The sequence below is a fragment of the Thermobia domestica genome, chromosome 9, assembly GCF_964235325.1.
Source record: "Thermobia domestica chromosome 9, izTheDome1.hap1.1, whole genome shotgun sequence".
Lineage (NCBI taxonomy): Eukaryota > Metazoa > Arthropoda > Insecta > Zygentoma > Lepismatidae > Thermobia > Thermobia domestica.
This window is the reverse complement of record NC_137462.1, coordinates 281,395,570-281,506,478: the sequence shown is the minus strand read 5'-3', so window position 1 is coordinate 281,506,478 and position 110,909 is coordinate 281,395,570. Positions and strand designations below refer to the sequence as shown.

At 36.4% G+C, this 110,909-nt stretch overlaps 2 protein-coding genes across 4 annotated transcripts; one reads left to right on the top strand and one right to left on the bottom strand.

Moving 5' to 3' along the window:
- Window positions 1-15,902: 15,902 nt before the first annotated feature.
- Window positions 15,903-75,571, top strand: LOC145660714 (uncharacterized). Of its 3 annotated transcripts, none has more exons than XM_081726079.1 (5): window positions 15,903-16,061; window positions 29,601-29,747; window positions 41,570-41,734; window positions 56,536-56,708; window positions 75,375-75,571. In XM_081726079.1, the coding sequence occupies exons 1-5, from the start codon at window positions 16,050-16,052 to the stop codon at window positions 75,448-75,450; spliced, it is 573 nt and encodes a 190-aa protein (XP_081582205.1). In that variant the 5' UTR covers window positions 15,903-16,049; the 3' UTR covers window positions 75,451-75,571. The 3 variants fall into 3 exon arrangements, with proteins under 3 accessions (XP_081582205.1, XP_081582204.1, XP_081582206.1); XM_081726078.1 differs by having other exon boundaries at window positions 15,906-16,061; window positions 29,598-29,747; window positions 75,375-75,554; XM_081726080.1 differs by lacking the exon at window positions 75,375-75,571 and adding an exon at window positions 69,409-73,539 and having other exon boundaries at window positions 15,906-16,061; window positions 29,598-29,747.
- Window positions 75,572-81,656: 6,085 nt separating this feature from the next.
- LOC145694266 (protein stunted-like) lies at window positions 81,657-94,172 on the bottom strand. The gene is made up of 3 exons (XM_081770361.1): window positions 94,000-94,172; window positions 88,063-88,193; window positions 81,657-81,983 (listed from the first exon to the last, which is right to left on the bottom strand). Exons 1-3 carry the CDS (start codon window positions 94,023-94,025, stop codon window positions 81,925-81,927), a joined length of 216 nt encoding a protein of 71 aa, XP_081626487.1. The 5' UTR covers window positions 94,026-94,172; the 3' UTR covers window positions 81,657-81,924.
- Window positions 94,173-110,909: the final 16,737 nt, after the last annotated feature.

Below are 110,909 nucleotides of genomic sequence, written 5' to 3'. Positions count from 1 at the left end.
TAAACCGGTCTAGCACAGGCCGGTAGACACAACGTTGCCAGATCGCCCGCAGTGTTGCGTCTCATTACTTTTCTCACACACCTCGTATGAACCATGCATGTAAAATGTGAACGCTCACCAATCTGTAGTCTCTGTCCTTGCCGGCCTAACTTCAGCCACAATTTTTTCCAAGGCTTCTTTGTGTTTGTATTTATTGTAATATATTTTTTAAGTTTATAGTTATACAAAACAGGATCTTGCTTGTAGGCACCAATAAGAATTTCAATTTCTTTCTGTTGCCACGTTTAGCGCCACCGCACAGTGATTTTCGTTTATTTTCTATAGGAATAAAGCGTGTTTTATTTTAGAACAGTTGTATCAGATGTTATAACCAACCGGAAAGTTGCATACAACTTGGTATCATACACGTTCAAATTCCACTTTGATGAAACATTTGATACAATGTTTGATGGAATATTTATGTATAACCGGCTTTACTCTAGCACAAGAAGTGGCAGTTAAACCCATAAAGGTGTGTGTGTAGTGTTTAATTTTGATATTGCATTTTTTCTGCCAAACTCTTGGATAGTCTGCGTAAGTCTCTCAAGAGATTTAGATTTTGTTTATCATTCTGAATTTAACTTAAATGCATTTTTACTTGCTAAATGCTAAATTTGTATTTCTTTTGCGGTAGTGTTCCTGACAGGTGATGATACAACAAAGGAAAATGTGTGTGTTCAATCATAAATGGGAGGGTATGTCGTAATTGGCGCAATATTTAGGACCTATTAAACACAAATCGGAATTCGGAATAAAGGACGCTGGCAGTTTTTTTTACATTACCTTTTCACATTCTTTATACATCCCTTGTAGGGATTCATTTGTATTAACTATGCATAGAATTAACTGGAAAATTGTGAGTAATAACCGGCAAAAACAGGTAAGTAATTGTCTCTGATCAAATGAGTAGGAAACCTGACCTTATATATAGTCTGATATTGGTGTCTTGGTTGTTAGTTTACAAAATCTGGCAACCCTAGGCTAGCGTGTCATGAATGTAGGCTATACTGTAAACGAAAAGTATAATATGAGGTTATGGCTCTTGCCAAATAGAAATTTCTATGATGCGGCCCCTTAGTTTAAATAAGTTGGCCATCACTGATCTACTGCATTCGTACACAGATTACACAAATTTTACAATCAATAATTAAAATTAAATGAAAACTTCCAGTTTAACACCATGATTATACCCTTTAGGCTAAGGAACACTGATATTAAGGTAAGTGAATGATGGAACAATTACTGCAATGAGAATGTAGAGGGAATGGGAGTACCCCGAGGAAATTCACGGACACAACAAATTCTACAATATTAGAATTTAATGGGGGGGGGGGGAGTGTCTAAAGGTGAGCCACTTCAGTATAATGCCGTCCTTCAGAAGGTGTTCAATATGTCCTACTTGTTCTTCGAGACAGACAGTTACACGATGGCGTAAGGATTCTCCGACTGGTGGCAATAACGCTGGCGTTTGCCGTAGTGTGGCAAATGCAGCTTATACACGCTGGCGAAGATTCCAATGTCATGCACGGGCCGTGTATAGACGAGACTCTTCACGTAACCCCACAGGAAAAAATCTAGGGTATTTAGGTCGGGTGAACGTGAGGCCATGTTCTTCTACTACCACGATCTATCCACCTGCGCGGAAATGTTTCGTTCAGATATGCACGAATAGTGTGACGAATGGAAAGGTACACTATCATGCATAAACCCCATACATTGCCGTGTCCTCAGTGGCACGTCTTGGTTCAGAAACTGGACATACGATATTGGTTGCGTTCAATTGCTGTGGTAAGAAGTGTTACTCCACAGCGTTGTCATCAATAAAACCAGCCCACACATGCAATTGGAAACGCTGATGATGCTTCGTCTCTACAATTGCATACGGATTGTTCGGTACCCATCGATGGTCATTGTGGACACTTCAGATGCCATCCCGTATGAATGCCTCATCCGAGAACATCTGTGCTAGAACTTTTGTCCGCGTTCCATTCACTTTCTTTGTTCCCCTTGCGCTGCCAGTGCTTCGCCATCACTTATACATAATTGGATTCTTTGGATGGGGTTTCCTTTGATATCTTTTGACCCGACATTCCTATTTCTCTCCGTTACAAAGATATTGTATTCCTACTATCCGCCTCCCACAGTGTCCCTACAGCGTAACCATTGTTGCCTTTGTTCATTAACATTTGTTGCTGCACGTTCCATGCAACATCCCCTTCTACAATTTTTCACTGTAAATTGTTCGCTTTTCTCCACGTTTCATTCACTTTCTTTGTGCCTCCCTCTGGCGCCGCCAGTTTCGCCATCACTTATGCATAGTTGGATTCTTCGGATGGGGTTTCCATTGATATCTTTTGACCCGAATTCGTATTTCTCTCTGTTCTTGCGATATTGTAAATTGCTGCCTCGGAAGGCGATATTTCAGGTCCTCTAGCGTCCAAACGAAGCCGCATTTAGCCAATGTTCATATGACATTTTTGCTTGTTTTTACCTGTAGATTCACTTCCCAAATTTTCCGTCATTGATGCATGACCACCATATATATATATATAATATAATATGTGTGTGTGTGTAGCGCCTCGTGTGGCTTTGAATTTTAGGTGGTGCACAATATATGACCTCGTTTTTCATTATTATTAATATTATTATAAGTAATTTCTTCATGGTACTTCTAACATGCAATGGAGCTCATTTTGTATGATTTTTGACGTACCCTTAAAAATCGTTGCGTTTTCTAATGACTCTTGAGAGCACTGTTAAGTTCAGCGCTGAAATTAATTAATCCACTAAATACGCATGGATTTAAAGAAGAGTTTGTTTCATCATGTCCTCTTATAAGCCAGTTCGAAGACGCCACAAAACCGAATTGATAATTATATTGAGCACGTACCTGTTTTGCGTCACTTTTTGATTGTGATTCTTAGTGGACCGCCTATAACCAGCATCTAGTTGAGCAGCAATATTCACATTTCCCAGTACAGTGAGATTAACGTGTTTTATATGAGCTGACGAAATTTTTTTTTTTTTCAGTTGCTGGATATCAGCAACATCTTTTTTACTCTATGCATCTTCCCCCGCCCCGAACAACAAACACGGAAAACAAAACAAAGCATTTTAAATTTCGCATCCACATAACCACTTATGCTGTTCGTACAAATTGAGTTTAAACTTCCTTGTAAATGTTTGTTACTTGCGTTATATTGAGAGTCGTAATCGGCCCTCCGATGTTTTTCACAAGTAGCTTTGCTTCTCAAGTTCTTTTTGGTAAACGGCTCATTTAACAGAGAAGTTATAGAATTCGTTTCACTTCACGTATAACAGGGACAGACGTATTATGCATTTACAGCAACAATTCCAATGAACAACAAAGACCGGCGCACGCACCCACACAACACTACAAAGTACGAACAGATTCGACAATTTGATCGTGAACATACTCCCGTCCGACTCCAAATACATGTTTTTTCCCGGTGTGATTTATTTTGCGCCAAAAGAAATCATCCAAATACCCCTCCCCTGAAAGATCTTTTAGTGAGAGGGGTGCTAGCCCCTATTTAAGCAGTCAAAGGCGTGGGTGATAGTAGGCGGAAGAGGAAAGTGAAGAAAGACAAGAGTTTCCTACATTAGACATTGGTCAGTCGAGTTGAGGACAGGGATAGCAGTTACGTTTAAACTCTTACCCTTTCCCTCATTAACCCTCTTTTTCTAAATCCTGCTCTCCAATTCTCTCATTCACCCACACACATATGAAAAGGAAAACCTTCTCTCTATGCTACCAAATTTCTACTCATTCAAACACGAGGGTATTAACTACTGACACCCTCAATCTGTCTTCACTCTTCACGGGGTCGCCTCCTTTTTTTTTTTTTTCTCTCCTCTTTGTACGACTTGGAGAAGCGGACCATGTCCCTTCAGGCGAGAACCGTGTCAACCAATGTTGCAGGGGGAAAGACGGTGGAGAATTTCCAGTTCCAAAGCGTTTTGTTTTGGAAAAGTTGTTTTTGTTGGTAGACTTGCTTGCAAAAGATCTGCAAACATATAGATTCCTATGAGGCACTCTAAGGATCATCGCACCTCGCAACCCCGCAGTAGCCCAGCTGGAGATTTTGTCAAACTCCCAAGCAGAAAGCTATTAGCCAGCCACATTTGAAACGCACTTCTTTAAGGAAAGATGATGTTGACAATAAAATGAAAAGGGATTTAGCATAAATAAAAAAATGAAAATATTGGAAGGAGGTTTGTACAAACATGCGAACATTAAGAGAAACTGCCACTGATATATATATATATATAATATATAATATTATAAAAGAGGTTGTTTTCGATCTATGGTGACGAAATTACACACTTTGAAGGAAACTACCAGTCGTATGCGCACCTTGGACTATTGATTGTGTGTGTGACAGGTGTGGTAACTGCTCTCAACGGGTCGGGTCGGGTTGAAGACCGACCCGAATAACCTGACCCGACCCGTTTGAGAGCACTATGGTCACGACACTGGGTGAACGCCAAAATGCACTCCCATTGGGAATTAAACCCGGACCACGTGTACCGAAGTCTTACACGTTAACCACTAGCTAGATCAAGCGGGGGATTTGTATATGCATCTTAGGGAATGTTTGGTACTTTTGAGGTTTGGTTATTTCTTTTTATAACTGATACCAATGTCCGACGTGGGAGAAATTTATTTATTTATTTATTGCTTTAGTTCTATGTGACGAAATTTTTCTTCAAGGTCATTGTTCTCACCTGCTCGGAAGATGTCTTCCTGTTTCGCCTATTCCTTTTCTGCTTACTAGCCTCAAAGCAATATTTATCAATATTTCTTCGTTATCAAGATTGTAGGCGAAACAGGAATTCCTGTTTTGCCTATTCCTGTTTCGCCTACTGTTAAGATGAAGGAATACTTTTGAGTCTGGGATGTTGTTTGAGAATTTCATTTCTAATGTATGTGAATTCAGTTATTCCGTAACATAATTTAATATTAACGAAACTTTATCAATAGTCGCGATTTTAGAAACAACTATAATATGAACAACAAATGGAGGAAGTAGATGTACTTTCACTTTTACCGAAAATTATCTTAGCTATTCGAAAAAATATTGGGCTCTGATTGGCGTTTCATTGGGGAGAGAACAAATCAGAATCTCAGAATACGTCTAGCTTTGAATCGAAACTTTTAATGAGGCACCGGGAATATAACTGTTTGCTAGTCTTGTGTTGAACTTTGTATGTCATATGATAGAGTAGAATAGTATAGAATATTTTTTTTTATTTTCACTAAACAATGAATATTGCAATAGACAGCGTCAATAATATACAAAATTCGGATTACTATAATTTACATTTTTCTTCAAATTCATTAATACTACAAATAACATTACAAGAAATGCTTGACACTGGTTTGCGAAATCGACATTACACATCCTTCGAATATACAGTATAGTGGTAATACACTGTATAGTTTCATGCTTGTACCTATATTTATAGCTTCTTTGGATTGTATTTAGTCTAACGTGTGAGATGTTTAAATCATATTTACGTTTTGTATTATATGAGTGAACATTATTGCGATAATCAATACTGTCCAGATTTTCTCTATCTTGCATAAATATACAACGAAGAAATTGTCATGATCTGCATTTCCTTAAACAATAGTCTACATGATACAGTATCTGGCAAATCTTATATTCTGCCTTCTTCTGCCGTTTGAAGACAATTTGAGCACCCTATGAATTACCCTACAATAATATACCGTAGTGTAAATGACAATGAAAGAAAGCATATTATGCTGTAAGAAGCACAGTTTCAGTAACTGTTGTCCTGCCAAGCGTGGATCAATTTATTTGTTTCTAGATAGTTTAATAATTGATTTTTAATACATTACTCAAAAACTTTGGGTGTAATTGGCACTATAGATATAGGATGATTGCCATTAGGTGTACTTTTATCGTTTATCTTATGTATGGCTACAGTGTGTGTCAATTTAAGGCAGTCAGGGAAGATTCTCTCGAGAAGCACTCAGTTAAATAGGTAAACTAAAGATTCAATTATAACTTCAATTACATTTTTTTTAAACAAATTGTTAGAAAATCCATAGGAATCCTCAGTTTGAAGGTTTCAATTTACTAACGACTGATAAAACTGTTCTGGTATTAATTGCAGTCCATGAAAAATTGACTCAATGTTACTTACATTTTGCTGTGCTAATAAACTTCTAAAGTCAAAATTTTGATTTCAGGAGAAACGGTTTTCATCTTTTGATTTATCATTTAATTGTGTTATACTATTCCCAAAATATTCATTGGATTCGTTTATGGATCAGTAGGTAATCCTGTAGTGTTTATAATATTATGAAACATGATTATTCTATCCCGTTGTGATTTAAGATGTGCCGTATACCTATTAAAAACTGTTTCAGTATATTTACTTCCTTATGGTAGTTCTCTTAACCTTTTTCGGACAGCATACATTTAGATATGTAACCAAGGAATGCATAAAAGCTCAGAAATTTCCTGAGCTTTTTCCTGTGCCCGTGCCGCACAGCTTTTAAAATTATAGATAAAATTGTCTTCTGAGTGTTTTGTGACAATATTTTTATAACAAGTGTCTTTAACCTCACAGATACGTCGAACTTTGTTAACACTAAGTGTGGGAGCAAACTATTTGAATATAAAGATTATTTATATCGGATTAACAAGCGTAATAGTGAGAAAACTTACATGATATGTACGCTTGGATGCAAAACCACTGTTGTTCTTCTTGGAGATGAGCCCATAAAATTGTCAGCTAGGCCTATAGATCCGCACGAGCCGCAAGGTAAAATGACGAACAGGGTAATCGAGGATCCAATCCAACCACTTCCAAAGATTTACAGGTTCGTTCATTTCTTTGTTCTAAGGCTCAGCACAGTGGCATTTAGTTATTATTATTATTATTTCGGGGGGGGGGGGGGTATTGCTATCATAGTGCAAGTCACAGACTTTCGTAGTATAATGAGCACAGAGTTGGTTTGTCAGATTTCACCAATGAACAATAGAATAGCCAAGTGGAAGAGTGAAGAAAATTTAATAGTCACCCTAGTCCTCATTTATTTTTTATTGGATTGTATGGTATATTAAAAAATGTAACAAAAAAGGACAAGAAGAACTAACAGTGTTGAGGAATGGCAGTCAAAACTGAAGAGAAAATTGTCTCATGAGCATCCCAATATATTTATATACATTGTTGGAGTTATTGAAGCAAGAAGAGGAGGAGAATGAAAATCTAATGTTGTTGCTGGAGGTAGAGAACCGGTCAAAAGTGCAGAAATTGAAGCACAAACGCTTAGATCAGCGAATTAATACTTTGAAGGAGAGATTAAAATCTAAAGGTGTAGATTTAATGGATTACATTGATACTGTATCCTATTGCATTTGTTTGGAAAACTAATATGAGTGTACGACAGAAAAAAAGAAATACAAATAAATGATCATGTACAATAACATAGCTCTTCTCTATTTTTCTTTTCTTTTCAACTTTATCACTTACTTTTATTTCGTGCTAAAAGGTTTTTCCTTCCTTTTGATGACTAGCATTAAATCAATATCCCGGATTCATATAAAGCTGAAATCCCCAACTCAAAAATTTTCCTTTGTCTTTACAGTAGGCGGAACAGGGATAGGCAAAACAAGAATTCCTGTTTCGCCTACAATCTTTATAACTTAGAAATGTTGATAAATATTGCTGGGAGGATAGTATGCGAAATAGGAATAGGCAAAACAGGAAGGAATCGCTCGGAAGGCAGTAGCAAGAGTTTCTTGGCGGAGACAAAAGGAAATCGTTTAACTACAATGATAAGGGTTGAGGAAACGGGATAACACCTGTGATTTTTTCCAACCCTTCAACTTTCATTCCAAAATAGGTTTTTATGATTCCGGGACCCGCGCCACTTTGATTTTTCTTTCTCGGTAATTAAAACCTATTTTACAGTATATATAGTTGCAAGTAAGAAAATACATAATATGAATTTTGTAATTTAAATTTCAAAATACAGTATGATAATTAATTATTAAGTACTAATTTTATTTCATCACTTTCAGCCCAACAAATGAAATTCAAACAATTTGCACCCTGGGTCTTGGTCATCAATACTTCGTCTTATTCTTTGTCTTGCACAGTCAAGTCTTGGTCCTGCATTTCATAGTCTTGGTGGTCTTTCATGCTATACAAGAACCAAGAATGCTAGTTTCATCAGTACAAATGAAGACCAAGTGCGATTTTGATTATGGTATTTCATACTATACGGAAAGCAAGAAAATATGCTCATCGCTACTTGGTGATCACCAAAACAAGGCCAAGAGCAAGATTACTATGCACTTCGTCTTGCATATCCAATTTTTATCTTGTTCTTGTATCGATGTTGTTGAGCTTGGTGAAATAAAATGAAATATTCAGTTTAAGGTTCCTCGATTCTGCACCGGGGCTAAGGAAGATGGTGACCATGAGAAATGAATGAAATGGTGGAACGAAGAAAGTGGGAGGAAACAGGAGAACCCCGGGAAAACCCACTACACGCCGTTTCTCCACCACAAAGCCCACTTAGCACAAGCTGGGATCGAACCATGGACACCACGCACCAGAGGTGAATTCTCTACCACTGAGCCACCGCGGTCCCGCTTGGGCTTGGTCTTTCAGGTCCAATCGTTCTTTTGGCCTTGCTTAAACAACTTCTAGTTTTGTTCTAAATCCAGACTCCATATTGGCGTAGGTATTAATAAAATCAATCGAAAATTGCTATTTTTAATTAGGCAGCTAGTGAAACAGCAGCTTTCGACTCCAGCTCAACCTAAACTCAGTTGACCAAAGTGAACTGACCCGACCCGAGTAGCCTGACCCGACAACCCGACCCGAGCTGACCCGACTGACCCGACCCGACCCGTTTGAGAGCACTACAAGCTTTGATCTTAAGTGATGGACTGGATTCAATCCCAAGTCATAGTTCTGAGTTCATGGTAATAGTGGATCCTGTCCTTCATAATCCCGGTGTTGCATAACGATGCTTACACAGAAACTCGAATGGAGTTGAATAATCATTCCAGTTTTGCATTCCACGTTTATGCTGTTTAGGCTAAAGGAGTTGTGTGAATAAGGGGAGTGAATGGGTGAAGGTATAATTGATGAAATGGTAATGTAGAGGGAAACGGGAGAACCCAGAGTACTCGTGTCACCAAGGATCGAACCAGGGACCCCTTGCATTAGAGGTGAACCCTCTACCACTGTGCCAACATGCCTCCATCCCTCCATAAGTAAGAATTTAAAAGAAAAATACTCATTTTTTCTCAGTTCCTAAATACGTGGAGTCCCTAATTCTAATTTCTAAGCTATTCCTTGACTACTAACTTCTACTTTCTTACAGAATGAAATTACTGAGAAAGAAACAGGCTATATTTAGCCATTCTAAAAAAAAAAATGAAATCTTTGGGTTTTACGTCCCACAGTTATGCCATATGTGCTAGAGAAGACGGTGATGATGAGAGATGAATGAAATGATGGAATGATAAAAGTGGGAGGAAACGGAAGAACCCGAGAAAACCCAAGTACGTGGTGTTTGTCCACCACAAAGCCCACTTAGCGCGAGGTGGAATCGAACCTGCGACCCCACGCACCACAGGTGAACGTTCTACCACTAAGCCACCGTGGCCCTAACCATTCTATAATGGCTAGCCAGACCTCGCTCGGCAAATGTTATAAAACTTTCCCTTGAGCAGAACACTTATATACAAACATATACATTCACAATGTTCTATTGATCTGTCTTCAATATGTAAATATTGTTAGTTTATTCTTTATGTTATGTCTAATATAGAATATTGTAAATCATTGTTGATAGAGTTAGAGTTTCTATTCTTGTGCTCATTGTTAGCGTTACTAAGAGCCTGAAAATTCAGTGCAGCGCTCAATGATCTTTGAATAACACGTATACAGACACAGCTCTAAAAAGAAAATATGACAGACTGGAAGAAAACTTCTTTCCTTGCAAAATTTGAGCAATCATTTCCTTATATTGACGACGCACCCTTGACAATAAGCTGCGAGCGAAGATGTAGAGAATACCAAAGCTATGACAGCAACGGCAACTTAATATATACATATCGTTTCGATGAGGAAGTTGTAAGACCATCCTTCATATATACAGTAACTGGTTTTGCTGTTTTCTGGTTCTCGCTTGAAGACATGAAGTTTAAGGGAATCCTTCCATACGTTAGTGTGAGAACCGATCTTCGTACTTTTCGTGAGCTACATAAGGACCCTTCAATGCAGAGGATAGAATCTGATATGTCTTCCACCTCCTTGAGCGACACACTGAGTGGCTCCTGTTGGAATTTGAAGATAGAAAATAATGAAGGAGAAGAACAGAGATTTGACATTTTTGAATTTTGTAAGCTTGTGTTTGCAGGGATTCATACTCATAATTCCCTTACTACTATTGGCTCAGATGATCATATTAACGAACTATCAGAAGACGAATTGTTGAGCGACATCCCAGAATCTGAATTTGATGGAATAATCTTCAACTCCAGTACAGAGAGTTTAAGTTCACGCCAGAAAAGAAGACCATGGTGGAAAAGACTGTTGTGTTGCTGTCGTGGTGGTTGTCGTTAAGGAAACGCTTGCTATAAGATGAGAGCCGTCCAGAAGAACTAGAGACGCCTCCAATAGGGGAGACTTTTGGCAAATTTTAACTACGCTGACAACAATAATAATAGAAACCCCTACATCAAAGATCAGATTGCACTGTTAATAATTTTGGAAGATGAAAAAAGAAGAAAATTATGAATATAGCTGCCGTGCCTTGGCTCATACAAAGGACTTTAGGTGAAATGGAAAATATTTGCAAAACTTTTCGGCTCCTTGTACAATACTAATAACAGCTCAGTATGCACAAGAACTTGACTAGGAAGTTAACTTGATGAGACAGGATTCAGCAGTTCTCTTTGAAATTATTGAATCAACAGAATATCCGATGCTGAATGAAATACAACTTTCTTTACGAATGAGGCTACCACATGTGGAACATATGTATTTTGTTAAGTTTTAATTGTATAGCAGCTTTTCTGTGTAATATTGTTGTGTAAAGAAGTATTATGACTTCTATCATTGTTCAATGTATTTAAGGGAGACTTTGTAAATCCATAAACAGATGGTTCAGATGAGATGTAAACACATGTGGATGCCCTTGCAATGAAGAAAGTTATTAATTTTGGAAAAGAAAGCGGAATTTCGAAGAAGTATCTGAAAGAGAGCGAATACGACGAGAACTGGTTGAAAATACGAGAATCATTACAGGGTTGACAAGAATGAAGATGGAAAAGCATACTCATACTAAGAAATAATTTAAAAGATTTATTGAAGTACCATACATTATCTTCTTTCGTATGTTCAGATAAATATTCAAACGAAAAACGAAAGCAATAAATTAATAATTGTTTTCCGTAACTGCAATCATGTTAGATGGAATAATCTGCGATAAATTTGTCATTTTTATTTTGGATTTTAAAAAGTAATAAAAAAACCATACGTTGCGTTAACCTGACTTATTATTCATAATGCTTTTGAAATTATAAAAACAAGGGGCAAATAATTTATCAATCCATTGTATAACAGTTGTTCCCAACCTAGGGTTTAGGGATGCGCACGAGACAAGATTTGTGGCTGTCTCGTCTCGAAAATGTGCTGTAAAAGTGATGTCTCGACTCGAAAAATGTATATTTCTCTATTGGAAGAGCCGTGTCTCGACTCGAATTTTGTCAGGAAAATCCTGTCTCGACTCGTCTCGTGCGCATCCCTACTAGGGTTCTCAACTTTTTTTAGGGGCCGCGGTGGCTCAGTGGTACAGAGTTCACTTCTGGTGCATGTTGTCGTTGGTTCGATCTCAGCTCACGCTAAGTGGACTTTGTGGTGGATAAAAATGGTGTGGGTGGGTTTCTCGAGGTTCTTCCGTTTCCTCCAATTTTCTTCATTCTGCCATTTCATTCATTTCTGGTCATCACTGTCTCCTTTAGCCTAGCGGGCATATACGTGGGACGTAACACTTAAAGAATACATTTCAATCTTTGTTTACAATGTTAACAAGATGTCAGTAGAATTTGATTAAAAGTTTTAGTGGTGAATAACGGACAAATGTTTTGATATACAGCCAGCCCTCACTTAATATAAATAGATCGTTCAAGGGCTTTGCGTACTTCGAAATTTACGTAATTTTTTTTTTTTACCGTAACCATTTTCGTAAACAAGTATTTAAAAAGCAACAAATTACGCCAAATTAGCAGTAGTTCCTGTCTCACTCACTAGATGACTAACAAAATAGAATTTAGTAATTTAATATTATTTCTTATTTCAGATGTAAGCGTCATAAGGTTTACTTACATTGAAAACTTCTTACTAGTGATGGGCACAAAAACCGGTTTTTCGGTTTTCGGTTTCTAGAAAAACCGAAACAGGTTTTTGAAAATTTCAAAACCGGTTCCGTTTTTTTTTCAAAATTTGTTCTATTTCTGACCAGAATAGTGTTTTGTTGTTGTCCGGAAGCCGAATCCGTTTCGACAGAAGTAGTTTTGTGTTTTCCAAAAGTTTTCACCGAAACCAGTTTCGGTGAAAACCGTACCGTCTTTGAAGAAAACGGAAACCGGTTTCAGTGAAACACCGAACCGGTTTTTGGAGAAAACCGAAATTTCGGTTTTTCTAGAAACCGGTTTCCGGTTTTTATAAAACCGGTTTTGCCCATCCCTACTTCTTACGTAACTATGAATTTGCATATGTTGAGTTGACGTAAGTTATGCTCCTGAAGGAAATGCTTCTGCTGCTTGCACAAGGGAGCGTTTCAGGGACGAAATATGTGGTACCTCGAGCACATCTTGGCCTCCAATTTGGATCACAGATCATAGTCCAAGAGGTTGAGACGAGGGCTCCCATCCGGCCCTTCGACCACCGTGATAAAGTTGCTAACATGGGTCGACTTATGAATTCTGTTGGTAAACTCAGTGAATATCTATTGGCAAAGGAGATGTCTATGACTATCTAGATTATCTATGACTATATTTATATGTGGGGGGGGGGGGATTTAACGCATATCGCATGTCTTGTGCACATGGATACTTCTTACTATTGCACTACGCAGAAAATTTATGGTATTTCATGTAGAAGTGGTAATAGAACACAGAAGAAATGCAGATCAGGGGGTTCTCATGTATACTATTAAAAAAAACGCTTCAAATGATTCCCCACGACATTCTGCGCCCGTATTTCTTTGGCACTTCCTAAAATAATTGTGTAGAACTTAATAATATGCATGTGAACTGGTGTGACCCCTTATAATACGAATATAAATACACGTATAGCAAATACCATAAAAAACTATTGTGCATAAGTGTGTTTGCACACGATACCGAAAAAATCGGAGGAAGCCCCGACAATATCGTTGCCAGTGATGAGCGAAGTAAGCGAGACACAAAAAATCTTCTTCGTATATAAAAACAAATAAAAATAATAATAATTGGGAAAATTATTTTTTAAAACAAGGACTACAAAAACTGTTCTGAAGAGGTGTGGAGGATGGTACAAAACTTAGAAAAAATAGTCCTATGCCTAAACATGTTTAGATTTAACAGTGCCGTTTTAAATAGATGCTGTAAACATATTATTTTCGTTTCGATGAGAATTGATGCTGCTGTACATTGCAAACTATATTAGTTTTAATTTTTGTTGAAACACTGTTACATATTGTATGTATATTATTTTGTTTTCCATGCAATTAACATTAATGTCATAGTAGATTAAATGATAAGATTCGAATTAGTAATTCTGTTTTACATTGCTCCATACATACACTGGCGCAAATTCAGGGGGGTGAAGAGAACATGTCCTCTCCAATCTTGGAACTGGGGAGATTGTCCCCCCCAATAATCCGATTTGAAATGTGTTTTTTGGGAGAGAAATTTGATTGTGTCCGATCGCCACAAAGAAAAGTGAGATGAAATTAATGTCCACTCAGAATAAGCCTCAAATCTGCCCGCCTCCCAATGTTGAAGACAACTCTGCTCCCCTGATCCTCCACAGCATTGTTTCTCGACTACAGAAATATTTTGAACATCGCTATATATATAATATGGGAACGATTCCTCCCGCCCCCCAATGTTGAAGACAGATTTGCGCTGTTGCATACATACCTGTCGTTTCTAGTTTCGTTTTGTCCATTAACTCAAAATCCTGGGCAAGGCTTACTTTGAGCATGGGCGGATTTAGGGGTTGTTTGTTTGGGGGTGGACCTTCCGGGGGTTTAGAAAACGCCACAGTCGGGGAGGGACCTGGAGTTTTCTTACAGGAAATTAATATCCTCATTCGGTTTTTGAGCATTTTCCTGTATAATTCTCTATAATACACACAAGATTTTTTCCCAGAAAGTCGTTGGCGAGGGATCAAAGTCTCTCCATGTACTCCCCGTAACTAAAGAGAAGCTCTCCAATGGCTTCCAGTCATTATGTGAATAGAAATGCAATATTTTAGGCCTCATATTGTCACTACATTTCAACATTTAGATAGCCGATATGTCCAATCAAAATCGTAATAAAACATACAGCCTCTGCTTTTTTCCACTTCGAAAAGTAGTTAATAATATAATAAATATCCTAATAAGATTTGGAATAGAATGACTCCGAAAATTACCACACAGTTTCTTCACATTCACTGAACTCTTCAAGCGAATAAAATTGATTTGCTATTAACCAATCATGTAACTTTCTTTTATAAACCTTTAATGGCAGCTGCTGTATGGTGGTTGTTAGTTTGTTAAACAGCTTTGGTCCTAAAACTAAGTAGCTATTTCTGATCTTCGAATTTACATTGTTCATCATGCGTTCCAACAATAATCCTGATATCTTTCTTTTGCAACACTAAGACATCATGTGCTTGACTACTGTTACCCCAAAGCAAAATACCATATGCAATTATACATTATCCAATTATGCATTGTACTATGAAAACAATGCAAAATATGAATTTCTTATATACTCATGGGAAATTTATCTTTTAGTTTTCTTAACAGAAAGAGCCTCGAGAAAACTTCATCCGCGTATAGAATTGATGTGGCCTTAATATTTCAAGGTACCGTAAGTCATTTATCATTATTAAAAATAGTACCCGACCCAGAACAGAACCTTGCGGTACCCCGTATTTTACTTCTAAGATGTTTGATTGCATATTGTTAACACTAACTATCTGTTTACGTTCATTTAAATAGTATTTTACAAAATTTAAATTGCTACTGTGGAATCCGTAATACGCTAATTTATCACATACGATTTTATGACCTACACAATCACATGCTTTACTTAAATCGCAGAATGTCGCTAAATCAAAACCCCTAGTTTCAAACACTTCAAATATATATATATATATATATATATATATATATATATATATATATATATATATATATATATATTTCGATAGCAATCCCACTGCATCTATTGTAGATTTCTCCGGCCTGAATTCAAACTGAGCTTCCAGGTTTATATTTTGCTCAGTCATGTATTTATATAGTTTATCTTTAACAAGTAGTAGTAGGAGTAGGAACGGGTTAAAAGCCCTCCAAGTGTTTGTTGGGTTCTGTTCTCGACATAAAATGGGCAAATTAAATACTTCCTTAAATTTTTCCATATATTTTACAATCTGTGAATCCGTATAGTAAAACTGCACCAAAATTGCATTAATATACCTATAGATTGTTTGTTTGATGCTTTATTAATTTTCAGAATACCTGCATTCTCCAGAAAATTTCGAACGCTTTCTCATGATATCTTGAAATCCTGGGCTGGCAACGCTGGCCGAAAGTTTCTGCTTATAAAATTAGCCATAAACCAAAACCAAAACAAAACAGATGTCATCTGAGTTGGCGTAATTGTGTTCGAGAAAAAGTTAAAGAAGATAAATTTTTAAGAAACAGAGATTGGTCAGAGATAATCTGCTTCTTGATGGAGGAACAGGTATAGAAAACAATAGAAACAGTAATAGTAGCAACTGATATGTGTTTTGTTGAATAATTGTTAGAAATAAGTGAAGCTTCACTCGCCACACCCCCTTAAGGTTACTAAAATTTATCAAACATTTAAAATATTTAGGATTTAATCTTGATACTACCTTATCCTGGAAGTCGCATCTTCAATATTTAACCAAAGAAGCAACTAAATATCAATATATTGAAAAGTTTGAGTGCCAAAAAATGGGGTATACAACCTCATGTGTTGAATATGATTAATCAACAAACATTAACAGCTAGAATTTTATATGGTTCCATGTTTTATAACACTAATTATACAATGTTTTACACAAAAATTCAACAAATTCATTATGATGTGATTAAGACAATATTATCTCAACCAGCTTTTTGTCCAAGGAATGCTATCTTAGAAGCTACAATGAATATACCGATAGAAATAAAAATAGTCCAACAGACGGCAAATTTTTTACTTTCTCGGATGGCAAAAACTTCTTCAATTATAATTAAAAAACTAGAAAACATGGAAATTATAAATCAAAGTAAAAAACTTCCTTATCAAAAATCATTGCCATGGATCTATACTGTTTTTAAGAACATAAAAGAATTGCAAAATAGTATAGCAAAAGCTCCAAGTATACCAGCATACTTATTCAGCAACAATATAAACTTAATAAAAATTCCAGCTGTAATTCCACAATATATACAATATCATAAATTTGAAAATTTACATAATATATATAAAAATATTTGGCAATTTTATATAAATTCTCTTCCTAAAGAATATATACTTATATTTACTGATGCATCAAAACAAAAAAATAAACAAGTCGGCGCAGCCTTATTGATTCCGCAATTATGTATACAGAAACTATACAAACTACCTTGTAACATGTCTGTATTTGAAGGCGAAGCCTTCGCCATAAGACAAGCATTTTTACTTATCAAAAAACTCAATCTTAAACATGCATGTATATGTACGGATGCTTTGAGTGTTATTACTGCACTGAATAATACAAGATGGAATATTCAAACTTCTTGGAATATTTTATTAATTAAAAAATTATTTCAATCATTACAATCCAATGAATTCAATACTATCTTAATGTACACCAAAGCTCATGTAAACATAGAATTTAATGAATCAGTAGACCAATTAAGTAAAGCTGCAGCTAATTCAGGCATCAAAACTAACATACAAATTCCTTACTATAATTTCAAAAATATTATCAAAAACAAAATAGAAACATTAACTACCCAATGGAAAAAGAAAAATAGAGAAGGTCCTGGCAAGTACTACTGGAGATTAGCGGATAATTTGGAATTTAACAATTGGAAAGTATTAAGTATGTGGTCCAGATCGAAAATTGTGCTATTTTACCGAATAATATTCAACACAGCTTTAACTCCAAAAAAACTGTTCTGTATAAGGAAAAAAGATACAAATATTTGTTGGTGCGGAAAAGAAATTGGTAATCTAAATCATTTAATATTCTACTGTGAACTATTACAGAACAAAAGAAAAGAGTTTATAATACATGTATTGAATAGCTTCTACACGTTCCCAATCACAGTTGAAATGATAATCACCTCAAGAAATTGGATACTTATTAAAAGACTCTTACAGTTTATACAGGACAATAACTTAAATCTATAAATATAAATAAATAAATAAAATGAAATGACGTATAAGGTGTTACATAGATATATCTAAATCACTTCAAATACTTGGAAAGTCTGGGAAATAACTATTGCCACTATAATCAATTTGTAACAGCATGATCATGAGAAATTGAAGAACTAACTTGAACGTTTCAACAAAAAAAAAAAAAAAAAAAAAGTTTAAACTCCCAGTTTTTTCCTCTAGCATTCAAATGTGATACAATACCATTAATACAATCTTATTTTGGACATTTATAGGGAACAGGCCATTTGAATCTATGTTTGGGCCAAACTACACGGCATTTTACAGATGCCGAATGGAATGGAATGGAATGGAAGGTTACGGAACTATTGAATACAACGTATTGCATTAGTCATCAAACAAGTGAACCGGCGAGTACCACTCCTTAAAAAGTCATTCCTGTCTAATGACAAGAAAAAAGGATGTGGAGATTAACTACACCCTTAATTTTTTTTTAAAAAAAAGATATACATGAAGCTGCATCAGTTCCCGAAGGAGCAGGACGCTCATACTTTTAGGGATTATTCATTGAGTATGTGCGAACTTAAAAGAGGGTAACAAAGCGTCTTTTATTTACTTATCGACTGATACGAAAATAAAAAAGAACGTACCTGTACTTTATATCTGCATGTGTAGTGCCCTTGTACTTTATCTATGACTATATTTATATGTGGGGGGGGGGGGATTTAATGCATATCGCATGTCTTGTGCACATGGATACTTCTTACTATTGCACTACGCAGAAAATTTATGGTATTTCATGTAGAAGTGGTAATAGAACACAGAAGAAATGCAGATCAGGGGGTTCTCATGTATACTATTAAAAAAAAAAACGCTTCAAATGATTCCCCACGACATTCTGCGCCCGTATTTCCTTGGCACTTCCTAAAATAATTGTGTAGAAATTAATAATATGCATGTGAACTGGTGTGACCCCTTACGAATATAAATACACGTATAGCAAATACCATAAAAAACTATTGTGCATAAGTGTGTTTGCACACGATACCGAAAAAATCGGAGGAAGCCCCGACAATATCGTTGCCAGTGATGAGCGAAGTAAGTGACACACAAAAAATCTTCTTCGTATATAAAAACAAATAAAAATAATAATAATTGGGAAAATTATTTTTTAAAACAAGGACTACAAAAACTGTTCTGAAGAGGTGTGGAGGATGGTACAAAACTTAGAAAAAATAGTGGTCAATGTTCCGTTAAGGGGGTCCAGTGTCTTTGACACCACTTCTTTCTATTGATTTTCGTTTGATTGCATGATATAACGTTATATTAGGTTCTATTAGGTTAGGTTAGATTACGTTAAGTTAGGTTAGGTTAGGTTAGGTTAGCTTAGCTTAACTTAACTTAAGAGGTCCAGTGTAGTTTTGGACCCCCTTAACGGAACATGGACCAAAATAGTCCTATGCCTAAACATGTTTAGATTTAACAGTGCCGTTTTAAATAGATGCTGTAAACATATTATTTTCGTTTCGATGAGAATTGATGCTGCTGTACATTGCAAACTATATTAGTTTTAATTTTTGTTGAAACACTGTTACATATTGTATGTATATTATTTTGTTTTCCATGCAATTAACATTAATGTCATAGTAGATTAAATGATAAGATTCGAATTAGTAATTCTGTTTTACATTGCTCCATACATACACTGGCGCAAATTCAGGGGGGTGAAGAGAACATGTCCTCTCCAATCTTGGAACTGGGGAGATTGTCCCCCCCAATAATCCGATTTGAAATGTGTTTTTTGGGAGAGAAATTTGATTGTGTCCGATCGCCACAAAGAAAAGTGAGATGAAATTAATGTCCATTCAGAATAAGCCTCAAATCTGCCCGCCTCCCAATGTTGAAGACAACTCTGCTCCCCTGATCCTCCACAACATTGTTTCTCGACTACAGAAATATTTTGAACATCGCTATATATATAATATGGGAACGATCTTACCCGCCCCCCAATGTTGAAGACAGATTTGCGCTGTTGCATACATACCTGTCGTTTCTAGTTTCTTTTTGTCCATTAACTCAAAATCCTGGGCAAGGCTTGCATAAACTTTTCGCCTTGCTTTTTGCTTTTCAATTCTGTCCTTGAAAGAGTCTGTTATCTTATCCCATATGCAAGGTCTACATTCCACAATTCAGTAAGGGTTAAAATGTCGAATGGAAATATTCCTGCCATCTCTAAAAATCTAAGCAAAACTAGAAAGATACGAATGCAATAATACACAACCTTTTCATTCAGTCACTGTAGCTAAACTGGAGAACTCTATCAGGGGGTCGATCCCGGTACAAAGGGGAGATGAAAAACTTGGATACATAGCTTTGGTCTTTCTTTTCAATTGCCATTTCACAAATTATTTTTAAAAAGGGGGGATTTGGGATAGTTTTGGAAATGAGAGAAAAAATCTGCAACAAGTGAAGCATGAAGTCACATCCCTATTGTTAAGATCACAATCAAGAAAATGCCAAATGAGTAACTTGTCCTTGGAGCTTTGGAAAGAGTGTTTGATTGTGCTGGTTTCGTTTCAAAATAATAATAATTCTACTTTGACTTGTCAACAAATATTCTATTCAATCATTGCTTATTGAGTGGAACCAGGAAAAGTGATCTGCACACAATTCTGATGAAAATAAAAGAAAGTAATAATAATCAAATTTTTTTCCATATGCTTATCTTCACAATGTATCAAACTTTGAAAATTACGCTTAAATTAATTTCCAGAATGTATTAAAATTTAAAAGTATTAATAGATTAAAAAATATACCATCAAAGATGTGTGTGTGTGTGAGAGAGAAAGAGAGAGAGAGAAAGAACAAAAATAAAAAAAGGAGTGGAAAATAATAAAGAAATTGGTTATCTAAATTTCCTATATTCTATTTGGTAATAGCTATTTAGAGGGAAACCAGTACTCTTCAGACCTCCCACATTTTATATTTATTTAATAAAGGAAATTAGTTACTCCAAAACAGAGACTGTAAAAAAATAATAAGCTGTTCCAAAGTTGTTTATAGGACAAGATAATAATAATAATATTATACAATTGTAATAGAAAAAATGGAAACAACAAAATTCCAAGGACAAGAAACGAAACAAAAATACACAGCGCCTTGTCACTCACTCTCTTCATCTAACCACTGGCCGGCCGACATTATCGGTGACGTGTGCATCCAATCAGAAGAAAACATTGCCCCCGATAAAATCGGTGTCGGCGATACCACCGACAGTATCGGGGGCTTGGCCCACAGCATCTGCGTGTCGGAGGATCGGCCGATAATATCGGTGGCGTGAGCAAGCTACGATTTGAATACATTGAAGTCGATTTCACCGCCGACATATCGGTGGTTCCACCGATATTATCGTTGCCGTGTGCAAACGCACTAAAAGGGGCGCTAAAAAGCACGAACACTGTCAAACCGAGCCAGGGCAGGAAAGCGAAGGGAGCTTTCTAAGAAAGCATCCCCACGCAGGGATGCTTCTCGAGAAAGCAGTCCCGTGAGCGATGGAAGGTATACTTACAAGAACTTTACGTCGCATAAAGTCCGTACACTTGTCATCGTTTCACACTAGTAATTGTATACAAAAATGCACGTTCCCTTGATTGTGCAGGATCATTCTGCAGTGAAAATTAATATGTTGCACATCCTCCAAAAGCACTCATTATAACCGTTGTATACCACTTGTAAACATAAAGTACTGGGATTGTTGTGCAGAAATGCTGCGCCAGTGGAAGTTAATTTCGTAGTCCCTCTTGGGGAAAGCTCTAGAACACATCCCCCCCCATGCAGTTTAGTAGCTAGGTTGGTTCGTTTCTGCACCAAAGTTTAATATTTAACTCCGATAGTATTGCCGAGCGAGCGTGAGCGAGTGAAGGCGGGTTAGAGCCCTGCACGGCACGTTGTTTTCTGTCTTGGGAAGAGGGACCTATGTTCTAGAACCTTGCCCCAAAGGGTAGAACTTTACAATGCCCACTCCAGTTGGTACCCTTAACACAGACAAGAAATTAAGCTTGATTAATTTTAACAAAACTAATTGACCCAAGCTTCTGTAATCCTAACCTAACCCTGCTCTACTTTACTGTTGGTCACCCTACTCTACTCTGCTAGTCACTTTTATGTTGTCCTACTTATCGATAGACAACTAGAGCATGTAGTGTAAAGTTGACCCACAAATTCTTTTCGTGAGTTCTGAAAACAATTATTCATCTACTATAGTCTACGTCACCCGAATTAGCGTATGGCATCGGCCAATAAGCTCGTAGTGACCTGTTGCTAAACTTCAGGGAGGAATCTAATCATTCGTAATTGATTTTGTTCGTATTTGTAGACAATTATAAATGATTAAAGTCTACAGGGTTTTCATAAAGTCTGGACGGATTTAATTTGCTTATAATTTTCATAAAAATGCTCATAATGAAATCAAATAAAGTGCAAACGGTAGCGGAAGGATTACATTTTTAGTTGGCAACAATGTTAGATAAGCGGCAACTCTGAGAGAGATAGCCCTAAAGTGAACGTTTGGTGCGCTGTGTCCTATGATTATCTGATTGGACCGTTCTTTTTTGAAGAGGAGACCGTGAATGGAGATTCGTACCTGGATATGTTGCAGAAATGCCTCATTCCGGAACTGGAGGCACGCGCAATCCAGAACGACATCGTGTTCCAACAGGACGGGGCACACCCTCACTATGCAATCAAGGTGAGACAGTTCCTTGACGAGAAATTCCCTAACCGATGGATTGGTAATGGCGCCCAGTTGGAGGTGTGGCGGTGAATGATCTGAGCTGGTGCAGATTACAGGTAAGAATTTAATCCTTCCGCTACCGTTTGCACTTTATTTGATTTCAATATGAGCATTTTTATGTAAATTATAAGCGAATTAAATCCGTCCAGACTTTATGAAAACCCTGTATTTGATACAACTTGTCCTTTCTGATAGTTGCTTTCCTGTTTTTTTTTTTTTTTTTTTCACTTTCTGCACGTGGTCATAACAATCAGGCAAAAAAAAAAAAATGTATGGAAAAAGCACGTTCAGCCAATTATTGTGGCTCATTTCTCTTGCTCTGCAATGATAGACTTTCCACACGTTGCCAATTTGAATATAATCAAATGCACATTGTTTTAGTCGATTGTTAATTTGAGTAGTGGATCTGCTTGCTATAAGAGAATTCTTTTTGGTTCCCTTTTGCGTCATTTAATTTTATAAAACTGAGGTCTACTTTCAATGTATATTTTCGTGTTTCAATACCCGATGCAAAAGGTGGCAACACAGCAATGAGCACCACGTGCGTGCAGCGAGCTGTCAGAAAGGACAAGTAGTATCAATGCAGTATAGATTCCTCCCTGAAGCTTTAGTAACAGCGCACTGCGAGTTTATTGGCTGATGCCACACGCCAATTCTGGTGACGCGGACTATAGAAGGTTGTATTTCGTCGTCCGAAGATACCTTCAAATCGTTAATAATTACGAGCTATTTTTATATTTTCCTTTTTCGAATAAACCACATAATATTGTTTAAAGTTGCGCGCGGACTTCCATTACCTCAACTTTCACGCGCAGTTCCATGTAAAATGAGGAGTTATCAAAGGTAAATGAAAGCATATAGCATATATGTACTCACAAGGAAAGGACAAGAACCTGTCAACGGGACTTTCTAGTTAAACCTAGTCTTAGTTAAACGGGACTTAGTTTGATAAACATAACAAAGATATGTTCATGAAAAAGTGCCATGGACAAGGGAGTAAGTCCCTGGGGCCCATTGACCCTGTTAGTATAAAAAAAATCGTAGACTCGCAATAAAATAGCTATTGCATCAGCACTGTTCATTGGAAAGTCATGGTCTATAGTTCATTCTCTTCAGCATGAAACAACCTTTCCAGAGGTACTATGTATTCGGGCCCCTAACGTACTTGAACACGAAAAACTGGAAGAATATCGGGAAAGTTTCCTCCAGAAATCCCTCCCATCAACTTTGGGCCTCTCTGGAGTAGCCCCGGGTAAAAGCACACAATCCAAGTGTATCTCAAACAAATAGTATAGGGGATAAGAAATGTGTGTACCAAGTTTTGTGTCGATAGACAGAATAGGTACGAGGAAATCCTGTATTGGGTATACAAGCTTTTCCCTTATATCTGTTCCATCTATCAAGAGAACGAACTATAAAACATGACTTTCATTGAACATTCTTGATGCAATAGCTATTTCAGTGCGAGTCTACGCTTTTCTTTATTCGAATAGGGCCAATGGGCTCCAGAGACTTATTCCGTTGTCCATGGAACCCAATTTTTGTGCATGAGCATATTTTTGTTATGTTTATGACCAATAATGATTTCAGAGGATTTCCGTCAAGGGACGAGAATTCCAATATACAGGGAGTAATAGTAGTAGTGACACACTCCTCATAGCCTGATCAGTGTTTCTTCCAGACATATCTTTAGGGCGGCACTGCCCCACGGAGCTCTGATAGTGCCCCCTCCGGAGATCAAGATAATATGTCTATAATATAATAATAAATAGAACAGCACCGTGTGAAAATGTGCCCCCCTCCCAAAAAAAAAATAAGAGAAAATATTTTCTGTGAAAGAAAGACTGGCCCAGATGGAGCACGATCGGAGATATCTCTAGGTGGAATTCCCCCTGGACCACACCGTAAAATAGTCACTGGTTAGGGCTAAAAAAAAAATATTATTCGGCTAATCTTCCGCAGATGCCAGCTCTGTATTAGACCCACATTAGCCTGTTTCAACGTTGTATTGGTGTTTATCTGTTATTTTAATACACTTTACCTACAATTACTGCTCTTTCATTTCCGTCCTTTTTTCTGAGCTATTAATCACAAATATTTCTTATTTTCATGCTTTTCTTGCTCTTCGCTGGATATGTATTCGTCTGTATTGTATTACTTCACAAAATACGACCTTCCAACTGTTAAGTCTTCCAAACGACGCACTATTCAAAAATAACAATACAATGAATCCTTACGTTTTGATATTTCTAACCAGTACTATACACAACAGGGGGGGGGGGGGGTTTAAGGACGGAGCCCTCTACCAAACATATGCCCCTGGAATATCAAAAAATTACAAAACGCATATGAAAATGCACCTTTCCTGTACTGGAAGATTCATTTATTCATGAAATATGAACTTCTCTAGCAAGAAATATGCTCCTATTACCTTAGAAAGTAGTTCGTAAGAGAAGAGTTCGTAATGGGTGCAGATTGACTTTAAGATGGCTAAGTATGATTACAACGTGTGCGCACATGGGATAAAAACTGCAATGCATAAACCACGAATTAATTAAAAAACATAAACCGAGTTGAGCTAGGTGGTCATAAAAAGAACGAGTGCTGTCTAACCGAGTCAGAGCAAGATCGCAGAAGGGGGGTCCAAGCAGTAACAAAAGAGTCATCCGTAGGGAGCAGGCGCGTCAGTCACTCTGGGTATATTCATTAACGAGGATAATGCAAAAATATTTTATATGGAATAAAACACATGCCTTTTGAATGCCACAGCTGTGCGACACTTCTATGAACATTGTACATTGCCTTCACGTAGCACTTCACTTCATTATGTCTTTCTTACATGGGAAAGAACATACTTTCCATTTCGTATTTCTTCATTGTTATACATGTAAGAGATAAGATCCCGTTGATTACTTGTAGAATCCTGTAATGAAATAAGCAGGGTTGGTTGGTTTAAACCAGCTGGTTTTTTAATAAACGTTCGTAAATGTGGAAGGGTTCGTAGAATCTTGATGGACACACATTTGTGGGTTATCATGTGTCACTCCCGTATATTATTCGTATTATATTCAGACCTAAATTCTCCATTCAGTACTCAAAGAGGTTATGCTACAAAAGCAACTTTTGTCCCTTTTATAACTTTATGAATGTTTCTTTTGTGATTTTTTTATAGTTTGTTATTATTGTTATGCAATTGCAATCAAAGAAAAATTCTAAATATTGTTTCGTTTTGATAATGTTTACTGTTGGTAAAATACATCGAAGTGCCGTACTTTTTTTTTGGGGGGGGGGGGAGAAGGCACCACGACAGGCAGCTAATCAGAAATATCTTTGGCATCTATTTATGTATAAATGGGTCACAACCAAAGTGGACTCAAATAATACGTATCTTTATTCACTTTTGTTACTGATATGCAAATTAAGTCATTGCATTTCTTTAACTTGGACTAATAAGAGTCGTAGTGAACTAACTTGAACAAAATTAGTTCTTCTGTACTCCGTAGTACTTTAAAATTGTCCATATGTAATTCTGTATAATGGTTTCACTTGTGCAAGTGTTTATCTTTTTGTACTTCTGAAATGACTCTTGACGATTATATTAACAAGTATGTAAAGATCAGTACGAAGTATTTTTATCAGGTTTCGAGTTCAGATTAAGAACAATTTCTCTCGGATGTAAGCCGAGAAGCGGTTTGGATTTCGCTTTAAGCTTATATAACCCCTTCCAGCATAATCCGGTTGTTGTATAATAACACCAAGGCGAAACAAACGTATTTCTGTCCATATGTGATATAAACACGTAGAGCAAATTATTTAAACCAAAAGAAACCGGGTTTAAACCAAATGAACCTGTTGTTTTCAATAAAAACTATGGTTTTTGCCAACCCTGGAAATAAGTAACATTTCTTCCATGGGATTTTACAAATTTATGCCCCCATAAAATGGGATAGGGCCCAAAATTTTGCCCCATTTCACCACATTTAGTTCTTCTCTTATTAGTTTCCGCTCTCCGTTTTTGTATTTTTCTCCCGTTCTTCAACATACACGTCCTAGATTAGTTAATAAGACACTGGTTTGAAACACTGCCATATTATGCTCCATTGTATATTTGCTTCAATATGCGAATTCATATAGTCGAGAATTTTTAACTTCGTTTTTCCCTTAATTAATCACCCTACACTGATGACCATTACCTTTTTCGTTACTCTTATGCCGACATTTCGTCTGATCCTGTTCATTTCTCCGTAAATTTGTCAGTTAATTCTATCATTCTTTCACAATGCCGTAAATCAATTTATTGTTTTAGAGGACTGTAATGCTATTAGGCTTGCTTGTTTTGTGGGCGAAGCCAAATGCAGTGCAGATACAGTTTATGGATCTATGTATATATAAATTAATGATGTATCCACTTTCTTCAAGAAATGTACTCTGTACTCGTAGTACCTTTAAACATTGTTTTTATTGGGAGGAGTTGTTTTCCTGGGTGCAGATTCACTTGAGTAGGGCTTAACCGTTATGAGCATACAGTGTTTTCTTGTATGCCATAGAAACGACAGTTAAAAAAGCACAACAAATTCTGTTCTGAGTGGCTGCTAGAAGGAAGAAGCGAATCTAAAATCCGTGTAGGGCAGGTCGAAACTCATAAGCATGCGGAGCGCGAGGATGTGTCCGTAGGCACCATAGCGACGGTGGGTATGCATGTAAACAAAGATAGGTTACTCACTTGAAAAAGTTAAGTAATTTTTACTTCTTAGAACCCACTTCTCTTTTTCCTTACCCGTCATTTAGTACGGGATATTTTTTAAGATACATTAGTTTGTTCTGCGAAAGTCTTGTATCTACACGTGGACTACATACGTATATATGTATAGTAGATGAGAAACCCCCTGGTCGAGAAAAGTACAGTTGCTTTTTACATTGTACTTAGATCTGGAAACTTTGTAAATCGTGGCTTGTAGTCAGAGAATTCGTATTTGCCAAATAAATGGCAACTGCGATAGGGCAAGCTGCATGTTTCTTTTGTAAATTTTACAAATCTATGGTCACACATAACAAAAGCTGCTGCCCTTGTACTTATTTTTTTATTTGAACAGTCATCAGTCCTTCCTCAATATGTTTAAGAACTTAAAAAAATTTTCCTCGTTGTTATCTATATATTAAAATGTTAGGTTTATATGTTTGTCTCCAAAGAAAAGTTTGTTTGTTTCCATTCATTTCGACAATGAGATCTCGAAAACCGCGAGTGCCAGAAACATGCCTTTTTCACTGGTCGATTCCAAATTTTGTGTAGATTGTCCAGTTTTAATCGAATATTTAAAAAAAAAAAAAACATGATCGTTATTTCTTTATTACATTTTTTAGGGGTACACTGGAAGTGTTGAAATTTTAAAACAGTAAAGCATCATATCCTACGAGTTATACATACCATCGCCACATAGTTGTATACAGGGATTCTATATCTCTCAGGCGTTCGTTTCATGGCCAAATGATAATGAAAAACGAAGGATAACCATTTCTTCAGTCTAACATGAATCTGTATTCTTTGGAGTATTTTGCCCAATGAACACCATATATCACTGACATCATAACTAATTGTGTGTATAATGTATTTGCTTATAATATACTGCATGCAAGAAGAAAGAAAACACTGATCATACATGAATTAGAAACTCCTACCGGAAGAAGGCTCAAATCTTGCAAACGGTGCGAGATATTGAAAAAAATTCCCCTTTATGGTATCGCTTGCCAACTTTTATCAAGACGTCTTTTAGTTGTGTTTGTAAAGGGCCATATACAGATGTTATGAGAAATGACAAGGAGAGTTATGCTCATTTGTGAATGATGTGCTGTGTAGAGAGCGAAGGTTCAGCTAGTCATCAGTTAAGACATTGCCTTGACTTTATTTCACTTCGTAGTGGCTTCCTTATACATGAGTGCGTGCATAAAACATAACACTTTTGTTGATGTACAGTATTTCTATCTCATTAGACATGTTAGAGGTAGAATTGCCGTATATTTTGATCAGTTACACAATGTTCTTTTAAAATAACGTTACATATTTTTTTCTAAATTTTAAAAATCTATGGGTTCAGAAGCTGTATTGGCACCTCGGTTAAGTTGTCGACTTCGTAAAACAAAAGCACGCGAAGAGAGGAAAGCAGGAGTTAAGATAATGTTTGCAATTTAAGTTTATAAATGAACAATATTGAATATAATGATTTTATTTTTGGCACAGATGACGAAGCCGATTGCCAAGATTTCGAAAATTTACGACTATGGTCATTTCATTTATTTGATACGTCTTTTAAGCATATGTGATCTTTTTTAGTATGCGGGAAATAATCCTGGAACGTTCAATTAAATGCTTTAAATAATTTCTTATTTAATTTTCTCAATTAAAAAGACACGTGGAATTGGTAAAAAAAGAAAAAAAAGTTCAATAAATACGGTATTTCAAAACCAGTATGCTAACACGCTCAGGAATCATCTCTCTTACTGTAAATGCACTTTTAGCATTGAAGTAATGAGATGATCATTTATATGTTATAGCAATCAAGAAATTGATTGTAATGACATTAGGAAAATGATTGAAAGTCGCTACCCAATGGAATGAGATTTCTGAACGTTGTTCTCATTGTACCAACTCATCGAAATTTGTGTTCAAGGGCGCCGATTTCTCTGTAAATTGGGGGGGGGGGGGTATTCAGATGCAGAAGGTCTATATATATATATGAAGATTTTAAGACAAATTGCACTGAAATTATGCCAAATATTGTATACTCATAAATACAATAGATGGGTCCACATGAGCTTTTGGGGGGGGGGGATTGGCCCCCCAGGATCGGCGCCCTTGACCTCAATGATAATCATGACAGTATACTGCTCAATATCCGTTATAAAAGGACAATATACTTTATAGTATACTGTCCAGTATCGGTTATAAGAAAAACTAACATAAAATAAGTGGAAATTGTATCTTTATGTTTGTATGAGTAATTGAGAAGTATTAGAGAAGCACGGTAGCGCTTTGTATTGGCTTTGATTGAAACTCATTTTGTACTTTATCTTTTTTTATTTATTTTCTTTAGCAGCAAACTGAACTAAGATCAGATCATCTGGAAATTCCAGTGAGAAAGCAACGAAAGGTTCTCCATTTCAGTGATGGAACTCTGGAGGATTTGAGTTCGGAGGAAGAAGAAGAAGTGAAGGAAGTGAAAGAAGAGATGCAAGTTGATACAGTATGTATTGATGTTTAAAATTAACTGCTTTCGAGTAATTTTAAATTAATAACATAATAAATATAGCAGTCAAGTAAATACTTTAGGACTTCACTTTCACTATATAAGTAGGCCTAACCTTTGAGAGAGTAGTGTCAGAAACCTTGCGGTATAGGTGTTTCTATTTAGCAACATTAATACGACAATAACTTAATATCAGATAGTGTGTCAGTCGTATCTGAAACATTTTAAAAATGTATTTAATTTTGGGGTCGTCGATTTTAACAGTTTTGATTGTAAAAGAGAAAATGAAATGTTTTACAGAGCCTTTGTTTTATTTGATAACAGCTATATAAGCTGCCAGTTAGTAATATGACAAAATGAACAGTAGGATTGCATTTCTGATCAAAAAACAATCTTAAAACATGAGTCGCATGTCTACCTTCCAATTAAAAAAAAATTAAAAAATAAAAATAAACTAATATTCAAAATGGCGGATTTCAAGATGGCGGTCATGCTGGTCACGTGTGTTTTTTTTAGGTTCCCCACCCCGTACTCATCATCTATGGGCAATGTGGACCTGTAGCCCAACAAACTTCTCTGTTACAGGACTGTCATCTAACTTTTGGCCCATTTTGTATGTTTCTTTCTTTTAAAAAGAGGCTTGTAGGAAAACCTGGAATACGACCACTTTCCTGCAAACGCGGGAACTATAGACTAACAATCTAGTGCAGTCGAAGTTCCGAAATGTATATTATAACAAATAATAAATGAAAAAAACAAGCATCAGTATGCTTTAAAAATTACAAGGCCGTATTGAAGATATTTTTATTCCAACGTAACAGGAAACTTTCTCATTTCAAAATAGCAAAACCTGTGAAAAATAAGAAAACACGTTGCTTAGGTGAATAGAAGCAGGCTCAGCATTCTCAATGAAATGGATGAATGAGTGTGTATTACACGTACTGGTGTATATTAAATACTGAACGTACGCAACTTATAAACAAAAGCACGTAGTCAAAGATCAGCAATTTGAGCAAATGTTTATGTTACTTAGCGTGTAATGCTACTATTTTTAGTGTATTTTCTTTTAATGTAAAGAGAATAATCAGGAGTCACGAAGCCTACATTTTATATTTATAATATTAGTTAATAGTTAAAATATTATAAAGACTACACGCGCTCAGGGTGTCTATCGGTCACGAAATTTAGCTTTTGGGTCACGATTTCTTTTTTTTTTTTTTTTTTTTTTAATTGTTCAAATGTAAGTACAGATTATAAAAATTTGTTCTATGAAACGTCAAAGTTCACCATCAAAAATGACTATGATCAGCTTTAGACGCTACCAAATCGCAAGCAAAGTACGTTTCTATCGCATGGATGAAAATTCGGCCTAATTCCCACCAAAATTGGCTCTTGAAAATATTATAAATTTTATGATTTTGTAAAGAAAAGGTCACGAAATTTCATTTTGGGATTTTAGTAGACACCCATAGCCAAAAGCGGACGTTTCAAGCTAAAGAGAATCAACACAGAGTCAGAAGACTACAAAAATACTATGTTACGTAGCAGTCAAGGGAAAAGGGACAATTCACAACATCCAACGGTTTCATCGGGGTTCTCCCGCTTTCTTCATTCCATCATTATCATAATTCATCACATCATCACCGTCTCCCTTAGCTTTGGCGCATAACCCTGGGACGTTACACTAAAAAACAAATATTTGTTACGCACTAACAACATATTTATACTAATCTGGGTTAGGAGTATAATTCAATCTCCCGTATATTTTGCAAGATATATACCCGTCCGTACCCGTTAGGGTGAAATGTCGATATGTATTGTGATGTTTTCGTACGTGACTATTGCACCTTATAAGGCCCTGCGCAAACCATTTAGAGGCCATAGATGATCAGTTCATAGGTGAAAGGTAAGAACAAGTGAAACGCGAGTTAGTTGGAAGTTGGAGGGCGAGGGTAAGAGCGGAAGCCGAATGGGATTGGTGGTTCCTAGGGCTGTGCGATATTGAAATTTCGATATCGACATTCGATATTTTTCTGATATCGATATCGAATAGATATATCGATATCGGATATCAACAATATCGAATATCGATGTCGACAATATCGAAAATATCGATATCGATATCGAAAATATCGATATCAAATATCGACAATATCGATATCGACATCAAATATCGATATCGACAACATCAAATATGGATATTCAAAATATTGATTGGTCTTGAATATTCATGTTGATGGGGGTCACGGTGGCTCGGTGGTAGAGCGTTTACCTCTGGTGCTTGCGGTTCCGGGTTCGATCCCAGCCCCCGCCAAGTGAACTTTGTGGTAGACAAACACCGTGTGCGTGGGTTTTCTCGGGGTTGTCCCGTTTCTTCCCACTTTCTTCATTACACCATTCATTCATTTTTCATAATCACCGTATCCTTTAGCCTAACCGGCATAGCCGTGGGACGTAAAACTCAAAGATTTCATTTCATTTCATTCATGTTGATATAAACAATCTGGTCTCAAAACGTTTCAATGGGGGATATCTCAGAATGCTTGTTAGTCACAGAAAACAGACTTGTGTTCCTTCTAATCCACCACTCTTTTCTCCGAAAAAGTTAATAAAAATATTCATTGAATTGTCTTTCTCAGTTATCATATTGGTCATCATTGCGGAAATAATGAGAGTGAAACACGGTGACATAGAATATGCGTGTTTTATTTGTGTGTAGGTGTTTATTTCATGTATATGCATTTGTGAATGTGCACGTGTGGCAGTATGCGTTTGAGAGAGAGAGAGAGAGAAAAGTTCTTTCTATGGCATAACACGTGCGTGTGTTGTATTTTAAGCTCACGCACAAACAATACTTGATCCAGATGTGGACGATAGAGGCCGTGGTGGCTCAGTGGTAGAGCGTTCACCTCTGGTGCATGAGGTCCCGGGTTCAAACCCTGCTCTTGCCAAGTGAACTTTGTGGTGAACAAACACCGTTGCGTGGGTTTCCTCGGGGTTCTCCCGTTTCCTCCCACTTTCTTCATTTCACCATTTTCATTCATTTCTCATTATCACTGTCTCCTTTAGCCTAACCGGCATAATCGTTTGACGTAAAACTCAAAAATTTCATTTCATTTCAGATATGGACGAATAACGTACCCGATCAACAAAAGCAAAATCGGGGAATCCCCATTTCTCTTTTGTGCTAATCATTTGATGCCTCACTGCAACAGGAAATCGATGCATATCTTTCAGTGCCATCTACAGACAGTGGTGCTATTCAGCCGGTTCGCACCGATTCGCTAGAACCGGTTGTTAATATATTTCGAGTTTGCTAAACCGTTTGTTATACCCAGGCATAACAGTAAATTTTATTCAGTTATACCCAAGAACGAACAAATTTTAGTTTGTTTAGTTTTGTTCTTAGAAATTCTTACAGCTACAGGGTCAGATATATGATCTCTCAGAATAAGGTATAAGCTATTTTTTCTTAATTTCAAATGGGCTGGTTAGATATCAAGAATGAAAACTGGGATCACATGAGTGCAGTGGTGAGGGTTATTTACATTTGAAACGCATACATACCATTATCAATAATTGTTGATCCATTGCTGGGTTAAGGTGTTACCAATACTTCTTGACAAACATCTGTTTTGGATAATTCGTTTTCAAGATATTCGCAGTGCTACCTAATTTCGTCACAACACCTTATATTGGGTTGCTGTGTAGGTCTCTACTTGTCACTTGTTGCATCCAGTGAAAAATTTGCCTTTGTCTATCTTGTATGATTTACTTCCTAAGAGAGAGGGAGAGAGACAGGGGCGTAAATAAGGTCCCCGCAGATCCCGCATTGCGGGAAGCTCAGGCCATCACCGGGCCCCCAAATTGTGATGTAGGACGTAGAAAAGGGGCCCCATTCCACAAGCCCTTAGTTACGCCAGTGGAGAGAGGTATCTTTCTATGTATCCATCTACTATCTCTCTTTCATATATATATATATATATATATATATATATATATAACCAGTCACCAAAAATTAGAATAGCACCACTGCCTACAGATGTGGAAGAAAACCTCTTTCACTGGAGGAAATCTCATGACAGTGAATTTCCAAAATTAGCTCTTCTGGCTCGTAAGTATTTGTGTAGGTACCAGCGTTCTATCGGAAAGAGTATTTAGTTGTGGATGCAATATCGTAACTGATGCTCATACTTCACTTACAGTTAGTGCAGAACATGCGAAACAACTGATTTTCTTTCCATGAACAAAAGAGCTCGTTCCTAAATAGCAGTGTCATGAACTTCAATGCATTATACATTTCTAGTTGAATACTCAGTGCTAATAGGCATATTTCTATACAAGACAGTTATTGTTCATTTTTCTCTGTATGTGTGATGTGTGTGTTTATGTTCTTCTAAGTTAATCCGTTGGCTTTACAAATTTAACACTTGGACTCTATTTTAATATCCAATTAAAAAAAGCACGCGATCAATCGAGATCTCTTTCATGTTATTATTAAATTGATAATCTTTTTGTATTAAAGAGCTTTACGCAAAGACGTAACATCTCCCACATGAACTTAAGAGGTGTCTTGTTATTGGTTTTGTGCAAACTTATATCTAAAAGTGTTGATGTTTTCATTAAATTTAGGCTAAAGCTTACGTCTTATACCATTATTCAGTTTTGCTTATGAAATCAATTTAGAAAGGTTCTAAGTCATTCCTAAATACTTAAGCAAATCCAAAGAAATAGGGAAGTGTTAATACTACCTAAACAGAATATGTAGGTCTGTGTAGTGAAATGACAGAATGGAGGCTTTTGTTTGTTTTAGTGGGCTGAGTTATGTGGTTCAACTTACATCTAGTAACCACATACAAATAAACGAAAAATTACTACTTTGCACAAAAAACTAGTAAATTCTTGTTTCCCTGTCTGTTTAGATTTAAGCAAATTGTAGCACAGGCATTTGATTTTTCACTCGCAATGGCAATACAGCACAAACATTAATTGTATGTGAGGATATCAAGTTGACTCGGTTAAGGAATGCAGCCATGTTAATGATGAGAAATATTTTGGAGGGCATAGCTCCCCGGCTCTGCACTGGTTTTGGCTTTATCTTCGAAAGGAACATAATTTCTGCTCAATACAATTTTTGCACAAAGTTTGGTTTGATTCGGTGAAGAAGTGTAGCCGATAATATAAGTTAAATACATAATATTTAGGTGGATTAAGTAGACGTAGAAACATCCCTACCCCACCGCCGCCGATTTGGACTATCTTAAAAAGGAACCAAATTTTTAACCCATACTAATCCTCTGTAAATTTGGCTTCATTCTGTTAAGAAATGAAGTCACAAGAGAAAATTAAATATTAACATGGAATGTTGGGAAGCATAGTCCCCAAGCCCTACATTAATTTGACTCATGAAACGGGGCGTTTTTCTGCCTCATACGAGTATCGTGCAGTTTGGTTTAATTCGGTTAAGAAATGCAAATGCAGCTACTATCGCGAGCCAAAAAGCGTTATATAAAAGCGTTATATATAAAGCAAAACCCGCCGCAATTTTTTCGAGGAAGTGTGAAACACCAATATCGAATATCGATATTGACGATATCGAATATCGACAATATCGGATATCGATATCGAATATCAACAATATCGGATATCGATATCGAATATCGACGATATCGGATATCGATATATCGACGTCGATATTTTTGCGATATCGATTATCGATATAAGATGATATCGATATATCGACATATCGCACAGCCCTAGTTAAAGGGGAGAGTGAGAAAGAATCCCTGTAGTAGAAACGGCTGGATAGGTTGAAATTTCTGAGAATACAGTCACCAGCAAGGACTGTAAACTGTTGTTGCAACTATCCGTTCTAGGGAAAGTTAAAAAGAGTAGGCGAGGTGCAATGTACAGATCTTGGGATCACGAGATATTCCATTAATATAGAGTGTTCAACATTTTGTTTTCTTCTTTCATTTTTCATCCCAGATTGTGCCAAGTGGGCTTTATGGTGGACAAATACCGTTTGCGTGGGTTTTCTCGTGGTTCTCCTGTTTTCTCCCACTTTCTTCTTTCCACCAATTCTTTCATTTTATCATTAATATTTCCTTTAGCCGATCCAGCATAAGCGTGGGACGTAAAACTGAAATATATCATATTTTCATTTTTGAAGTCAAAATTATTTCGTGACCTTTCACTTACGAATCTTGTAAAAGCTTGATTTCAAAAAGATAGGAGCAGGGGTACCAGATACTGTCTCTTAGAGTGTCAAGGCTTGTTATGGAGCTCACAGAGGGATGCGAACTACAGATTTTTCAAAGCTTATGTCCCCACGGCAAGCCATTCACAACATGAAGTGGAATTCTACGAAGAAATTAAGAGTTCAAACAATAGAGAAAGTAGTTACGTAAAGATTATCATGAAAAACTGCAACTAGATTCAGACAACAAGAGCTAAACGAAAAATTAATAGGAAATATCGGATATGGCGAGCAGGACGAACGAGGACATATATTTAATTCATTGAAGTTTAGATGATGTAGAGCTCAGAATTCAGAAAGAAAGAAAAAAAGAAAGAAAGGATATGGGCACATCCAAGTTGAAGAACAAGCAAAGCTGGCTACATAATGTCATAGAAGATATATGATTCAAGAATTCAATATTCTGAATAAGTTAAACTCAGAAAATAACATCGAATGGTAATGGTGGACCGCATTTGAACATCGAACTAGAAAGAAGAAAACTCGTTGGTTGACAGAAATGTGCAGAAAGGATGATTTTCTAACATTATTATAAGTATTTCAACTGAAATGCAGGATGGACGTAGTAAGAGTTCAGGAAGTTAGGTGGAAAGAAGTGGAGCTGTGATGTCTGCAAATTCTACGTTCTTTTCCAGGGAACGAAATAAAAATTACCTGTTAGAAACAGGATTTTTCGTTCACAAACGAATAATATCAGCAATTAAGCGGGTTGAATTTATTGGCCTTCCTTTTTAATGAACATTGTTAGGGACATCAAGTCCAGGAGACTTAGGTGGACAGGTCATGTAGCCAGGATGGAAGAAAGTATGAACGCTTTCAAAGTCTTAACTGGAAGGCCAATGGGAAAACGACCATTAGGAAGACTTAGGTGCACATGGGAGGACAATATTAAGATGGATTTCGCAAAAATAGTAATACAAAGTAGAAACTGGATCCAGCAGAAGTCAATGGAGAACTTTTGTTAACGCGGCGTTGAACCTCCGGGTTCCATACGTCATAGAGTTAGTTAGTGAGTTTATTTGAACTGGAATGGAAGAATCATTTTGTTGCACTTAAGAACATGGAAATTTCAGAAGCTAATAGGATCACAGAAATTCTGATAGTTCAGTTGCGGAGATAGGAAGTGATACGACAAAGAGGAATGAGAAGAGTACCTCTAAAGAAACCGTCTTACAAAAAAGAGAAGAGAAGTGAAGGTTAATAGTGACAATGCCACATCCAAAATACAATATGTAGCATAGTACGGAAATGCGTAACGGAAAATGTAAGAACATTCTGTAGCAGCCTGTTAAGAAAGCAGTTGATGACAACATGAGTCTGAAGCGTGCAAAGCACAGCGTAACCAATGGGCAGAAGGAAATGTAGCGCTGAAAAGAGAACATGCCATAACCACTAAAATCCGCGAGAAAAATACTGAAGCAGATTCAGTTGTTCCACGCCAAATTATATTTAAGCCATGAACCTGCTTGTTTTTGCAAGAAGTTGCATCATTGTAAGAATGATGGAGGAAAGCACCAGTAGATAAGAAGATGGAGCTACATTAGACTATTAAAAGAAGCTGGTGAAGAAACGCAAAAAATTATAGCGGAGCTTTATACCGAGCGGTCAGGTTCTAGAAAAGTGGAGAAGTTCCATGATCATACTGTTGCATAAAAAGAAACACAAGGATCACAATTACAGATCTATAAATTCAGTCTCTGCAATTTACAAAGTGTGTACTGAGATTAGAATAACAATCAGCCTTCGCACTACCAAGGAAACAGAAATGGTTGTAACAGAACAAGTAATATTCAGGTAATGAGGGAACTGGTAGAAGCGTCAAACGAGGAGAACTTTCTGTATTGCACTGCATTTGTTGACTAGGACATCGGCTAAGATTTTGGCGGTTGTTAACGCTCTTAAATCAAATGGTTTGGAACAAACTTACATGAAAGTTATGGATAACATCTATGGACAAGCCAGTGCGAATATACAACTGTTTGGCTGTAAAGAAACTGTAAGAATAGAGAAAGGAATGTAACAGGGTAATACTATATCTTTTAAGTGTTTAAAATGTACTTTTAATACAGGGTGGACATAAAGTATCTCCCTGATATCAAACATTAATAAGAAGGAAACAAAGAATGATAGAAGGATGCGGTCTGAAACCATAGCTTGTATGATACTTCAAGATTTTGTCACTACCTGTGCTGTCATCTACTGCAGCTGACCTTAACGCGACAGTGATTTGTTTAAAAATGGCGTCAGCACAGCAGAAAGCGAAGTGTGTTGTGGTATCATGAAACAAAATCTCCCGTCACTGTTCAACGAACATTCAGGATAAAGTATGGACAGCAGCCACCAGATGTTAAGAGCATAAAGAAATGGTATAGCAAGTTTATCGCAACAGGAAGTGTTTTAGATCGTGATAGAAGCGGTAGACCGAGTGTTAGTGAGGAACGTGTGGAAGCTGTTCGTGTTGCTTTAACCCGAAGCCCACGGAAATCCTTGCGTAACGCATCACGTCAACTGGATATCCCGAAGGCAACTGTGTTAAACATTTTACACAAACGCCTGAAGCTATACGCATATAAGGTGCAGATTGTTAACACAAGAAGACCGTCCACGACGCGCAAGTTTCGCATGTGACATCGCATGGATGTCTTGAGGGCACCTAATGAAGCACATGCGGAAATTCTCTAAATCAGACAATAATAATAATAGAGTTTTCCTATCATTTGCCGCAAACAGCATGCTTCTATTATTCCTAGTTTTCTTGTTATTAACCTTTGTTATTGAGGGAGAGACTTTATGTCCATCTTGTACGTGTTTCGATCTTTTAACTGAATTAAATGGGAAACATTTGACCGATATTCTTTTCATTAATGACCTCGTTCTCTTCGTAGAACTGCGAGATATGATAGAACAGCTTAATCTGAAGAGTAACGAAATCGGTTGAAAATGAATATGGAAGAGAAGAGAGTGATGTTCAAGAGCTTCGCAAGGAAGTCAAGAATTGCAGTTGAAGAAGTCAATTCCTACGCCTATCTGGGACAAACAGTCTCTATGGATGAGTATATTAAAGAAGAAATTAACATAGGTTTTAAGTTAGGTTGGAGTGTATTCGGAAGCAACATATTCATGTAGGAAAGTAAAATACCACTATATCTAAAGCGTAGAATTTTCAGTATGACATATCGACATTTCATTTTGTTGTTTGGTTTCGATATACAAAATGATAATAATAATTAAACAGGGAAGATATTGAGCTTTACTAAATCTGTTAATGTACAAAGCTGCAACTTTTCATGGTTGTCACTATTTAATCTTTTACATTCCAGTGATTTTCAATTCGTAGCTTTTGGCATTTTTCTCAAAATGAAAGAAATATCTACCTGTGTGCTCAAAATATACCAGTTAACTCACTTGTCTTGAAGATTATCGCTTGTTGCTTATCGATGGTTCGTATAATTTGAAACTTCAGTTTTTTTTCAACCTTTTCTTTTTTTTTAATATACAGCCTACATATTTTTTAAAACAAATCTGAAGTTCACGTATTTCTGAGTTATAAGTACTGCTATTAAAATAAAATGTTTTTCTCAGCTTTAATTATTTACATCGTGAGTAGCTGCGCCTCCTTTCTTTATAATGTTCTATTTTTGTAACATTGGTGTGTAATGATATATATACTAATCTATTGTTTGACACAACGTTTTCCAAAACCTCTTATTTTTGTGTTTCTGTATTGAAGGCTGCAATATGTATGCATCTTGATATGTTTGTCACCGAAATTCTTACATTTATAATATTCAAACTTGGTAAGAGGTGCATGGGGTTCCTGGTTCGATCCCAGCTCGCGCTAAGTGAACTTTATGGTGGACAGACACCGTGTGCATGGGTTTCCTCGTGGTTCTCCCGTTTCCTCCCACTTTCTTCATTCTACCATTTCATTTATTTCTCATCGTCACCGTCTCCTTTAGCCTAGCCGGCATAACCATGGGACGTAAGACTCAAAGATTTCATTTTTTTTAAATAACAAACAGACATTTCTTAAATGAATTTTGCATTTTAAAATTTTCAGACGGCATTCAAAGCATATTTCGTTTCACAGATTATTTTACAAAATTATGATTTTGATGGCTTATGCTACATTATGTGTGTTTTACATTTCAAATTTTATCCAGGCATATACTAGTTGCAGCTAACTATCTCAATTCAAAATGAATAAAGTACCTGTTTTATTGACATTCAAACTTTATGTGTGTTACATGTAATCCTGATTTGTCCATAGAAATCTGTGCAGATGTCGAGGATTTTTACGGTAGAAAAGACTGTTAGTTATTTGGAAACACTTTTAGATGACAAGCACTCATATGTTCATCATCTCTGAAGAAGGGAATCTTATTTCTGAAGATGGTTTTCTATTACAAGAAATTCCAGCAAATGTCTTTGTGCCTTTGTAATTGGGAATGTTGATGAAAATATTGTTGACGAAACTCAAAAGGTGTGCAAGAAACAGTGAACCGCCCAGAAATAAGTAGAAAGGCCGTTTTCATTCAGAACATGAGGCAAAATAAATACAAAAAATACATAGTATTCCAAAGAAGTACACCGAATGCATGGATGGTGCTTTCTTCTTTAGATCGTTGACTCCTGGCTGCATACACATCTAGATTGAGAGTAAAAAGATGATGAGGAACCTGTTTGCAAATGTCCAAAACATCGCAGTAGTTACAAGTGGATACTTCATTGAAAATGACATGACAACAACAACAATAACTATAAGATAACATATCTTGAGTTCCACCGAGTTGCTATCCAATGTCTGATTTATCAGAAGCTCAGAAGTTTGTCAATACCAGGATCAGGGGTACATTTTGGAAAAGCGCTAAGTATGTTTAATAGCAGTTTCCGAATGTCAAGAAAGTAAGGAAGATGGACTTTTCGGAAACAAAATACGGCTAAATTTTGTTGTGTAGAAAGAGATCACATCGCGACTGCTTCGCTTTGTATCATGCGAGAACACTGTAAAAAATAGTGACGTGTGTAAAAAAAAAAAAGTTTTGTGCTTTGTTGTTTTCCAGTAATACATATACTAGATTTTCAGTTTACTAAGAGAAAATAATCTGTCGTAATGCTTCAATTCAGTACGACTAAGTAAAATTTTAAAACTGTATAATGTGTTAGAATTCAAACAAATATACTTATCACATATTTCTAGACATTGTCAATACGTTTGTAAAATTATTACACAGTTATAAATAATTAAACTTGGCATATTGATTTTGAGAACAGTTTTTGAAACCTCAATGCACAGGTCAATGTTCCATTAATTAAGGATATTCGAAACTTACTTTCCAGGGTAGTGTTGATATTCTACTTCACATGTGGTCAAATATACGTCTAAATGTCGGGCATATCCAAATCACAGCTCAAAATAAATGTAGGAATATAAAGATTAAGCATCTATTTTTCTGTTCTAATACTTTCAGATCGGTGTGTTGTAATTTTTAATGTACAGAATACATATAGTATAGTATAGTATAGTATGTATATATATCTTCGTTTGTCTTTTTTCTAGGCTAGTATGACATGGGGCCCTTGGATGTGGCATCATACCGTACAAGCAGGATCGAAGACCTTACAAGTGTGCGACTATCTGGGAGAATCTCTGGCAAGTTTTTTTGGTATTACGTCTCCGAAATATCAATACGAGATAGATGAGTACCATAGAATGGTTGCTGAGGTAAGAAAGGATTGGAGTAGGTTTATAAGTACAGTGACGAATAAGGTATCTACATATTCTGTAATTGGAAGTAGTTTTCATTTCATATTTAATTAGCAGGATTTTTTTTTAGTCAGCTCAATTGTACAAAATAATTTACGGTATGCTTTACAGAACAATGTATAAATTACTAAATAAACCAGAAAGTTTTAAGTGTGTAGCTGGTAGATTTAATAGGTTGCGTATTCAGTATTCATTAAAAGATACTCCCCTAAAACACTTAAAATTGTAAATTGTAAAGTTTTGTCAAAAAGTTGTCTTCTTTGGCTCATGTCTTGTCAAAAAAAATTAGCGTTGGCTGTGGAACTACATTCTGTTGATTTCCTTCTTCCAAAAGGATTTCTTGTCTTGCATAAAATTTCTCCTGTACCTAAATTGTACCTTTTGATGAGCACTAGTCGGTAGCGTATCTAGTGACTAATAATAAAGAAACATTGCTTCTTACTCAGTCTCACTTCTTTCACCTATATTTCATTTCACTTCATTAATTAAATAGATTCTTCGAAGAAAAGTGTTAATACTCATTTGAATCTCATTAATATTATCCAAAAATCTAAATATAAGATATACTCCTTTTTAAATCACAATATTCGTTTATATTAACAACGTAATGAGACGTCAAGAGCCTAACATTATAACCGCCACCAGGTTATAGAAGTATTTTTTGTGGACGCCCTGTATATTTCGTGAAGACAGTGATTATTATTTTCGATTTATACTTTATTCTGCAACGCATATAAGTTCTTTCTTTGGTGGGAATTGCTTCTTTCCCACACAATTGGACAAAGAAGTCTTTCATCGTTTTTTTTCATATATATATTTAAAACGTTGTTTTCGCTGAGAACATTTCAGTTAGTGACTAACCATTTCAGTGTTTCTCCCTGACTCATTATATGCATAGTATATATTCTATAGTTAATGGGAACTGAATTAAGTGTTTTCTTTAATCGCTTATGGAAACATTATAATAGATTGGAGAAATACGGACTGACCAGATGTTTCAGTAACCAAAGTGGCACCAACTGTGTTGTTTCGTAGCCCGTTATCTGTACTTTCTCACGCCAGTGTTATCGCCGTGTCTAGTGCATTATGGGCAGTTGACTAAAATTAACAGAAATTGTTTTCTATATTCTGTTTGTATGTGCATACAGGTGAGTTAACTGAGTAATTTTTGAAATGAACTGCCAACACTTTTCTGTTGACCATTGCAACCCGTAGCTTGAGCTTGGACGCTCGAAGAGTTTGACTCCAGGTCTGGAAGATGCAACCACGCATCTCGCGTTGAACTTCAAACATAAGTTGTGTTAAGGGGCACAAGCTATTTAGCCGATGAAGGACGATTACTTACGGCTAGCCCCAATCAGTGAAATCCCAGGTCCTCAGACCTTGTGCGTTTCAAAAGTTATATTCGCGCCCTCCAATATCAGAATTCAACTGTGAAGACCTTCTTTTCGTTTATTTACTCAAGATTTACTTTTACGCTGCAGGACTGTTCAGCGTAACAATTGGGTTCATCGTGGGACGATCCAGACAACTTTTCCCCAGTGCGAATCCCCCAAGTGTGTTCATGGTGTGAGCAAAGTATTTCTAGTGATACCTGAATTATAATCATATATACATAGAAAGGGCTATATTTCCCAAATAGGGCAAAACGTAATTTCAACGGCAAAATTTATTAGTGTCCAGTGTTGTATTCATTTCTCTTCGTTATTTTTTTCAAAATAGTGTTCCAATAAATAAGTATAGTGTCAATTAATCCAGTGTGTTTTCGTTGTGTGTATGAGTGATGTTTGTGTGTGTTATGGTCTGGATGACCGTCTGATCGTCCGTGAGGTTTTCGAGACGAGACACCCGAACCTCTCGGCGCCTAATGCTCATCTCATTATTGAGACCGACGAGCTTTTTGGGAAACAGTTTGTAATCTTCTTTGGAGAGGTCTTCGTCGTCCTGTCCAGGTAAGTTAAAGTATCAGGAGTATACTTATTGGTAATACCACGAGCCGAGGACAGCGAACAGAACTACAATTGGTTACAAATAAATGACAGCCCGAACAGTGACATGAACACTCAATCGATTACAAATAAATGGACGCCCGAACAGCGACTTGAACACTCAATCGATTACAAATAAATAGCTGCCCGAACATGGACCACGAACTTGAGATCGGTTACAAATAAATGACGCCCGAACTACCGACCCGAATCGAGACCGTTGGTGCTCGAATATACATTTAAGATTAATATTTTAATATACCATTTCTCTTTCAGCTTAGTACCAGGAATCCGAAAAAAAAAAAAAAAAAAAAACTTCTCTTTTAGGTGATTTTAATCATAGCTTGTGACATTATATTTTATTCTAATTGTATGTTTCTTTTTTAAGTTTTATCTTTGTCCAAGATGGCACAGGAAGTAGATATGATTACTAAGATGAATTCATTTCTTGAAGAGAATTTTGCTCAATTTAAAGAGAATTTTTATAGATTAGAACAGGGAAATAAAAAGAATATTGAAGATTTAAAAAAGGAAAATAAAGAAAACCTAGCTAGATTAGAACAAAGAAATAAAGAGAATATTGATAGATTAGAAAAAGAACTAAAGAGTGGATTAGGTCAGAAGGTAGACGCTTTACGGGATGTGTTTCGGGAAAATAGTCAGCAAACGGAAAATGCTGAAAACAAAACACCGGAATGTGAACCCCAGTTACAGTTAGATGTTCCTACTGAATACGAAACACCGGAAATTGAACCTCAATTAGTGACTGATATTCCTAGCGTAAACAAAACATTGGAATTGAAACCTGAGCTACAAACTAACACTCCTAATGAAAAGGAAACGCAGGAATCTGAACTCCAACCAGAGACAGGTAGTCTAAACCAACCTCGTAAGAAATCTGACAATGATTTTATTCATTCAGAATCTAGTGAAAATTACGAACATATGATTATAGACGACAGAAGTCGCAAGCGCACAAAAACAACTACCACAAACTACAGAGAGAAAAAGCACAAACGAAGTTACAGTTATAGCAATAAGCAAAGATACCAAGATCAGATCGTAAACAATACAAAATTTAAAGGGAATCAGAACCAAGAGCGCACACGAAAGAATAACAGATACAAAAGAAGTCGTAAATCACGGCCACGTAACTCGAGTTATCACATACTAGACAGGAACCGCAATTTGTGTGACATTAAACATAGATTTGTACAAAGAGGTAACCATCGTAGAAATAGACGAACAGACCGTAATTATCAAAGCAGAAACAGTAATCACAGAAAAAGAAAAAAAAAAAGTAACCAAGACTTTGTGTGTTGATACAAATTTTTCTCCTAGGAGAGCGACACATTTCTAAGCGATAAACATGTATTCATTTTTTTTCCTTTTTGCTTTTAGTTTTTGATAGAACACCTGGACACGAAAAGAAGAACTACGCATTTCTTTTAATACTCCTTTTTGCTTCCAGCTTTTAACTGTTCGGCAAAGAGCAGATAACACGTTTTTCTTTCTTTATTTTGATAAGATAATCGCTGCATTTTCGATCACCTGTTAATGTCGATGAATGACGGACGACACACAGCTGATTGATTCTTTGTGTGTGTGTATGTGTGTGTCTTTGCTCAACGTAGTACTTCATACCTCAGTCAGCTGTGCATTTGTGTTGCAAACCTTATCACTGACTTACTATTAGTTTAATGTCATTAATTTTTTCTTGTTTTCATTTCAGATGTTTGAATTTAAATCTTTTAGTAAATAATTAACGTATCACATACGTAGGGAGATTGCATTTATTCAAAAGCAATTTGAACTAGTGGCGCAGTTCCGTATTCCTAGCTAGTGGGAAGATATTTTGGCGTTATAATATATATATTTTTATTGTGTTTTAAAATTAAAAAAAAAAAAAAAAAAATCTTTTAGGATTTCTTCCCACTTTCGAAATTCTTAAATATGTTATTACATGTTATTTAGAATTAATGTTTGATTTTCTTTTAGAAAAAAAAAATATATCGAGATGCTTAGAATGAGAAAATTTTTAGTTGTTAGTTACGTATATATTTCTGTATTTGTAAATGAAACTTAGTATGTAATCTCATGCGTAGAATATGAAACTTTACATTTATAATCAATGTTAAATTTCTTTTCAGTGTTAATCTTAGATTTTCGTTTTCATTTTGAAGTGTTTACTGTAATTTTATTGAACCTCATTTACGTCATTTACCCGATTTTGACTTATTTGAATTTCCAGGATGTGACATGATATATTTTGTTCGAAGAGAAAAGTTTAGAACGGAAAGTAGGCTAAGCCTTAAACAAGTGATAACAGACATTTCCTTGTTAGCTAATAGTGTGTGTAGGAATGTCATGTGAATAGTATAATTCTCCGAACGAAAGCAGTAATCTTTTTATTGTAGAAGGAACTATATGAACAGATATTCTAATGGTGAACGGTCGTTTTTCCCCTCATATTAATATATATGCGGAAATATGTTTAACTTCTATATTTTCTTGTAATTTCTAATTAACATTTTTTTTCGTCTTCTCTAGACCACTGAACGACCGTAGGGAACTTCTTCGGGTAGGATATTTTATGGGGATAAAGATAAATATTTTTTTTTCAGGGAGGCAATATTTCCTGGAATTGCAGATCTCTTGCAAAAATGGATGTGGCTAATCCATTGGATATTCCATAGCTAACTGTATTTTCGCCATCAATCGCAAAATATAGTTTTTCATTTCTCTTCTTCCTTTATGGTACCCGTAACTAAGCATGCGTATTCTTAGGTTAGATTTTTAGAGTATATTTTGATGTCTAGTAACATTTCAGTGAATATTTTAATGTTTATGAACCGTAATTCTATTAAGTGGATTTGTATGCTAATGAGTTGTAATGTTTATTTTTCATGTTAATTTTGAGAAAAGTATATTTTAGTTCTAGTATGTCCTAGAAACTATTCGAATGCGATATAGATCCCGAATAATAAACTTATTTTCTTTCCAACAGCATGAAGCCATAACGATTTTTTGAAAATTACTTTGTCAATTATTTCATATGCTCGATGACTGAATTTTAATATGTTAATAAGACCATTTTGAAAATTTTGTAGCGAAGATGCCTAAGGAAGCTTGTTACAGCTGTTTTGTAGGGAATTTAATTGGATGTTTCAGACCAACCAGAAAGTTGTAATGTCGTTGACTATATTCTTGTTTGTATCTCATGTTTTTCTCTTAGTAGGTCTCATGTATTTTGTCTTATAGAGACATATCTTTACGATGCTACGAGAGCATTTGTATTTTGTGTGTTTACACATTTTTTCTAGGTGGAAGACGTATGTTATGTTCCAGGGAACATACGCGTAGTTTACTGAATATTAATGTTTATATTTCAGTTTTGTGCAGAAACAATTTTGTAAGTGCCTAGGGTTGCAGGCCTTCCTCGTTTCTAGTTTTTTTGCCTCGCAGGTGTCGACGGCATATTTTGTGTGTAAGTACGTGTAGTATTACACATTTTTCCCACCTATGCTTTTGGTCAATTCATGGTGTAATGACCATTTATTTTCAGGAATGTTTGGACTAGTGAGTCAACTTCCTTGATTCAGACCTTTGAAAAACTTGGATCAATATTGAATAGTTTTCAACATTTTAATTAATAAATTTTTTGCAGATGATACCCATCTATTTTGGTAACCCTACAATATTTACGTTTTAGAAGTGAACAACGACCATTATTCTAGGCCTAAGCTAATAATAACTTTGTTTCAGAACGAAACCATTTGTTGTATTGAGCATTACTGAATTAAAGTCTCGATTTTCACGACGAGCAGATGGCATTTGATCTTATGGCGTGCCAAATTTTCTTCATACATGTCAACGAAATCACGATCTTTTCTTTGATATGCAGAATCATGCTTATTTCTTGGAATTACTATGAACGTCAATTTTGACACTTAAGTTTATTTTTATTTTATTTTTGAAAAACGATTTTTCGTTCTTTTCTGCCAAACAACACGAGGCACAGTTAAAAAAAAAAAAAAAAGGACATACAGGTGAAAATCTTATTTTGTTTATATATTGTCAGTTTATCATGTGTTTACATTTCCATTCATTTTACTTTTTCAATGATTTTGATATTTTTCAAATATATTATAGTGATATCGAAACTTTAAAAATAATTTTAATATTTCAGTACCTTTAATATGTTTTGCTATTTGCTTATTCATTCACATTTTGATATTTTAAATACAGATATCAATATATTTACTAATTTTTATTGAAATATTTGATAATTCTTCAAGTCGATGTTTTCATGAATAGTTATCGTGTGTGTATATTCATTTCATATTACACAAAATAAAGTGATCGAAACGGAACACTTAAACATTTTATGAAAAGAATTTATTAGTGTTTAAAAAAAAAAAAAGCATTTAAATAGCCCTATAAACGCATTTACTTCATATTATATCAAATAAAGTGATCGAAACGGAACACTAAAACATTTTATGAAAAGAATTTATTAGTGTTTAAAAAAAAAAAAAAGCATTTAAATAGCCCTATAACGTATTTACTTCGTATTATATCAAATAAAGTGATCGAAACGGAACACTTAAACATTTTATGAAAAGAATTTGTGTGTTTTTTTTTTAAAAAAAAAAAAAAAAAGTAAGAATTTTAATAGCCCTATAAACGCTTTCTGCGAACTTAAAAAAAAAAAAAAAAGTTATCATACAGGTGTTGTAACTGTACTTCGTTTCTCACACCAGTGTTTAAAAAAAAAAAAATCCCCTTCTCCCCTCATCAACTCATCGTTGGAGAACCATGGAGGATATTCAATACATGGTTTCAACATATGAAGTAACGGAAGATAAGGAAACTCAACTGCACCAATTGTTCAAGAGGATCTTATTACCTTATGGAACATTTGGATTGGACATTGCTCATGCAGGAACCTCATCATGTTGTAGTGAGTGAACAAGTTATTTAACTATTTTAAATAGCCCTTTTTCAGGTGAAAAACCATTCATCGTTTATGTACGTAAGTCTCACACCATATGACAGTGTTGCCAACTAACTAATTTTAAATTTTCAGGTGAAAAACCTAACTTTATTCATACTTCGTTAGACGGCCAAGGGTTCTCAACCTGTCTACGTGTGCACTTAACAGGTCGTTCCCTTCCGGACCCCAAATCTATAACCGCCACCAGGTTATAGAAGTATTTTTTGTGGACGCCCTGTATATTTCGTGAAGACAGTGATTATTATTTTCGATTTATACTTTATTCTGCAACGCATATAAGTTCTTTCTTTGGTGGGAATTGCTTCTTTCCCACACAATTGGACAAAGAAGTCTTTCATCGTTTTTTTTCATATATATATTTAAAACGTTGTTTTCGCTGAGAACATTTCAGTTAGTGACTAACCATTTCAGTGTTTCTCCCTGACTCATTATATGCATAGTATATATTCTATAGTTAATGGGAACTGAATTAAGTGTTTTCTTTAATCGCTTATGGAAACATTATAATAGATTGGAGAAATACGGACTGACCAGATGTTTCAGTAACCAAAGTGGCACCAACTGTGTTGTTTCGTAGCCCGTTATCTGTACTTTCTCACGCCAGTGTTATCGCCGTGTCTAGTGCATTATGGGCAGTTGACTAAAATTAACAGAAATTGTTTTCTATATTCTGTTTGTATGTGCATACAGGTGAGTTAACTGAGTAATTTTTGAAATGAACTGCCAACACTTTTCTGTTGACCATTGCAACCCGTAGCTTGAGCTTGGACGCTCGAAGAGTTTGACTCCAGGTCTGGAAGATGCAACCACGCATCTCGCGTTGAACTTCAAACATAAGTTGTGTTAAGGGGCACAAGCTATTTAGCCGATGAAGGACGATTACTTACGGCTAGCCCCAATCAGTGAAATCCCAGGTCCTCAGACCTTGTGCGTTTCAAAAGTTATATTCGCGCCCTCCAATATCAGAATTCAACTGTGAAGACCTTCTTTTCGTTTATTTACTCAAGATTTACTTTTACGCTGCAGGACTGTTCAGCGTAACAATTGGGTTCATCGTGGGACGATCCAGACAACTTTTCCCCAGTGCGAATCCCCCAAGTGTGTTCATGGTGTGAGCAAAGTATTTCTAGTGATACCTGAATTATAATCATATATACATAGAAAGGGCTATATTTCCCAAATAGGGCAAAACGTAATTTCAACGGCAAAATTTATTAGTGTCCAGTGTTGTATTCATTTCTCTTCGTTATTTTTTTCAAAATAGTGTTCCAATAAATAAGTATAGTGTCAATTAATCCAGTGTGTTTTCGTTGTGTGTATGAGTGATGTTTGTGTGTGTTATGGTCTGGATGACCGTCTGATCGTCCGTGAGGTTTTCGAGACGAGACACCCGAACCTCTCGGCGCCTAATGCTCATCTCATTATTGAGACCGACGAGCTTTTTGGGAAACAGTTTGTAATCTTCTTTGGAGAGGTCTTCGTCGTCCTGTCCAGGTAAGTTAAAGTATCAGGAGTATACTTATTGGTAATACCACGAGCCGAGGACAGCGAACAGAACTACAATTGGTTACAAATAAATGACAGCCCGAACAGTGACATGAACACTCAATCGATTACAAATAAATGGACGCCCGAACAGCGACTTGAACACTCAATCGATTACAAATAAATAGCTGCCCGAACATGGACCACGAACTTGAGATCGGTTACAACATATTAAAATTAATACAAAATTTACCATTTTTTCTTTTGCTTGCTTTTCATAAGTGAAAGGAAGTAATGAAATGCAACTTACCACAATCATAGATAATGTTATTCTACAACAGAAAATATGAACCTCAAGAATTTTTCAGTGTTGCCATCCGTAGAAATTACAGTGCTGCCAGAATAACAATTCCTCCAAAACCTAAGATAAGGCAGCGACTGAAGAAACGAACACAACTGCATTTGATTAATGTCATGTTATTTTGGAATCTCGTGAACTACTTGTTAAATAACATTATTATTTAATTTTAATAACTATATGTTAAACTATTTTGTTTATTACAAACTAAATACAACTCTTATTTAAAAAGTAGTTCACAGGATTCCAAGACAACATGATACGTAATCAAATGCAGTGAAGTTCGTTCCTTTAGTCGCTGCCTTAACTTAGGTTTTGAGCGTAATGTTATTCTGGCAACACTGTAACTTCTGTGAATGACAACACTGAAAATTTTTGAGATTCATGTTTTCTGTTGTAGAATAACATTATCTATGATTGTGGTAAGTTGCATTTCATTATCTCCTTTCACTTATGAAAAGCAAGCAAAAGAAAAAATGGTATTTTTTAATTTTATTTTTAGTATGTCAAACTCTTAAGAAAAACTCGTAACTTGCAGATTAACATTTCTTATTTCATTTAATCCACAATACTTCTTCCCATTCCCGTATTTTACTGATTATGTTGACGACATCTATAGTACTTTCACAACCGTGCTAATGATCAGTGTAATGGGTAAAGGTTTGCCAAACCAATGTGTGCTGAAAATCTTCGAACTTGTATCGTAATCTGTGTTAAAGTTTAGAAAATAATGTGTTTAAGGATTGTTGTATTTAATTGGATTTACCACATATTAGTGCCACAAATTTACCATTGGTTTACCACAGATAACGTTATTTTTCTGAAAAGATGAGTGCTAAGGAAGGCAGTAACTGTTCGTCAAAATGTCTACGATAAAAAATTTTGGATGCTTTTGGGGTAAGTACTATATAATGAACATTGTAAACATATTTTTTAATAAGAATATAGAACTAATAAGTGAGACTAAGCACAGGGCAGTTATTACCTTTAATTCACAGTTTTATTGTTATGTTAATCTGCTAATATGCCACACGACTGCTAGCCATACCTTTCTTAGGACGTAAGGAAAAAGTAGGAATAGTTTTTAAAAAGTTAAGAGACTTGTTGTGGGGAAGCTTCTTAGATCTTAACAATAAATGTAATGAAGTTCTTGAACGATCAGTCTAAACAGGATATCGGAAAACAAATGAAGATCCGTAACTACAAGGTAATAATTTGTGCATTCTGAATGTGAGTTGAAAGTGCTTTTTGTACGGGACTGTATATTAAACTTCTTAGATGAAGATTGAAAATGTAATACAACTTATTTTCAATTCAGGAAAGAAGAGTGAGTAATAATAAACTGTATAATGAAATGCAAATAAATAAAAATAAAATTGTAATTCCGAGGACTGGAAAACAAACAAAACATAAAAATAGATTGGCATCTCTCAATAATAACTTAGTGTTACAAAAATTAACAAATGTTCTCAAGAAACATATTCTGAAATCCATTGTGGAATTCCCAGTTATCATAGGAGAATTACTGCCTGGGTACAAAGTTATTTGCTTGAAATGGAAACAAATGTTTGAACTGAACTGAAATTTTTATAACATACAAAGAGTGTAAAAGCGACCGATTGGACGGGACTCGAACCCGGGACCTATGGCATACCGTGCCGATGCGTTATCGACTACGCCACCCAATCCGCTTCCTAGATCCAGTCAGATGAGAGCACCGACCTCGAGAGTGAGAGAGTAAGTGGCTGTTGTGAGAAGTGGACTGGGCGGTTATATAATTGTTAATATTATCCTTTAACTATCCTGCGAAGTGACTTGTGTATCAGTGACTACTATAAAGTTGAATGAAGTGAAATATTTTAGTTTTATGTCCCATGATTGCGCCTGGTAGGCTAAAGGAGACGAGACGGGTGATTAATAGAAGTGAATGATTGTGGAAGAATTGGTGGAATGCGAGTGTGAGAGAAAACTGGAGAACTCCGAAAAATACCACGAGCATGATACTACGTAAAGTCAAATATGTGGGGAATGGCTAAACATAATACAAACAGTAGATTTACAGAATATATTAGAGATGTGAAAGACAGTCAAATAATAGCAAGCGGAAACATACATTTGAGCGTTGAATTAAATAGTTCTCAACTTAGAAAAGGAAATTGTACTCAATTTTTTAAACTGACATGTAGCGCACACAAATTTTTATGTGACAACATAATTATCATGATTAATAGAGCGAATGGAATACACACTTTTTTATATTCCTAAGAAGATAATACCCGATATTTCGCATATTTTATCAAGTATCCATTGTCAATGACTGTAGAAGCTTAAAACATATGCAGCAACCGGATCTTCACACATTTAAATCTCTATTTCAGCGGAAATCTTCAATAAAAACAAATAAACATACAAAAAAAAAATTAAACTTAATTTTATTTTTAGGGGACTACCTTGTGTATGCGTTCCCCTTTCTATAATTAAGTTTAGTGTAAGTGTACTTAACACCAAAAGAATTTTACCTATTATAATTTATCTTGTCCTGGTAACTACTAGTATTTTTATCCACTTCTTGACGTTATAATACTGACAGTGCAAGTAAATGCTATTTTAGTCTTTTTCTTGAAATCTTGAACTCTTTTGGAAACAAAAACCGACTTTCTTTTCTATCTTGTATGCGAGCTCCTCCGTGGCTAAGCGGTTAGCGTACACGCCTTTGGCGCGGGAGACCCGGGTTCAATTCCCGGCGGGAGCTCATGTGGTTCGGATTCCACGTTAATCAGTAGGTCCACGTCTCATATAGCCTCGCTGCTGAACGGGACGATAAACTCAAACTCAATTCAACATCTATCTTGTATGCAACAGATAGATGAGTCACACGCTTCCAGTTAAGAGAACATTCTCAAACATCACTGCTTCCGCCGTGCTAATTTCGGTAGGCTATTGATAAAATACGCCGTCTTTTGGCTTCAAGGAAGGTCACTGGACAAGGGCAACACTTTAATTGGCAGTGAAATAACTGATATTTGTGTTTATGATTTTCCCCTACTTCCATCTGTCTTTTTTTTTTTTTTAATAATCGTTCTAGATTTGAAGTACAGATCATGTATCAAATTTGCGATTTAAAATTACATTATTTTTTTCATATAGTAGCTATGTTTTAATCATACACCGTACAGTGAACCAAATTTACGGTATACATACAGTAATATTATCGTTCAATTTCTAATGTTGTCTGTGCCAAAAATGCAGGGAAAATGGCTCAGATCCAATGGAAGAATCTAGTGTCATTTTTATCAGTCTCTAGAACACAGTCTAAGTTTCTGTGACCACAAGTATATCATTCCTCATATAAGTCAGACACTCAGTTCCGTCAGCGAGAAAGAGCAGAATATCTGCTACGGAGTCTGAGCTCCAGAATTGACCATAGATAGGTAATTCATAATATTGATACCTGGGGATTGGGCGAGCGAAGGGAGATGTTGTAGTTCATCTCAATGCTCTAAAACTACGCCTCAGCAGCTCGAACCGTGTGAATTGGCACATTGGTCATTAGTCCCAAACATCGTGTGGACCATAGGATACACGTGTTCACTACAGGTGTTGCCATTAGTTTGCTATAGCGTAGTCGCTGACGCTCTCTCCTTTGGTGCGAGCAATCCCGGGTTCGATTCCCGGTGGGGACACTCGATCGAAAATGTATAACAGCTTTTTCAGGCCAGCCATCTTGAATGAGGTTTTCCTGGGTTTCCCTCATTCACACCAGGCGAATGTCGGGATGTTACCTAATTTATAGGTCCCAAGCCGCTTCCTTCCTTCCCTTTTCTCGGATAGTGTGCTCACCAAGGGACGCCATTCCTTATATATATATATATATATATATATATATATATACGTGATGGGCTAAATGGCCTTAGATGCCGACAGCCCAGAAATCTAATTCCTAATCCTATACAGGGTATCTCAAAAGTCCCCTGACATAGGGTAACTCTGTTATTATGAAAGTTACAACAAAATGTAAGAGGGGAAACCGTCTCCAAATTTGATGTTTTCAATCTAAAGTGAAGGAATATTTTAAATCGGACGAGCCGTTTGGGCTGTACATTCTTTATGCGCTCAATGTTAAATGAAAATGCAACGTTGCCAATTACCTGGATCCATAACATAAGTGATTCAAGTTACTGTTTGAAATGGGGGCTGGTCATCTACACGCTAACGCAAAAGACAGTAACTTCATTCACTTATGTTGTGGGTCCAGCAGTGGCGGATCCAGGGAGGGAAGGCGATCGGGGCGATCGCCCTCTCCCAGAAAAGGAAAGTTTGTTTTTAATTTTATATATAAATAAAACCCATCTCAGAGTTTGGAGCTCTTTAAAAGTAGCTCTAAGTAGCAGTATTACAACCCACCGCCCCCTCAGAAGTCCGTCGTGGATCCGCCTCTGGGGTCCAGGTAATTGGCAACGTTGCATTTTCATTTAACGTTGAGCGCACAAAGAGTGTACAGCCCAAACGGCTCGTCCGATTTAAAATATTGCTTCACTTTAGATTGAAAACATATTTGGAGACGGTTTCCCCTCTTACATTTTGTTGTAAATTTCATAATAACAGAGTTACCCTATGTCAGGGGACTTTTGAGACACCCTGTATATACTTTGTATCAGCATGTAAGAACTAACTAGTTTAATCAACGGGTTTTGTACACAAAAGTTATTTTGCTGTGTAGAAAGCTGTTATTTATTGAGGTGCATCTAAAACTAATAATTTGTATATATAAGCTAGCTGACGGGGACATCGAAGCTGTAAGTCTGTTGGATACATTTCTTTATCGTTGTATGGTGAAAGATGTGACTTGCAGTGAATTTGTGTTCGATTCCTGCTCTCTCCGTTTACGAATTATATCGCCTTTATTGTTCAAGAATTATTATTTTTGTTTGAACACTCCATCCGAACAAAACCATCTGCTTTTAAGTTCGAGAGAGACTGTAATAGTACTTTTAGAAAGTACCTATCGATACCGCGTCAGATCTGGATGGATCTTAGTCTTTGTATTAAGGTAATGTACACAAAGCTGATACGTCAGGAATTCTTACACCCAAACTTTAAACTTTCAAATCCTCATTCTATCTTCCTTTTCGTGCTACACTTCAAGATGTAAATTGTGCTATGCTTTATTTCAATGTTAACTATTTAGATTATAAGTTGGAGTTGGGCCGCGTTCAACTCTGGTGCATACGGTCCTTGATTCGATCTCAGCTTGTGCCAAATGAACTTTGTGGTGGACAAACACCGTGCGTCGTTTCCTCGGGTTCTGTTTTCTCCCACTTTCTTCATTCCACCATTTCCTTCATTTCGCATCGTCAGCGTCTCTTTTAGCCTAGCCAGCATAACCCTGAGACGTAAAACCTAGATTATAACTTAGAGCTACATCTGTCGTATGACTTCAGTTTGCATTAAATTACAATGTTAACTGTAGATTTCCAACTACTTAATTGGTGGTGGTGGAGACAAACATCCCTATAGTTTACAGGCAGTACAATTAGATATTATTTGCTGTTCGCGTTTATGCGCTATTGACAAATTAACGTTACTATAACTAGGAAAGTTAACATTACTTTAGTCTTCTTTTTAACTTGTTTTTTTTTTTTTTTTTTTCGTAAGTTTGACACATTCTAGGAATTTTCAATGAATCTAAAATGTAAGAAAAAACAGCAACATGTAAAATTTGCAATCCAGTTCTGGCAGAAGAAAACCGGTCAGTTTTTTATTTTTTCATTAAGTAGGAGATGATTGTTTTGCAGATATCTGTCTTCAGGAAACATGGAGATGAGCGTTGAAAATACAAATAAATGTTCCTTACATTCCTTAAGTTATATATAGTCGCTTTTTCATGCACACCTTGTTATTTGTGTTGTAGGAAGAGGAAGAACGCAAACAGCAAGATTTGGAGATGGGAGGTTGGACCCAAGGCTCTGCACAGACACTTCCTGATGGAAACTCTGAAAAAGCGTCATCGTTGGAGCAGAACAGTGTCATCAGTAGAGAAGAGAATTATTTAGCGAAAGATTCAGAAAAACATGATGTTGAGAGGTATTGATATTATTTCTTACACTTCCCTATTTGTTACTCAATGCTTGCATTGCATGGCGAATTCCGTTCATTAGGACTGTTCGCATGCCATTGTTCGCCTATCGAGATTCGTTTCATACAAATACAAATCCAAAAAACAGAGCGGTCGTAATAATTTTGCACAGAAGACTGGTAGCTAATTTAAGATAAATTTATTATCTTTTTCAGAGCCTATGTAAAGGTGATTTGGGGAGGGTGTGTGTGTGCAGGAATCGCAGTCATTTGGCTTCGAGTTTGCATGGTAGCAATTATGGTATGAGATTGTGTACAGTAATGTAATTCCAATTATTTCTGAAGCTTTAACATTAAGTGTAGAAGAATGATTATTTATCAAGGCATTTTAGTATTTTTATTTATTGCTTTTTTTTTTTAAATCGCCGAAAATCTGAAATATTAGCCGTTTGATAGAATTCTCAATATCAAACAGAATGCTTTTATTGCGAACATATCTGTAATTTCATAATAAAGGTCTCTTTTTTTATTTTTTTAAATTTATTTATTTATTTTTTTTTTTAATCAAATAGTCATGGAAGATATCTTGTATATAGACGTCCACTGTGCACTCTTTAATACTTGAAATGGACTATTTTATATTGTTACCAGTCCTTACTTAAAAAATAAAATAAATAAAATAAAAATATAAATAAAAAACAAGAAAAAGAAAATATAACTGTTTCGTCCAGTTTAATATTAGAGACCGAAGATGCTGTTGTAATTAAGAACTTATGATTGCACTGTTGCAATTATGTGTATATCAGCTTTGTATAGGGGTGTAGAAACATAATATTGTTTTTGCAGTTTCTTCGTTTGGTTGCATAAAAAGCCTACGTAAATTTTGAAGTGTACTTAATTACAAATTAACTCACGTCATTTGGAGTGTGAAAGTATCCATGTATCAAAAATGTTTTGTTGTAAACGCACAATATTTTTATAATATTTCTACCTCTATTCATATTACCTTGAAATTATAAAACATATTTATAGATAGACGAAGGAAATACAGATTACTTGGTCACTAACATATCATGGACTTGCACAACGAGTGTGTTGGACACTTCATTGTAAGAATTGTTCGGTGATGTTTTATTATTATGGTGCAGGGCAACAACTACAGCTTGCCTGGAGTCATTGACAATTCTATATGAAAAATGTTATTTTTCTATCTTTGTTATTGTTATGAAAATGGAGGAAAATTTTTGTATAAAGCCAAAGTACAGTTAAGAGTATTTGTTACATGAATTTTTTTCTGGAAACAAAATTTACTAATTGACAATAATGAAAAGAGTCTCTTAAGCAGAAAGTACATGGCTAATTGTGATTTGTGATAAATGAAAAACGCTTTCATTTTTCTGTGTTTTCTTTCTTTAATAACTCTGCTCTCTCTCTCTGCTGTTTCATTAAACTTTCTTTTTAAACTTATTTTAAAAGTGATTGAAGTCCTGAAAATGTTTTCTTTGCTAGTAATAAGTATCGTTATTTTAAATAAGTATCCAGTTGCATATCAGTAATTGCCTTTTAACAACTCCTCGGAAAAACAAACCCTAAAATAATGTTATTCATGAAATGTATAATTAGTTTTCGTAACTGCAAATACGTTTTGAAAACGTAAATAATACATTGTGGATTCTATAATAAGTTCATGCCTTCCTTTTTCATGTTGCCTTTCATAGCTTAGTAATATTTCATTTTGGATTGTGCGTTGGAAGTTGTAGTTACTTCCTTTGGAAATGTAATAAGCACATTGTAACTTCTTTCGATTTGTTTGTTACGATTATTAACGTAGGGAATAATGCACGTACATTTACACACACATATGCACAAACACGAGGTGAAAAATATACAGGGTGTTTCAAAACAACACCGACAACGTTTGGAAAAGTGATTTCTGACATCAAGATAAGACAAAAAGTGTAGACCAACCTAGGTGCACAAATGCTTCCTTCCGGAGTTATAATTCTGCTGAAAACATTAACTTTGAAGATCCATAGCTTCACAACTATGGGACCTACCATAGTCGGGTCAAGACTTCACTTAGGAAGTAGTATGTACCCTATCCAAATATCTAAGTTTCAGAATCCCGCGGTACTTCCGTAACAATTTTTACAGAAGTAGTTGGTGAGTACTTCAAATTATATGCCCGTAGTCAAACCCCTCTATAAAAATTGTTGCGTGAGTACCTTAGGATTCTGAAACTTGTATTTTTGGATAGCGCACATACTGTTCCTAAGAGAAGTCTTGACCCAACTAAGGTAGGTCCCATAGTTTTGGAGCTATGGATCTTTAAATTTCATTTTTTCATGTTTTCGGCAGCCTATAACTCCGAAAGGAAGCATTTGTGCACCCATGTTGGTCTATACTTTTTGTCTTATCTTGGTGTCAGGAATCACCTCCCAAACGTTGTCGGTGTTGTTTTGAAACATTATTATACTGTTTCGTTGATATTAATATTTTTGGTGTACAGGGTAAATTTGGAACACCTAATATATTGTGTAGTATGAGTTGTTCGCTATAGTGTACTTTTCATATCCAGATTGCCAAACGATTACCCTCATTTATGTAGTAGGAAGTAAATTTAATATGTAATTGATACTTTCTTGTAATTTGAAGACAATGTACCCTTTCTACTATCAGAAAAAAGGTACTGATCCATTGTTCCTTGATGGCCTGTTACATATTTCTTGTTCATATTGACAGGGTGACAACCTAACGACGTAAATTTATAAGTTATTTAACTAAATTTAAGACTGAATTTATATTTCCAATCTCAAAGTTTATAGATATTTCTACTTCTGAATTCTGGAATGTTTGTCGCATTAAACTCTTCCCTATGTCATGGTGACAAAATTTGATTACAACTTAGTTTTGATATAGATTTTAATGCGCTTAGTAATTTTACTGCAGTGCATTCGTGGTTTCATTCTGTGGTTTGATGTTAGTATTTAGAGAAAGTATTTTTAAGTTTTCATAATTTTTTTTTTCATATTAAGCTGAATATGTTAAAGTGACTTAAAAATTAAATGGCATATCTTTTGTTATAACGTGCCACTTGACTTGGTGGTGCATGCGAGGCTACATTTGTTTTTTGTTTTCAACATTGGAAACCGGGTATTTAAACTAAAGATCGAATAAAAACCTTCTGCATTAGCCGAAGGTATAATATTACGCGTTGTCGAACACGGAAAAACCAGTGTCCGAAAAATGTACGTTATGTACATAAATTCCTTGATTTTTATGTTCTGAATCTTTTTTCCATACAGCTGCCCGATTACTTTTATTGTTGAAACGGAGTAGCGAAATAGAGTATGAGGGGATATCGTAAAGTTTTAATTATTATAGTAAATAAATCAGGATACAGGGATTGTTGTGATTTGTAGTTGTTAACCCGTCTCTATGTAGTCACCACCCAGATTTACACATTTCTCCCAGCGTTCTTTCACTTTAAGAATACCGTCAATGCAGAAGTCTGCACATTGTGCTTTAAACCACACTTCCGCCTCACGAATGATGTCATCTGTGTTGTCAAAATGGCGATCACGCAACGGATTCTTCATTTGGGAAAACAAGAAAAAGTCACTGGGTGCGAGGTCGGGAGAATAAGACGGATGCTGCAATACTTGGAAGCCATACGCCCTTGCTTTGTCGACAGCAACTTGGGATGAATGAGCTGGTGCTTCTGAAAAGGTGTCAGCAAACGAGGAACCCAGTGCACAGATACCTTAGAGATTTGAAGTTCGTCATGGCACACTACCATAACTGAGACCCGTCTCATTCATAATCGTTTGGATGGTTACACGTCTGTCTTCGAGGATTAAACACTCCACTTTCTTTACAGTGGCCGCATCGTCCGTCAGGTATGGTGTTCCAGGTCTTGGGTCGTCTGTGAGGGACATATAAGCAGTTTGGAATTTCCTTTTCCACTTTACAATGGTGTCACATAATGGACAATAATCGCCATACACAGCATTCATCTCGTCATGAATTTGTCTGACATTATTACCCTTCAAATACAGGAACTTTATCATACTGCGAGCATCATCATATCTTGGTAACTTCCTGGTGACAATTAAAATTTTATGATATCTCTCGTATGTAGAGTATGATTATCATAGAATTTTTCAGACAATCTGTGGACTCTCGTCCATCAGTTTATTGATGAGATCGAAAAGAAACCAACGTTAAGGATCAGATATGAATCATTTGTATTTCTTCCTCCAATGATTAGAGTAAATTGGTGGAAAGGAGAGCCATTTGAGAACATGCAGCTGAAAGGTCTTGTCTGACCTCTATTTAGTCGTGTTTTGTTTTATTGATTGATTGATTGAAGTTCTAATATGGAGGCCTGGATTAGCATATTCTAGCACCCTAGGCTTTATTTCCGGAACCGCACCTCCAAAAATAATGTAACGTAATTTTAAATATATTTCTATTCAGCGAATTTGAAGGTGCTGTTGTTCGCTATGCTTTAATAAGTAAAAGAAAATTTATTCACAGTCTTATTGCTGAGTACACTTTATACGGCAGGATCACTCGAAAAGGAAGAAAGCATTTTATAATATGTAATGAAGAAACAATCATACGGGAAATTTCTACTACAATAAAGCAATTTTTTATTCTGTAATGTATAAGGCGGAGACGAGCCTACTCAGTCAAGGCACTAATCTGGGCCTGACGACCTCCCTTTTCAACTCGAAAGTTATAAGACGGGTTTTTAATTCTGAAAGTGGGATCCCAGTAGTCACGGTTTCACGCAAATGCATTAGCCACGAAAGGACACTACTCATATTAATGTATATTGCCACATCGTAGTGTAATTACATATATATCGAATACGAGAAAGCGTTTGAGTGTACGTCTCCAGTTGTCACAATATACAGAATTTGATTTCGTGGCACAGGGAAGTCCATGTTACAAAATTTAGACCCCCCGCCAAAAAAAGTAAATATTAATCATTTTAAATTTAAATAAAAAAAGAAAAAGAAAAGTGAAGGTGCCTGAACTGTTTTTTTTATAAATGTAAGTTCGTTTTCCGGGATCGTAATACTATAAATATGGATGCCTTTTCAAATATCTAAGATCAAATATTAACAGACGAAAACCACGTCGAGGAATTTGAAGCTTAAAATATATAAAACGATAATCACGCGAAATGTGGTCGCTTACTCTGAGGGAAGATCGTAGACTGAAAGTATTTGAAAACAAAATCCTGAGACGAATATTCGGCCCCCAGAGAAACGGGAATGTAGAATGGCGAAAATTTCATAACGAGGAACTACATAATTTATATAGTTTACCAAACATTCTTAGGGTCATCAAATCTAAGAAGCTCAGGTGAGCAGGTCATGTCGCCAGAATGGAAGAAAGTAGGAACGCTTTCAAAGTTTTAACTGGAAATCCAATCGGAAAATGATCATTAGCAAGACCTAGGCGCAAATGTGAAGACAATATTAATATGGATCTCGCAGAAATAGAAATACAAAGTAGAAACTGGATCCAGTTGGCTAAGAATAGAAGTCAGTAGAGAGCTTTTGTGAACGCGGCATTGAATCTTTGAGTTCCATAAGTGATAGAGTTAGTTCGTTTGTTTGTTTGTAAATTCGTTTTAATTCTGCTTTATTTTAGAATGTTTATGAATCATCAACATTTTACGAAAAGTTAGAATTGGGAGAAGGGAGGAAATGACGACAAGAATGTTAGGCATCCATTTTTATTTCAATCAAGTAATTTTAGGTCGTAAGATATACAGGAAGTAAACTACTGGATTCTGAGTGATGTTTTACTAAGCAACTCGATTACAAGTTCGTTGCGGTTTTCTTTCATTTTTTTCTTTCTTCATCTTTTTTACTTTAATGTCATGTAGTGCATATTTGTGTAGCCATTATTTTAAGTTTGAAGGAGGCGAGTGTTATTTCTGGATATCGTCCATACGTATTTCCTTAATATTTATTGTGGTTAATTAAATCAGCTCTTTTAAATACTTTTATGAGCCGAAGGAAACCAATATTTGAAAAGTTAACTTCCGTTGCTTGTCTGGATTAACCTGTTGGCCTTCCTCGCTGCTCTGGTGGGTAACTCACGTGGTTTTGATGCACGAAGTCTCGGGTTGGATTTCGGTGGGAAAGCATCGAATGCACTGCAGTGGGTCAGGTCGCACTTTGAACTCGTCTTGTACTTGATCCTGATCCTGATAGATGTAATTAATAATCTGTCGGAATTCGTACTGTATTTTTTTAAAGAGCTGGGGGGAAGGGGGATTCCAAAACGTGCTCTTTGTTGATTACATTTACTAATTCACCAAATAGTTGCAAACTCCGTTTGTCAAAGTTTTGAGACTAAATGAACGAATTAGATCGCAGCTTTGAAACACACAGAGAGAGAAAGTGTGTATGTAACGTATAGGATACATATATCGTGCGTACACCGTTGAAAAGTCTTTCTGTTGAAGGGATCTTTGCTAGCTACTTATCCGTGGGAGTAGACCCGGAATCGAGGAATATTTTTCACGCAGTATGTTTTAACAGCGTTGCATTAGTTCAGTCATTGGACTGCTTTTAAAGTTAATTTGGAATATTTCCATTGCCAGTGATGCTTCATACCTGGATATCAATTAACATGAATTAAGATGCTCAACATTGCCAAAACTCTCAAGTTATTTACAGGGGTTGGAAAGAATGCCATGGCAACGCATTCATAGAATACAAACTTTTTAACGCCTTCATTGGAATCCCTAGCGCCGCACTGCTGGACACCAGTGTTTGTCCCATTTTTATTGATGTTCACAACACAGCACTTGCAGAATTACGTATCTTGTGGGAGAGCGTTGTTTTCTAAGTGGTTTCATCAGTTGATTGAGGGGCTCATATCTGGGGAATATTTAAGCACTTCCATCCCTACCATTGGAATAAGTCGTCCAGAAGGGCAGCATTGTAGCAACATGCATTGTTATGCAATATAATGCATGGAGCTGCCGCCGTTTCGTCTGCAAAGCGGTAAGAACTGGCAACAGTACACAGCATTTACTGTCTGACGTAGAGGAACGGCATCACGGAGTATTATATCAGCACCATTCTCAGATTACCGGATTCTCACACAACTTGTATGGGCCCGGAGGATAGTGTGTGGCGCCATCAATTGGACTACTATTTCAATTGTGGCTTGTATGACCACATTCAAGTTTGTCCAGGCGATGATTCGATCCAGAAACACATGCGCTTCACCTTGTAACACGCCGAATGCTACTTTCAAAAGTGCAACATGGCCACTTTTGAACCTCTCAGTTGATGAGGTACGATAATTTTTGCTGTACCCCAGCACATAATGCAACACTCTCGTGTGCGTTCGTAACTAATTCTTTCACCGATCCGCTACCAGGACTACTCTCACGTCCTAGAGGAACGATGCTATCTAACAGACTGTCATCCAATATAGCAATACATTGCCACAAGCTTCCTCAAGTCCCTCATAATATTCTTTCTCATTTCTGCCGCGGGCCACCTCAATCTTTATTCACATACGCTGCTTCAACCTCCAAAGCATAGTCTTAGGACAATGTAATTTCAGCGCAACACTTCCCAGCTTAGTCTTTGTCTGTATGCCCCCTTCGTGCGGTGAATTGCCGTGGCTTTCCAGCATAACATCCTCGCCCGTTATATGCAATGCCCCGACAGTGTTGCCAGTAATTTTTCAACCCTTGTATATCATTTCAGTTACACCTAAGCCTAAGTCAGCACATAACAGTGATAGAATAATTAATATGGCCGTTGGATTCTTTTCCAGTCCACCTTGTCTAAAACTCAGCTCCATAAAAAGTATTCTTAATTGCTCTTACTTGTTCGGAAAGGAATGTTTTTAGAGATATGTGGTAATAATACGATATATCATAAGACTGCCATTGGAGAAAACGCAAGTAATTTCATGTCATCAGACAACTATCAGTATAATTAAAGAAAAAAACAGGAAGAAAATGTTTGCCAATGTTTCAACCTACATATATATTCCCAAAATAATTGTAGCATGAATGTGCAAAAGTAATTTGCATGTTTTCTGATGTAAATTGTAGTGTTATGAAGATATTAGCGAACGACTTAACTGTAGTTTGCGCACGATCTCTGTTATGTAGTTGCTTTTATCAGTTATGTACCTTTTATCAAAACTTGTTAATAAACTTATATTTTTGTTTGGTAAACGCCTGTTTTATTGTTTCCTGCTTTGTAGGGTGGGTCTGGGTATAATGTGTAATAATAAAAGAATATAAACATATAGGGGATGTAATTAATTGAGATAATTACATTCCTCTTGTATGAAGAGTTTACTCATTGTTCAGGTTAAAAAACAAATTCTCTTCCATTTTACTTTATTTTTTGAGCTCCTTCGAGGCTAAGCGGTCAGCGTACGCGCCTTTGGCGCGGGAGACTCGGATTCGATTCCTGGTGGGAGCTCACGTTCGGATTCCACGTTAATCGGTAGATCCCGTCTCATATAACCTGGCTGCTGAAAGGGACGTTAAACTCAAAATCAAGTCAACTCAACTCTATTTTCTGAAAGTCAATGCTTTTTCGACACTCCGTCGAAACATAGATTGTGCGAAAGTTTCCCGAATTATTTTGAAGGAAAACTAATATTTCTGATATAGCTTTCTCCAGGAATATCAGAGCCCTCTTGTGTATAAGCAGTTAGCGTACTTGCCTTTGGCAGGAGAGCCGGACTCGGTTCCCGGCTGAAGCTCATGTAGTTCGAATCTTTCGCCAAGCTGTAGGCGAAAGTCTCATATATCCTCACTGCTGAAAGGGACGCTAAACCCAAAGTCAAATAAATCAAATTAATTCAATCAAGAAATAGGATAGTAGTCACATAGTCGTCAATTAAATTTTGAGATTTTATTGATTTTATTGAAAGTGTTGTTGTAAGGCATGAAAGTCGTAGCTCAGAGGGAATTAGATTACTTTTAAACGCAATTGTGTAAACGTAAAACGTATACAGGTGACTTCTAAAGTCTCTCTCGATTTTACGTAACGTGAAGTGAAGTAGCAACTAATTGCTTTTCCTTGGCTGAGAAATAAAAGGAATAAGAGGGAGTCAAATTTTATTTCATTAACAGCTAAAAACACATTCTTGAATTTGCTGGTCAGCAGGTATTGATGTTGAAACCTTTTGCATCAAAATTACTGATAAACCTCATTTAGAGCCAATTATGCCGTCTCTCGATGTCTTGCATTTCTGTTCGACAATCTATGATATCAGATACCTGACAGATATCAATTAGTAATTTCTTATATTCGAAAGACTTGATAAACATGCCACGTGAATTAACATTGTGAAATTCAAATTTCTGATATAAGCTGTTGGTGACTATATTTCATGTTAACAAACACAAAATTTATTTGAAGCTGGTATGTACAATTGACCCTTAAAAGCAGGTTTTGTGTGTTCTGCTTCTCATTATGTTTCTGTTGGTTTGAATGACAGATAATAAGACATGTCAAAATATTACAAAATTAACTTAAAAGTAATAGGAAAACACTAATGGAGTAATAATTTATATTCAACAATACGATTAAAAAAAAAAAATCAGCCACATTCTAACATGGCTTTTGATTATGTTAACGAGTGGAAAAAACAACTACTTTTTAACACACCGATTCCTCTATAGATGCGAATTCAGTGATGCACAGGAGAGCGTAGTAGTTAACGCATCGGCGTGGTACACTGAAGATCCTAAGTTTGAATCTCTGTCCAGTCATACTCTTTTTCACTCCTTGTGCATCATTTAATTCGCTCGTGTAGAGGAGTTAGTGTGTTAAAAATAATGGCAGATACAACCGTCAGAGGTATTCTGAATATGGACTTGGATTGTCCAAGCACAGCAGGAAGTTATGATACAAACCATGTGGTCTGAGTGAAAGAACACCGAATTCAAGAGCGAGAGAGCGTGTAGCTGTTGTGGAAGCCGATTAGATAGTGTAGTGGTTAACGTATGGGCACGGTACACTGAAGATTCCGGGTTCTACTCCTGGTTCAGTCATATACTTTTTCACTGTGTATCATACGTCTTTTGAGCTTATCCACGAAAAAGTAACATGTGTGAAGAAATTGTAGATAAATACGAACACTTTATTATGCTTTAGCTTGGGCTTAGATATGACTTTAAGTAGTAATAATTACTATAATAATAGAGGGAGGGGGGACAGATTAAGAATGAAGATCAACTTAATGGAGAAATTATCTGTAACATTTCCAAAATCGAATAAATAATATCTAACTCCTCTCTGTCTCGATCTTCATCAGATTACATTGGTAACCAAATTTACGACAGATTCTAAACCAGGCTTAGTAAATTAAACCAAAATTGTTATACACGGTAACATTCGTAAACCAGTTTATTACACAAGTATGAAGATGTACATAAAGCAAATTAAAATCAGTGTAAAATAATGTTTCAATCGTAGACACTTCTCAAGCAAATCACATTCAATATTCGTATTTCTAATAGATTCAAGTATTAATTATTTAGCGAGAGAAGTATTATATAAAATATTTTCAATTAATATCCAAGCTATACCACAGTAATTTCAATCATAATATAATCGTACCACGTAGCTTTCCCAGGTTCTAATAGCTGTATTTATTCTCTGCAAATGTTGTGTATGTCTAATCAAAAGAATTAGCTAGAAGACGAGGGTTACTCTCAAAGTAGTGCCTCCTATTTTTCTCTTTATATATAACGTCCGTGGCATATATTCGTAGCGTTGTAGTAGAGTTTGCTGATACATTTACAATGGTATTTAGGAAATTGTCACCTTCAGTCTCGTACTGCTCCAAGAAATCTCGATACATATCAATCCGCTGAGTTTCGTGATCGTCTGTAACCATCCCGGGATTCATCTCGCACTTTGTAATATCCAGGTTATACATCTTTCGCAAGGCATAACACGCAGCATTCAGCTATGCGCATCGTTCTGTGGTCGTGATCTGTTCATTGTGAGAGGTGGTAATCGAGCAGGAACGCCGGAGTCGTGTAGAGCTCCCTCGTGGCTAAGCGGTTACTGTACGTGCCTTTGGCGTGGAAGATCCCGGTTCGATTCCCGGCGGGAGCTCATGTGGTTTGAGGGTTCCGCATTAAGCTAGATCCACGTCTCTTATAGCCTTGCTGCTGAAAGGGACGCTAAACTGAAAATCAAATCAACGCCCGGGTCCCGACTTGTCGTGCGTAACCTTTTCATCGCTTCAGAAGCTCACTACCCTTACTATACTCGCTCTCTATATCGTCTCCGTAGACCTTCACAGTAGGTGCAATTTGTTCATCAGTCACGAGCACGAAAACACATTCCTTTTCCTACATTTATGTCAAATGCCATGTTGGTTGACTGCTGCACTCCTGCTATCTGTCGGAACAGAACGAAAATAACAAGATATTAGCAGGAAGGTTCCAGCTTTACTACAATACTAACAACACTTGCCACGGACGTTACACATAAACATAAAAATAGGAGACATTACATATGGAATGACTCTCGTATATGTAGAAACATTCATTGGATTCATTCATTAGTTGCTGCCGTTGGGAACCAATGGATACATTAACTGTTTGAGGATTGAACTAATCAGACAGTGGCTGACAGTAGATCATTGATGTATTCTCCCGCATTGTTCACAATCTGTTCACAACTTTCAAGCAGTTGTTGGATGCTTTTGCAAGGGAAAAAAAAAAAATGGTGACTGCTTCTTGTTGCCTTGGGTGCATAGCAGTAACCAATGAAATTTTGCACCTGCTTATCGATTTAGAAGGATGTCACGGAGTACATTCGACAGGAACCGGAAAAGGTAATAATCTTTGGAGCTACGTCTGAGGAATACCTTGGATGAGGAATTTCTCATTGAAGCTGTTGAATGGGAAGGGTTGTCTTGTGTGCCACGTGTGGTCTAACATTGCCTATGTGGATGATGATGCTGTTTCATTTATTCAGCCTTTTCTGAAATACTGCATGAATATCTTGCAATTGATCACAGTATACAGCAGCAGTGATGGTATGACTATGAGGTAGGTGTTCAATGTGGATAATTCCTTCCATGTTCCACCAGACATACATTACATTCTTAGAATGTAAATACTGTTGGGGGACGTGGTGTTGTCTTTCTTTTCGGGCTGACCCGTTCTTCCTGTGCTTAAAGTTCACATACAGGATGCATTTCTCATCTCTGGTTAGGATACGTGAGAGAAAGGGGTGATGGCGACATAATTTCCAGTGGCGGATAAGCAAAGAACTAGATAGGCAAGATGCTGCTTCATGTTGTCTACATTGAGTGAATGAGGCATCCATGAACCCACATACACTGAAGGTGTCGCAGAACAATTGTCTGTTCCCTCCCCATCCATGTGGCCGTCAAATAAACTAAAGCATCCTCAGAATTGCTAATGCTTTAGTAACTTGAGTATAAGCATTGAATGTTGGACGCTTTGCGTGATAGTATCTGAACTTTGCTTTACTTAAGCCTATGTTTCTACATGATCTTGCATGCAAACAAGTGATAGCCATCTGTTCGTTTTTCGAAATTCGATAGGAACTGAAGTGGTTGGCGTTGTGTATATGTTGCTTTCGTTCATAATTTTTGCTGCTGAAAGAATTACTTTAGAAGAGTGGTTTACGAATACAATATTCTTTCCAAGGTTCGTGAAAATTGTGGTTCCTGCACTGAAGCCTGCACCATGCTATCTGTAAATGAATCATGGAAGAATACAATGTAAGAAGAATCGTTGGATTCGTTAAATGAAGACGCATTTATACAATTTTAAGTTAAAGTTATAATTGTATTTAAACATTGAAACGATGTTTCGTCATATATTGATATAATTTATAATTTTAAATTTTAAATGTTAGTTAAATTTAGTGGCAAATAAAGAAGTTAACGATTTTTTTTTTTTTTTTACTGATTTTGTTTTCATGTTATGGTTGTCCATCGAACTCGAAGCATATTTTAACTTATTTTGTAATATTACAACACAAGCATGATTCCCACTTTTGGGAAGCACGATTTCCCTAACTTTTTCAGAATTTCCAGATCACAGATACAGATATAATGTAAAAAAAACAATAATATTTTTCCCGACCAGGAGTTCTTTATCTACTTTGCAGGTATATGTATGTAGTGTCTCTGTGTGTAGATAGAAAAGTTTTATAAAACAAACTAATTTAGTATACAAAATATTCCTTACCAAACAGTCAGGTAAAAAAAAAAAAAAAAAAATGCACTTTGAGAAGTAAAACTCTACTTAAATTCCCTGACTTTTTCAGTTTTTTTTTTTTTCAATTTTTCTTGAAATCCCTTGACTTTTCAAGACTTTTTACGAGTAAGCTGAATTCCCTAACTTTTCCAGGTCGGTGGATACCCTAACAATTGTTAATTTCTATTCTTTTTTACGTAGTATGACCTTGATTCAATGTTTCGAGATATTTTTCAGTGTTCATCAGTATATTACAAACTCCAAAATGTCACACTGACAATGCAAATGTATTATAGGACCATGATTTGGCTATTTGACCATCCGCAACATAGACTACGAAGTAACAATTCATAATTACAACAATAAGATCGCCCACTTATGCGATTTCAATATTATATGGTTTGAAGTTCGATGGTCATCCTTACTTTTGTTTTGATTGAACATAGTGTATTATTATTATTATTATTATTATTATTATTATTATTATTATTATTATTATTATTATTATTATTATTATTATTATTATTATTATTAAAATATAAGAAGTTCGTACAATTATAACAAAAGACAACAAGATATATCATACCAACACGTTTTCTTTTGTCGCAGCCAGTATACAATAATTTATCAATCGAGTTTTAAATTTCGAAAAGCATATATTTTTTCTGAGACATTATATTTCGGAAGATTAACTTATTAATTTATTTTTATTTCGTTAATTAATCTTAGAAATGTTATTCAAAGGTTTTGCATTCTTGAAAATATATATATATACAGAGAAGAAAGTTACAGAATATATATACAGAGAAAAATATATATATAGAGAATGGAAAACTGGCTTAAAACGATTCCCTTTAAATGTTAGTTGGTGTCTAAAGGTAAAGAATATTCCTATTTCTAATAATGGCTTGCAAATAACATAAATTATGAATGGCATGCAAGTTCCGTTGTTCATATAAGTACTCACATGAACAACTGTTTCTGTTGTTTCTCACAGCGTAGCTATTCTATAATTTTTGACCTTGATCGCAGCAGTGCTTGTTGCTTCTGTGGGAATTGCCTTCTCAGTATTGGTAAGCGTGAATTTCAGAATGTCACGTCTATATTACAAACTCTGATGCAGAAAAAAAATAGCCTTGGCACATGCCATGATTATTTTATACGCTGGCATTTGTTGCGTCCTTACAGATATAATAAATAAGAAGACAATACATAGAAATTTTGTACTGAGATTTGTTATTATTTTGAAAATGTCTTTTTATAAACTGGTAAGGTTTAGAAGGTAGGTGCTATTGTAAGAAATCTTTTCTAAAAATACTTTAAACAAAGGATGATTAAATTAATTTAATTATTTTTCAAATAAGTTTTAGTTGTGTTGTTCTCAGAGAAAAAGACATAATTTATGGTTGTACAAAATTTTCAGGGACATTTGGCTTGGATTGTTTGATTTTCATTTATTTATGTATTTCTAGATACTAGGGCTTTTTTTTCAACGTCCATTAAGCCAGCAGAGAAGAGGCACGCGAGATGAGTAAACGGAGACAAGACAGAGTTGTTCGTTGCCCATGACCCACTCCTCACACCGATAAACTGACTTTGCCTTTAAGTTATTGTCGATAGCAAGCGTGAGTGCAATCGAGGCGTAAGCAAATGTGAACTAGGGGATGAATTCCATTTCTCCAGTTCTCTCCAAATTCCTTACAGCTACTGAGTTCCCTCAACTTCGAAGACCAGGCAGTTCATAAATGATAATGAACTACATGGTTCACGCATTCACCAAGACGTCTGCGGCCACGGATTTCCATCCTTGGTTACTGTCGTCATGTACGTTGATAAGTCCTTTAAATTATCTGGAGCATGTGTGCATTATCTACACATCCATCACGTATGAATATCCTACTGCGGAGACTCATTTAACGATGAATTGCAGCTGTATTATGACCTTCCGCGTGGAGAAATCGAATTGCACCACGCAGTTCACACTTGGCTAGCGCTTCGATTGCATCCCATACCTTTTCACGGTCGCTACTTCTACTACACAGTGATTGAATGCCAGAGTCTGTCTATCGAATGGGGAATAAGCGACGTCCAATGAACAACTTTGTTATCCCCGTTTCGTCATCTCACGTGGCTTAAGGGAGGTGAGAAAAATAGCCCTTCAATTATAAGGAGTGGTTGTGTATTTCATAACCACTGTATTTAGTTCTATTTCCTCCTACACACAAATTTGCTGCTAAGTGCCTTTTCATATTCTAACTATTTGTATTATTACACACTACATCCTAAAAATTTTTTACAGAGAATTGTGAAATAATTCTGCTACAGAGCAGTGACTGCCAAAACAAAAACAAATTTAGATAATTAAACAGGGTCAATATTGATTTTTTTTTTTTTTAATTTGTGGGCATTTTATTTTCTAATACATTTTATAACTACAGTTTTTGATATTTTTCCCCATGAAATTATTCGCGACTTGTACACCAACATAAGTATTCTCGTGAAGACTTTACAATTATATAGGTGTTTAAAATGCTATGTAATCGTTGAATGAATGAAATGCATTCCTAGTATTGAATAAAACTCTAACACAATAATGTAACAGAACTCTTAGTATAGCATGTAATTGTCAATATTATTACCATTATGACGCATTTACTAAATACAATTATAAAGAGTGGCTGTATTTTTTAATGCTTAAGAGCTAATGACTGGTGTAGCGTATGTGTTGGCTTTCTATTCGTTCTTATATGAATAATAGAATATTTTTGGAGAAAGCTTTTAAAATGAATTTCCTGTACTGCTCTCGAATGGGATTTTGTCCCAGAATCAATCAACGGCACAATTTCACCACCGAGCACTTGTCTTAAACCTAGAACAAAAAACTGCTTTTTTTTTATTACATTTACAAATTTTTTATCAGGTAATAAAATTGACTTATATCACTTACAATGATTTGAGACATTGAACAAAAAGAGTAGAAAACAAATATATATTTCCAGCTTATTTACACATAGCAAAGCTATAACTATTAACATCTATTAACTTGTGTATTGAGGTATGAATAAGAAGGTGACGTTTCTACTTACAAGTTAAAATTTCCATTGAAGAAGTATGGATATAACTGGAATTTATATGGAAGAAGTATGGAAAAAATTATAAACATTCAATTAAGTGTCGCGCGAACTGATTTAATATCTTGTTATTGATCGTGGTGTAAGCATACAGGATATAACGTACCTTACATGGTTTGGAGTTTGTGCAATCAGAATTATGAGATAATTCATGATTTCTTTCAACTTGTAGTTTTGTTGATTCTTTCGTTATTGAATATGAAATCAAATAAGATTTTAGATATAAGTCTATCTAAGAACATAGAATGTGAATTAGATGTTAAAGATATTCATTGTTCCATCTTCTTTATTGCATAAGCAATGTTATTCTTATTCTGGGACCCAGCTGTGAGTTTTTGTTTAATTTTATGGCAGTGTTGGGTTATGATCCCTATTACACTTTATTTGTTATAAATTATTGTTGTGTTTCGTAGTTTGGAAATACAAATGACGTCAAAGAAATAAAATAAACTAAATATTGTGTTGTTTCTCTTTCCTTGTGTATGTAAATGTTTTTGTCTGTTGCGGAGAGATAGGAATACAAAGTAGAAACTGGATCCAATTGGTTAAGGATAGAAGTCAGTGGAGAGCTTTTGTGAACGTGGCATTGAACTTCCAGGTTTCATAGGCCATAGAGTTAGTTAGTTTATATATAGGGCTATATCTATATATATATAGAAATAGGAATACAAAGTAGAAACTGGATCCAATTGGTTAAGGATAGAAGTCAGTGGAGAGCTTTTGTGAACGTGGCATTGAACTTCCAGGTTTCATAGGCCATAGAGTTAGTTAGTTTATATATAGGGCTATATCTATATATATATAGAAATAGGAATACAAAGTAGAAACTGGATCCAATTGGTTAAGGATAGAAGTCAGTGGAGAGCTTTTGTGAACGTGGCATTGAACTTCCAGGTTTCATAGGCCATAGAGTTAGTTAGTTTATATATAGGGCTATATCTATATATATATAGAAATAGGAATACAAAGTAGAAACTGGATCCAATTGGTTAAGGATAGAAGTCAGTGGAGAGCTTTTGTGAACGTGGCATTGAACTTCCAGGTTTCATAGGCCATAGAGTTAGTTAGTTTATATATAGGGCTATATCTATATATATATAGAAATAGGAATACAAAGTAGAAACTGGATCCAATTGGTTAAGGATAGAAGTCAGTGGAGAGCTTTTGTGAACGTGGCATTGAACTTCCAGGTTTCATAGGCCATAGAGTTAGTTAGTTTATATATAGGGCTATATCTATATATATATAGAAATAGGAATACAAAGTAGAAACTGGATCCAATTGGTTAAGGATAGAAGTCAGTGGAGAGCTTTTGTGAACGTGGCATTGAACTTCCAGGTTTCATAGGCCATAGAGTTAGTTAGTTTATATATAGGGCTATATCTATATATATATAGAAATAGGAATACAAAGTAGAAACTGGATCCAATTGGTTAAGGATAGAAGTCAGTGGAGAGCTTTTGTGAACGTGGCATTGAACTTCCAGGTTTCATAGGCCATAGAGTTAGTTAGTTTATATATAGGGCTATATCTATATATATATATATATAGAAATAGGAATACAAAGTAGAAACTGGATCCAATTGGTTAAGGATAGAAGTCAGTGGAGAGCTTTTGTGAACGTGGCATTGAACTTCCAGGTTTCATAGGCCATAGAGTTAGTTAGTTTATATATAGGGCTATATCTATATATATATATATATATAGAAATAGGAATACAAAGTAGAAACTGGATCCAATTGGTTAAGGATAGAAGTCAGTGGAGAGCTTTTGTGAACGTGGCATTGAACTTCCAGGTTTCATAGGCCATAGAGTTAGTTAGTTTATATATAGGGCTATATCTATATATATATATATATAGAAATAGGAATACAAAGTAGAAACTGGATCCAATTGGTTAAGGATAGAAGTCAGTGGAGAGCTTTTGTGAACGTGGCATTGAACTTCCAGGTTCCATAGGCCATAGAGTTAGTTAGTTAGATGCTACATTGTAAGATAATATAATCCGACAGAATATACTTCCTTCACTACTTTTTATGGTGCTATGTGTTCAAAACAATTCCGTATCTGATCGTATTATGGATCTCCTTAGGGAGCAATTTCATTGATATTAAGCTTTGAAAATCTGTGAGAAACTTACAACTTACATCCGAATTCTTGAAAGAAGCAGTAAAGAAATATAGGATTAGAAAACACTTATCACCTCATCATTCTCTTCACAATATTGCTTTGTTTGTAGACTATTTGAAACAAAGTTTTTTTTCTTTCTTTTTCCCACAGAACAACAATAAGCCACACCCATTTTCTGCTCTGCTATAGATCATACGTCAGAATGTGGTTGTGTTTCAACATTTAAAATAAATTGTAATTATTTCGAAAATTCATCGTGCTTTCTCATTGCGCGATGTGGCGTGAATGTTTTATATAACGAATCAGTTAAAGAACAACAGAATTATATGACTTGATTGTAAACAGTGGATAAGTTGAACATCAATTGAATTTTGTTTTTATGTTGAGCCTCTTAATACCTTTATTACATTTCAATAGATAATATTCCACCTTCTAGTACTATGACGGAGGATCAGAAACTAATATTTCAAGGCCGATATTTCTGGAGTTTCGTCTATGATAGAGAAATGAGGAGTGTGCGGTAATTTTAATACATAAAGTTGCCAACTGGGCACAGTTTCAGCCACTCGCCACATATGGCGCTAGTTGTAGGTAAACACAAATGGTGACACATTTGGAAGACTAGTCTCGCGAAGAAGTTTGCTTAGTTATTCGATTTCTGTGGCCGAAACATGTAACCGCGGCTGAAACTCGCCGGAGCTGGTAGAGATTTACGGAGAAACTGCAGTCTCGTGAGCATGTCGCAGAATGATGTCGAAAGTTTCCGGCTCGTAGAAAAAACATCACCGAAGAGCAGTCCAGAAGACCACCATGCTGTTGAAGCAGTTTCGCTGGGACATCGATCACCTTCCCTACAGAACGGACCTCGCTCCAAGCGACTTTCACTGCTCCCGCATTTGAAGGAGTACCTAGGAAGCCGCCGCTTTGCTTCAGACAAGGAAGTGATACACTGTGTGACAACGTGGCTGAACATTCAAGGACAGGATATTTACGAGGAGGAAATCTTCAAACTCATCCCACGATGCGATAAATGCCTCAACCAGTATGGAAACTATGTCGCGAAATAACCTAATGTGTGTACTATTTGTTGGCTGTATTAAATAAAATATAAACCTTTCACTGCTGGCTTTGTAACCTTACTTTTTGATCACTCCTCGTAGCACACAATACTAGGGAACAAAACTCAGACCCATTTTAGATTCCAGTAACAATATCCCTTTGGCATTCAGTGCACTGTTTTCAGTTTAGCTTCCGGTTTCAGCACTGGAGGTATCTGACACTGCTTCCTTCCTATCGCAAATCAAAATCGAAAAAAAAAAAAAAGAAAGCTTTGAGCTTTATGGCAGTTAGGCTAAAGGAGACGGTGATGATGAATAATGAATGAAATGGTGGAATGAAGAAAGTGGGAGGAAACGGGAAAACCCATGCACACGGTGTTTGTCCACCACAAAGTTCACTTGGCGGGGGCTGGGATCGAATCCGGGACCCCAAGCACCAGAGGTAAACGCTCTAACACTGAGCCACCGCGGCCCCTCAAATCAAAACCGAGTCTCCCCGATAAAAATTTGATTCAATGGTTACGATTATTTCACATTAAGCTGCGTGCCACGTCTCGTATAGTCTCGGTACAGAAATTTTATAGTTAAATCACAGTGATACAGATCACCCCAGTGCACTTTCTTTGTTACAATTCTAAACCAAACACGTATCATTTTGTATATTTGTCTTCAAAAATACATAAAAGAAGTCAAATTTAAAATTTGAACTAGTGTTCTGCGGCTTACATGTTACGCCACAGCGTAACTATGAAATAATGAACTAAAGTTCATTCAACGAACCTTCTGATCCTGATGTAAACATTGCAGAATTGTATTACTCCGCCAGTCATCGGATGATTGGCTATCGGTCAGCGCTTCTTTCGAGAAGCACGTGCTTGTACCCTGTCGATATTTTACTTATTCCCCGCATGTGGCCATATTGTTAACTGTGATTCGCGCTAAAGTTGGGTCAAAACCACTTTCAATGCATGCGTATTCTCTTTTATTGCATTAATTCAATTTAGTTCTTAGATAAAGTGTTGTTTCTGTTGTCTAATTCTAAGGAATTCTGGTAATGAGCCTTATAAGCAAGGACTATTTTGTTCTGCCGCATGGGTGTTCTAAGGCTCTCTAACCAATAAAATCAAACAATCACCACGTGTATTTGTTTACATGAGGTACTGAACGTTCCTTGAATAAACTTTAGTTAAAAATAGTCGCAATTTTTTAACAATTCGCAACAGGTGAGAAACCAACTGCAATAGAAAGTTTCCGATATACTGTAATACAAAAAAACGAGAAATTGGCTTCAATGGCGCATATGTGTATACATGTTCCGAAATAAGTATCAGGCAAAATATTGTCATAATGCATAGAATGGTTTAATGTGTTTTGCGGTTTGCAAAATATAGGACAGTTACACAAGTTAGAAATGAGTATTATCGACTGCTTAATGAAGAACCACAGATACTAACAGAGAACTCTGTTGCCGTTGGACGGAGAACTCAAGTGTACTAAAACAGTCACGTCCAGGTAGCTACTAGTGTCTTAAAATATCTTTGTAATTCAAAGAAATTTGGGTGGATGTATTTTCGAGAAGTAGGAGTTTCAAAAAGCGGTAGAATGCTTTCGATACCTGGGAATAGTAATAGATAAAATCAATAGATTCAACACTTACGTACACGATAGGTAACAACTCGGAAACAAAGCTTGTCCTACGAATTTTAATATTCTGAGAAGTAAGTTCATTTCCAAAGCGGTCGAAGTACTGATTTACGAAACACTCGTGAGATCTGTGGCGACATATGGAGCAGATATATAGGTTTTGACGAGGAAAGACAAAATGAGCTTGAGAACATTCGAAAGAAAGACGCTACAGAAAATCTATGGCCAGTAAGGCAAGATGGAAATTGGCACATAAGATACAATAATATTAATATAAAAGATAGGATATTGTAAGATATATCAACACAGAGAATTCAGTGGCCAGGTCACCTGCTAAGGATGGAAAGCTATAGTGGCAGGAAAAGTGGAAGATCTGAACTGAGACAGCTTGATGATGTGATGGAGGATTTGAAGATCATGAAAGTGAGAGAGAGAGGCGACAGAACCAATAATAGAAAATATTGGAGGCAGATCGTGCATGAGTCCAGGGCCCACACTGGGCTGTAGCGCCGGAGAGTACTAAAGAGTTTCACAAACAATAATGTACAGGTTCTTCGAGAGTATTCCTCTGTTTTACAGACTATAAACCTTAGATGTTACATAAAATTGACTCAAAGGATAAAATTAAGTGCATTCAATTTTGGTTCAACAACTTTATATCCAAAGATGAGATAACGTTTTACCTTAAGGACAAGTCGAACAACATAATGTTAGGATATGTGTTAATGAACTTCAATGTGGTGTTATGGGATATAAAATGTCACAACTCCAAGGTTAACGTGTAATTAAAGGAGGCAGAGTGGTTAGTCCTTCTTTTATACTGAACATACTTTGATGTGTTAGAAGGCCATGCAGTGCTTCAAATAACAGCGTGTTATTCGTCAGTTAGACAGCCATTACATATTATGCTAAAGTCGTGAAGGATTTTCTAAAGTAAACAATTTGTCGGTGATGGGTTAAAACCAGGGCGGTGAATAAAGAGCCCTTCACGCTCCCCAGGGCTTACTTCTATAAATTTGTATCTGAAATTACATTCCCGAGACGTTATTAGCCTATATTAGAAATGTGGAGCCTTTAAAAGAAAGAATCACTTTCACAGAGGATGTTCTGCAAGAGCTTGAACACCGTCTCTGCTATCTACAGTAAAATAAAAAGAACAATGATCGGGATCTATTGACCGGCGAAACAGTTTGAAGAGTTTTTCTCTGTTATGAAGTTGATTGCAAGTGTCTTTCGTGATTTGTTCCAAAATTTTAACTGTTCTTAGTTTCGAAATTATTTCACTATTAAATACAATGCTAGGAGTTTTGAAAATTCATTTCCAGGTGAAAAACACAGAGATCATACAGAGTCAATTTACAGAAAGCATGGCGTATAAGGCCAAAAGAAAATAAAATTCTTTTACGTCCCACAGTTATGCTGACTAGGCTAAAGGAGACGGTGATGATGAGAAATGAATGAAGTGGTGGAATGAATAAAGTAGAAGGAAACGAGATAACCCCAAGAAGACCCACGCACATGGTGTTTGCCCATCACAAGTTCACTTGGCGCGAACTGGGATCGTACCAGGATCCCCATATACCACAGGTGAACGGTCTACCACTGAGCCACTGCAGCCTCTAAAGCCAAAAGAAAAGCTTTATCGGCGGGATTATAGCTGCTTCCTCCAATAGTGAAAGGCAGGGTAACTTGTTAAGGATGTCGAATAATCTACATCTCAGTTACAAAGTACGGTTTTCGTGTGAAAACAACTCAAGCAATTGACAGCTACTGGATAATCGATACTAGGTAAGGACTATGTGCTGAGTGAAGTAATCGTTGTGTTCGCCATCCTGAATCAAGATTGAAAATCTCAAATAAAAAAATATAATTGAGATTTCTTTTATTTACTCAAGGAGTTTGACATCATCTACACCATTTGTATGTTTCTATATACAATGTAATGATTCTACGAATGAAATAAAGCTAAATCTAAATAATGACTGGTTTCTATTTAGTGATAATGACATATGAAAGATGTTCAATATGGAAGCAATATGAATGTAGCCTAGTTTCAAGTATTTCAGGAAGTGTAAACCCGCGTTCAAATCGAGCTATTCTTGTTGAGACCACTACTGTGGAATATGATTATCGTTTGCGTTATCTTGAAAACGGATACCTGGAATCCTGATCGAAAATTGTAAAGAGATTTTATATAATAGTACCGAAATTTTGTAGCTTTAGTATAACAGCGTTATGGTTAGATATATCATAACGCCAATGTGGAAGCTGGTTGAAGTGAAACGGAAATATTTTATGAAACAGAAATCGAGTGAGTATTTATTAGTAAGCATGAAGGTATGAGGGGTTCGGAACCATTTACCTTGTACTTCAAAAAAAAAAAAAAAAAAAAAAAAAAAGTCTACACGCTTCGTGCTTTGTCTCGTTGATCTAGCACCGTCTTTGATGTGTAGGACTCCCGTTAGATATTATTTATTACCTTTTTTGTCCTGCACGATACGATTTTTCAGTAGCCTGGGCCTCTTTTGCTGGCTTCCTACAGCCGCAGAGAGTTTAGGAATCAATAATTAAAGCATGATTCAAGATAGTGGTTGCCATAATCACCTCCAGTGGTACCTCCTGAATATGCGCTCACTATATTCATTCCATTATTTATTTATTTATTTTTGGATAAAGTTCGGTTTCCACTAGTTTCTGTTTCAGCCACTTTTCATACAATTAAAATAGGCATTTTTGAAGACGATTGAAGGTAGCAAGTTTAAGAGAAAGGACACGATTATCATATTCCGCAGTAGTGTTGTCAACATGTAGAGTCGACAAATATTGGTTTCCATTTGTTGAAATGATTGAAATCAGGATAAATCTGTATTAGGTTTTAATTAATCCGTTTTCTTATCTATTTCATATCCCATTATCTTTAATAAGAATACAATCATGGCAGAATCAATGAGAGCAATATATTTTATATAGTTCCAGTTTAATTTATTATATTATAAGACTGTCTTTCTGTTCACAATTTTCAATCTTAAATTAAGATGGGGAACAACATACCAGTAAGCACGTAGTTCTTATCTAATATCGATTAATATCTATTACTTTCAATTTCTTATTTTCAAACGAAAAGGGTATTGTTTTAAACTCACATAATGGTTTACTTGGCTTTGGCGGTTAGTATGAAGTTCCTCTTAGATAATCAACTTGTTTATCGACTTTTATCAAAATTGACCTCTCTAAGATATCTAGTGTTCCTTGTTAGGTAAACAAATAAAAAATAATTACAATTTCATACTCAGTAAATTCAAGGAGGTTATCCAAATTTTAATTCTATCTTTCGCGTACTTTAAGAAGTAAAATAAGCAAATTTTATTTGGTATAACTTTGACGTAACCCATAACGCAATGAAAACTTGTAATGGATTTGGCTCGGAAGGAAGGCTTGAGGTTCATTTGAAAATTTTTATAAATGCGGAAGGCACTAATTCCCATTACTGAGTGCTCGTTTCCCTCAAATTGATGAACCTCACGATTATTTCAAAATCTCATCCAGCCGGACAGAGTAGTTCCATCGCATCAATATGTTACAAGTACCTTTTCCAAGATGATGCATGGGTCTGTTGTCCATGTCTATGGATTTTCTAAATAAAAATAAAAATACACTATAAAGGAATTTCATGTATAAGTGTTAAAAACTATACACTTAAAAAAAAAAAAAAAAAAAAAAAAACTAGAACTCAAAATTTAAGGAACTTTTATTATTGAGAAATGGTTATTGGTATACATAGTAGACTTTTAGTTTCATATTCATAATAAAATCTAATTATTCAAGACTAAATATTGAAGATAATAATACACAAAGCACAATTTACTTGATAGGTGCTATTTACTTGCTTAATATAAATGAAGATTCTGGGTCTCTCTGAACATTATATAGCTCTTCCTATCTTAAGAGTTTCACTTTAACTAGTTTTTAGATACCAACTACACGAATGTTCCACAGTTTCACTTTTTAGCTCCCATTCTTTTCATCATATCTTCATCAATATCATCATCTTCTTGACCTGAAATATTTAAGAAAAGAAGGTGTGTCGCTGTATCCACTATCGTCCAACACTCTTCTGTGATTACGCCTCTAAAACTGTTTTCCCAAGTCAATGTAAATACGAGGCGTGTCCGAAAAGTAAATACCATTTTGAAAAGAAACATTGTAAAACAGGTTTGTTCAAGCCAAATTTATATTTACATAAGAGAGTACACCTTAAACTATTTTTCGACATAGTTTATACTAACGTTCAAGCACGTCTTAGAGCGGCTGACCAATTTGTCAAACCTTCCTCAACAAAACATAACGCCAGTGTCCGGCATGTACGCACCGTTTCATTTTAACGTCACCGCAGCGCTAATGTCGGTGCTATGTGCATGCGCGCTAGTTTCATTGGTTCATTGCCTCTCCACAGACGCCAGTATGGTTGGAATTGTCGCGAGTATCGCCATATTACCAAGAAACTCATCGCCAAATTGTAAAGACTTACGGTGAAAATGCAGTGAGTGGTGGAATGGTGCGAAAGTGGGTGAAGCAGTTTAGTGTACGGCAATAAGCGCTTCGAAAGTGACGACGCAAAAAACGCTCTGGGGTTATGGTTGTGTTTATTGACAGGATGTTTCTTTGAGAAAGGTTTGGGCAAGTTGATCACCTGTTGTGACAAGTGTTTGAACATTGGTAGAAACTATGTCGCAAAATGATTTAAGGTGTGCTTTTTCATGTATAAATAAATTTGTTTTTTAAAAAAAACAATTCTTACTTTCCGAACATGCCTTGTAGTATATGAACAACGATTTTAATTGTGGTTACAAAATGCCATGATCGGCTACTAAAGAATGGTTATAGGAAATGTGACAAATGAGTCACGATTTTTTTTTTTAGTATTTCATACACGTTATAACTTGTTAGTTTTTCAGTGCGATATAGGATTTGTGATATATCATTTAATTAATTGATATAGTAGCTTAACTTATAGATTTTTATTAATACAAGGGTTATTTTTCAGTCTCCGGTTAAATAAGAGGAAACAAAGATATGTAAATAAATTTTCTGTATAGAAAAATTAGCTATGTAATTTCTATTTCTTTTCTTTTTTTTTTTTCATAATTGCCACAGAAATGAAATGTGCACAATTTTCCTATGCCTTCCACAAATGTTTCCGCATGATCGCTGACCTACCCTTTCACTTTGGCATTCAAGTCCTTGTGAATGAAAAAAAAAAAAAAAAAAAAAAAATGGTATCCTCCAAATAATAGACTTGTTCGTACAAAGTGGGAGTTATATGGATTGTGGGATCACCATTACTAAACAACTTCTATAATGGGTGGAGTAAACTTTTTACACTCATGTTAAGTAGCGGCGATTAGGTGTTATCACTGGGTAGTAAAAATGAAAAAAAAAAAAAATTGGAATTAGTATCGAACTAACATCACATTTCTTTGCTAGTGATAAGAAGTGGCTTCCTTGATGTATTTATATGTATAGTGGAAGGGAGAATTTTCTAATCCCCTGTGGCTATACAATGATTATAGATGAATGCGTTGAAAGATTGCTGTTGTTTACGCTGGATGCTTATGTAAATAGGGATGCAATGCTGAACTCGAAAGACAGCAGTGAACAAAAGACGGTTTGTGAACCATACAGAAATTTCCCTCTCAAAGGTAGGTTTATATTTTTTTAAAAAAGGGAAGGGAGGAAAGAAAACAATACGTCTTTCGTGTTGCGTATCGCCTAGGCGCTAGCATAATGAAATTTCACTTTAATTATAGTGAGATAAAAATAGGATACGGACGCTTATTATCGTATCAAGATGGAACAAACGCCAGTCGACTGAGTTCGACCTCCTTCAACATTATATTATCCTGTAACCAACTTGAATGCTATTTTAAAAATATCTGTCCCCTTCTTACCACAGGGATCATAGTGGTCTGGTCTCTTGTAAATAGTTGAAAAGTGACCAAAAGTAGACGAAAAAGTGACCAAAATCTCATCATGCCCCCTTTTTCCTTTGTCAATTTCTGCATCACCTCTTTCTTTGTTGTTTTGCTTCATCTTTTCTTCTTTACTTCTTCTTTTGAGCTTCCTCTTTCTTAGGTTTTCTAAGTATGCTTTGTAGTTACGGTAAGCAGACTTAGCAGATGTAAGAATCTTCTGAATAAGTGGGACCAGTTCTGACCTATTTCCGAATTTCTTCATCCCAGACATTATATTTAACTTAGCATTGAGAGTTTTCAAAGCTATGAAATATTCATATTCATCACCTACTCTTAAGAAGAACATACAAGAAGCATAACACAAGACGAATATGATGAACCACACACACACACAGACGCACATCGTTGAGCGGAGCGTTAACTATTACGAGAGAAAACTAAGACTATTATGACAGAAGAAAGAATAGACACAGAAGGGTTGTCAACCGCACCTTGAGAGCTTAAGCATCCACCAACCATCCACTGTGCCTTAGAAAGAATAAAAGCTGACTTTCCCATGTGGCAGCAAGTACTGAAGCTTTCAGAAGAGTAATGAGTAACAAGTTTCTGCCTTTTTTCCATTTACTTTTATATTTTTCTTAGAAAACTCTCAATGCAAAACATAAATGAGACGAAAATGTCACTTTACCTCCCAAAAAGTAACTTTTAGTGACAAATTTTTTAAAAAAGTAACTTCTAGTTTTAAAAAAAAGTGACTCGTTATGAGCCCTGTTACCAGGTAGCCTCCTGATATCGTTTGATACAGACATGTGTATTTCCTGAAATACTAACCTCATGTAAGGAATACATTCTCTGTTTTTCTAATTAAAATCTAAAGTAATTATACAATAATAACAGCGTTTAACAACTATCCCAGTTACTAAGTGGAAACTGATATTGAAATATACCCCCATATGGATGTCATGAAAACGTATCCTTTATTAAGAGTCATATTAATCCTAGAGATGATGAAATTTTTTAGTGGATTCAAGGCAAGACTTAGTTCTACTATTTCTCCTCAGGTGACAGCACCTTACTGACAAAAAAGAAAAAAATGTCTCAGTAAATGACACGCTTAAGGGAGCCATGGGTTTGTTTTAACGATAAACAATTCAGGTTGGCAACTTCAATATCGTATTTCGAGATCCGAAAAAAAGAAACTTTGTCTTTGATCTCCGATCAGTGTTGCCAACCTGAAGCAAAATAAAATCTCTTCAGAACATAAAACTTTTCTTTGTTCAATCCAAATGTTCCACAATGCAATTTTTAATTTTTAATGTCGGGACTCTGCGGTGGCTGCGGAAACGTAGTCACGTCGATTCTAACAAATAACAACATTACAACGAACGCGGTGTGACTTGGCGCGCAGCATTTGGCAATCTCGTCAGAGCCAATCGACCGTGTCTCGCAGGTATTTGAGGACTTCTACACAGTAAGCCGCGTTGACAGTCTTCCTTCGAGGCAGAAGGTTTTTCTGTACTACCTCTTTCTTGGTAAAGACGACAACGAGTATAAACATCCTTGCCTTTATGGGACCCGGGGACTCCTTGTTATGCCACTCCGAATTTTCGAGCTTACCTTCAGGTTCATATTCAAACACCCATGTTTCGTCGTCTGTTATTACGTTGTCTAAAAGGTCCGGTTCACTCTCCACTTGCTCTATTTGTTGGGAAATGCCAAGTCATTTATCCTCTTATCCGTGATCTAGCACTTTTGGCACCTACTTTGCACAAATCTTGCGGTTGTTCAAATTTTCAATAACCATTTTATGCACCACTATTTTTTTTCTTTTTGTAGATTCAGTTATTTGACTATGATTCTCACACTCCAACGACGGTCTCGGTCGAGAAGTTTCTTCACTTTGACGAAATTTTCGCCCACACAACTTGCCGAAGGCCAATCCAAAGCGTCGTCCTCCATATTTTCCCGTCCGTTCATGAAATCTCCATGCCAACACAAAACCTCGGATGGTTCTGGTACACCTGCTTAATCATGGCGATCATCTTTGTAGCAGTTTTTCCAAGTTTGAAGCAAAATTTAATATCGTTTGCCCAAGCAAAAAATGAAATTTGAGCTTCCAAAATCTCGAAGTCATTTTAAATAGGATTCGCACGATAAGCGGCCCTTGCTCTACCAGAGCTCGGAAATGATTGATCTGGGTAGCATTGGTTAGCTAACAAGGGACATCACCCAATTGTCCGGCTCCGATTTCAATGAAATTTTTCTAGCTGATAGAGAACGTATATGTATAATTTGTGATGATAGAAATTTTTGCCATCGTGCATGTTTTCTATTTTTTATAATTTTTAAGAGTTCTGATGTGGTTATTAGAGATTACTGCAGAAGTACCTTACTAACCTTTGTAAACGTAGCGTTAATGAAAGAACAACCATGTACATACATATAAGGCCTAAAGGGAAGTTGTATGGTAGGTATGACCTTGACCGCAGCCATTTTGAAATCCGCCATTTTGAATTAAGGTCAAGTTTTTTAAATAGGAATAGGGTAATGTGATACATAATTTCGGGCTAGAATTTAATCAGGAAGACAATGGTGAAACTAGTTTTGAGATACACCTATTTGGGAAAAAGTTATAGGCATTTAATTGTTCACTTACTACGTGCGAAAGTCTCTTACCGCCGCTTCTAACCCGCGTATTAATGAAAATAAGTGGATGAACGCTTCGGTAATACATATTATGCCTAGAGGGAAGTGATACGGTAAGGGAATCCCTGATGGCAGCCATCTTGAAATTCGCCATTTTGAATTAAAATGAAGTTTGAAAAATGAAAACCATAGAATGGGACACCTCATTTTAATAGCAAATTTTTTCAAAAAGCCAATGGTATGCTTGTTTTTGTTCTATAATTAACCAGTGTGAATTTAGGACTGCTTCTAATGAGCACCAAACTTCCATTATTCGATCTTTCAAATTGGCAACATTCCTAATTTTCACCGCATGTTTTAAGATTCCAACTGGCACTTTGCAGTTGTTGCCTTGGCTCGTGTTTTCTAAATTTATTACATTTTTTTAAGAGTTGTGATTTGTCAGTTTATGAATAGTGTTAGGATAAACATCCAGCAATCATTGTCTTTTTGGGAAAATTTACTATTAAAATGAGGTATCACACTCTATGGTTTTCATTTTTCAAACTTCACTTTAATTCAAAATGGCGAATTTCAAGATGGCTGCCGTCAACGATACCCTTACCTTATCACTTCCCTCTAGGCATAATATGTATTACCAAAGCGTTTATCCACTTATTATCATTAATACGCGGATTAGAAGCGGAGGTAAGGGACTTTCGCAAGTAGTAAATGAACAATTAAATGCCTGTAACTTTTCCCCAAATAGGTGTTTCTCAAAACCAGCTTCTTCATTGTCTTTCTGATTAAATTCTAGCCCGAAATTATGTATCACATTACCCTATTTCTATTTTTAAAAACTTGACCTTAATTCAAAATGGCGGATTTCAAGGTGGCTGCGGTCAAGGTCATACCTACCATACAACTTCCCCCTAGGCCTTATATGTATCTACATGGTTGTTCTTTCATTAACGCTACGTTTACAAAGGTTAGTAAGGGACTTCTGCAATAATCTCTAATAACCACATCAGAACTCTTAAAAATTATAAAAAATAGAAAACATGCACGATGGCAAAAATTTCTATCATCACAAATTATATATATACGTTCTCTATCAGCTAGAAAAATTTCATTGAAATCGGAGCCGGACAATTGGGTGATGTCCCTTGTAAGAATCAGCACCGCCAATCCCACTTGTGGCGGACGCGTTATTGACGAGTAAAGCGCTATGCGGTAGCCATTTTCACTACTTTCCGAACAAACCCTGTACTTGTCCATAGATGTTTCATGGAAATATAACAATGTGCTGTTTTATAATGACTATCATGATCGAACTTATTTTACGAATTTCCATCAAAATTCAAAAATATAAGTATTAAGTCTCAATTCATTCCAGTACTAAAATAGTACGTTAATAGTAATAATAGTACCAGATAGTAAATTTATCACTGCAGTAATCATAATACCCAATTTCCAAGACATGTAAGGATAATGCATAATTACATATTAACTAATTTAATTAATTAAATATAGACTTACGTATCGGTACCCCATCTCTCCACCGAGTGAACTTTAGAACTGAAACATCTCTGGCAGCTGCAGCCTCTCTTAGTTCAGGCTTTAAAGCTTTCCGTGTCAGATGCGCAGCTATACTTGAATAACGAATGTAACTAAAATAATAACAATAAAATAACACAAACTATTTTCGTTAATTACCGGTACTCATCTTTTTTAAAAAATACTTTATTATTATAAAAATGTGTTTTGTCCAATCAAAATGTGTGTTGCATCGACAGAAACCGTCTAGTGCTAATATAATGAATAATGACAACCATTTCTATTTATAAAGGTAACCAAGAAAGTTCAATCGCTTTTTGTAGAGGTATGTGTTCAATTGGCCCTCACACCGTCAGTTGAATGCGAATGGAGATAAGCCGAAGGTCAGTTGTTGGTGTGGGTATATTCAACACACCATCTGGTTGTGGCAGTTCAGTTAAACCGTGAACTTGCTAAAGACAGAGTGAACATGGAACCTCCACAGAGCGTCATAAGGGCGTGTATGCTATACGAGTTCAAACTGGGGTCAAACGCCGCTGTATCGGAGCTGACAGGCCTTTGGTGAGGGTGTCGTGACTACGCGGACAGTGCAGAAGTACTTTAACAAGTTTAACGACGGTGACGAAACACTCGAAGACGCATCACATGCCGGAAGACCAACACATGTCTAAAATGAAGATTTTCAGGCAGCAATTCACGCGAACAGTGGCCAGACATGTTAGGAACTGTTATTATAATTCAGTGTGAGTGGAGAAACCATTCGGCAGCACCTCCATCAACTTCGAAATCACTGCAACTTGGGTCGATGGGTCCCACGTGATTTGATTCCGGGCCTGAAGGCAACGCGAGCAGACACATGTGTTTCTTTGCTGTCTCATCTGAGGAAGGAGCCATTTCTGGACAAGGTCTTGACATGTGATGAGAAGTGGGGCCTGTACGAAGCTCCACGGTGCCAAAATCATTGGTTAGCGTCCCATGAACCGGTTCCGAAACAGCTGAAACCAGCACTGCATCAGAAGAAAGGTACTCCTGTGTGTTTGGTAGGCTGCTTGAGGCATCGTACATCCACTGGTGGGAACTGCTACTAGCTGGTCAGAGCATCGATGCAACTGTGTATTGTCAGCAGTTGATCCGTGTTCAAGAAAAACTCAAAACTCTGCAGCCAGCACTTCTGAATCGGGATCCTCCTGTTGCAGGACAACGCTAAGCCCCACGTGACTAGGATGGCCCGGAACACCATTCTACGCCTTGGATGGGAAACACTATTGCATCCGTCATACTCCTCCAACATTGCATTGTCCGATTATCACTTGTTCCATTCCTTGGATAATCACCTTAGAGGACGCCAGTTCAAACCCTTAAGTAGAGGTGCAAAATGCACTTGATACCTCCCACGGCTTCACGGCCCACCAAGTTCTACCGCGATGGAATCCATGACCTTCCAGAACGTTGGCAGAAGGTCGTCGATGCTGATGGGACTATTTTTTTATCTTCCAGATACGACTTAGGTGACATATCGATGTTCGAAGATGGTGGATGAAAAAGCAACAGAACTTTCTTGGTTAGCTTATATTTAATTAAAACTGTTCTAGATATAACTAGTGAGAATTCGAATTAATTAACAATCAACAGTAACAATAGGAAAGAATCTGGTTAGCCCACAATTCAATGTATTATCCCAACATTCAAATGGTAGATCGAGAAAATTTTGGTTAATCTTATCAAAAATGACCAAGTGCGTCCATTGCGATTCCGAAACATGAGTGCAAGCTGCTAGCCTACGCGTACAAAGTAAATTTGATTAGCGTTAGGATCAGTTTATATCTTCTATAACTTCATTCAGAAACATTAAGTATCCCTGGCTCTCCATGTTGTTATGAGGTATAACAAGATTCCCCAGCGAGAGCAAATTGCGTCAGCAGAGCGTTGTTTCTTTCGACAAACGAAGAACTTCACTGATACGCTCAAAATCACTGCAACAGTGCATTGAGAATGTGTTGTACCAGGCTGGGGTGCCCACAAGGGGGGGCTATGACGCAAACTGCGTCATTGAAATATTTGGGGGGGGGTAAAAATCTATATAAATATGTTTGAGGGTGTGTAAAAATTAATCGAAAAGATTTTTTTCCATGGAAGAACACGGATAGACGATTGAGGGGGGTGCGTCATGGACATAAGGGGGGGTGGGCACAGCAGAAGTACGCATGCAAAATGATATAACCATTGCATATAGGTACTAAAAAAGCATATAAGAGGAGGAACATTAATATAATGTGATATATAATATTTATAGGGACAATAAATCGCTGTAAATCAAACAATTACTATATACATTGTGCGGCAGAATGGTTAGAAATACAAGAAACAATGGTTATTCGAACAAATACACTGCTGCAAAATGATACCACCACTGTACTTACTTAGTACTCTATGTGTGAATCATTTTTCACTCGTAGTTAAAGAAAACCGATTAAACACGGTATTCACTAGTTCCTATGAAGTGGAAACGTCAATTTCATTCCATGTAGCAATGATGATTTCTTCAAAGACTCGATATTACCGTATTGTCGATCTCCAGCAAAATTGATCGGCACAATACACCCCAAATATTTTCCATTAGATTGAGGTCCTGCACGATTGCGGGCCAATCCATTACATGCACGATTTTGCGCTGAAATCATTCTTTCGTGGAATTACCCACATGTGTAGAGGTATTATCCTGTTGAAACATCCATAATGGTCAACTAATTACCTTATCGAAAGGAAGCAGGTTATCTTCTAACCTAATTTGATTAATAGTCAGTGGCTTTCATACAACAAGAAATATAGGCAAGATTTGTTTTCATTATGAACATCAAACCCACCAGAGTCCATTATAAACTTTCCACCTTGCTACAATTCCGAGAAGATCTGTTCCTCTTTTCTCAAATCATGCCAATAATATCCCGCCCATCTTGGCCGTCTAAATTAAATTTCTTATTCATTTTTCATTCCAACTCACTTGCTCTTTCGCCCAATTTTACCCTCTTGCTCTCATGATTAGCTGTAAGACAAGGTTGTATATATATATATATTTGGTATTGTAAGATGATGTAATGCTGCACAGATGGCACAGGATAGATTTATAGTCGTACTGCCTCCACTAAGCTTACGAACTACATTTCTTACTTGCGTCGGGGTTAGTTCCCGAGGTCTTCCAGTCGACATTTTGACACTATAATTTGCTCCCAAGGTTCAAATAATTATTCTCCACATACCCAGTGCGCAAGTTTCTTAGCTATAGCTCTGACCGACATTCCTTCAGTGTTATAATCAGTAACTTGCTCCTTCTCATACTCAGACTGAGCGCTCCTCTGATCTGGCTTTCTACTTGTCAGTTCTACATATGAAAAGCAGGTTATACACCCAATACTATGTCTATGTGAATCAAACTCAACATATTTGCCCTGTTGCAAGTGCTTATAGCGTCAACAATCTTTACCCAACGCTCCCCAGCATATGGTGGCCGTGTCATTTTGCAACGAACCTTTGAACTGACATATTGTGCAGTCCAGAGCTGTACTGGCCATGCGAGAAATTTCCCGGTGGGCCCTGGACGGTGAATTTTTTAGTAGGCCCTCCGCCTCGTATCGTAAGTAACGTATAGGTCTATGAACAAAAGGCACACGTCACGCACTCCTCGCATAGGGAACGAAGGACAACACGTCAAGTACCAGCATACAGTAAGCTAATCTCAGACCATCGTTGCCAGCCCATGATGTTGCGAAATCAGCCTTTCACATTTTTTGTAATTCAACCCTTTGATAGGTTCTTGATTTTCTATTCTGCTTTATACTTTTCCTAATATTGAAGGATTAGCTAAATTGAAATCTCAAATAATGTCATAACTTGAAATTAAATAATAATTTACATTTTATAGCACAGTTGTTTCCCATATAGAAAATATACAGGGCCGGATTAAGGCCATTGGGGCTCTGGAGCAGGGAATACAAGGGGGTCCCACCAAAACCTTTATAGTGGGCCCTCTCTCAACATGTTTAAAAGGGTCCATGAATTATATAGAAGTGACTCATATCATGTTTTTTAAACTTTTAAGGTGAAAATGTTTTCAGTAATTTTTAAATTTTTGGGGGTCCCCTTGGTTGCTGTCAATGAAAGCCGTAGCTAGAGATTTGGCACTCACGACGAAGTAGAATTCGGTGCTCCCCTCCCCTACACTCACCTCACCAAACTTTTTTTTTTTTTTTTTTTTAAATACATATACGAAAAGCAGCTTTTGTCATTATGCTATGATAAATTTTTATCAAACTGCTTGGACAGACCATTGCAACAGTCAAAAGCGATCATTAGTGTTCTTTTACAAATAAGAGCTTTTTGCAAGAGGCTTAAACTTGCCTTTGGTTGTATACAAATCTAATTGGAGAACATTTATAGAAATTTACAGCTATTTACATTTCATACTAACGAGAAGAAATGAAATTTCAATGCATTAGAAACTATGTGCTTTTAAAATGTTCCAAATGGGTGACAGCATTAATTTCCAGTAATAATTGTAAATTGTTCAAATTTTATTCTGTATGTGACCACACAAATAGCATTTTAATTTCGATTGTTTTGCGGGAAAAAAGTGAAATGTAAGGGAAATTCAGAAGGAGCCTTCTTTGCGAATTTCTCAATATTTTTTGTTGCAGATGAAGAATATGTTTAATGTTTCTCTTTAAAATCCAAATGTAGTTTGGCTATCATGTATGTTTGAAATTATAGTAAGTTAATTACTAAATTTCTTATTATTAACATATTGAAAATACACTAACACATACACACATATGTTAATCTATCTATCTCTATAATTTGTGTGTATGATTGTATGTACGTAGATAGATAAAAATATCACACAAGTTGATACGTATGCAAGTATATATATCCTGGTCAGGGACGTACGGAAGGGGGGGGACACGGGGGTCCGGACCCCCCCCGAAATTTCGACTTTTTAAAAATTTAGCCTAATTTTAGGGGCAATTTTAGCAATTTTAATATAAAATAGCTTCATATTTAGTTTGAACCCCCCCCCCGAAATAAATTCCTGGGTACGCTACTGATCCTGGTGACACAAGTAGTTGATGGGGAAATCATCCCAATAAATTCCTTCAAATTGGAAGCATTTCATCTCAATGGAATAAAAAATTAAAAAAAAAAAAAAAAAAGATCACTGTTAAGGATCAGTCTTTGAAAAAGAAGAAGATACTGAAGGCATTAGCATCTGAGCATCCCTGCCTCACGAAAACAACTTAAATTTCTTAAGATTTTCTTAGTACAAATAAAAAAGATATCAAACGCAACCAGGGAGATGGATCCCCTACAAAAATTTCTTCGGGTGCCCATGTACTCACACATCAACTCTAAGATAAACAATATGTATAATGTTTTGCTATCAACGGCATTGCATGAGCTCACAATATATTGCTCCTTGGTCGTCAAAAGGTTAAAAGCATAATGCTGTATTTTTCTTCTTTTGCAATGTGGTCGTAATAGTGTCAGAAATTGCAAACAACCGGTTTTAGTACCTTGAATTAAGGAATAAATGTAATTGTAAATGCAAAAAGTACATGAATATTATATTATGGAGGTGAATTCAGATGTGGAAGGTATATTCGGGCCTGAAGACATTATTTTCTGTCACCGATATTTACCTGTGAGTGAGTACATTACACTATTAATAAATCTACACTTTCTTTTGTATAAAGTGGTTGCAACTCCATAAATTCGGCAGATTTTAGCTACTGTTTCGTGTAAATAATAGATGCCTTTCCAGAATAATTATAGAAGCAAGAAATTTAACCTTTCCCACTAAACTTTACCCAATTCATCAATCCATCAAAGAAATTTAGCTGTTATATTCCGTAATAACAAAGAATATACCTTAATCCCGCTTGTCGCCAACACATCCTTTCACACTGTTGCTTTCCTACGGAATATGAAGTCTATTAAATGAGAAACAATTCAACAATTCCTTTAAATATTAGGCATAACAAGATGCTCCATCGAACTGATTAATACACCTTCAATGTCTGCAATTAATAACTAGACTTCTTCTTCTTCAGTTCTCTCCAATGTTGCCAATATGCGAAACCGCGAACTTCCCTACCAAGATGGAAAATTTACCATTTATTTATCTTAAATTTTCATTTTTGAAGAAAATATTTTACTGTCGACGTTACGACTATAACTTAATGTGGAGACAAAAAAGAAGTTAGATTATAATTTCTTGTTTTATTTAATTTATTTTCCATTACGTTGACATAAATGCTTTCTCTTCTTCATGTTACGTGTCAAGCAGAATTATTTTTTTTTTTTTTTTAATATTGAAGTTTAAAAATTCAATGCTTTACAAATAATCGCCCATGCTTTAAATATGCTCACTGCATTAATATTAGATGTCTGTAGATCAGATTATCATATTTCTGTTCTTATACCTAGGGACACCTTGGTGGGAGGTATCTAAATCTTCCAAAATGACACATTTGTTAGGAGCTTTTTACTTTCACTTCTTCAATCCGTAGACAGCGCTTAACCAGCGCAATAGCAATTTTTATTTAATTTCTGTTGGATTAAAGGGTAATAATTAGGACACCGATTTATATGCAGTAAAACATGAAAATACACATGCAAATATGCACTTTAAAAAAAGTCCGCTGTGAACACTGTAATACACTTTTAAGAAAGAGCTTATATTCATTTCAGATTTACTTGTTTAAAATGTTGGTGCTATTCCAGTTTAGGCAACCATAGATGAATTAATGATTTATATAGTTTTTCGTCAGGAAATCCACTCCTAGTCCTTTTAAAATATTTATTCTGGGAGGACTCGTATTTCTGAGTGTAGATCATGGGCGGCTCTACAATATACTCACAAAGTGTATTCCCAATCAATATGAACAAAAATAATTAAGAAAAAATACGGATATTCATGAGGAATGATCTAAAAATAGTTAAAATGGAGCCTGCAACCCTGATTGATATCTATGAAAACCTTGGTATCATAGTCATGATGCTTAATGTTACCCTCTGTTCATATGTTCTGACTTGGCTCTTTCTAGTAATCACTTGCCTCACAGAGCAGTCTTTTAAACGCCTTCCCTTATGTACAATGTAATCACACATCTTTTCATAACCGAAATAACGAATAATTTGTTTCGGTCGAAGGGAGGAGGAAACAGGGCGGAGCCTAAGCCCTGTTTCTGTGTTGACGCGTTCAACACGAGCAAGGTGGGACAGATTGGTCAGCTTCTGTCACACACTCACACTAACACACAGAATAACCCATATGTATCAAAGATGAGAGAAATCCACAGCAGAAGTTCGAATCATTGTTTGCGACGTCCGCATTCAAATAATTATGAAGGAAAAAGTAAATCCATTTTCTTAATGTACTTTGCAATTGAGGAATATAGTAACACCTTATGTATATCTATGTACTTTTTTCTTTGCAAGCATTTAAGGAATGACTAAATATTCTTGAATTAAATTTTAAATTGATTTACCATTGAAATGTCACTTTAGAAGCAAGCATTCAAAGCCACAGACAAATATGTAATTGTTACACTTGTAATTCAAATAAATAATTATAAAACATCAATAAGTAAAACATAGTAAATTGTCAAGTCATGTGGCGTAGGTTTAAGGCGGACGACACTCATAGCCGTTGAATAAATTTCAGTTCTCGGTAGACTTGCGGAATTCCACATGTTGATTGAATATAAAATCGGTGCTAAGTGCCAAAAAAGGAAAAGTTCGGTTTAATTTTAAAATGTGGCCTATGTGCCTAGCAGGGGCGGATCCAGGATTGTCTGAGAGGGGGTACACCAATAACTACCAAAATAATCAATCATACTGAACCCCTTGCAAATGACATGTGACAATATTCTTTACCCCTAACAACGCTGATGCATGGAACGGAGAAAAGTATTTTAAAGAGGGTAGTAATTACGTGTTATGCAAGGAAAAAATGTTTCTCTCTCCTCTTGGCTTCTGTTTTCCGTCTATTTGACAAATGCTGTATTGCTTTGCTTGGTGAATCATTTTCTTTCAACCTTCTGAAAATTGGCTTAAACCGTTGCTTTTAAGCCCCAAACGGAAACCTGATGGCAGAAAGTTTCGGAAAGTGCTTCTCATTTCATTGCTAGCTTCTCATTTTAGATAGTGTATATTTTCAACGAAGAAGGGTGGGTGCACGTGCACCTTTGCACCCCCTAAATCCAACCCTGGTGCCTAACACTGCTCAGTGAAAAACTGACTACCTAGTATTCACTGTGGAAATAGTTCAAATAATCCCCAGAAGAATGCGCGTGCTATATGTCTCAGCAGTTCTGAAGTAGCATCTAGCCTGTTTACTTAATATTTACGTTTTGGCACTTAGCACGGATTTTATGGTCAGTCTACATATATATTCATATTAGCATGCAAACTTCATTACATAGATATATGGTTTGTAGACTACCCTTTAGCATGGGATACCAGGATTCGATTCTCGATAGGAGCACATGTAATTTAGTATCTATGTTAAACAGTCGGTCTACACCGTGGTGCTGGAAATGAATGGTCCAATAGATTACTCATTTGCTTTAGAAACGATCAAAATTGAAGGCAGACTTATATCAATGCATCATGAAAATATTATTCAGTTCCTATTTTAGAAGTTAAAAAATCTTATAAATATTCGAGGAAAGAAACTAGTTAAGTTATCACTGTCACTTCGTTTCTATATCGTTTCACATTCTGTATATTAACACGTACCTAAACGAATGATTTTTAGAATCGATTGGGATTGGGCACAGTCGTTTGGCGAGAGAGCGCTGATCTATGATGTGAGGGGTTTCTGGTTTGATATCCGTCCACGCAAGTGGATCAGTCCATCTGAAGTGGTCCAAAGATGGGAAAAATGGTTGCTCGACCATCTCCGAAAATTATAATTGGAGTGTGATTAACCTTTAGGGTTGGAAAAAATTCAGTTGTTTTTGAAAAAGAACAAAACATATGTTTAAAACAAAAAAGGTGTTCAAAATGTTTTAAAACACACACACACACACACAAACATATTTTAAACATTTTGAACAGTTTAAAACATGATTTTAAACATAATTCAAAATAGTGTAATAACGTATTTATTAAGACTTATTTGCTCTTGCAACCTATCTTTTCATTTATTTTACTCTCGTTAAGACTACACTGTGATGGATACAGAATATTTCAATACAGATTAGTAATTCTCAACATATTTAATATCACAACCCCTTTTTATTACACCCTCTTGCCAGTGACTCGTAAGTACTTTCTTGGTTGTAACAAGCTTTATAGGTAGATTTTAAAATCTACTTACTATGGAGATTTCACACAATCTATCAATATACATGACAGAACAAAAGTTCTCATCATCCGTGTGTATTGAGAACGGGTTGAGGGAGAATGATGAAACTTGGAAGTGGTCTAACACATCAGATTGTGCTATTAAGCATCATGACGGACATCTTGATTGGTATTCGAAATTTCAAATCTAAAGGGAGTCATGTTACATATTTTAAGGCTAGAATTTTACCAGAAATACGGTTGTGCGGTTATTTTAGCCCTAAAGCAAGTCCTTTCAGAGTTACCGCTTCTGAAAGTTTTAGGGAATAGGCTCGCGTTTCGTGGAGGCGGGTGTGATTTTTGTTCCAAAATTTCATTACTATTTCAGAACACTGATGGCAATAAAATTATTTTAAAATAATAAATTTTTGAAAAGTAATGTTTGAAGCACACTTCATGTTGTCCTAACTTTAGAATATTTTCTGCAAGCCTATGTAATTGGTTGTTTTTTTGAGTCAATAATTTATTGAAGAAAAATAATATTTGGAGCGTTCAGAGCACAATGGATCCAAATCAATTTTTAATAAAGTTCAGTTTTGCTCAGCAAATGAATTCTATTTCAAAACGTAATATCTTCGCAGTCAAGAGTCCAAAACAAATGCAACTAAAACCATGCAAACGGGTGTGGGATAGTTTCATATGACAGCCGCTAGACAGGGGCATTAGTGGGACAGGAGGGCAACCGACCCCATCCCCAATCTGCTTTGAAGATTTTGAAGGCAGTAAGGCAGCTTCAGAAATCTTTTGATAAACAAAGTCCAACAGAACAAGCTGGAGGTCCTTACGAAGAAATACGAAAATACGGAGAACATACACATGATTAAAACTGGAAAGTTGCTTAGGCCCAATTCCAAAATTTTAAGCAGGTCCGAAACTCGAAAGTAGAGCCACCTTTGGAATCCTTGGGCTAAAAAAATATACATGAGAGCGATATAGGCCTATAGCTCCTTACGGCCAATGGAAATGGATTATAACTGATCAAAATCCGTATTACTCGGTATAAAGACTTCAATATTTTTTATGTTGGACTTTGCTCAGCAAAAAGTTTCTAAATCTGCATTACTGCTCCCAAAATCTGAAATTCAGTGTGAGGGGCGGATGACCTCTAAACGAACGCCCCTCTAGGGGCAATTATATAAAATTCTAGATTGCATTTGGTCGTGCAGTTTTTCTTTCTTTCATCTCAGATTCGTGGTTGTTAAAATATGACGTTTTCCGTCGGTGTATTCTTTTGGACACACTCTGCATTTATTTAGGTCTAACATAATTATGCATCATTAACTATGGCATTCCGTGTAACGTGGGTTCCTGTCACCACGGCATGGCGCGTCCTCAGGTTGCGGATCGAGGAGAAGGCCTCTAGATATAGAGGTTAGCTGCGAATATACTGAATAAGCAGTCGCGGACAGACGACTAGGAGTGGTCCTCCAGCTTGGGGGTTTGGGTAAGGCTAACACCCTCATCCTGTAAAAAAAGGTACTTGTTCAGAAACATTCACAAAAGCTTGAGAACAGGATCCTGAGAAGAATATTCGGACCCAAGAGGAACGAGAATGGGGAATGGCGGAAGCTTCATAACGAGGAACTACATAGTTTATACGGTTTACCCAACATTGTTAGGGTCGTGAAGTCTAGGAGGCTTAGGTGGGCAGGTCATGTAGCTAGAATGGAAGAAAGTAGAAACGCTTTCAAAGTCTTGACTGGTAGACCCATAGGAAAACGACCAATAGGAAGACCTAGGCGCAGATGGGAGGACAATATTAAGATGGATCTCGCAGAGATAGGAATACAAAGTAGAAACTGGATGCAATTAGCTAAGGATAGAAGTCAGTGGAGAGCTTTTGTGAACGCGGCACTGAACCTCCGGGTTCCATAGGCCATAGAGTTAGTTAGTTAGTTAGTTAGTTTAACTATGGCATTCAGAGCTTGATTTGTTAATCGTTCCCACGCAGCAGCGTACACAATATAATGTTAATATCTTAAATTTATAAGCAAGGAGGGGGAAATTAACCCTCCTCCCCATTTCATCAACGCCTTTGTGTAGCAGTTGTGCTATGAAACTAGTCCACACCCTTTCACGTGGTTTTTGTTTTTTTATTTCGTACCCTTGGCTAAGAAGATACTACGTTTGGTGATCAAAAGTGAACCTTTCTGAAAATGGTCTTGGGTCCCTTCTGCTCTGAACGCCTCATATCAAAAAATATTTTATAAAAACCGAGTTGGAGAAAAATTTATCCTTCAACCCAAGTTTGTTCGAAACGCATAAAATTAGTTTGTTTAGTTTGATTGATTACAGTCTTGCATCAGTAGCAAGGCTATATGAGACAGGGCTTTGTGTTTAAAGTGGAATTCGAACCACTAATTTTGAAATTTTACGTCGGATCGCAGTCAAAATCTATACAGCAAATTCCGACGTCTCATGCCTCTATCCTCAAAATTTAATATTAGAGGAAAAGGTTTAAATATGGGCTACCACTTTTATTTTCGTTCTCATTTTCAAACAATGTATATAACTGAAAGTTTCAATGTTCAATAATATATTTCAAAGATTACTCTTTACTACAAATATTATAAAGTAAATAAAAAGCACACATTTCTTTGGGAAAAAACTAATTTTTTTAGGAGCTCCAAAATTTACGTTTTTAAATCTGGTCTAAATATGAGCCCCAGTTTTAAAAAATCGAAAATAAATACATAGACCCTAAAAGAATACAAATCAAACAGTAAGATTAATCCAAATGCAAATGAACGTTCTACTTGCAAAAATCACATATGTATATGTCAGCATCTGCACCCCCACATTCAGTGTGTGCCCACATCAAACACATTTCGCACATAACCCACAATTCGTTAGGACGGTCCTCTGAAAATTTCATATCACAAAACATGCAGTTTGCATCGTTCTCTTCTGGAATTCTCTGTCATATCGGGAGCTCAATATCACTTTCCCCGCTGTCAATTAATTTAATACCAAAACAATCTTCATCTTCTGAATCACTACACTCCTAGTTTTTATCTTTCTTCTTTCCCAATTCTGATTTTTTTCAACTCTTCTCCGTTTCGATCCATTTTTCCCCTCTGTTTTCCTGGAACAACCTTGTTTTCTCAAATTTTTACTGCCATCTTCTATGTTTTCATTAGTTTTCAAAATCCAAATGTCTTTCTTCCTGTTTTCTTTTCGTTACTGACTTTGCCATCGAGGCGGACAAAGCACCGTTATATGGAGAACCTGTTACGCAAGAGGCGCCTGCAGCCTTCGGACCTCGATTACTAACCTTCTTCTTAATTGCAGGAAGTGGTGAAATGACGAAAGGTGTCACAAGACCCTAGCCCATATTTAGACCAGTCATTGTAGCCCATATTTAAAGAATGACGCCAATTTGTTTTGAAATGTTTTGGTGATGTCTCCTTATAAATACTTACGATTTAAACATGCAAATTATAAACGCTATGTAGTAGGAATACAGCTCATATGAGGCAATTGGTTTAAAGCATGTGTGGAAACAAGAAACCTGAAGTATATACATACCTACAAAACTTTTAGCACGACGAAATAGTCTCCTGCGCACTGAACAGACAACAAACACAAGTACACATGCTCCGATCTCGCCCCCAACTGGTGCCTCGTCTTTTGTGTATACAAGTAACGAGCTCTTACAGTTTCCGCCCCAGTGCAGCACTGTGGAGCGCAGATATTGCTGGTAGCCCATTTTTAAACCCTAGCCCATATTTAAACCTTTTCCTCTAATAGACCGAAAATTGCGCCCTGTAGTGTGGTGCATACATACAGACAGACGAACAAATTGAGATCAAATTGTTCCAGACACTGATGTTCGGCACTGATGTTATAATAACTATCACGCTTTAATGGTTAGTTACGCGGGCGACTGCCATATCTTGCGCTTTCTCACCTAGACCCTTCATACAAGTTATGCCAGGATGTAAAGTTTTAAAGAAAATTTAGAACTGAGATGGAGAAGAGGACCGAAATAAAATTTTCATAATATAATGAAAAAGATATTATTGATACAAAATTAATTCTTACCTGAAGTTTCCAGTTGCATCTCAACCACATCACTGACGTTAGAATCAGAAGCAATTTTCGGATCAACACTTTTACCATTTGCTTGGGTTTCCAGTCTTTTCACAGCATTTAATTTTTCATAATGATTTTCGTTCTTTGAACTAGAAATAAACCAATCCTTTCTTTCTTACACGTTTTGCAACGATCTCGTATGGTCATTTTCTTATCTGATAAATTTGAGTTTAATAAATTTGCTCCAAATGATATTCTTTTTTTCCCCGTAAAACTCATGTTAAACGATTCGAAGTTGTACGGAGACTGAGAACCAACATGTACTGTATCAACGAATGCCTGCTATATTTTAATTTCAGAACCGCAATTTAGCAAATAACCTTTTGTTTGTTTTATGAATACAACACAAAAATTTGTTTCCATGATAATTATTTAATTTATTTTTTAATATCAGTTCTACAAGTAGTCCAACCTTCGACTACAATACTTTCTCGCAAGTTAACTGAGGAGCATTTAAACAATACAATATAGGTGTACGTTAAACAATAAGGGGGAACAAGAGAAAAAATAAATTGTAGATCACCAGATTAACCTGCTGTAGCGACGAGAAATCAAAACATTCACATGGGAAGAAAACAGTCTGGATGGGGAGCACTTTTGACAATTTTCTTTCTCTTTCTGATTTTGTTTACAAAAATAAAATAAAATAAAATATGTTTAAAACAAGCCTTAAAAATACGTGTATAAAACAAAATGTTTAAAACGTATACAAAATTTGTTTTAAACAAAATCAATTGTTTAAAACAAGTTTTAATAATTTGTTTTAAACAAAACAACCCTGTTAACCTTATGTGTGAAAAGGTCAATAACATCATTCACGTTCTCATATGTACAAGTGTTCCTAAATGGCGGCCATCCTTGTCGATGGAGTGTCATTTTTTGCATTTGGAAGCGTTTACGAAAACTATAGTTGCTCAGGACGTATTGTCCGTTCACTCTAGGATGGAAAATTGTTTACAAACAACAATTGTAGTGCGAGCGTCAAAACCTTGCTTCTCGCCCCTACATGGTTAATTCATGGTTGCCAGGCACATGAAGCGTCGAACCGAATGTACCTACTTCTGCACCGTCATGGACCAATTACTATTACTACATAAATTGCTGCTTTTGAGATGACTGAGACATTAACGTTATGACAAATCGAGTTAGTTATTATGTAAAACAATCTTACACATAATGCCCACTCAATTTTGTACAAGTGTTCTTGTTCGAAAGTGTGCGAAAGCCTTGTACGCCTGGCAATATTGTTAAGATGCAGTTTGTGTTGTAAACAATAAACAGAACAGACACACCAAAGGCAGTTAGGTTCGCTGGACAGCATTGGGTTTATTGCAAGGCGACAGAAACGTATTGTACTGATTGTAAACAGGGGCTGGAAATTTCGATGCGAGTATTGGTGGAAATATTCTCGACACATATTGCCTGTTGGTGAAGGTTTGCAATGTTGCAAACTCCCAAGTCTAGAATTTCATACTAATTGAACGAGCTTTGAGAAGGATTAGTATGATGCAATAATTATAATTACTAACGACCAGTGGCGTATTTACGATTTTGTTTCGGGGAGGGCTTTGCTAACTTTCGGGGGGGGCTTTGCCTGAAAATGTGAAAATTCTGCTAGATATTTCATATACTTACTATAGTAAGTAAGATTTCGGGGGGCTTAAGCCCGGAAGCCCCCCCTAAATACGCCACTGCTAACGACCATAGACTTAAAGTATTAGGAAATTGTATAAAGCATGCTGCTGAAAGAAGAATAAAATACACATTGAATTACGTGTTCAAAGTACAGGATAAAGCGAATTTTAACATGTAAACATTTTAAAGCAGTACACATTTGCCCTGTTTGGGTGTCCTTACCAGACACTGTCCAGCCAGGGGCGAATCCAGGACGGACTTCTGGGGGGGGCGGTGGGTTGTAATACTGCTACTTAGAGCTACTTTTAAGAGCTCCAAACTCTAGGATGGGTTTTATTTATATAGAAATAAGAAAGTTTCCTCTTCTCGGGGGGGGGGGGAAGGGGCGATCGGCCTCTTGAATCCGCCCCTGTGTCCAACACAAAAAAGGCATTAAAATAGGTAGATCGAGCATGGGTATGAACCTGGCTCTGGGTGGTATTCTTTATTAAGGTTTCCCTCAGTCCTACGAGGTGAATGTCTAGATGGTAGCTTCTGTAAGGCCAGAATTGGGCCAAACATTGACGCTCCAAAATTGACGGGAGATATATATTCCGCCAGAATATGTTGCCAACACTTTCGCAAATATTGTGGTGGTGCGTTCCGATATCCTTTTTTCGTTTTATGGCTCCTTAAATTCGTTATGAAGTAAATGTAGAAGTGCTTCTTTCATTATCTTTCTTTCTTTCTTCTCATCTTGGTCATCCTCGCTCTCTTTTCCCCAACTTCTTAAAATCTGAATACTATCCTCCTGTAAGACTGTTTCTCTCCACGGCCCAAGGTTTAAAGATACCAACCTGATATAGTTAACTATCAGCAGAACTGTACCAATAAATTCACTTAGAGACAGCGCCGTAATTTAGTTTTTTTTTGGGGGGGGGGGGCAAGCATTAATACATGCATTTGGGCCTCCTGGAAAAAGTTATTTAAAATTCTTGGGACCCCCTCTTTCTATCTTACTCTTTATGGGCCCTCCCTCACGGCAAGGTCTGAGGGGCCGTTACTTACTCCCCTGGGCCCGTTCCATACTTGACAAATTAATTAACACTTTCAGCCCCAACCCTGTTTGAGTAAATTTCATCCCGGGACCAGACTACAGTTTGCTATGAACACTGTCAGCCAATGTGTATCTATTTGATACACGTGGTCCATCAGTAAACCCTCACTGTGTATCAAAAAGATACACATGGGGCTGAAAGTGTTAAGGGGACAATATTGACAAATCTCAAAGCCATGTGAATAAATGTTATTTCTAGGTCCACTAATAGAGACATTTTTACTGAAATGGGCCCACGACTTATTTTTGTTTTATTTATCTTTTGCGTGCTGCTATGTTTATGTAATATAGTGAACCTGTTTGCCGTGTAACGTGGGTTCCTGTCACCACGGCATGGCGCGTCCTCAGGTTGCGGATCGAGGAGAAGGCCTCTAGATATAGAGGTTGGCTGCGAATATACTGAATAAGCAGTCGCGGACAGACGACTAGGAGTGGTCCTCCAGCTTGGGGGTTTGGGTAAGGCTAACACCCTCATCCTGTAAAAAAAGGTACTTGTTCAGAAACCTTCACAAAAGCCTCGGACAAGGACTGATAACTTGGCACGACATCAGCAAAAGAAAATGGACATGAGATTTGGAACATGGAATATTAGAAGTCTTTATAGGGCAGGCGCGTTAAAATCTGTAACAAGTGAGTTAGAGAAATACAGGATGGACTTAGTAGGAGTTCAGGAAGTTAGGTGGGAAGGAAATGGATCTGAGAATTCCGGAAATTTTACGTTCTTTTACGGGGAAGGAAATAAAAATCACCAGTTAGGAACAGGGTTTTTCGTTCACAAACGAATATTACCAGCAATTAAACGGGTTGAATTTGTTACTGACAGACTTTCTTTTATTACTCTTAAGGGACGGTGGTGTGATATTATTGTTTTAAATGTACATGCTCCAACTGAAGATAAGGGTGACGATATAAAAGATGGTTTTTACGAAGAAGTGGAACGGATATTTGACCAACTCCCGCGATACCATATGAAGATTCTATTAGGGTATTTCAATGCGAAGGTAGGACGAGAGGATATTTTCAAACCGATTATAGGGAACGAAAGTTTGCATAAGGAAAGTAATGACAACGGTGTTAGACTCGTGAACTTTGCAACATCCAAAAACCTAATCGTGAAGAGTACAAAATTCCCACATCGCGACGTTCATAAATACACTTGGACATCACCAGACGGAAAAACACATAATCAAATTGATCACGTTTTAGTAGATAGAAGAAGACAATCTAGCATAATTGACGTCCGGTCGTTTAGAGGGGCTGATTGTGATACTGATCACTACCTGGTAGCAGCGATAATACGGGAGAGATTATCGTTGAATAAAGGTAATACTCAATGTCCGAAAACGGAGAGATTTAATTTAAAGAAATTAGAAGAGAGCCAGGTAAGAGAGGAATACCAGATTGAAGTTTCGAATAGATTCTCGGTTTTAGAAGACTCGGAGTGCACTAGTGTTGAGGATACTTGGATTGAAATTAGAGATAGCATTAAAAGTTCAGCAATAGAAAAACTGGGACACGCGGAAATACGTAGGAACAAACCATGGTTCGACCAAGAATGCATTAAACTAGTAGAGAAGAGAAAACAGGCAAAATTACGGTGGCTACAAAATCCGAATGAAATAACTACACAAAATTTCGCAGATATCAGGCGGGAAACTTCCAAAACTTTTAGAACAAAGAAACGGGATTTTTTGAAAGCTAAAATTAAGGAACTTGAAGATAATAGTAAAAATAAAAATATTCGGGACATGTATAAGGGGATCAGCGAATTTAAGAAAGGCTATCAACCTCGTGCTTATATATTAAAGAAATCTGACGGAACAGTTCTCACTGATACGGATAGCCTCTTAAATAGATGGAAAGATTTCTTTAACGATTTGCTGAACACGCAGCCAAAAACTAATGTGCGTGGAGAAAAGGAGATACACACCGCAGAACCGTATATTCCAGAACCCAATCGAATAGAAGTGGAAGCCGCTATAAAGAAATTAAAGAAACACAAATCTCCGGGTGTAGATGAAATTCCGGCTGAATTAATTTTAGCTGGAGGCGAACAATTGTGGAACAAGATACACAAACTCATTCTCCTTATCTGGAACAAGGAAGAATTGCCACAAGAGTGGAAAGAGTCAATCATTGTTCCAATTCACAAGAAAGGCGACAAAACTGACTGTAATAATTATCGAGGCATCTCTCTTCTGTCAACATCCTATAAAATCCTTTCAAATATTCTGTTAGCAAGATTGACCCCATACGCAGATGAAATTATTGGAGATTATCAGTGCGGATTTAGACGAAATCGATCAACTATCGACCAAATATTTACCATTCGCCAAATACTCGAAAAGAAGTGGGAATACAATACCCCGGTACATCAACTATTTATTGATTTTAGAAAGGCTTACGACTCGGTTAGGAGAGAAACATTATACAACGTTCTTACAGAGCTTGGAATACCGAGAAAGCTAATTAGATTAATTAAGATATGTTTAAGTGAATCCCAAAGTAAAGTCCGGGTAGGAAAATTTTTGTCCACGAGCTTCCACGTCGAAAATGGCCTGAAACAAGGAGATGCGTTGTCGCCATTATTATTTAACTTTGTGCTGGAATACGCCATAAGGAAAATCAAAGATAGCAACCAGGGCCTAGAGTTGAACGGCATTCACCAGGTTATGGCATATGCTGATGATGTAAATTTAATAGGGGATGATAGGAGAACAGTAGAAATAAATGCAGAGATATTATTAAACGCTTGCAGGGACATGGGTTTAGAAGTAAATGCAGAGAAAACTAAATACATGGAAGTGCGTCGGGACCGTAATACGGCAAATTGTGGAGGCGTTAAAATATTAAATAATACTTTTGATAAAGTGGATACTTTCAAATATTTAGGATCAATATTAACAGACGAAAATCATATTCACGAAGAAATTAAATGTCGACTAAAAGCAGGGAATTCGTGTTACTATTCGGTTCAAAATCTCTTGTCGTCGCGAATTCTGTCGAGGAATTTGAAGCTTAAAATATATAAAACGATAATCATGCCTGTTGTTCTGTATGGTTGCGAAACATGGTCGCTTACTCTGAGGGAAGAACATAGACTGAAAGTATTTGAGAACAGGATCCTGAGAAGAATATTCGGACCCAAGAGGAACGAGAATGGGGAATGGCGGAAGCTTCATAACGAGGAACTACATAGTTTATACAGTTTACCCAACATTGTTAGGGTCGTCAAGTCTAGGAGGCTTAGGTGGGCAGGTCATGTAGCTAGAATGGAAGAAAGTAGAAACGCTTTCAAAGTCTTGACTGGTAGACCCATAGGAAAACGACCATTAGGAAGACCTAGGTGCAGATGGGAGGATAATATTAAGATGGATCTCGCAGAGATAGGAATACAAAGTAGAAACTGGATCCAATTAGCTAAGGATAGAAGTCAGTGGAGAGCTTTTGTGAACGCGGCACTGAACCTCCGGGTTCCATAGGCCATAGAGTTAGTTAGTTAGTTTAGTGAACCTGTTTGATGCTTCATTTATATTTTCATGTTCGTATCGTATATGGATTAAGAAAACTGTCTCAAAATGGGCCACTTTCGAACGGCGGCGAACCTCCCAGGGGGCAGTTGCTCCTCCGCTGCCCCCACAAGTTACGGCCCTGATTAGAGTTGTAAACTGTTTCGAAATTTACGCAACTTGCAAATACCAAACCCAACTAGTGCTAAAGTTGATGAGTTAGTGCCACTGTTACCACTGCGATAAGGGGAAAGAAGGGGAAGGACTGCTAAGATTCGCGAGCCAGGTTTTGTGTCAAAACACAGCGCCAAGCTATATTAAACGGTCAATACGTATCAGACGAACTCCGAACAAGAACGAATGTTTAGAGGAATACACGGAGAACATATACTCTCGCTTCTAAATAAATATGCAGGGTTGCAAACCAATACATGAAATCACTAGAAAAAGTACAGAAAATTATATTTTTAAAGGGTCTGTAATTTGAAATGGCATAAAGTGGGTGGCTCATAAGTTTTGAATACTATTAAACGGTCAATACGTATCAGACGTACTCCGAACAAGAACGAATGTTTAGAGGAATACACGGAGAACATATACTCTCGCTTCTAAATAAATATGCAGGGTTGCAAACCAATACATGAAATCACTAGAAAAAGTACAGAAAATTATACTTTTAAAGGGGCTGTAATTTGAAATGGCATAAAGTGGGTGGCTCATAAGTTTTGAATACTATTACATGTAAAGAGTCTGTAGAAATATCCACAGCTATGGTACTACTGGCATCGTAGATTTATGTTGGTCCGAAAGCTGAAGTTTGTGATTTTGATGGCATATTTGGGGCGTAATATCTCGGGTTGGCAAAGTGCTAAAAATTGCTGCTTAGGCCACAAAGTAATTCTGTATGTGAATAAACTATTGGAAAAAATCATGACTGATATTACATGGAGAAAAAAAGTAAGGACACGGTATAAATGCGAAGAAAGCAGGTGTGTGACGATGGTCGTAGCTCGGGAAAATTTAAATGTTTGATATGTTTTATGCTAGATCTCAAGAACTACGCATGCTTCAGCAATTAGGCCCGCTTTTGTTTGTGTTCAACTGTGGAAAAGCTTGCAAGAGGCGTTTGTTCATTCTTTCTAACTCCATGATCATTGCTACGTCTATACGGTAAGGGGTTAGCTCCCCCTTGCACCCACGACACCCATCATTGAACTGGACCGCGGTATTAAGGCATTTAACCCTTTCACAGAGGAAGTCGACTTTTGTCGACAGAAAGAAAATTTCCCTAACATGCGAATGTCGACTATAGTCGACAGGTTAAAATTTGTTTGTCCGTATCTTGGCTTTGTCGAGAATAATCGCCGAAGTTGTACCGTTCAATTTTTTGTGTTCTATTGTTTTCGATAAACAATAGAAATCACACAGAAAAACTTTGGCGACTATAGTTAACTAAAACAAATCCAAGATACAGACAAATTTTAACACGTCGACTATAATCGACATTCGCAGGTTAGGGAAATTTCTTTCCGTCGTCTTCCACAGTGAAAGGGTTAATGTATTAGCAAAGCATCATTGAAATCCAATCACAGTTACGGAAGTTAATGTGTTCACAAGCTTGCATTACACCTATCTATCCTATCTTGCTGAAAATGGTGTATTTCTGGAAAATATTTATAGTGATTGTTGTTCCCCTTCTCTTCTATAGCATTACAGTAATAGTTTCTAGTAGCTGTAATTACAAGTTCTTGCAATTACACCATTTAAGCAGTGTTGCAAACTTCAGCAGTTTATCATATCTTCGAAACGGTTTTAGATATCGAAGTGCTGTAAACGACAAAATAATTTACGCATCCTATACAAACCATACATAACTAGTTATGATACTCATCTCAGCACCTTTTTGAAATAAATGCTTTCAAAAAAAATTTAAGTCCTGATAACTTCGTTCCTATTCATTTGAAACAAGTCATACCATGACTATGGTATGCAACACTAAAGTACTTTCGATGTGCATTATTCTTTGCATCTCCGTTATGTTGTATTTGAGTTAGAGGCTTCCGAGCTTTGGATGTTTGTGATGCTATAGCATCCTTAGTTTGCAACGCTCAATAATAAAAGTAATATTTTAAGTTTACGTATGACACGTTGATTTGAAATATGTAATGATCTGACCTAATGCCATTTGAACAAAATATTGGGTTGGCAAAACTTTTTGTTGAATCTTTCTGTTTAATACATACGTAGATGTCCCCCTTCTTATAGTTGATTTGTGCAAAGTTTCGCTTTTCTCTCTTTTTTGGTTTGCCCGTTACAGCACATGGTCAAGATAAATTGTCCACACTGTAGACGTGGCAATGATCATGGAGTTAGAAACAATGAACAAACACCTCTCGCAAGCTTTTCCACAGCTAAACACAAACAAAAGCGGGCCTAATTGCTGAAACATGCGTAGTTTTTGAGATCTAGAATGAAACATATCAAAAAATTTAATTTTTTCCAGGCCACGACCATCGTCACGCTGTGCTTTCTTCGCGTTTTTACCATGTTCTTACTTTTTTCTCCATGTAATATCAGTCATGATTTTTTTTTTTTTTTTTTTTTGCAATAGTTTGTTCACATACAGAATTAATTTGTAGTCTAAGTAGCAATTTTTTTAGCACTTACGCCTCAAACATGGCATCAAAATCACAAACTTCAGCTTTCGGACCCCCATAAATCTACGATGCCAGTAGTATCATAGCTGTGGACATTTCTACAGACTATTTACATCTAATAGTATTCAGTACAAAACTCATGAACCCCCACTTTATGTCATTCCAAAATACAGCCCCTTTAAAAGTATAATTTTCTGCACTTTTTCTAGTGATTTCATATATTGTTTTGCAATCCTGCATATTTATTTAGAATCAAGAGCATATGTTCCCCGTGTATCTCAGTCTCTCCTTTAAACATTCGTTTTTGTTTGGAGTTCGTCTGATACGCACGTCCTGACCAACTGTAGTTTTCGTAGACGCTTGCAAATGCAAAAAATTGTACTCCACCAACAACAAAGATGGCTACCATTCAGGAACACTTGTACATACGACAAC

Coding starts and splice junctions, on each gene's coding strand:
- LOC145660714 (XM_081726078.1), top strand. Junction 29,748..41,569: donor AAGAGATGCAAGTTGATACA/GTATGTATTGAT, acceptor TCTTTTTTCTAG/GCTAGTATGACATGGGGCCC. Junction 41,735..56,535: donor ACCATAGAATGGTTGCTGAG/GTAAGAAAGGAT, acceptor TTTGTGTTGTAG/GAAGAGGAAGAACGCAAACA.
- LOC145694266 (XM_081770361.1), bottom strand. CDS start 94,025: ATGTGTTGGCGACAAGCGGGATTAAG. Junction 88,194..93,999: donor TGGCGACAAGCGGGATTAAG/GTATATTCTTTG, acceptor TTATTATTTTAG/TTACATTCGTTATTCAAGTA. Junction 81,984..88,062: donor GAGAGATGGGGTACCGATAC/GTAAGTCTATAT, acceptor TAAATATTTCAG/GTCAAGAAGATGATGATATT.